Here is a 137,071-nt window from a genome sequence, read left to right on the forward strand (position 1 = left end):
TCTCTCTCTCTCTGTCGCTCTCCCTCTCAATCCACGGGCCTCTGGCTTTGGGTCCCGTACATTTGCCAAGTTCAACGACCGCAGCGTCCCTGGCCTAGATTTTACAGCAGAAACATTTGCTGATATCGTCGTCGGTCGGTCGGTCGGTCGGTGGGTCGGTCGGTCGCTCGGTTCAGTTCGCTTCGCTTGTCGCTTGTCGGCTGTCGGTTCGTGCTTTTACTTTCGTTTCGTCGTTGCGTTGCTCTCTCGCCTCAGCACTGGCCAAACGAAGCAGCAGTCGTGGGCTGTTGGGCAGAGCAGCGGCTGCCTGGTTTGGCCAGGTCTTGCGGATTCTACACTGCCTCTGTCTCTCTCTCTCTCTCTCTGGTTTGTCATTTATAAATAATTTGATTATGCTGCAAAAAAAAAAATTAATCATAATTTCTACAAACAGTTTTCGCATGCCATTAATTATTCAGGATAGATAAATATTAGGTGCCTGCCAGGCCCAGCAAAAGCCACAAGTAACTACATCTCTCTCTCTCTCTCTCTCTCTCTCTGTAGCTGTAGCTTGTTGCGTTTGCTCTTTGTTTTTGCACAAAAGGAACAATTTGGGTTAATGGGTTCAACGACCGCCGAGCAAGTGCCAAAAATACATACATTTCAAACATGGAGGAAGGAGCCCAGCCAGCCAACCCGATAGATAGACAGATAGAAAGATAGAAAGTGAAATTCGTACGAGAGCCCAGCGTAGGTGGGGCATATATATACCTTTAACCAGAGAGGGGGAAAGGGAAGAGTGGACTATTGGGGATCAAATGTGGACCAGGCTTCCCTATAGAGGGGGATATCTTTAGTTGCCCTTAGGTCCTCAACCAAAATGGATCTCCACTCACCAGCTAGAACACGTCCAATCAGACGTTCCGTATCATCGATATGCTTGGCCTGAGCGAACAGATCCTCCCGACTGCCCACCGTCATGGCGCCGTGGATTTGGGTGTGGGTTATGGTCGAGGATAATTGGAATCGGGATTTGCTAATTACGTTTTAGTATTGTTTTGGAATTGTTTGATTGTTGTTTGATTGATTGATCTATAAATTTGTTTCACACGATTTCTCTAATTTGTACGAGTAAAGGCAATGCTATATCTCTCTCTCTTTCTCTGTCTCTCTCCCTAATATATGGCACCTTTTGTGAGAATTGTTTAGCTAACTATAGTACTATTATAGTCTATATTCTAGATACACCCGTAAGATTCCACTAATTTCAAATTTCAAACTTTGGGCTAAGTTTTTGCTTTTGTTTTTGTTTTTGTTCTTTCGATTGTGCACTGGAAATATCACAAGATGTTGGAGAATTTTTTGCGTGTTTTATTTTTGGACAGGTCTTTATGCATTTTCATCTGATGAATGCCACAATTTGATGAAACATTATCCACGCTTAGTCACAGATTCAAAGACTTTTCTATCTCTCTCTCACTCTCTCTCTCTCTCTCCCGCTCCTTTGGAATCCTCAGAACAGAAAAAAAAATACTTTTGATTTAATTTCGAATTTTGTATATTTCGGTTTTTTTTTTTGAGCGCCAAAGCAGAGTCTCTTGGAAAGGCACGAACACGCGCAGCGAGTGGAGAACGCAGAATAATAAGCAAAACAACAGGCGCCAAAGCGCCAAGCGCCAAAGCCGAATGCAGAGGCAGAACAAACCGCTACAACAACACAAACAACAACCACACAGCGTCACACAGCGCCACACAGCAGGCAGCAGGCCAGCAGCCCGCAGCCAGCAACAACATTTTTCTATCAGCTGCTCTGCTCTGCTCTGCTCTGCTTCTATGCTTTCTTTCCCCCCTTCTCCACCCCATCGTTTTGTTGTTGCTTCGGCGCGCCGCCGGTTTGCTTGGTCGCCATGTGGCTTCGGCACTGCTTGGCAAAAGCTGTAATGGACGTCCGCTGCTTGCAAGCAGTTGAGTAGAGCTTTTATCTGCCACACAGGCTAGAGAGGGACAACAGCTGGCACACCACGTGGCCGCGCATATTTGAAAAAATGGGAAAAAGGGAACTAAATGGAACATGAATTAGGGAAAATATTTACAAAATGGTATTTATATACAGAATTTGCCAAAAGCCATTGGCCTTTGGCCAGCCTTTTTCAAGCAAAGCTAAAAAATATAATATTTTTCAGCCATTTAGCCATTTATAGTAGAGTAGTATTTAGTAGTATTCCCCTCAAAAAAGTCCAGCATGGCAATAAAAACAGATTTTTATCGTCGCACATGATCACATTAATAGGTACACGTTGCAAGTTTTCACATATAATCAGTTTTATCGTACTTACATAAGTGTTTAAAACAACATTTGTTGTGGTATATTTTGTTGGTCAATGTGTTGCAGTTCCGTCACAAAAAAATGAAACACGGGAGCCGCGGGGACCACATTTTGGATGATCCATATAATAGCTACAGTGTCAGTAAATTTTCAATATCTTATGTAGATGTGTGTACCTATTAATATGATCAGGTGTGTAAACCTATTGATGTGAAAACCTTTTAAAATTACACAAAACTTAATTTTTTTTGATATTTTTAAAGACATGTTTTCTTTGTTAGTATTATCTCCGATAAGAAGGATGATTCTTGATCAAATTTTATCCCCAAACTTTCCAAAAAAGGTCCCAGAAAATTGTTCCAAACTCGGCTAACGGTATACACTTAATTCCGTTTTTCCACGGCAGATAGGTTCCTCAAAAAACCCTGTAAAAAAATACATTGATCTCTTGAACATATTAGGGACAAAATTGGGAAACGTTGGAAAAACAAATTTGCGTAAATACTAACAAATTTCTATTGCAAAAATGTATTCCCCTTAAATTTCCACAAGAAGGGGATTCCCCCAATACCACTTGGTCCCTAGCCGTTCGATGGCCGTAATTTTCAGGGCTACCCAACTACTATTAAAATATAAGTCAAAATATTTTCTTAAAATTGGGCTTTTTCCTTATTTTCTTGAACATTTTGTAGTACGAATGAAACGTAATGGCTGAATGGAAAAAGCCGAAGGGATTTCCAATCAATTGTTAATGAAATGCCGTGTGGTACCTCCTTAAAGCACTGCCAAGATTTCCATAGAGAATGCATCATCATTTGTGGCCCCAGCCTCCTCTTAGCTCCATCGCTCCATGTCTCTCGGTTATGGCCCCCAGACGGTATGTGTTGTGGTTCCTTGGCGGGGGGAGGGGGGTCAGAACATTTAGCCAAATGGGAAACTATCAGGTTCTAAAATAAACGCAAAGCTCTTTTGGCCGCAACGAAGAACCGACCAAATTCCAAGTCTGATTGCCTTTGGCCTCGAACGGGGGACGGGGGGTGTTGGGGTGGGGGGGACTCCACCGGTTGGCAACAGAAGCCTCAGCTTTGACGTTGTCCTGCCAGAGCGAGAGAGAGACAGAGTTAAATGAACTGTAAAAATGCCCAATGACAGAGGAATATTATTCAAGGCCGAGCGCGCGCGTTGACGAATCGAGAGGCGACGAGCCGTGAGAAGGGCAGTGGAGAGCAGCCACATCTCGGGATCATCTCTGCTTATTGTGCAACACTTGGAAAATCCATAGAAATCGTATCAAGAGCCAGGACCCACCACCACCAGGCAGCCGCACAAAAGTCAATGTTTCGTTTAGGTAAGAGTCTACGTCTGTGGTTTCCGAGGGGGGTGTGGGGGGGGGGGGGGGGGATCCTTGAGCTACATTGGGCTTGTCCTGCCACCTTCTCGTTCTGCTCCTCCATTCTCCGTCGAGCGACATTGAGAGCTCTGTGCTCTGTGGCAAAATGTCAGCGAACGCATTTGAACTTTTCATTGCTGCAACTCCCCACACAAGCGGTGAGCGGAGCAGGGAGGGGGGAGCAGGGGGGCGCCTGGGTTATCTCCGCCCACTCGGTGCACTGCTGCTGCTGCTGCCTCTGGGTCTGCCCTCAATTTGGCTGGCAAGCTTGCGCCGCATGTTGCACAATCGGCAGCCAGCATCGCGCGACAAGAGGCAGGCAAGAGTTTCTGTGTCGTTGCACGGGTTCAGGGTCAGTCGTTGAAGCCTGCACTCCGGCTCTGGGTGTGGGCTGGGCCCGCTGCTGGTGCTCCATTAAAGGTGTTAGGCGCCAAACGGTGTGAGAATAAAAAGCACTTAGCCCACAAGCAATTCGCTGCTGATTCGATTAGGCCCCAGCACACAAGCCGTTAAGAGAGCGCCGGAGAGTGCCGGATCGCTTAATGGAGAAATACACGGTAAATGGAAGGTGGCACGGGCAGTCCTTGGGATTTTGGGGGGGGGGGGCCAAAGGAGAGAATTCTGGAAATAAATCCTTTAGTTTTTTGGGGACTACACAGGCGAAAAATAACTGCAGAGCCACACATCCATAACCTTCGATGTCTATGCAACTCTGGGGCGAAAGAAATCGTCCAAGGACCTCCCCTGTACACCCCCCGCCCCCACCCAAGGAGCAGCATGGAAATCTAAAGGAACAAATGGATTTTTTGGTGTTTTTTTTTCTTAATTGAATCCCAAATAAAATATAATGAAAGCGAATGAATTTCAAAAGTCTTGCCAAAATGCCCATCTAACGGTACTTGGCATAGTTCTGTGTGTGTGTGCGTGTGTGTGTGTGTGTGTGCCATGTCATTGTCCTGGTTAGAGTGCAACGACTTTGGCCCTTCAAAAAGAGTGAAAAGCTCTCTCTCTCTCTCTCTCTTTGTAAGCTTTGGAAAGCTGTAAGTGGAGGAGGTAGGAGGGAGAGGGCCTAATGGCCATATGACATTAGAAAACCGTTTGGGAAAGGCCTGCACTGAGAGCGAATGAGTGCCGTCGTAGTGTCGTAGTGTTGGAAAACATTAAACAAAGCCTCAGACCTACGACTGATGGACGGAAGATGGCCATCTCTCACACTCTTCTTACACAGAAAGCCGTTTGGGAAAAGCCTGCACTGAGAGTGAGCGCGTTGAGTGTTGGAAAACATCAAACAGAGCCCCAGACCTTCGACTGATGGACAAAAGATGGCCATCTCTCGGTCTCTACGTCACAAAGTGAGCAAAAGTCTAATGTCATAACACCATAAGGTGATTTCTTTGTAAATTTGATTCGATTCGAAGATTAACTTTTAGGGTATTCAAATATTGGAAGCTCAAAGCCCATGCTTCCTCCTGATATCTTGTGGGTTTTATTCGAAAAGTTGTTCTTAGAAACCAGCGATTACCTTCACATTTTTCCTGGGAAAGCCAAATATTCATTGCCCAAATTTGTGTTAGGAAGCGCATAAAATGGAAAAGAATAGAATAGAATGCGCGTATAATATAATCCGTAAATATCATCTGTATTCCCCAAACAGCAGACAACAAAGCGAGAGCGTCACTCACTCTCGCACTCTCGCACTCTCCCACTCGGCTGTTGGGTTGGGCTGGGCTGCCTTCTGTAGGGAGAGTGCGAGTGGGAGTGCGAGTGCGAGTGGGAGAGAGTGCGTGCTCGCACAGAGAGACCCAGAGACCCAGAGACCGACCGCACACAGTCGCACACTGGGACAGCACTTGGCCCAGATTATTTTGAAGGTCGCGCATTATCGACGGTCGTTCACCTATTTTCTCGCTCGGCCAGCGGCGGCGACTGCGACGCCGACAGCGCTTGGCTCGCTGGCTCGTGCCTGCTTCGGTTCTGCTTTCGTTACGTTTCGTTTCTTTCTTTCTGCCTCAACAATTGCGGTCAACAGAATAGGGAAGCCCAACGGCTGGCTCCGGTTTTCACTTACTTTTGCGTTTTACGTTTTCACTTTCTTAGGTCCCCATTCCCGACCTAGGACGAAGAATCGAGGTCCTCTCTCAGGCGAGAGTTGACTCTTCTGACACAAAACTCTCCGTTCTTTTGAGTGTAGCAGAGAATTTATCGATAACAAATCGATAGCTTTCAATTTCGCCGTTAAGATTCGTTTTCTGGTATTAAATGAAGGAAAATGTTTCCGTTTTCACAGGTAATTGGGAGGCCCAATGAATTACCAAGCACTAGGCCACGTATCCTTCTAGAATCCTTGTTGAAACGAAAGTTCGGATCATATCCGCTTCAGTAATGCTGCTATTCCATTGGTCACAGCTGTACACACACACACACACATACACACACATGTACACGAATGTGGTTATATTTTGGTATATTTATTGTCGGTATATACTGCATGCTCGTGTGTGTCATGGCATTAGGTGTACATATATATTTAATCAGCAGTTCCTCTTTATTTTGAGCAGCGCGTGCGACATTTGTTGCTGTTTTGGTGGAAGGGGGCCGGTGCTAGGGGCAGGGACTGGGGGCAGGGAGAAAATTATGCGGAAAAGCTTTCGAGGAAGTATTGAGGCAGTCCGTAAACACCCACAAGCAGCCACCCAACCCCCTCTCCACACCCCCCTCCCCCCACACGAGAAGATGGATTGGCGTTTTGTTCAAATTTCGTTCATTTTCGGGCATTCCTCCGCTTTCACTTTTTGGAAATGCGCATTATCCCCCTTGGCGGGCGCTTTACAAATACTAATACCCCTAAAAGGTTAATAAACACATGGGTGGATGGAAGAAGAAGGTTTTTAATAAGGCTAAAAACATATGCGGAATACGAAATGTTTATTGTCCTGGAAGAAGCCAATAGAGAGAGGGAGAGAGAGAGATGGGGGAGGGGGGCGGAGAGGGCGGAAAGTAGGTGATGTTTTGGGGTGATGCTTCAGGGAAGTAGGCCGTGAAAAGCTCGAACACAGAGATAGGTCAATAGGTCACGCATAAAACAGGGATGATTAGGCAGCCCAGGCAGCAATACGAGAGAGAGGGAGACAGAGGACAGGTGTACAGCTTCCTGGAAGGAAAAAAAGTGTGACCCCCAGAATCTGTGTGCAAAAAGGACCTCCTTCGATGGGCCTGGGGCAGGCACCAACTCGTTGTACTTTTCCCAACATTTCCTCGAATCGAATAGCGGGGAAACACATCCTTGTTGCAAGTTTAGCAAAGGGCCCATAAAAGTGCGTGGGCGATGGTGAGAGAGAGAGAGCGAACGCCAGAAAGTAGGCAACAGCAAAACCATGCGGAAGGGGAGCGGAAAGGAGTAGTATGGGGTCTATTTTTAGCTCTAGCCCAGAGAGAGAAAGAGAGCGAGGAGGCCTAGCACAACAGGCCTGGACTTGAGGCTGAATAGGGGTTGGGACAGGGCGAGAGAGAGAGAGAGAGTGGGAGTGGGAGTGGGAGTGCGTGCGTGCGTGTGTTTAGAGCCCCCTGTCAGTCCTCTATACACAAAAAGCAGCTTATGGCAAGCTCTTTGACGGCTCTTGAAACGGGGGTTTGACACATTGACCATGAATTTCAGTTCTAGCAAGAGAGAGAGAGAGAGAGAGGCATCCTGGAATGTTGCTCTCTCATCATTTATCATCCTTATTCCGAGCCCTGATTCCCCTAAACACTTGCTGCTTTAAGACTAGCCGAAGTATCGGCAAAAACAAATTCAATTAACCCACAAAAAAAAGAAGGAAACCAACAAAGCCAGACAGAGATAGCACTACATAGTGTGTGCGAGTGAGAGGGCAGGGCAGTGCCGCGCAGCAATTTCGTCGAATTGCTCCATTAATAACACTAGAATTAACCGAAAGGAAAAGGTTACTAAAAGTCAAGGCCAACAGCGAAGAAATTCGACACATGCCAGGCCACGGGGCGAAACGAAAAGAGAGAGAGAGAGGGAGAGGGAGACGGGCACAATATGCGTGCGTGCGTGCGACAAGGACAACAGGCTGGCTGGCACATTGACAAAGTGCTAATGCGTGTGAGGTTATGTGCGAAATTTATGGGCCTCACCCTCTCTCCAAGGGGGGGGTAAAGCAATCAACTCTGTGGCCCACGCCTCGATAGGACAAGCCAACCTAATGGCCGTAAGGAGGAAGCATTATGGCCCGAAAAAACATAACAAAAAAAACTGTATCCGAAATATTTCAAATATTTCTCTGTTGGGTTTTTTCTCCACTTTTTTTTATTGTTTGGTGGGAAGGCTTAATTAAATTCCTCTCCCCCCCTCCCCAGCAAAGCAGGAGACGACGGCAAGTAAACATCCAAAATTAATGGTTGTATTCGATCAAGGTTAAGGTCGTGCTAGCCCCTGGAACCGCGAGGGGTATATGTTCATATATCTTGAGTACCCTAACCGATAGCCAGGATACCCTTACCGATATTCCAATACTCTAGTGCGATAGTGGGATATTCATTCTACGATCGACAAGACGTAATAAAAATAAAACTAAAACGAAGAACTGCGCCACAGATTGTCTATATCTATATTCTATCTATTCTCTATATCTATCTATATCTATCTATCTATTTTCTTGATCAGCTTCATTTCTAGCCACCTCTGTCTTCTGTTCTCAAAGACTTTAAGAGCTAGAGTAACCAAATATCGTGTACGGAAGCCTGTGAGGTCACACATTTTGCCAGGCTCCTTTTCGCCCCTTCAAAGGACTTTCGTCCTGTGGCGGCCCTGTGTCTGTGCCCTATAGAATCACAGAGAAGGCCCCTATCTAGCAGTCTGCCGTATTTAAATAAGATGGGATCAGAAGAAACAAATGAAATGCCTTTCACGCGCTCTGTCACTCTCCCTCTCGCACACACACCCTTTCCTCGTGCAATGTGCGCGCTCTGGCGGAGAGGAGCGTGATCAAACGGTGGAGAATCGGCTTGGTTTTTGTCTTAGAAAAGTTTACAATGGGATGGAGAGTGGGAGGGGTAATACCAGTAAAGCCTAGAACAAAATAGAAAAGCGGTACAAAAAAGTGATGGAAAAAATGAAAAGAAATTCCGAAAGGTATGAAAGAACTTTAATACGAATCCAGGATCACTTCCGCCCCCCACCCACCGCCAGGGAAAAAATGTAACCCAGTGGCGCCCTCTGCCACAAATGCAAGCAGGTTTTTTGCCGTTGCATTAGAAAAAAGCTGCAGTGGCGGCAAAAGCGTTTCCCAGTGCAGCTTGCACTTTTTTTGGCAGGGGGTTGCAGCAGCAACTAAAAGCTGCAGCAGATACACACAAAAAAGCTTGCAAATAGTTGCAACTATTGCAATAGGCAAAAGCTCTGCTCAAAGGTAGGGGGGGGGGAGAGACCGGAAGAGGAAGAGCTTTTTGAAGCGCCACAAGTTGGAGGCGCAACAGATGCAAGCCACCATCGGACCATCCTGCCCCAAGGATCCGACATTGGACGCTGCCCTTGATCGGGAGTAACCTTGCCCATCCCCCACCCCCACCCCCACCCCCCCAAAAAAAAGCTCTACCAACCCCTCGGGCAAGGACGTTGTGTGTCGCGCGTGTGTCCTTGCCTAAGGCCGAGGTGGGGCGGCGGAGGGGTGGCCGCTAACGGTTAAGGTTAAGGTAAACCGCAGCTTAATTGCCCCGTTAATTGAGTTTGAGTGGCATTAACCGGCATCCACCATCCGCTGGCGACTTACAGTTAATTGGATCTCCCCAACAGGCCCCCCATGTGGTACATACCTGTAACGAGACGGAGAGAGAGCGAGCGAGGGAGCGAGAGAGGGAGAGAGGGAGATTAATTATACTTTAAATGTGGGTCAGTTTTTTTTGGGGGAGGGGGGGACTGGCTCTCAGATTTGTAGACACTCTGTCGTCGGGTCGGGTCTCCTTCTGCACATTTCTTGCCATTTCTTTTCTACCACCTCCCAAGCTCTCTCTCTCTCTCCCTCCCTCTCTATCTGCCTCTGTCTCTGTTTTGTTATTGCGCAAAGCGCACATGCCAACGACCTTGACCATCACAATTTATTTTCATTTTACTTTTTCGCCCGCCGCTCTCTCCCCCACACACACTCTCTCTCTCTCACTCGCTCTCTGTGTGTGTGTGTGTGTGTGTGTGTGTGTGGAGCAAGTGACACACATTACGTAGGTCCCCCCATTTAGTCGCTTATACAAGACCTCGGGCAAGGTTAGCCTCTCTCTTCCTACCTACCCGCTCCCGCTCCCTTACCCCCCACCCCCCACACCCCCTCCCTCTCTATCTTTGTGTACTCTTATTATTATATTTTGTATTTTTGTAACATGTGTTTGCATGTGTATCTCTGTATCCGTGTATCTTTGTATCCGTGTATCCGTGTGTTTGGCATATTTTAAATGCGATTTTCTTACTCGTTTAATATTTGCTTTAAGACCTATCGAATAGAGCCCTCGAATGGTGACGGAAATGCATATAAATATTGTCAATCGATCAATCAATCGATGGCTTACGACTCAAGATTTCGAATACTCTCGCCATATTTTTATATCGGTGAATAATTTCTGTATTCGTATTCGTATTCGTGCACCTGTACACACCTTCCTCCCGCTGGTGCCCCGAGCCCCCCCAAGGTAATGCGGAAACGGCTGGCCGATATATCCCCCCCTAAATAAAAATATATTTTCAATGTCGCCGAAAAGAGGAACAAGACGAAAACGGCACTACCAAATGGAGAGAGGGAGAGCGAGAGAGAGAGAGGTCAAATGTTTGGGATGTACGAAATTGATGGGCTGCTATTCGTGGCGTGGGGAGAGGGGAGGGGTGGCAACTCTGGCAGCACAGTGGGCAATCTGCCAGGGAAATTTCGAAATGCACGGAAGTGAGCCAAGGCAAAGAGACTTTCACGGCACAGCATCTCCAGCCCCCAGGCTAGAGGGCACCCGATCGTATCTCTGGATAGGGACAGGGCTGCGAAGAGGAAAAATCAATGCTGATTACGGCCAGTGTTGGTAATTGAAGCATAAATGGCAATTATAAGTTAACATTTAGCCCGTCTTATCGCAGGGGAGAGAGGAGCGGGGGGGAGTGGCCGTGGGAGGAGACAAAGAGCACGTCTGTGTGCTTCTCTGTCCTTATCCTTGGCCTTGTGCGTTCCATTATACAATCCCCGGCACACGCGCCCATCCCTGCCTGCCTGCCTGCCTGCCTGCCTGCCAGCCAGATGCGTTCTTGTTGTTGCAACTGTCAACGCATGCACATTTCATTGCCACACAACACCCAAAGCCGGCCCACAGCCCGCCCACAGCACGCCCACAGCATAGCCCTGACCATGAACAAGAACTTGTCAATTTCTGCAGGAGGAGCAGCAGCAGCAGCAGCAGAGGCCGAAGGAGAGACAGGAGCAGACACCCAGAGAGAGAGAGAGATGTATATATTTAAAGAGGGAGAGAGGGGGGGGAGAGGGAGGGAGAGGGAGAGTGTGTGTGTGGGAGAGAGAGTAAGCTGTGAGTGGGTGAAAAGGCAACGTAATTTGATTATACCCAGTAGCTCTCAAGGGCCAGGGGTATACTCAACCCACAGCCACTCCAGTGCTGGTCGAAACGAAGGCTTTCTGTTGGGGAGGGGGAGGGGGAGGGGGGGCCATTCGTTATCAGCGACCTTGAATGAAAGTCTGTAGAGGCAACGTGTCGGTGCCCAAGCTGCCTTCTAAATGATGCAATTGCATTAACAATTTGATAAACTATCGAGCAATCGAAGCGAACCCTTCAACAGTTAACGGTTTAGGGGTTACAACCGATGATTAGAGGGTCCCTTAGAGACGATGAAAGCCGATAACCTGAGTCCGGGGATGGCTGTACGTAATCGGATATCGGATAATCATAAACGAATGGAATGCGGGCTTGGACAAATAAACCATCGAATGAGTCGCTTACTCGAGAATGAAATCAATACATTAAGCCCCAACTGATAAACAACTATTGCCCGGAAATCCAAAGATCGCTCCCCTCCCCCCCTGCCAGCTGTGCGGTTTCGGTCAATGACCGAATAGGTGTCCGGAAGGGGGGAGCTCTGTCTCAACCGATCCGATGTTGTTTATAAGAAATTCGTATCAGACTTTTTGCCTGACACACTAACCCAGTCTAGGGGGGGGATGTATGGGGGTAGGGGGCAGGGGGTGGGGCGTGGGGCTAGGCGGCAGTGAAACTATTTTACACTTGAATATTTATGAGAAATGTCAAGTGCTTTGGCCCTGACCTGACCTCCAATATGCACGCCACACAGACCCCCAGAACGAACCCTTTTTCGACATGAACTCAACACACACACACAGACAGACACAAAGGCACACACACACACACGGACACAGACACACACGGACACAGACACAGACAGCTACTAAGTAGAAAGAAAAGCCATCAAAAATGTTTGCCCCAGTATTTCCTATGAGGCCAGAGCAGTTTTTAGCCACCCCACCCCCCACCCCCCTCTCACTCTCTCTTGTGGAAAGAAATTTTCATTGCCAGCCAGCGCACATTCACGTTCAATGTCAGGTTCATGCGCGTCGATTCGCCTCCAAATGCAAGGCAAAGGTTATGCAGCGGCAGCGGCAGCGGCATGAAGGGCACAGGCGACGCAGCAGCAGGGGGGGAGGGGAGGAGGGGTGGAGGGGTGGCGCAGGCAACGTTTAGCTGCCGTAAGGTCACTGTCAAGTGACAATGGCATGCCGAAGGGCGCCCCCCGTCCCCTCTAATCGATTATGGGTTGGAGCTGAGGATCGAAAATGGTTAAATACAGGAAAACCAAATATAAATTTGGAAAAAAAGATTTGCAAGTTTTCAAAGAGCACCACTGCCCCTGCCCCTGGGCAGATCCCTCCCCTCGCCACCGAAAAATGGGAGGCAGAACAGGAACAATCGTGTTATTGACCTAAGTCAAGGGCACTGCACTTGAGGCCCAGGCGAAACGAGTCGCGCCGAGGGCCCTGCCAGGCCCTGCCATGCAGATGGGGAGTACAGCCGCGCGATTCGCGTTCGAGTTGGGCAGAGAGTTCCCTCCATAGAGGGGGGGAGGGGGAGGGTTGGGGTGGGGATACGTTTCTCGGCGCGCACGAAAACAAAAACTCGCAGATCACACAAAAGGCGCAATCGAAAAAGGTATAAATAGCGCCCCCCCATGTCCGAAGCGTGACGCCGCCGTACCGCCGTACCGCCGTTCTCCCTCTCTGCTCTGCCACCCACCTTCTCTCTCTCTCCCCCCACTGATGTTGTATTTTTAAATTGTTGTTGCTGCTCATGTCGTTGACAATATCAAGGTCTCTGCTGCTGCTGCTGCTGCACGGCTCTCTCTCTCCTTCTTTCCTGGCGATCTGCAAGAAGCCAACGACATTTGCTTGTAGGTCAATGGCACTTGCCTGCTTGCAGGAGAGAGAGAGACAGAGAGGGAGAGAGAGAGAGAGCGCAATGCAACCAGTTTTGGTTTTTGCTGATCCTGCTAATAACCAGACATATCCTCTCTCTCACTCCCTTTGCTGCTGCTGCTCTGCTCTCTCTGTGTGTCTGCCCTACATTGGATCTCGCTCTCTCTCTCTCTCTCTGTCGCGCGCGCGCGCTCTCCGAAGAGTCTGCCGCTCAGACGAGGGTTTGATTTAAGGCTGCTGCTGCGCTGTTCTCCTTGTTCTTGTTCTTCCCCTTCCTCTTCTTTTTTCGCACTGTTGTTTGTTTCTTCGTCTACGCTTTGAACTGTTCTGCATGCTGCTGCTGCCGCTGTTGTTGTTGTTTGCCAAAGTTCAAGGTCTTCGGATGCCTTCGGTTCATCGTCGGCGTCACTGCTCGGCCGCCGTCGTCGCCGTCGCCGCCGCTGCTGCTTTTTTCTGTTCTTTTTTGCTGTTCTGCTGGAAGCTCATCTTCTTCTTCTTCTTGTCGTCTGCACAGATTTCGTTCCAATTTGTTTTTTTTTCTTCTTTTCTGTTCTTGTTGTTGTTTATCAGTTTTTTGCATTCCCTGTCGCTTCCCTTTTGGACCCTTTGTCTGCTAATACCCCCCCCCACCGCACTCCGCTGCTGCTTTTGTTGTTCTGCTCTGCTGGCCCGCTTAATTATTTAACTCTCGATTCGAGACGAGTGCCAGTATTGTATGCAATTCTCCTACTCCTTCTCCTACTCCTCTCTGTCTGCTACCCCCCCCAACCCCCCATACCCACTCTACTGCCCCTGCCCCTGCCCCTGCCTCTTCTTTATTCTTCTTCCTTTTCCACTTTTGATTTCTCTTTCTTTATTTTTCTTTCATTTTTGCATTTTGTTCACTTTTGTGGTGCATTTAAATTGACTTTGAGCCTCTTTTGCCGCTTATTCAATGTAATTAAGACGTTTCCGGTTCATGACCTAAATGTGCAATTTAGGGCAACTCCAGGGGGAGTTGGAGCTGCGAGGGGGGGTGGGGCGGCTGCAGACCGGAGGGAGCATGCCATATAGGCTTGGTGTTGCATATTTGCATAAACAGTTCATTTGAGGACGGGGGGGGCCACTCGAATTGCACAATTTCATGAAATTTTAGACAGAATCTTCAAGGGAGAACCTTTAAGGAATAGCCTATGACCCATAGATGTTCTTAAGATCCTCTTAATAGGTTCTATAAGAGACTATATGGAGAGAGGGGATCATAAAAAAACCATCTCTCGACTGCCGAATAAATTCTAATAAATACCGAAAAAAAAGCGATGACTAAGTACCTACAGACTTTTCTGCTGTTTTTGCCCAAGTGACCTTCCAATCCGCTACCGAGAACCGCAGATCTATGTAGATCTGAGAATTTACGTGACAATTCGAGGGGCTTCCGGGGTCGGGCCACCTATCACCCATCTAACAGCAGAACAGAGATGATTCAGCCATAGGACTGACTCAACCCAAGACCGACCCAAGCGCGATGCTTGACCTTCCCCGAGCAGCGCGGCGCGTGTCAATGTAAAGCTTCAAGTGCAGGGCCAGATATCAGTAATCGGCAATCGGTGATCGGTGATCGGCAATCGGTAATCTATATCTGTAATTGCCGTTACTCGAATCGGAATCATGGAAATACTCATGGCGGTACGTATGGCCTAGAGGGTTTCGGATTACAGCCCGGTGGGGTTGGGGGGGGGCCTCGGCCAGGGTCCGTTACTCGACCTTGGGTAATTGAGAGCTTTTGTGGAAAAAATACGGTATGGCATGGGATGGCCGATCCGAAGCGATTCTAACGGTTAGCGAGGGCACTGGCTGTGCGTACACCCCCCCCGTACCACCCGCTCATCATCGTCATGTAACTGTAATCAAATTCGCTTTTTGCTAATTGTTTTCGTGCTCTCGCGGGCTGCCTCTCCCTCTCCCAGTCATTCAGGAAGTGTTCTAGATTTACGTTACGCCTGCACTTGCTACCCTGCCTGTCTCTCTCTCCCTCTCTCTCACACACACACAGTTACAACTACAACTGTAATTGCTGTTCTCGCTTTCAGTGTGTCACATTTTGTGTGTGTTTTTACTCGCTTTGCCTTTTATTGTGTGTTTGCTATTGCTATTGCTATTGCCATTGCTTTTGCTATTTCTCTTCCGCTTCTAATGCCAGCGACAGACAGAGACTCGGGAATGACCTTGCGCTTGGTTTCTGTTGTTGCTGTGCTGCTTTTTGGGGCGGTAACGGTGTATCTGTGGATACCCTTTCCAGGCACAATGGCAGAAAGGTGTGTATTTTGTTATTGCATACTCGGGACCGACTCGGGACCGACTCGGGACCGACTCGGGACCGACTCGGGACCTGCCTCTGATCGTGAAACAGGGTGACTCTTCGTAGATCTTGAAGTGTATTCGATGTTCGGTGCTTTTGGGGCATTTGTTTTTCATTTTCTATCATTTTGATTGCTGTTCGTTCGCTGTCTCTATCTCTATCTCCCACTTGCAATTCGCATTTTTATACAATTTATACATTGTATAATATACATTTTTTCTTTATTTTATTTGCACTTTGTTTTGGTTTTGCTGTTCTTTTCGCTTTTCGCTTTTCGCTTTTGGCTTTTGCACTCAAACAGGTTCTCTTTCTCTATCTGTCTCTATGGCTGTGTGCTTCGTGTGGCATTTTATCCGCTAGATACATTTGTTAACTGTTTTTTTTTTTTTTTTTTGCCTTGCCTTGCCTTGCCTGCGCCCGGAACGAGTCGAGTAACTGCAACAATTTTCGCTATAACTTGTGTAGTAATTGGCGTGACTTTGTGTCAATGTTTAACAGATTTCGAATTCGATTTAGATTGAAATCGCTTCGGCCTGCGGTTGCGGGGGATCGGCTCGGTTCGGATCGAGGGTGCCACTAAGGCCACTACTAAGCATAACTAAGTTAGTACAACGGTTGTAAATCAATCAAGTGTTTCGTAATTACATAAAAATCATTTGGCATATGCTCAGGGCCAGCCAGTTGATTGGAATTTCATTCGAAAAGTGGTAAGGGCTACCGCATTACGTACCGCATATTACCATTCTACATACCAGATCTATTGAAAAATATATATCCGATATTTGTGCTTTCATATTATCCCCTAGATACATCTTTCTACAATTTAATTTTATTTTTCTATAGGAAAAGAATGATTCGCTACGATCTAGACTGGATTCTGATCGTTCATATGCCAGATATATATTATATTTTACCACATTTTACCATTTTAATATTTATCGATCGTTTTTTTGTGGCACACTGGGGGGCAAAGCGAGTGTTTGATGGTGCGCCTACCCCCGGCTCACTAGCTTGCTGCTAGCTTGGCCCTCTAGCGCCGATATGAGCCCCATTATGTATTATATATATTTTACATATCCCAAAGGATTGCGTTCACCTAATATGATCGTAGAAATGGTAATAATTTGCATATTTTGAATGCGATATTTCAATGCATTTTTTATTTTTAAATTTTTTTTATTTTAATTTTTTTATTTATATTTATATTTATTTTAATATGTTTTATTTTTTTTAATATTAATATTTTTTATTTATTTTGTAATATTTATTTTAATATTAATATTTTATATTCATATTATATTATATTTACATTATATTATATTTTATATTATATTTGATATTTTAATATTTTTATTGTTTTTTTTTAAATTATTTTTATTTTTTATTTTTCTTAAATCATTGTAACAGTAACAGCAAACAACATAATTTGTATCAGTGATATTTTTTTATAATCAAAAATACAAAATATAAACCTAATTATAAATAAAAAAAAACCAACAAAAATGTGCCTATTTGCATTACGTTTGAGAGGCTTTTAAGTGATGCCATTATGTCACATAATAGTACATTCTGTATCGGATATTGTAGATATAGAATTATAATTCCTAATCAATATTCCATTCGATTATAAAAACCTTTGCACACTACGCTGGCGCTGGCGATGTCGATTGCGATTGCGAGGAAACAAGCAACAAATACGTGTATTAATTGTTGGTTTTGCATAAGTACAAGGTCGCAGCACCCCACAGAGCGCCCTCCGGCACTGATCCTCCATCCAGTACAGCAATCGTTGATCGGTTTTTATGGGCAAAATAGTTCGAAACAAAAAAAAAAGAAAAAAAAAAACCCTAACAAATTACGCCTTTCGTTAAATTCTATTAAATAATATAAGTACGAGTGCGAGTGCGAGTACCCCAGCGTCAGCCAGCTCTCTATCAATGTTATGCAAGAGATTTCACTGGCAAGGTCGTCGGCTGGAAAGCCGGAAAACACTGCCCTGCCTGCCTATTGAAAGTTGGCCAGAACGCAATAAGCCAGATGCAGATGCAGATGCAGATGGGTCACTCGAGCGGTCACTTTCGGTATTTGTGGGGGGGGGGGGGCACATATTTCACTGGAGGACTGAAAGTCCCCGAAGAAAAACTTAATGATTTTCCGAATCTATAAATATGAGCAGCAATCGAAGAGCAAAGCATTTTTCTTCCTTGATTGACGCCAAGTTCTAGTTTCAATATACGACTGTATCTGTATCTGTATCTGTTAGTATCTGTGTGCTCTCTCTCTGCCTGTGTGTCTGCATTCATTGGGTGAGTGGTGGGGTCTGTCTGTCACTCGCACAAAAAATGATAACAGAGAAATAAAAATACTTTTCATTGGGGAATACATACGTCAGATACGACTATGTGTCTGTGTGTGTGTTTGTGTGAGATGCGTGAGATTATTAAGGTCTCATCATCGTGCCACAGCCCCAATTTGGTTTCTGGCATTGACATTGAAAACGCTTTTGGGGAGAACGATGGGTCCATCCTCAGAGCACAAAAAAAAAAAAACAGGTAGCTGATTGGGAATCTTTCTTTCCCCTCCCCGCCCCAGCCATCAACCACTTTTCACTTTCAGAGAGAGAGCGAGAGAGAGAGAGAGAGGGGGAGGGAGGGGGGAATAAATCTACGAGTACGAGAGTATCTATCAGGGCGGCCTGCAAGGTGGAGGGGGGTATGGGGCATGGGGGGATGGCCTTGACTTTTATTTGCTTGACTACTCGCAGACTCGTTTATTTATTGGCCAAGCAGCCACGCAACAAAGGAGAGAGCGACGAGCATTCGCTCCCCATACATAAAATATATGTATCCGTGATATACATACATACATACATGCATATACTGTATATATATATTGTATAACTGAGCCAATCTTGAGACACAAGCAAAACAAAACCGAAATAAAACCCCAAATGAAATCATTCGAAGCTCTCCAAAACAAAAATCATCGTCAACTGTCACTTTCATCGGCCCCTCCGTGGGGGTCCGAGGGGGGGTCGGAGGCGGCAGGAGCGGATGGATTCGTGGAACAGGTTCCACGCTTCCCCCCCACACCCGCTTTAGCTGGAAACATATGATTTAATCCAAACTAAAAACAACAACAAAAGTTTGATTAATTAATTGCCTTAAAGCAACAAATTGAAAGTGGAATAAATTATGGAAATAATCCGAAAAGAATGGAATTTAATTTTAAAAATAGCCCCCAAAACGCAAGAAAAGTTTTGTGCCAGAAAGTGGAAGTGGAAACACACAAAAAAATAAAAACAAAACAAAACAAATAATAATTTAATTATATATAATTTAGAGAATTTATTAGGCATGTAGAATTCGACTTAAAAATTCATCAAAATCTGTTTTGAATCGACATTTAAGAGAATGCATAATGCATTTAATTCCATTAAATAAAACGAGGAAAAGTGTGATATTAAATTGAATTTAATTGCTAGAAACTCAACGTTGAAAACGTTTTGGTGTGGCGGCACACGTGCTGCAACACTAGGATTACCCCATGCCTGATGCCTACAGCGTCTGATAATTTTAACCAGACAAAACGGAAGCGCGCTCCCTCTCGATCTTGAAAACACAATCAGCAATGCAAATGTGCATCTGAGAATCAAAGAAAGTAAAAAATCAAAAATCAACACTGATTTGTTGGGACGAAAACAATACATGTCTATATATATAATTTATGCGCACATTTTTCGTCATTCCATATATAGAATATATATGTATTGGAATAGTAGTTCCAATTTGGATGCAATAACAACCGACATTCGGGGTATAACGTCACAGAGAGAGACAGAGAGAGAGAAGACAACAGAGCAGACAGCGACAGAGAGAGAGAGAGACAGACAGGCAAAGTTTATTCCAGTTGAAGTTCAAGGTGAGAGCAGGAGGAATTATCGTATACAGAAATTAGCACACAATTATATACATACGTACGTGTATGTACGATATGTTTGGGGAGGTGTACATACATATATACACATCATGTATAGCACATCATGCAACCTTGACAAAGCCAAAAAAGTGTGCCGCGAATGGAGAGAGAGAGAGAGAGAGACAGAGGGAGATATAATTAAATTTAAATAAAAATAATTCGACTTTTTTGAGGTGCAGCCGGAGATTCCTATGGAAACCCAAGTACTACCCTGAATATATATCCCCAGAGCAAACAAAACTGTGAGGTAATCCAATTCCACGACGACTTTCATATCCGTTTATTCTAGAGAATGTACATAAATATCTCCCAACTGGGAGACCCGGACACCCGCAGACCCGGAGACCCATTGACCCAATCCGTAATTGCACTCCGCACATTGAAACGTGCTTCAAAGCTAGTGAAGTTTTTTGTTTTATAGAAAGTAAAATTACTCATATTTAGCGTTGACCTTTGAAGAAAGAACCCGCTCGCTCATAGACACATTAACATTGTCTAACTGTACAAACCGCTCTATAAAGAAATGACTCACCCATATATCACCCATCACGAATGCATTTCGATTTCCTACATGCCAAACAGAGTGCCTCTCTGTCTGTCTGTCTGGCCCACAAACACAGTTACAGGTGGGTTCTCTACACTGTGAAGCAGGATCGCGAATCAATCAATGGGGACTACAGATGGATAACTATGGTATGTATATGTTCTAGCTTTAGTCTTCGAACAACCCAGGTGTTCAAAGAGCCCAACGAAAGGGGCTTTTTCTTCATTCTAGCTTTAATGTTACTCCTTTTTAAGAATATATATATAATGTTTAGATAAATAATAAGAATAAAGAATAGAGTTAAAGTTTGAAAAGTCTTTCCTCTGATTGATTTGCTGGCCAGTGCTTGGTCTACAGATATTGTAGAACCTGTCCACCGACTGCAGCGCGATCAACAAGTGCCTTCAGGGTCAACAGGTTGCCAGAGCAACAGTTCGTTTGGGTGGGGCAGGGGGGGTAGGTTGAAAGACTTACCTAGATCAGGAATCGAGCTAGACGGCTCCTCGCCATTGCTGTTGTTGCAATTGCCGCTGCCGCTGTTGCTGCTGCTGCTGCTGCTGGTAGAGCCGGGGGCATGCTTGACCTTCGGCGGTGGCGGAGGCGGTGGTGGACGCATGGCAGAGCTGCCCATATTCGACTGCTGCTGCTGTTGGTGGTGTTGGTGGTGGTGCTGCTGCTGTTGGTGGTGCTGCTGATTGATATTGCTGCTGCTGGAGACAACGGGCGTACGAAATATATGCGATGTGGCGGAAGAAGAGCTGGCTGCCGCCGAGGAGGAGATGGCAGAGGAGCCGCTGCTGCTGCTGGAGCTAACGCTGGCCACCACATGTTGCTGCTGCTGCTGCTGGAAGTGATTGGACGCAATAACGTTCACGTGTCGCGTGCTGGTGCTGACCACAAACTTGCGGGCCGCCGCTGTGGGTGGTGCTGCCCCACTGGAGATGTACTGCGTCTGCTGTTGCTGTTGGGGCGGTGGAGGCGGAGGGGGTGGCGGTGGAGGCGGTGGTGGCGGCGCCAATGGTGGCGTCTGGCGCTGCTGATATTGCTGCTGCTGATCCATGTAGCCACCGGACACGGTGGTACCTGCCCCACCACGTCTGTTGATCACGGGGGACACGGGCGCAGAGCGCGAGTGATGGTGGAGCGGTGGCGGCGACACGGACAGACGACGTGCCCCACCAACCACCACAGTGGCTTCATCGTACAGCCGACCATCCCGGATGACCCGCACATGCTGCTGATTCTGTTGGTGGTGCAGCGGCGGGGGCGACGGCTGCTGGCGCTGCTGCTGCTGCTGCTGCTGCTGCTGTGGTGGCTGCTGCTGCTGAAAGTGGTGCAGGGAGGAGGGACTGGCCGAGTGGCGACGCGACAGGTGCTGGCTGGGCACCGCCCGTGTGATGATGATCTGTGGTGACCCCGACAGGGCCACGGCGGTTGCCTCCGTTTGTGTCTGTCGGGCGACACTGGCAGCACCGCTCGATGCCACTTGCTGGGTGTAAATGTGCTTGATGGCACCCACCGTTGTGCTGGTGGCCCGCTGCTGGACGTACTCCACCCGGGGCGTGAGAATCACCTTCTGTGTGCCACCCGGCGTGGTCAGGCCCGTTGGCTGGCGTGGCGGCACTGTCTGCACCTGGACGTGGGTGTATCTCTGGGGCATGGCGGCAGCATTGCTGTTGCTGCTGCTGCTTTTGCTGTTGCTGTTGCTGCCGCTGCTGCTGCTCGGCTCCCGTTCGATCTCCTCCAGGTGGAGCATCTCAAAGTCGATCGGTTCGGTTTTGATCAGTTTGGGGGTACCCGAACCCGAGCCCGAAGCCGATTCCGATCCCAGGGCGCCTGCTCCGACAGCTCCAGCTCCTGCTGCTGCGGATGCTGCGGCGGCTGCAGCAGCTGCTGCCTGTGCCGCCTCCATGCACTTGAGTTTCTTCAACATTGGGGGGAAGGGAAAAATCGCACAAAAATATCGATATATATCGAATATCGATTAATATACTGGTGTGTGTGTGTGGGTGAGGATTTTTTTTGTTTTTGTTTTTGTGGATTTGATCCTGAATCACTTTTTGCCTCAATGATGCTTCTTCTTCGTTTTTTTTTCTTGCTTCTTATCCGTTATCCTTTATCCTCTATTCCTCCTTCTTCTTTAGTTTTAAAAATCAGTCTCTTCTTCTTTACGCTTTTGTGGTTGTTGTTGTTCTTGTTGTTGTTGTTGTTGTATTTTTCTTGGTTTTTTTTTTTGGATTATCAAAAAGTTTGTTTTGTAGTTGTGTTTTGTTTGTCAGCCTTCAAAGTTGCAAAAAAAAAATATGAAATTCCCCTTTTTGTTTTTCTCTATTTCGGTATTCTATTGTATCCTAGATTTGTTGTCCTTAGTCCTTACGTTATCGTTATCCTTAGCGTTGTCCCTATATACCTGCCACACAGTTCCTTCCAGATATCCTTACTGTATATATATATATATATCTCTTTCTCTTTCACTTTCTCTCAAAATATATGTATATATTTCTCTGTTTTTTTTTTTTTGTGTGTGTGTTGAGGCTTCTTCCGTTGAGGATGAGATGAGTTTTCCGACTGAGTTTTTGGATGTGATCGCTCTCTCTTTCTCTCTCGCTGTCTTTCTTTCGGCTCTGAGAGTGTTTTCCGAGTCTGAGTTCGGTTTTTGTTGTTAGGTGCTAATAATACTTGATGGTTTACACAGGACCTGACCTTTCCACAGCAGCTTCTGAGTATGTTTTTTTAAAGTATCTAAGGAATGGAAATAATAAAAGATACACATTGGTTATCATAGATATTTGCGGCTAGGCATCCTAGGAGGGTTCTATCTGGAGGGTTGAAGGAATTAGGCAATGATATTTTACAGAATTTTGGAATATTCGAAAAGCAATATAGGATCTCTATTAGCAAAGCCCTACAGGATCTATCACTTGGTTATATTTTATTTTCTACTTACATTTAGTTATAAATAGAGATGTGTGTATGTATGCACAATGCTCGCTTGATTGTTGGCTTGATTGATGGATTGTTTGATTGAAAATCGTTGATTAATATGTACTATAAGAATATATATATATATATATATGTATATATGATGACCGCCTATTGGATGTATAGTTAAGATCTTTCGATTTGTTTGTCGTTTAAATTGATTATATTGTTGTTTTTGTTTTTGTTTTTCTTTTGCTGCTTATAATATTTGTAATATTTTATACACGATTCACAAGATTTTTGTTGTTGTTTTTTGTTAAATACATATTATTTTTTTTTCAGTAATTTTTTCCAAAAATATATATATATATATGTATGTATATATGTATGTGTGTATGTTTAGTTATAGTAGATATATTTAAAGATTCCTTAAGATTTTGCACATGAAACACAACGCCTTGTTGCAGATCCGTTTTTATTTTTTATTTTAATATTATTTTTGTTGTTGTTGTTGTTGTTGTTGTAAACCTGAGCAGTAAATATTCAATTCAATTCATTTGTTGTACGATTTTAGGAGTACGAAGTAGGAGTATTTCTGTCAGTTTTTAAACACATCTAAAAATATATATTTATGTATTTTTTTGTTGAGTTTTGGGGGAGCTTTGTTTTGGTATATTTTTGCGGTATATTTCGACGGCTTTTCAGGCTTATGTTTTTTTTCTTTCTTTATTTGTATTTGTTGGAAATGTTCACTTGATTTGATTACAATTTGATTGGTGTTTTGTTGTTGTTTTTTTTGTTGCTTTGGGTTTTGGGCTTTACACCTTTGCCGTTTGTCTCTGCTGTTGACATTTGACCTTTGTGCTGTTTGAGTGATTGGGGAATTTGTTTATCAGGAATAGCTTGTTGAAACACATTGCGACTGCGACGCAGATACAGATACAGATGCCTCTTGCCTGCCTGCTTGCTTGCTTGCCCCCGAAGGAGAGAGAGGTTCTTTCACAGCTGTTTCGGGTGCGGGTCCGGGTCCGCGTACGGGCTTCAGACTTCAGATTCGGACTCGCATTCTGATTCTGATTCGTTTTCCGCCTCTACATTCCCATATATACAGTATACAGAACTATTGACTGACTGAACAGATGGGTGGGTGGTAGCTGTGGAGCTGTGGAGCAACAGCTGGGTGCCTGGGCTTGCGACGAGTAGTCCTCTGGTGGAGCCGAGCTCCACGGTGCTGCAGCGTGTGTGGTGGTGGTTCAAGAGCAAGGCGTCGCTCGTCGGGGACATGGACAAGGACACCCCAGCAGGGCCAAAGCCCAGAGCCAAGCAGCTGTTCGGACGAGGCTCTGACGCTGCACAAGGACAAGGACACACACACGGGCGGCCACGATTCGAGGCGATGCGATGCGATACGAAACGATACACGGGGCACGGGCACGGGACACGGGGCACGGAGCACGGGCACGGGCACGGGGCACGGTCACGGCTCAATGTTAGACGACACACTCTTTGCCCTTGACAATGGGCTTTGCTTTGGGCCTTATATAAGGTCGCCCATATAATTATTGCACATTTCAATAAATATTCGAAAAAAAATCCAAAAAAAAAAGAACAAATTGCTCTCACTCTGTCTCTCACTTTCGCTCACTGCGTGCGCGTGTGTGTGTGTGTGTGTGTGTGTGTCTGTGTGTGTGGGTGTATATGTCTATCCCTTTCGGGTTTTTGGGGGATTTGCTTGTTGGCCAATTCGTTTTTTGCGCGCTGCTGATGAAAGCCTCGCAACCGTTGCGTTTGCCGTATTTCTTTTGAATGAATCGGCAAAAGCAAAAGCTCCAACAGGCCAGAACAGAACCAGAAACAGAAACAGTAACAGAACTCTGTGCGAGAGGGACGGCGTGAGAGAGAGAGCGGTTCTGCTGAGAGCAAAAGCTGCACAATGAAAGTGAAAACCGTACGAAAGCTGAGCAGAGAGAGAGCCCAGAGAGAGAGTGAGAGAGAGAGCTACAGCGAGAGGGAGCATATTCCTGCAAAGGTGGGCACGTCAGAGAGCAAACAGAGCGAGAGAGCGAGAGACAGAGAGAGAGAGAGAGAGGGAGAGGAAAGAATACAACAAGCAAAACATAAATAAACAAAAATAAATACGAATGAAAAGCCAAAAGACGACGCACACAAACTTTTTCGTGTGGGGTTCAACAATTTGTGGACTGGGGCAGCTCTTTGTGGGTAGGGCATGGGCATAGCCCCCACCACCCCCCCAACCCCACCACCATTGGAGTTCCGGGGGTTGTTGCCACCGGGGGTTGCTCGGGGATCTTCAGTTTGGAGTTTGGGTTCTGTCAGCCCTCGACTACGACTTCCGTGCGTATGAGTAATGTGCGTGCGGACGGGGAAGGATTTCCATGGGAGTGTGGGCTGGATTTTCGGTTTGGGCAGAGCCGCCACGCATTGAGGTAGGTTCGGCCCTGAACAGATGAATGGGATGGAGGGGGGCAGCAGGCCAGAGCGGAAGTTGTCTGCTGTGTCGGTGTGTGTTTGGAGTGGAGGCTTCCTGGAGGCACAAAAATCCATTTTGGGTGAATTTCATGAACTTTCACTCATTGCCCGCGATTAACCGGGACTCCCCGGCCTCCCCAAGTGCCGTTAAATGCATCATCATTCCTTCCGGAGACCGACCGACCCCGTTCATAGACCTCCCTCGGGCGCTGGCATTGGGCGGGCCGAAGCTTCCGCAAACGTCAGACGGCGAGCGAGAGAGACCTCCAAAAAAAACAAAACACTAAAACAAACGTAAGTGCAAAATACCCCGTTATAGGCGATATGTGAAATGAGCAAATGATGACATTCATTGAGAGATTGCCGGATTGAGAGAGTGGGCATTCGCTCGTGTGTGCATGGCAACATATTCAATAGCGAACTAATCAACAAACAAAATGCAACCTCACCGCGGCGCTGCGCTGCGCTGCACAGAGCTGCAGCCATGTGGAAATGCAAACAGACACACACACACACACACAGACACTCACTGCCAATGTATTGACCTTAACATTGCGAAAAAGAACTTGAAATAGAAACAGAAACAGAACGACAGAGAGGTAGCCGACAGCCGCCGCACACAGACAGAAAGAGATAGAGAGAGAGAGAGAGAGAGAGAGAGAGAGCCGGAGAAGCGAGAGCAAGTGGCGGCGCGTGTATTTGTCAAGTTCACCAATACCAAGGCAAGGCCTAGGCGGCGCTCGCTTTAACAGAGCGTCCACAGAGCGTTTACAGTGCCCACTGTTAAAGCTCTGTTGGGACAATGTTAAAAGTGGAGTTGCTGGTGGGCGAATCTGTGGAGTTGCAGCGCAGACAGGGCGGTAGGGGGGGGGAGGCGGCCGACGGACCGATTCTAATGAGGGTTGCAACTCCAGACGGAGTTTTCGAACGGGGGAATGAGTCAGACAGCTGGGGTATGGGTCGCCCATGAAGGCTTAATGAGCCGAAAGGATGAGTGCTCTGTCCTTCCCGGATCGAACCGATTTTTCTAGTGCTTCGAGGTCTGGAGTGGTTCCGCTTTTCCACCCACTTATTGAGGCTTTTGCTGGCGTTGTGATTCCGAGAGTGAAAGGTCAGGTGGGTCAGCAGGTGGACAGACATCGGATGCTGTAGAGCTTGTATTTCTGGAATTCTGAAAGTCGCTTCGCATAATTTACACACTTCAAATGAAATATTTTTCAACTTGTTTCAACTCAATCCTCTTTGATTTGGGTTCTTTCTAATATTTCCGATATTTTCACTTTAAATTCACGTTTTTAAATTGTTTTTAGTATAATTTGAATGTTTTTTGTTTTTGTTTATTTGCCAAAACCAAACACTTTTTGTTCCTAGATTTTCATATTATTATTCTAGGTTTTTTTTTAAAACACTTTCCATCGATTAATTCATATTTATCGCAAGTTTTCATATTTTTTAATGAATTCATAATTTTTATTTAATTCGAATTTTCTTTAGAATTTGCACACAAAGCTCCCACAAAACCAAAAAAAAAAAAAAACGAAAACAAAAACAAAAAACTTGCCACACATACAAAGGGCCTGCACTTGATCGCGTTACGCATCCGTCAGATACTGCCACTGATACTGGCTAGTGGCTAGTGGCTGGTGGAAAAAGCGGAGAGATGCTCGGGACATGCACCTGGCACCGACCGATATGCAATTGAAATTGTTGCAACAAATGAAAGTTGGCTGGTTGCTGGACAAGAACAAAATACGGTCGGGTTGGTAAGACGAGTGCGCAGCCGAGCAGTCGGTAGCCGAAAGAGGCCGGGAGAACGAGCCGGGAGAGCCGGGAGAACCGGGAGAACCGAGCACTGTTAACCGTGCGAGAGAGAGAACACAGCGTACGACATGACGCCGTTAACGAGACTGTGGCCGAATCGCGGCAGAAATTTTGCAAAAGTGAAAAATTCTACTTTCAATATGAAAACGAACAGCGACGCAACGCCAACTGCGACGGCGACGGCGATGGCAGCGGCGGCGACTGCAGCGGCGGGAGTTGTGCATTGAAGAATGGCTGGCAGAAGCGGCAGCCCACTGTGGGTATGGGTAAGGTAGGTCGTGGTATGGGAATGCCAGAGTGAGAGAGACAGAGAGCGGGCGAGCGAAGGCGAGAGAGCAGGCGAGCTTCAGTGAGAGCGCAGACAGAAGAGAATGCAGAAAACAAAGCAAAGCATAGCCCAGAGAAGTCAATGTACAATGGGCGTGTGTTGGGGGTGGGTGCGGGTGCCCTGAACATGAACATGACCGTGGTCGTGGTCGTGGACGTGGACGTGGACGTCGGAAGCAGATTTCCTCTGTCGCAGCGGCAGCGGCAGCAGCAGCACCAGTTTGCCCCTTTTCGAGGGCTTTTGTCGTACTTCTCTTTTGGGGTTGCAAAGTTTTGTGGCATTCCGGGAGTTGTCGCCGCATAGAAGTTAAAAATAATTGCAAAATGTGCCCGAAGTGGGTGGATTGTTTCGCTGCTTCTCTGTTTCTCTGTCTGTCTGGAGTTGCAACCCCTCGAGCGTTGAAATGAAAGGAAACTTTGCTAAGAAGTTGGAAAAAAAAGGGGGAACGAGACGGAGAAGGAGGAGGAGGAGATGGTTTCCTAGACACTCCGCTGGCTTACATTTTGTTTGGTTAGGTCGGGCAGAGATACGAGTACATATTTCCTTTACAATTATTTCTCCGCCTGACTGGGTGGGTGGGAGACCGACCGACAGACCTTAAGGCCTTAAGCTTCGATTCCTGCCCGTCTGGGGGTTGGAATCAAACGGTGTTTGGCTTCCCTTGGGGTAAGTTTTTAATGGAATGAAGTGCGACGCGTAACCTTGATTCTGCTCGACCGACCTGATCATGGGCAAAACCAATGCCAAATCCAGGGATCCAGGGATCCAGGGTATATGCTCAAGCTTTTAGAACGGTCCTTCCTAACGATCCCAACGATCCCTAGTCGCAGTTCTGGCTTGTCCAGGAAAATGCTAGCCAGGAGTTCCTATCCGAGGGCAAGGGCGAGGCTGTTTCATTGAGTTAATGGCAAATGGCAATGGGGGTACGCGTCTGCGGCACTGCTTTTAGCGGGACTTTGGCCAAATATCATGGTCAATGACAGCGCCATGAAATTTGCAACATGCAGCACGTGGAAGGGGCAGCCAGACATCACCCTCAAACAGCACAGACGGGAGTAGACCCCACTCGCAGCCAGTTCTCAGTTTCTGCAGCCACAGCGAGAGAGAGAGAGAGAGAGAGAGAGAGCAGCGGTGAATGCAAGGCGCATGGTTCGAAGCTGCAACGTTGCACATGCCACGCTATGTGGGCAGAGAGTCCTTCGCTGCAGCTGCAGGCCCTGCACGAAGGTTAACAGTTTTCAGGGGCACTACGACGATGGGAGGAAGGCCACGCCACGCCATGCCACGCCACGCCATGCCACGCCAGTCAGGCCCTCCTGCTCAACGCTACCAAGGGCAAGGACACGCAGGCATGCGCATTTCCGCATCGCATCGCCTCGCCTCGCCTCGAACAAGAAGCGTTGCATGCAGCCAGGCGCCTGCTGCTGCAGTCGGCTCCTGGCTCGGGCTCGGGTCCTTGGCTCGGGTCCTCCCATTGCCAAGGTCCTGCTGGGGCGCTGCCTCAGCCGGCTGCCGGGTTGATTGGATGATGATGCAGCAGCAGCCCCACCACCACCATCACCAGCATCACCGCCAAACTCCTGCAAATGACATTGAGTGCGTGGCAGGGGGGAGGAGGGGATCCATTCCCAGACAGACAGAGATAGAGACAGAGACAGAGACGGAGGCAGACAGCGATAGATAGAGAGACAGAGGCATTAATTTCAGGGCTGTCGTCGTCAGTCTGGACCACGACCGAACCCTTCTCTGTTCAGTCCCCCAGTGGCCTCTCCTCTTGGTTTTTGTTTTGCATTTCCTTGACAATTGTTTAACCAAATTTTCTCTCTTTCCAGGGCAAGGATATGTGGCACACACGTGTCACTCATACTACAGCCATTGAAATTCGACATTGCCACTGTGATGATGGTCATTCAAAGGTCAAACGCCAAGACCTTGCCCAGCCTCAGCCCCAGTCTCAGCACCAGTCCCAGTCCCAGTCTCAGCCCCAGTCTCAGCCCCAGTCGCAGACTCTGATGCAGAAACAGATTGAGGGAATCAATTGGATCCGGCCTCAAACGAGAACGTATGTAGAGCTCTAAAATGTTCATTAGTATTTAGTATATTTAGCATATTCAGTATTTTTAGTATTTTAAGCATTTTCAGTATATGCAGTATGTATTTTCATCACTTTTTTTTAGTATTTTCAGTATATTCAGTATGTGCAGTATTTTTAGTATTTTAAGTATATACTGTATTTTCAGTATATTCATATATATTATATATATTATATTTTATATGTTCAGTATCTTTGGCATATACAGTATTTTTAGTACATTCTATATTTTTTGTCTGTGCAGTATTTTCATATTCATCATCATATTCTGTATGTGTAGTCTGTTTTAGTATTTTCAGTATTTTTTAGTATTTTCAGTATTTTTAGTATATACTGTATTTTCAGTAAATTCAGTTTTTTTGTATGTGTGGTATTTTTAGTTTTTTTTTAGTATGTTCTGTATTTTAAGTATACTGAAAATACTTAGTAGTATTAGTATTCACAGTATGTTCGGTATTTTCATCAATTAGTTGTCCCAAAATAAACGCTGTCTGCGTTCAAAAGTCATAAATAGATTGGCAAATGTCCCTGCCAATTAGCAGGGATCCAGCAGGACTAGACTAATGTGCAATAAAATTCCCGTAAACAGCGAAGACATTTACATACCCGCCTCCCACCTCCCCCCACAAACCGCGAAACCACAAAGTGGGTGCGACATCGCGCTCCCATGTTCAATGGCGTTTCGATTTCGGGGCAATTGGGGCTGGCCCCGTTCCCTGGCTGGCCAAGCGGTGCTAAGGCATCCCGCGGTGCTCTATCCAGACCAGGCCAAAGGCAGAGAAAGAGAGCCAGAGCCCCCAAAGCCAATTATTGGGTCAATGTGCGTGCAGTGAACTGATTCGGGCCGAGCCGGGCCGGGCCCAAAAGTAGCCAAAAGTATGCTATAAGTCAGTCGCCTCCCGTCTCGAGAGTTCATTGACAACTAATTTCCATCGGTAGGGGATCGGTCGGGTTCGAAGATAGGTAGGGTAGGGATGGGATAGGGATAAAGACGAGCACTTTGTTTTATTTACGGCTGAGGAGCCGCCCACGGTCGATGACTCACTCGCCCGCACTGGATTCGGGAGGCAGAAAGTTCATCCACTTGTCCCCGCCCGAACCTGCACAATATTTGGAATGAATCCTCCTCGCTGCTGCTACTGCTGCTGCTGCTGCTGCTGCTGCTTATCCTGCTTTATTATTCCGTCCTGCAGCCGTTGAAGGTGAATCATCTCTCCCCCCGACTCCCATTCCCACTCCCACTGCCACGATGAGTAAGCCAGGGCAGGAATTTTGGTGGCGCCGCCGTGTGTCCATTGCACCTGTCCTCGTGGGATGTGGGCTGGTTTGTAGGGACTATAGGTTCAACCGCAAGTTCAAAGTTCGTGTGGGATTTGGGTTCTGTGCAAAGCATTAGTCATATTTTTGGGGGGAGGAGGAGGAGGGTCGATGGCGTCGCTGGCTAAATTGTCACCTTTGCTGCTGTGACTCCTGGGGGGACTTGTTGAAATATTTCCCCCGTCTAGGGTCAGACAGAATCGGTAGCCAGACATGGGGATTAGAGCGGAGACCAGTCGAAGCACACGTGCCTCGAAAATAAGATGCCCATTGCATTGCTCTGGCCAGGTGTTTCAAGAGCCAAACGATAGGGGCTTTTGTTCATTCCGGCTATAATAGTTGTCCGATTGCAATCGAAGGGGAAATACATACAAATCTGCACAGGATTTTCAGGGGTCACCCAGCACTCGCTTAACACGGGGGCTACCTCCCTGGAAAACCTCTTCTTAAGCGAGACATGGCCAAGGCCTGGTTAGCATATGCGAATCCTTCTTGAAGTTTTTCTATCGTTCAACCATTTATTCACAGAAATCTCAAGCAATAATTCAACAGACCCTCGATCTTCAAGCAACTCCCGGACCCTATCATAGCTTTCATTTAAATGAGCAAAATCTAATATATCACGGAATCTACATTGTGGCACTTTTGTTCAAACTGTACCACAGCATCTTTAGATCTGTTCACCTAGTGGAACACTTTTGGTTCTTGCATCTGACAGCTCAAATGTGCGATTCCCCGGCATCTAGACGCCACCGTGCGTACTGGTGCATACAAGAAAGCTCTCAGGCATCAATCGACAAGGCTTTCAGCGTGTTAAAAGGCGGAAAAGCAAGCAAATTTGTTACTCGTTTATGACCGAGTTCGTGTTAAGCGAGGGCTTGTTGTATGTGTAATTGGAGTGTGTTTTGGGCATCATTTTCAGAAGAAAAAAAAAATAAAAGATAACTTTGTCAAATGAAACGTTTATTCGCATTATTCCAATTCAACAAGATGGATGTCAATTATTCCAGGACTCGAACTCTGGCCGACCTGAAAAGTAAGCATTTCTATGGATCATATGACGGCCATAAGTGGTTTTGCCTCACCAATCGCTTGATCCACCTCATCTGTGGACGGTCGAACAGCCACAATTTGAACGGTTTCTCCGGTCTGAAGCCATTTTCGCGCAGAATGTCTACCATCGCAAACACGTACGCCCTGTAGATGGTCACGTCTCCCAGTGGATCACGAAACTTTCGGAGTTTTTTACAGGCACGCAAAACCGCGAAAAAACCATCCCCATCGAAGGCCGACGGACGGCCGTATACGTCCAGATATTCAAAGCTATTGGAGTGCTTCAAAATAGTTTGGCAAACCAAGTTCTTGATGTGGCATTCACATGACGTGAGTGTGAATGATTTGAGCTTAGGGCAGACTGGAATTTCGGTTGAGAGATGGCACCAGTTCATGCAGGCCACGGCATTAAAGAGGCTTCAGCTACGGCTTCGGCCTCCATATATATGATGCGCAACGTCAAGTACCGAAGTTTCTTCAGGTGATATATTGATAGGAAAACCGCTCAAATGGGACCTTAATGTCAAGTCTTCCAAGTGAACCAACCTCCGTATCTCATAGACTGAAAAGGTGGATCATTGAAGAGATTGCAAAAAGGATCCTCACCTGCATCCCCTATATAATGAACGAAAACCAGTTTTCTTAACTGTGGAAACTCTGTCAGGCCCTGCAGGATGGTAAAGGGGATATTTTTGTCATCCATGTCTATAACCATCGATCTTATCGTGTTGTTACCTTTGAGTAGCAGAATCAAGGACTTTACGTGTTGCCAATTTCTTGAATCGACACAGAAATCAATGGATTCCAAGTGAGGACAGTGTTTTGCCAACTCATCGCTACCCTTGTGATAGTCCAATTCCCGTACAGTCGATCCGCAGGTCTTCAAAATAGGCGCATAGGTGTCGGGTGTCCACCAGTAATCAAGGGAAAGTTTTCTGCAATCATCGCGACTTTGGTAGGCGAATTCTTCGGCCAGTATCTCATGGGCGTACGCCAATTGACATTCCTGCCTCGGATAATCGAGTTGTTTGAATATCAGGTCAAGAACCTCGAACGGCAGGTCCGTGATAGTCCGCTGTGTTTCCATCGTTCCCCTTACCGAGCGACGCGACGCCACGACTCTCAAAACGTTATGCAGTCCGTTCCAAAGCTCTCATTGTTGCTCTCTCTCTCTCTGTCTCTCTTTCAGTGCCTATCTTTTTCTTTGGGGCAAAGCTTTTCCGGTTTATTGCATCAGTTTTTCAGCTGAGAAGATCTTTATGTTGCAAGGAAAAATAAAGATGGTGAAATGATTTTGCGAGCAGGGTATTTTATTTGGAATAAACAGAAGACATGTGCATGTGCATATGCTTGGGTGTTTCGGCAGCAGGTCTGTAATGCTTCGTTCTTTTCCCATGCGTTCCTCTGAGCGGCGAGCCTACTCTCTCTGACGAGAAGCAACTGCATGTACGAGTATGGGCATGGGCTGTAACACAAGAAAGTATTTTGGTTTGGGAAAGAACAAAAAAACACATTTAATTTGTTGTTTTATTTATACAAAATACAAAATTACTTGCCATATTTAATTCTGATAATTATTGTCACCACTCCTGAACAGAGATTAAATTCCGATTGCTATTTGACCGAAGCTACACAAAACGAGAGAAAGAGAGTGTAAGAGAGAGAGAGGTAGAGAGTGAAATTTGTGGCATTTTGCTTCAAAAAATAACTCACCCATTGAGCGATCCAAAAAACCTTCGCATTGCAGTAGAGTATTAATCGTAGCGGCCTATCCGGTGTGACGCCATTGTCCTTCAGAATGTCCATCATGGTGGCCACCACTTCCCTGGTGAACTTGATCTTTTGTGCCTGAATGCGAATCAAACGGAGTCTCTTGCAGCTGCGGAGAATTTCGAGAAAACCGCCGCTATCGCATAGCGAGGGACGACAGTTAATCTCGATATCCTCCAAGGTGCCTCCCTGCTTCACGATGAACCTCCAGAGCACGTCCTCGATACTCGATATACAGTAGAAAATTTTCAGCGATTTGATCTTCGGGCAAAGCGGCAACTCCATTGAAATCTGACAATAATCCATTTGGAGGTATTCCACGTTGGGACATGGGATTGGCATCCCCAGTAGAGCATCCCCATCGCCACCCCCGTCCCCGTCCCCATCCCCAGACTCTACTAAATTATAATGAAACACCTTCAAGAAACGCAGTTTCTTTAGATTAGCAGTAATTTCGAATAGTTTGATAGGTATATCGTGGCCAAGACTTCCAGACTGCAGTGCCAAATCCTCCACTGTGTTGTATTTCTGTATAGAGTGGACTGAAAGACGGAGAAATGGAAGGACTCAAGGCAAAGGCCATGTTTATTATAGCGGACTGGAGGACACTCACCATCCACATACGACAACTTGCAGAATCTAGCCTTTCGGAGCTGTGGAAAATCGGGATACTCATGAAGTATCTCTGAGATACGACTGTCATTCACATACAAATCGATTTCTTTTATTGTTGCACTGGCGTTTGTAACCAACGACCTGATGCCCTTGCAGCTGATATTATTCACACACAAAGTCACTTTCTCCAGGTGGGGGCAGTGGCGCTCCACCAACTTGACCAGGCGTTCACTCCAATTGTGACCGGTGGCAAAACGGAACTCGCGCACATGCGTGCCGCACAGGGACAGCAGAAAGGGCCACCAATCCCCCTGAAAATATGTATAGGTGTCCACCTGCCGGAAATGGTCGCGACTGTGGAAGGCGAAGGCCTCGCCCAGATACTCATCCGCCTTGGCCAGACTGATTCTATCGCTCAGGCTGTTGAGTTTTTTGTAAACCAGATCAAGAACCTCGTACGGAAGGTCCAAAATGTTCCGTTGGGCCACTGTGGCCGCCATCGAAATGTTTCGCCCAGACCCAGACCCAGACGCAGGCCAAAGCCAACGCCGCGCCGCCGAGAGAGCGAAAATGGAACTGAAACACAGATAAACGCAAGCCTCGTAAGTGCAGTGCAGAGAGAAACAGTGAGAAGCCGCGTGGAGAGGTCTCTCTCTCCCTCTCTCTCTCTCTCTCTCTCGCTTTTTCTTTCTCTCTGAGCGGCTCACTGACGCTGGCACTGGAACAGCGGGTGTGCGGGTGCCGGTGCGGGTGCCAGCACGCACTGCATGTATTTTTGCAGATAAGTTTCTGTGAAAAACAATTGTATTTGTATTTGTATATTTGACTAGTCGAATAACTGGATCACTGGATCGAAAATAACTGTGTGCGTAAGAAGAATTACTGTATTTCCGTGAAAGCACTGCGATGGCTCTCGGGCACCGGCCTATGCGCAACAGATTGCTTTTGCGCGGTCGCCTCGCTCATAAATTGTAAATACCAATGATGGAACGATGAAGTGTGGAACACCTAGAGCTCGGCGTATCTGTAATCGAGATCTATTAATTATGGATTCAACGTCCTGGGAATCTGTAAATTACAAAAGTGTAGATTACCACCCGCTTCGATGCCGGATTCCTACTGCGCATCCTTTCTTCCAGCCTGTACTTTGGTCGATCAAGAATTACCGGTTTAAAGGGAATGCCAGCCCTAGAAGCCACAAGATCAAAATAGTTCTTAAAATTACGCATTGCCGATCGTCGGACTTCGAGGAAGCCATCGCCATCGAACGTATTGGGATCCAAGGATTTGAGGATTCTAGGGCAGGGAGGCATCTTTTCCATCCGAGCGCCTCTGAGGAGGGCCATGACAGCGAAGGAGCTTCCCCGTTTAGCATTATGCGCATTTCGCGCACTGTCCGATAGCGAAGTTTCTTCAGAAGATCCAATTTGCATGGCTTGTAGACTGAGGCCTCGAACTCGATCAGTTTCTGTATATGAGGCACTGAAAAAGGGTAGGAACGCTATCTATTAGTTATCCAAACTACATATCGGAGAGAGCCCACCGATTAATTAACGTTCTCTGTTTTGTGAGCCCTTCCAAAGCCCCGATAAAGTTATCCGTACACCTTAGGTACACAATTGCATCACTTAAGGGAGTTCTACTTGTCACAGGCTTGTCCAATTTGAGAATTCCAGTCCTATCATTCGCCCCGATCCCAAAACACTCTACAATAGTCGACCCACAGTTCTGCAAGATGAAAGTGGCTTGGAAGCCGTCGGCATCTATCGCTAGCGTGGTGGGCAAATACTGTGCCCAGAACCTCATGCGCTTGCCCCCAGTTCTATTGATCCTTCTCTCTACCAAGTGCTTTGAATATCAGGTCAAGAACCTCGAACGGTAAGTTCGTAATATTCCGTTGCGTTTCCATTATTCCCTGCGCTATAGCGCCCGAGAGCACGAGCCGCGCCGAACCGATGGAGAGACCAGAGTCGGCCCGAACCTGCAGCCGAGGCCCCGTCCAGAGAGTAAGCTATGGAGAGAGATAGCAGTGGGGTGAGAGCAGGGTTCGATGGCTCGTCTTTCCATGGATCGTGGAATAATTCCAGTGGAGTATTCCTATGATCGTAATGGAAAGAAATCCAGTGGCATTGGGATGACATTGGGAGTGTATGGCGCTCCAAGCTGTTTCCAGTAACCCTTTGAGTTGTTTCCACCCTAGTGCCCGAATCGCCTTGCCTTGCCCCATCTGCGGCTTGGCATCGTCTATGGCTGCGTTTTATGGCCACTTATTTGGCCAAAACATCAAGCACTGGCGACGACGCCAGCAAACTGTGCAAAATGATATAGATTACAGCTATTATGCCGCCACGCAACGAGTGTGTGTGTTGCAACCCCCCTGTGGCCAACAGCACACCCATTGGCCATTCCACATTCCCTGGTTTCTCCCATTCCCACAAATAACAAACAAACAAACAAGCAAGCGGCGATGTCAGGTCCCAGACAGTTGTCCTCCCTCTCCAGCCCAAAACTTTCGCTAATTTGTAATCGTTGCTGCTGCAGCAATTGCACTTGGCTGGGAGGGAGAGAGAGGGAGGGATTGAGAGAGGGGAGATGGGAGGAGACACAGACTATTGGGCTGACACTTTTGATGCCTGTTGCGTGATAAGAGCGGAACGTGCCCCGGGGACAGATGAGCCCAGCCGATGACGCAATGCAGTGCAACATGGAGGTCAATAAACCAAGGAGAATGTTGCGCGAATGCCTCGGACTCGTCTCGACTCGACTCGAAAAAAGGGTTGAGCTTTGACAGGGGGACAACACTGGCACTGGCACTGGCACTGGCACTCGCCCTTGGATACGGGTCCTTTGTTGAGGGAGTGCACACAGCAGACACATAAAGGACACCAGCTTAGGGGATACAACAGCATTCGAAATGTACGTGTACATACTCGTCATACGGCAAGGGCATTACCCCGAGCGACAAAGGTTAATAGAGGTTTAGCCAATAATTGGATGGCTAATACGATAATGTTTTCGATCTGGACGGTGGGGCTTAGTAGTTCTTGCTGTTAAGACTTGAAATCAGTTGAAAGACCCATCGCAGGCCAGGGGGTAGCGTGGACAGACACAGCACCTGTTCCGAGGTGCCAGTTGTCCTGAGGCCGTTCCCCCCTTTGATTACAGAAGGGAGTCTCTGGTGCTGTCCCTGTCCCCGACATGTCTGTGTCGTGGCCAGCAGGTTGTGCAGGATAATTTGTCATTTCGTGGAGAGTGCAACCCCACCTCGCCCCAGGAAGGGTTGCAACTGTGACTCACCTCACCTAGTTCCCACCTGAAGCGGCAGCAGGGGAGATGGTTGCACAATGGCCTGGCGGGCTGGGCACAAGTGTCTCTTTTGCCAATTGCAACTTTCTCCATTTCTCTAGCACTATTACACTCGCTCTCTCTCTCTCTCTCTGGCACCTAGAACTTTCCCTGGAACGAAACCCGTTCAGCCAGTCTCAGTTCTTCGGTAATCCATCTAAGCAAACATTGCACATTGCTCGGTTGGAGTTGGAGCTGGGGGAGGGGAGAGGGGAGTGGAGAGTGGAGAGTGGGGCCTGGGTATTGCAACTAGTTTTTCCACGGGGGAAAATGCCTGGGCAATGGCAATGACCTAACCAGGCTTAGCCTTGAATCTTCTGGAGTCTCTCAGCCGTGGGGAAAACTGCAAGTGGAAAACCAGTTGGTGGCAGAAGCAGTCAAATAAGTGGTTTTTCCCATTTGCTCCCTTCTGGCCATGCCCTTGGTCAAGTCTTGGGCGATTGATGGAAGACAATCGTTTCGGGGAATGTACTTACTTACAATTTGCTGGAAATGCATGCAGCTCTATGCTGGAGCTTATTGTCTAGTCCTGTTGACGCCAAAGGAGTCCTGCGGCCACCCACACCCACACCCACACCCCCACTCCAGTGGGGTGCCTGATAAGACACTTTTACTTTAGTGAGAAGTGGAATTTTCTAGTTTTCACTTGTCACACAGAGAGACGATGGTGGCGGGTCTCTGGGCGGGGCACTTTCTAATACCCCAAGCAGTTGTGGCAGCGGCAGGAGGAGTCTCTGCAAATAAGCAAAGTGGAGTCCTGGCTTCCCCGCCCCTCCCCCTCCCTACGTTGCTTTGGCGAAAAGCGCTTGGAGTGGAGTGTGGGTAGGTCAACCACCAGACATTGAACCCAGCACACACAACAGAACACACACACACACGCAGCCAGGGCATAAGTACACACACACACACACACAGAACTTCCGCTGAGAGCTGGCTGCCTAGCCAGGAGGGTAGAGAAGGAGGAGGAGGAGGAGGAGCAACGTCGTGCGGAAAATGTTGCATGCAGCAGACGAAACGAACGAGCGAAACGACAGCACACGAAAAGCGTGCGACGGCGACAAGCAGCACGTGAATCGAGGCAGCAAACAGCAAAAGAGAGACGAAAACAGATGCTGGACAAGGAGGGGAGCAGAAGAGGAACGAGAAGGAGCAGAAGCAGCAGCATAAGCAGGGAAAGGAGTAAGCAGAGGCAGTGCAATGTCTGCTCTGTCGAGTGAGGGGGTGGGGGGGAGGGGGGTAATGGAAGAATGTGAAGAGCGAAGAGCGAAGAGCGAAGACCGTAGAGAGAGCAGTAGAGAAGTAGAGAAACGAGTGTGAGCCGTTGCCCAGCGTCGAAACGTCGTCGTCGTTGCCGTCGTCATCGCATTTCCCATTGTGCGCTAGTTTAGTGGGTTGAGTGACACAGACACAGTTTGTGGCCTGGCCAGAGGGGCTGGGGTGTGCGGGGTGCGGGGTGCGGGGAGTGCGGGGTGCAGCAAAGCGAACGAACAAGTTTGCAAATTCTCTGTTTAGAGAGCGCGTCCGGAGTGGAGGGCGGAGGTGTGAAGGACAGAAGGGGAGAGAGATGTTTGCAAATGTGGAGTTGCTTGGGGAGCCCTTTGGGCGGAGGGGGGGGATGGGGTGGTCTGATGGCGACGTAGCGATTTTGTAATCGCTGTTCAAGTGACGCAGAGCGTTGCCAGATGGCTGGAATGCAAGGGATCTGCAAAAAACACTAGAAGGTCAAGGCCCAGAGTCGCTTAGAAGGTGAGATATAGCTATAAAGATAAAGGAACAACAATCATCGTCACTCGTACTCGTTCCATACGTATTCGTTACTCTTTAATCGTTCATCTCTCGCTATTATCTAAAAGCACTAGAAGGTCAAGGTACAGAGACGCTTAGAAGGTGAGATATACGAGTATGGGATATACTTTGGGAGATGTTCGTTCTATTGACAAAAGATATAGAGCTACAGAGGAACAGCAGTCACCGTCACTCGTTCTCGGTCCAACCGTACTCATTACTCGTTACTCCATCGTCTCTCGCTATTATAGAAGGTCAAGGTACAGAGTCGCTTAGAAGGTGAGATATATGAGTATGTATGTACTTTGAGAGATGTTCGTTCTATTGACATATATTGAGCTATAGATATATCGTCACTCGTTCTCGTTCTCATACCAAAAGTATTCTTTACTCGTTGCTCGTTACTCATTTATCTCTCGCTGTTACCTAAAAACAGCAATCATCCTCACTCGTTCTCGTTCCATACGTATTCGTTACTCTTTACTCGTTCATCTCTCGCTATTACCTAAAAACACTAGAAGATCAAGGTACAGAGTCGCTTAGAAGGTGAGATATACGAGTATGGGATATACTTTGGGAGATGTTCGTTCTATTGACATAGATTGAGCTATAGATATATCGTCACTCGTTCTCGTATCATATGTATTCTTTGCTCGTTGCTCGTTACTCATTTATCTCTCGCTGTTACCTAAAAACGGCAATCATCCTCACTCGTTCTCGTTCCATACGTATTCGTTACTCTTTACTCGTTCATCTCTCGCTATTACCTAAAAACTCTAGAAGATCAAGGTACAGAGTCGCTGAGAAGGTAAGATATACGAGTATAGGATATACTTTGGGAGATGTTCGTTCTATTGACATAGATTGAGCTATAGATATATCGTCACTCGTTCTCGTACCATAAGTATTCCTTACTCGTTGCTCGTTACTCGTTTATTTCTTGAAATTACCTAATAACTAGAGAATCTAATAGTTTTTCGCTTGAAATTAATTTCAAATGTCCAAAAATGGACACACGGAACAATGACAGATGAAGATGGGTACGATTTCTACTAAACATCAAGTCGGTCTACTGGTAGGTCTACATAAGTACATGGCAGGCCATTAAGCTCTAAGGTTTTACCTACTAAAGCAAGCCCTTGGACTAGAAACATATATTCCCATGAGAAAACGTCACCTAGAAAACCACTTGAGATGGAAGGCAAAGAGGAGAGCGGAACGGTCATGAACTAGGAAAATTATCCTCAAAAAACGAGTACCTTTATAGAAGCCGAATAGTATATAAGGAGGTAGTACTCATAGAACTCCCTAGCCGACTACTTAGTGGGCGGTCGTCCAGCTATACAACAGAGATCGAGGAAGCCTCTAATCGCCCTACAACCGGTCATCGTATTGAGAAACTCCGGAACTGCTCTGGACGGCACTTGTGGAGGTCTGAAAGGTCTGAAATTGACAGGTAGGCCCCACCCTGTCTGATCCCAGAAGTTCTTGGATGGCCCGTAGAATACCCAGAATTGAAAGGAAATACGAGTGAACGTTCCATCCAACCATCTGGCCACTCTGCAGCACTCTGCATTCCCTTGCTCTTTGCTTTATACAAAATTTGATGAAAAGACACCACAGGGCTGGGCAGGCGAAAACGGCGAAAGGCAAACAAAACGAAATGCAAAAAAAAAGAAAACAACAACAAAAGAGAAGGAAAACCAAGAGAAAGAAAATCTCCCCAACGACGAGTGCAGTCGAGAGGTCTCCCCAGCCCCAGCCCCAGCTCCAGCCCCAGCCCCAGCTCCGGCTCCGGCTCAAGCTCCCTCTTGCCAGCTACTATTCATGGTCGGAGTTATGTTGGATGTGGAGTATACCACTAGGATGGATGCCATGCCTCATGCAGAAGCATGAACACGCACACACACACACACACACACACACAGACAGGGAAATGTGTCTGTGTCGAATGGAGTCGAAGCAGAGTCGCCTCGCCTCGCGTCGAGTCGAGTCGAGTCGCGTCGAATCGAGTCGAGAGTAGAGTAGGACAAAAGGGAGACACAATTTTGGTAGCAATGACCTTCACCGCGTTGTTCAAGTTGTGGCGTGGTTGTTGTTGCTGCGTCGCTGCCACTGCCACTGCCACTGCCACTGCCGCTGCCGGCGTTGCACATACACAAACACAGACACAGAAAAGAAACAGGAAAAGCTGTGCAAAAACAGATGCAGATAAAGAGAGAGAAAGAGCTCGGCAGAGTGGGGGCTGAATAAATGATGCATGAGGCGGCAGCCAAGAGAGTTGGGGCGGTAGGTGCCGCATGCGTCTCACCCCCCCATCTTTAGCACCCTCCTCCCACGACCCACGCCCCACGCCCAGCACGCCCCACCGCCTGCTTTCCACTGCACAAAAGATAAAAGTGCTTTTGTGGCCCTGGGACTCGACTCCTATGGCTGCCATTGAAAATGGAGTTCGGAGTGGTGCGGTGGGCGTGAGGGGAGAGCGGAGCTAGCGTAAACTTGACACTGACGCTGCCAGTTATGTTGCATGCAGCAGTGGGTGTCCCCCCAGCCAAGGGTGCGGCTCGCTTCGCTTTATGTTGCTGCCGCTGCCGCTGCCGCCGCCGCCGCTGGTTTTCTCTCCTCTGTTTCGGTTTCTGTTTTATTCTTTACTTTTTGCTGTTCCTTTTTTTTGTGGAAATTGCTCAAGTGCGACGCAGACATTGGGGGGGCGGGGGGTAGAGTTGAAGTTGTAGGGGGAGTGGGAGTGGGTTTTTTGGGCTCTGGGTTTGGGTTTGGGTTTTGGGTGGTTTAACTTTTGGTATCATTGACCTGCTCTCCGGCTCCGGCTCCAACTCCGACTCCAACTCCGACTCCGACTCCGGCGGACAAGAGCTGCTCTGCTCCATTCTCCCACTTTTGGTGCGCTGTGTGGGTGGTGCGGCGGGGGCCAGTGGCAGTTGCATGTTGGCAGGGCTGTTAGTCATGGTGGGACGCCATTTTGGAAAATGTTGTCGCCTGTTCACACAGATGTACACGCCATATGCACACACACACACACACACACGAAAGTATGTAATTTTGGATGTATGCACCACTGCTTTCCGCTGAGCTTTATATTTCCCCCACTTTACAATAGGTTAGTCTGTTATTGTTCTATGTGTACATATCCTTCTCCCCCTCTCCCTCTCTCCCCCCCTCTCTCTCTCTGTGTGTGTTTCATGTGACAAAAAGTTTTCGCTTTTCGTTGATTTTCATTTTAATTGTGGTGTCTCATGTCCCTTTTTTTGTCCTGTGTTTACATATATTAATGCTCCTTTTTTTCGTCTAGGTTTACTCATCGTTTGGCACTACTGTCAGATGGCGTATGGGTAAGTAGATCGATGGGAGAGCCCAGAGCCTGAACCCTCTGAGTACTCTTTAGAATTTCTTAAGACTGGAAGATCGCATTTGATCTGCTATGGGGCTTTGATCCTTATGGATTGGTTAACTATATATAGAGTCGGAAGTACAAAGAAAAACAAAATTATAGAACTTATATAGACCTTCGACTGCACTTAAAGATATACCTATGTCTAGCCATTCTTCTCCTTCTAGATTCCCCATGAATTATTGTCTTCCTCGACTGAAAATTTGTTTAAGCCTAAGACCAAGCAGAATTCCATTAGGCTCTCGTTGTTCTGGGAACTGTGAGCCATTTGCAATTGAAACTTGTTCGGCCCCCAATTGAGTGCCAATTTCAGATGTCCATTAAGGTGCGTGTGTCGAGTGTAAACCCTTGGACCAACAGCCAGAGCCCATGCACTCTCACCTTGCCCCGAACACACACACACACGGACAAGCACAGGGACACGCACTCGGGGCCAATGGAGCACTCAATGGACTAGGCCAATTAAAAGGCTCGGCCCAGTGCATCATCAACGGAAGCGAAGCCCCTTGATGGGATGGTAGATCCAATGGATGTCATGGATGTCATGGATGCCATGGGCCCTAGTCCGAGAGCATGTCCTGGCATAAAATGCGACGAGTTGTCAATGCAGGAGGCACATCATCAGCAAATAGTGTGCTTCTTGTGGGCCCAGGCACAGTGGAACAGCGATTTTAGGACTAAATTTGTCCAAAGTAATGCAAGATTCCTCCCCAGTCCCCACTGTAGAGCTGCCCCCCACACCCCACACCCCCAGTGCAGCCCTCTCTAACAGACGAAGATGGATGCGAGACCAGTTCAAGACCAGAGCCAAGTTGGGTGGTGGTGGTGGCGGTGGGGGCCAGGGGCGGCACGTAGGTGCTGCTGGTAGCCTTTGCTGCAAGAAGCAGGGCCACTGCGAATGCCAGGGCCAATGCCAGAAGTGGCGCAGTGTCAGTGTCAATGCCAGCAGAGCTGCGGCAGAGCCGGCTCCAAGGCGAAACTGGGTGAGAGTGTGGGCGGGGAGGGGGCAGAGAGAGAGAGAGAGAGAGCCAGAGAGCGAGCCAGAGACCCGGAGAGCCGTGTGGAATGCAGCAGCAATGGCAATCCCAACGATTATAGCATCAGCGAACGACTCGAGAGGCCATTAGCCTATGCCTATTGATGGGTGGGTGGGGGCAGTGTGGAGAGGAGGGGCAGACTCTCGCTCCCTCTCCCTCTCCCTCGCTCTTACGCAGTACCGGGTCTTACTTATGCTCTGCCCAATGCTCCTCTCTCTCTCTCCCTCTCCCTCTCCCTCCCTTTCCGCTTTCGTCTAGTGCCGACGCCTGCGCTGAGCGAGCTTCGAGTGGAGTGCCCTTGTTGTTGCAGTTGCAATGACCGCGAAGTTCCCGAAGAGAGCACCCTAACCCAGAGAGGGCTCTAGCGGAATTGGTGGCAGTTCGAGGCAGGAAGGGTCAAGCAAATCTACTGCACTGAAGGGATCCCAGCTTTAGCTCTAATGGTGATCGTTCATAGAAAGGAGAGAGCATCCACAAGTCCATCTGTTCCAAGGGAAACAAGTTCTCTCTCTCCTTCAAATGTCTGGACTACCTTCGAACACATGTCGTTGATGGGGCTGGCAGATTACCCCACAGTGGGTACAAATCGTGGGTATCGCACGTATCGCTGGTATCGGGGTGAAGCCAATGCCAGGGTTACGCCAATTAGTTCGATGTGAAAGTTTTCCCTGCCTTCCGGTGGGATTGATTGATTGATGACTCTGCAGCGGGATCGAGGGACGCGGCCGTCCGAGGGGCGTTGCTCAAAAAGTTACCCACAAATTATGCGATAGTTTCCACAGGGAGACCTGAAACGTGTTTGGCTCTGTGCGTTGGGCATTAGCTCACCTGACGCTGGCCGTCAGCCGGGAGCCAAAGGGGGGGAAGGGCATGGATTGGGCAACCGCAACCGCATGCAACGTTCGTCGACCTTGCAACTCGTTCTGTGAATTATTTGCATTTATGGTAGCTTTTCCTCAACTCGGGGGCAAGGGGCTGGGACTGGCGGCGTTGTGTGGGAAGGCGCAGGTCCCTGTGAGCCCCGATAGCATCGACGCGGCCATTGCCTGGTCATTGAACCAAGCCAAGCCAAGCCAAGCCAAGCCAAGCCGGGCCGGGCCGGGCCGGACAGTCCTCTCTTCTATATTTATAATTTCCATTTTCCGGAACCTTCCATTTTGCAAAACGAAAAACGGGGGAAACAGGAAAACTCCAGGGCACACAAAATACACGTCCTGGTGCCATAAGTCGCAGTTGATTTCCCTTTCTACCAGTGTCTGGCAGGGTCTCAGGGCTGCTGCTGCTCTTGGGGGTACAGTGTCGCTCCATCGACAGACATTTCGCTGGCTGTCTGGCCCACACTCCAGCTTCTCCTCCTCCTCCTCCACCTCCTCCTCCTGCTGCTGCTCCAGTACCCCAAAGTTTCGGCAAAAAGGAAATGCTTCGCCCTGTTGGCTGGAACAGGGAAGTGCTTGTGTGGAACCACACTACAGTGTGTCCCCAGTATGGAGAACGGTCACAGGACATTCACCAGAGAACCCATCCCATTTTATTGCATACTTTCAAACGCCATCCCGGATTAATGTAGCATGTAATCCCATGTAGAATGTAGAATTTCTGTAGAATTGTCCAAATGTTGCGGCAACTTTTCGAAGAGCGAGCGCTACTGTGCTGGCGAGATGTTGCAGAGATTTTGAAAGATGATACCAAAATAATCATCTTAAATTTACGAAAACACATGATTTTTTATGTATTTTGAACACTTGAAGTCTTTAGATTCAAATGAGTCACTCGATCTATGGATTTTGTTGTCAAATGCCGATTCTCGGTCTATTCGCTTGAGGTTTAGGAAGGAGGAGAAGAATCCCCAGAGGATCGGCGATAACTTCCCGACTGAATCTAGGCACAAGTCCGTTTTCTATAAATCTCTGATAGAAAGATACATACATAGTTATTTACTGTGAGATGGTAGATAGATGCTTGTGGGTTCTGGGAAGACTGCTCATAATTAGGGCCATATTTATGTGTGATTGCCCTTCTGAAACATATCTCAAAGATCAGCGATATTGAAGGGAATCTCTTCTTCTCTCAAATCGAACTATTAGCTGATAATCCTATCTAATCGTACGAGTATCCCAGGCAAGCCCAGGACCATCTATAATCCAATCCGGCCAAATTAGCACAACATAAAATCCGTTTATCGAATCGGAATCTGATTTATTATCCTGTTTGCTGGAAACAGAACCAGAAGTTGCACTCCACACACAGAGAGTGTGCCATCCTTGCCCCAGACCGCGACCCTTCTGTGTGGTGGGGCGCCACTTTGGCGGGGAGAGAGCGAGACAACAAGAAAAACCGAAAAAGCATTTCGTCGTTTTTAGCAGGCAGGCAGGCAGGCAGAAAGGCAGGCACGAACAGATCAATGACCTGCATTTCACAGCCTGAGACACAATTCAATCGATAAAAGTGAAGAGTTGGGGCACCAGCACACAGCAGACACTGCACACAGGCACACAGGCACAAGCGCACACACACACAGATGCACACACACACAGCCGCACACAGAGGTAAAAACAACATGGCGAACGTAAAATATATGCAAGCTTCCTGCAGGAAAAGCCAAAATGGCAGACAGCATGCGGCGAACGTGACGCAGTGCAGACACCGACGAGGAGAAGGAAGGCAGCCAAAGGTTGGAGTCGGTGTTGGAGTTGGGGCTGCCAGCCAGCCAAGGGATGCAGCAGCAGAAGGTGGAGGGGGAGTCAGGGAAGGAGTCGTGGAAGGAGTCGGCGTCGGAGCAGCAGTCGTGGAACTTTCTAAAAATTTGTAGACCAGCGCTGGCACAGCCAAAAAGGGGAAGTGGAGCGAGAGTGAAGCTCGTCGCACATTTTATTCGATTCAATCAAATCAAGGAAGCCAGAGGCCGAAGGCTGATTAAAAATTCAACAGAATGCAAACGGGGTGGGGGGGTGGCGGGGCAAGTGCATTAACAGTGATGGCCACAAAACCAGAGACAGTCCAACAGACAGGGAGTGGGAGAGAGGAGTAAATAGAGACATTGGAATCCGACTATCCGAAGATGGATCTATTAAAACGGGACCTAGGCAGCAGGACTGTTCAGAGATGTTTCCTTGAGACCCAGTAGTGTGTGTTTTTATACCCAACAACACCCCCAAAATGAAAGCAGCGACTCAATCCATAGACTGTTGTCTGAGCCACTACCCACGACCCCACCACCGCCATTGACCGGAGCCCTCGGCCAAGATGTAGACAAAGGTAATGCATAAAACTTTTGTCAACTTCCACGAGGGGTCCTGGTTCTGGGTCTGGTTCTGTGTCTGGGTCTGGGGAACTAGAGCTGAAACTGAACTGTCTGTCTGAGCAGTTTTGGGGGTTGCTCTCGCTGCTGTTTGGGGGTAATGGAAATGGGGGAAAATTAATGGCATTTTCTAGCCAGAGAGCCATTTGATTTGGTCTATGATTTCCCTTTGGCCGGGTCTGCCAAACAAAAAGGAAAAAGCACACACAGAAGTCACTGAATTTTTAATTATTGCCAAGGAAAAAGAGGAATCCTCCAAGGGCAAAACAAAAAGAGTGAACAAAAGGCGGAGTTAAAGGCTAAAAATTCCCCAAATTATTAGAGTCTTTCCATGGAAGACCGGAAAACCACTCAAATGCAAACTTACCTTCTGGATCTCTGGACAACATCAATTTGAAATCTCATAGCCGTAGAAAATGGACATAAATATCACAATCCCGAGGCAAATCAAGTACAGGATCAGGAAGATGAAACCAATGAAACAGCACGCCGACACTATCCACAGCATTATTACTATTACTATTATCTAAAGAGAAAAATACAAAACACAAATGTATTTTCCTGGGGAATACTTTTGACACGCACTCGATCCCGACACGAGTACACTTTGAATGGAAATGTTTCCGTAGAACGACAAATTTCGATTGACATTTGCTCGTATGATTTGTGTCCCCCTGCCTACAAAAACGAAACGACTATTCCTACACATTCCTTTCTTAGAAAATGTCAAAGGAAGCCCAAGGTACAGTTTGCCCCAAGAACCATAGTGCTTCGGATCAGCGGAGTAGGATCCCCAGGGATGCATTCTCTAACAGATATGTTGCAGTTCCATCTACGTGGCCATGGACCCGATCCCGAGCTGTGGCAAGTCAATTAGCCTTACTAACACACTCCCACGCCACATATTTTATTTTTTTTTTCGGCGCTTTCTGCTGCTCGGTCTCTGCCTGTGCTCTGAAATGAAAACTGCAGCGAAAGTCTGGGCATGGAAAAAAGCGAAACTCTTTGCAGGCATCCCGAAAAGTGCAGCCCTGCACGGAGTTGGAGTTTCTGTTCTCTCTCTCTCTCGCTCTCTCTGTCTGTATGTGTCTCTCCCTTGCAGAGACACAGACAGAGTCCTAGACGGGGGAGAGTCAGACAGTTGGCGAATTTCACTGGAGTTTGGAAGCTTCTAGTGTCTGGACTGCCTCCACAACCCACTCCGGATTCACTCCATGCCCACCCTTGTGGAGTCCGGAGTCCGGAGTCCTGTGTCCAGACTGGGTGTTGCCACACACAGCCACTGAAAAAGGAGCAAATCGTCCAACTTCTCCCCCAAAGCGCAATGGGTCAGTGTACAATTATGTTGTCGGACAAAAAATATGCATAAAGGGAGCATATTTGGGGATATGTGTGATGGAATTCGTAGATACAGAAAGGATAGATCTCCCGCACGAAGGGATATCTAACCGTTTATTGTGGTTGGTCTCTAGACATGGAGGGTATTGATGGTATCGAGGGTGGCATTATCCTGAAGTAGCCATCAGCCATGTAGATACGCGGATAGTCCGGCCCGCTGCCATCCGGATTGGTCTTCCAAGTGATGGTCAGACAGGGCTCCCCCGCCTTGGCCTTCCTCGGTATCGCGATGTGGTAGTTCTGTGCATCCTCCGCGCTCACATTGTTCTCGATGAGCAGCAGCTGGCGATCGATTGTCTGCGGCTGATGCTCGGGCGGTGTCACTGGAAACAGGCTGGGTTGTAGCGAATGGCATTTTCATGGGATCCGTCTACGAGTAGAGTTCAACTTACATGGCTGGCTCCACGCGCAGGCAATCAGCAGCGCACAGAATGCCAGCAGCTTGTGCAATGCCTCTGATTTCATAATTATTTATATGTGTGGAAATATAAACAAATACTGACTGGGCTGTGGCTTGTGCTATGGCTTGGCTCCCTATACTAGATGCACGGTTATTATCAATTCTTAATCGACGGCCGAAGACGACGACGACGACGAGAACTGCGACGACTTGGCGGTACGCGTTCTCAGCTCAAACTGTGCGATCATCTGAGCAGCTTCAGCTGCCGAGGCGAGACTCTCCCCAGCCTCTGTGGGTCCATCACCTGCACAGCGGGGCCGCCCCCTTTTCTGAATGAATCAAGCAAGCCCTGAGCCGCGACGATTTGTAAACAATGGCTCTATCAGAGTCCCGAGCTGATAAGTTTCGGGCGAACAAAGGAAAAAGTCTTTCAGTCGCCGCTCTTGGGGTCATCGATTGCTCCAGCCCACAATCGTAATTCACAGAAATACATTTTTATTGATGGCCTGCAACTTCAAAACCCGGTAATCGTAGATCCCCAGAGCAGATTCTACGCGAATAGTAGAACTATATTTGGGCAGCTCTTACAACATCAGAGTCGACCCGTCCATTGCCCTACATTTATGGCTATAAAATGATTACTAGCAATGCTCCTATGATACCCAGACCAGTACTGAAATATTCAGTAAACATCTTGCATTGGGCTAGCCGCCTGAAGATGCCTTTCCAGACAGACGACACGACGGAACTTTCTAGGGATGTTGAATATATGGTTATATCAACGGACCTGTTCTTCTGAACTTTTGAAGCTCTCCAATTTAAACGGTTGTGGTTCAACGGATCATTCTTTTGTTATAATTCATATTTTTATTTATCAAAGCTGCCTTCTACATGCTACCAGCGCCATCTGTTAATAGTTACATGAATCACAATAACCACGACTGCTTACAAGCAGAACACTAAAAATGAAGTGAACTGCTTGTTCTCCAGGCTCCAGGTGGCTACAGTGCACTGCATTAGTTCCGAAGAAAATCGTCCATGGCGCTGTGGGTTCAGAACACGCCACCACTAGCTATCTGTTATCGCGCAGTCCATCGAAGGACGGCCATCTCAATTGCGGAACAAACAAAAAACAGAACAGCTGTGGAACGTAATCTTGAACACTTTAGGACCATCAAAGCCCAATCTCGTTGGGCCGCCAGGATAGTCCGCCCAACAGCCCCAGCCACGCTGGAGAAAAAGCGGATCGGTGTCCTCTGGTGTCTCCATGAACTTATACGCATGGGTTAAATGGATGGCGTGCCCGTTATATTCAACATGTGCTCCCCTCAGGCTTCTTTTCGCTTCACATTTATTACGGGAACCACCGAAGGAATAGGCAAGGAATATGCCAGAGAGTCCTTCAGGGTGATTGCATTCAACCTCAACACAGATCAATATCCGCCTTCAACTAAAGCAACATACATATACATATATTTAATTCTTTGTTTTAGAGATGCAATACGAGCAAAAAGATCAAATGGAGAGAAGGAGCTGGAGCTGGAGCTGGGTACATCTCTCTTCACTGTATGCCCGAAAACTTTGAGGAAGTGAGCCACGATCTGTGGATCTGATTGGTTCTGCGTTCATGCTCAACCGGAAGCTACTGCCAAAGATGGAGGCCGCTCGTCCAGGGGCATCGTCAATCTCAGCCTATGGTCTATGGTTCTGGCAAGACCGTCATGGCGTTTTTTTCCAGGGCCCTGAAGCTAGAGGTGGCACCCCACAATATCGACGTACAGCGGATGTTTCCAGGCTTCGTGGATACCATTATGAAAGCCTACTGGCGGCCTGATGTGCCCCACTGCCTAGGCGTAATCCCGAGCCGTCGTCTTTACCCTGGGCAAGACGAGCGATTCATGTTTTCAGTGCCCACATCGAACAGTTAAGAACAGGACTATTTAAGAAGATTTTAATAGATATTAAATATTCTGTTCTTGCCGTTTTGTCCAGTAGTTTTTCACCAAGTTGGCTCGCATCCACATTCTCATGTGTCCCACTCTCTATAACTCTCCCCATCACCCAAATCCTCGCTCCCGAAACTTTCTGTTCAGTAGCGCTCTCTTTAGGCGTTTTTCTGGCACAATGGTTTGATAGCTATTTGTTCTCCCTTTTTACCATCAACTTTTATAGTGGAGTTCTCTGTGGTCTGTGCCAAGAAATCACTGCTATCTGCGGTAGCGTAGGGCATGCCATTTGGAACTGGGTTTTCAGGACTCGTGGATGAAGCTTGCCTATCACTTTTCTAACGAATGCAAAAGTGTATTGATCATCGGGGGGAATATTTTGAAAAACCATGAAGCCATTTTCTTTTAAATGTTTTGGTTCTTTTTTGCAGGCTGTTCTCTCTATTTGTTCTTATCGCAGGCCTAGACTCAACGACAAGTAGCCGATAAAACAAAATATGTATGGCTGGGAAATTTATAGTCCTTATGCAACGATCCAGAATATACACCCGTTGCAGGAACCCATGGTACGCCCTGATCGGACCACAAATAACGGCGATAACCCGATATATGTTAATTCTTGCCCTTAATCCTTAGGGATTCCCCTCAAACTTCCGATTTGTTGTAATTTTTTGCTGGAAAACCTCTTTTTTCCAACAGCAATCGCTCAAACTACCGACCACAAGGAACTCAGAGCTGGGATGCCAGGCGAACAGAAATCAGAAGGAAATTTTGGAAAACTTCTGTTGCATACTCTCGGGCTGCACAAAAGCGAAGCGGCTTTCTGTTGATTTCTGTGTGCCTGGTACCGAGTTTGGAGATTTCTTTGAAGTCGGATTTAATTTAAAAATTTTCTTTGTCTGAGGGCCGATCGGGGCGTGGCAGCCGTACTGGGGAAAACATTCGTGTGGCATGCCGTTCGACAGTCTGGGATGCTCCCGATCTTGGGAGAGTTGGTCCTGAAGCTCCGCTCTTTGTCGGCTGTCCCGAATCTTTCGTCCATCTAGCACGTTGGGGATATGCCTTTTTATACCCGATACTCAAAATGAGTATTGGGGTATATTAGATTTGTGGTAAAAGTGGATGTGTGTAACGTCCAGAAGGAATCGTTTCCGACCCCATAAAGTATATATATTCTTGATCAGCATCAATAGCCGAGTCGATTAAACGGTCGAACATCCTCCCTGAAAGAGTCCTAGTCCAACATCAAGGAGGTTGCCTTCCCCAACGACATTTGCCCCCAGTTTCAATTCTATTATTTATTATCGCCTTCGATTTAGTTTAGTAATTAACTTACAGAGAAAAACACGAAACACTTTTTCCGATTGGATTACAAAGAACTAAACAAAAAAAAGCTTAGCTTAGCTTAGTTAATCCGAGTGTCCTCCAGTGGTGAAATTTCGTCGCAACAATCGTGAAAGTAAAGTACTGCTAACAATAACATCGTACGGCTACCGAATGCATTTTGAAACTCTTTCGATTAGTCGTGTCTTAAACTTAACTATCAATAACAATTTGTGTCAATCCGATGTTTATGTTTATGTTTATGTATTTTACAAATGCTGCTTTATCATGCCTATGTGGTACGGGGGGGTTTCGTTAAATGAGAATATTGCAAATGGATTGTTGAGGAGGAGGCTATTCATGTCTTTCCTTCGAGTGCGCGGGGACTGGGCGTGGTCGTAAGGGCACTTGGGGAGATGGATCCCATATACATATATGTACTCGCATATAAGGAAAATCCTAGGGGGTGTTGGGAGGGGGGTCTCTATTAAATACTCTCGCCTTGCCCATGGACGGAAACCGTTGCTTACAGAAGCGACTGTCGTCTGTGCCAAATCGAATGCTGTGAATGCGAATCTTTTTGGAAGACAAATGAAAAGGAATATTCCGTAACTAATCAGGGAAATCTAACAATTTTTATCCTTTCTTCCTTCCTATCTTTCTTCCTTTTTTTTTTTTGTTTTTTTTTGCTACTGTACACAGTCTTTGTAAATGTTTTTCTTTTTTTTGCTTGTGTGAACTTAATCCTTAACTGGGGGCAGGGGGCAGGGGGCCGGGGGCGGCCACCCATCCATGGGTGGTCTATGGATCCTACACCTCGGTGCTGTGCGTCTGAATGCGGACCTTCTTCACGCTGCCGTTACGCCGCATGGGCGGCGAGCTGCCAGAGCCCGAATATCCCGGATTCTGTATGCCCAGCGTGGGATCGGGACGCGGGCGGGGCTTCTTGAGGCTCGACCGCAGCGGCGATCGCGTGACCGAGTCGAGGGTGGAGCCGTTCGAGACGCTCGTCACCGTGGTGCTCATGGAGGCCACACTGCCCGCAGTTCCGGCCCCGTTCCTGATGCCGCTGTACGGCTTGCCCGAGGCATCCGTCACCGAGACCCCGTTGCGGCTGCGCGGCTCCTTAAAGCCCGGATTGTTGAAGGTGGTGGCGCTGGCCGGCGAGACGGCATCCAGGCCCATGGTGGGGTCGCCGCCGGGGCTGCGCGAGTAGATCACATCGTACAGGGCGGCCACAAACAGGGCAATGGACAGCACGATGGCAACGATCTGCAACGAGGAGCATTAGACGGTACAGGTTGGATGTCCAGCGAAACACTCACCTGTATGTAGAAGGATATGCCACGCGATATCTTGAAACCGAAACGCTCCTGTTCATCAATTTGCAGGGCAAACAGAATAGTGGCTATGATGGCCAGTACACCTAACGGAAGGGGGATACAGATTAGAGATTTGCTTAGGCATAGAGGGGACTCGACCCACCTCCCAGCAGCGAAAATATCAGCTTCACTATCACCAGCGTTGTGTAGGGCATCACCACCTTCTCCCTGGACGAGATCATCGCGTGCTGAATGACCGACAGAATGCAGAAGATGCCCAGCAGGGCTGAGCTCCCGATGGCCAGCAGGCCGCTGACAAAGACGGCATCTGTTGGAAATCGTGGCCCAATCAATGACTAATGACACCAGTTGGATATTTGCGATCGATACTCACTGCTCAGCCGAAACTTGGAGACATCGTTGCCGCACTTCTCGCGATTGTAAGTCAATTGCTTGCAGACCTTAAACGGTCCAAAGTATCCCCGATCAAAGTCATAGCCACCTGCAGGGCGGAAGGGAAACATAATTAGAACCAGGGGGGCAGGAGGCGGGCAGACGACGACTCACCCGATGGACTATCGTAGTAACCCCAGATGGGTATCCCAATGGCCACAGATGCCAAGGCGAAGCAAACGAAGCCCAGACAGGTCACACCAGCAGCATAGAGTGTCGACTTAGCCATGTTTTACTGTACAGCATAACGATCGATAGACATTCGAAGTGAGATCCAAACCAACTGGAAGAAGGGAAAAAGGATAAAGATACAGAAATATAAATTGAATGGATAACAAATACAGTTTTGTGCTCTCCGCATGACTTTGAGCCACATTCCTCAAGTCATTGTCAAGTGCATTCCAGAAATGGGGCCAAGCCGTAAGCCGTTCTACAAAATGTTCTCACAGGCATTATCTTATGTGTCTCTGGCAGAGCACCCTCAATCTTAAATCTACCCCACAATCAGCCCCATTCCGAGCCACCCAGCCACCCACCAGCCCCCGTCCACCTCCACCTCCGAGGCCCCTCACATCACGAACAATTAGATCTCATTCATACATAAAGAGCTACTTGTCGGCGACCTTGGATTGCATACAGACACAAGAGAAATAATGCTTACGCAGAGAAAATATATCTCTCGGCTCTCGGTGTGTGTGTGTGAGTGTGTGTGCGTGGACTCACAGACACTCAGAGCTGTCGATGGGCTGTAATCCGATTTCCTTTTACATAAATGAAATTAGAGACAAGTTTTGGCATCTTTCGGCTAATTGTTGGGGAATTTAAGAGCCAATTGCCACTGGGGCGTATACGTGATGTATGAACGAGATCTAGTTGGGAATTATGGAAAGCAGCCAGCAATTAATGGACTGGAAAGGCCATCGAAAGAACTAGACTGCAAAGAGAGCGCCAGCCGAGAGTGGAAAGGAGGCTGAGGGAGTAAAAGGGGATACCACTCCCCTACAAATCCTGGTGACCCCGATTCCACTCTACAACTGCCCGGCCCAGAGCCTTCTAAGTTCATTTCATGCTAATAAACTCAACAAACAACCTTCTCAAGTCATTATGCCATAAGTATCGTATCAAATGGAAGTAAGCGGAGAGTCCTCAATGACAGAGAGACAGAGACAGAGAGAGAGAGATCGCGCCGGCGGCAGGGCATTGAAACACTAGAAACCAGAAACTGGAGACACTATCTAGCCGCGAAGCCGAAACGAGTCGCTTGTTGCCTCATCTGGTGGCGCTGTTTGTTGCTCTTAACGGTAAACGGACAAACCAGGCAGCAACCAGAAGAAAAGCGCGTACTTTCGCAAGCCGCCACAACGGATACACTTTCAGATGATCTGATCCATAAATCAGCAAACACATCACCAGAATGATCATACCCTCCCTCTGCACAGCCAGAAGCTCAGGCCAGGGGGGTTGGGGCGGCATAAGTATCTTAAATTACCCAACGAATGCTGCAGATGGTTCTGCTTCTCTGACTCTTGAAAGCCGCTCGGGAGCCGCTTCAAGTCCATGCTCCACTACGCTTCGTCGAGTGGAACCGTTCTGTGCGGGAGCAGGGGGCGGTTCTGTGGAGACTTGGCCAAGATTTCGGCATCTATCGCAATGGAGAATGCTTCTGCGGTTCTGCGGTGCTGGGGGAGCACCGATCTGCAAAGGGTATCTGTTGAGCTTTTTCACCAGAATCGCTTTTTTCTTATTAATTTAATTAATAATTATTAAAAGTCGATGATACATGGTTTAATGCGGTAAATGGCAGGATATAGCGGCTACAGATCGGGAGAGCGATAGCAAAAGCGAAATAAAAAAAGAAAGAAAGAAAGTAGATGACAATGTGGTACGGTGGTTACAGTGGATAAGTGGCTTTAATCTGTGGTTTACTGGCTAATATCGGACTGGTGCCTAAGCCTTCATCATCGCTCCTTTCGTTTCCATTGGTTATCCCTTCTAACTATCCATTCTATTCCCACCTCATGCTGCAACATTGTTGTGGCTCTTACAAATGGGTGCTAACCCCGAACCCGAACCCCAACCCAACCGAAAGCCAAAGCCAAAGCCAACGCCAAAGTCAGGCCAAGAGTCAAAGTCAGAGAAATGAACTCTTGCCAATTGTGTCACGATTTGCAACTTGCATAAATTTCTGTTTGCCTGTCTCTCCGGCATCTGCCGTCTCCCATCTGCGATCGTGTGTAGGTGGTCACAGAAGGTGGAGAGTGGAGTGCGGAGTGCGGAGGAGGCAGTGAGTTATAGAGAGAGGCTCCTCTCGTGATTCCAGAGGTGATGTGCATATGTTTATATGATTTACACGCCAATGCCTTCGCGGAGAAGCCATGCCATTGCCATTGCCACGCCACGCCACACCATGCCACGCCATGCCATGCCACCAAGTGTAATTGTCAGCGGGCCGTCCAAAGTCGTGGGGCAGGCCACATCGTGTGGGTTTCTGGCCACAAAACCCAAAGCGATAACCATGAATCATAGTGTCATAGGGGAGAGAAAAGACACAAAAGAAGATGCGATTGAGAGGTGTCCCTCCCTGTCCTAATGCTTCTATGCAATCCGAGACTTTCCATCTTCGATCATTACAAGAGCACCCCTAATGCTGCCCGTTCGCTCATTCTTTTGACCTAGTTCCACTTTCTTATCCGCTACCAACCCTTGCCCCATAGCCCGCCTTACCCCTTGAGTCATTCGTTGAACTCTCAGTCCTTCAGTCCTTCGGTCCTTCGTGCTTCGCTGCCATAAATAATGCCTCGACTTAGTCGACTTATCTCTGACACAACTCCTAAATTCAGCTCAAACCCTGCCTCCATTCGTATTTTAAAGCCCCTCTCTCCACTCTCCTCTCTCCCTTTCCCCACAAAAAGCCAAATCAATTAACTGGGGAAACGAAAGCCACGCTAAATAAAGTAATTTAAGGTTGATCAAAGCAGAGACAGCGAGAGGAGAGAGGGAGAGGGAGAGACAGAGAGAGAGGTGAGAGGCTAACAACCTCTAGGGTCCGAGGTCTGAGGTCTGAGGCCTCTGTCCAGTCCGTAAAGACCCCCATTAGGTGCCCTACCAGTCGCTGTGCAAAAAAATCTCGAACCGAAACCCAAATACAACAACAAAAAACCGCTTTGGACTAATGAAAAGTCGCTTTTCCGCGGAAATTGGGTCACCGGCTCGGCTCGACCCGGCTCTGGTGTTGGGAGGGAAACGAGTGCCCTGCCAGACAGGAAATTCCCTTCAATTTGTCGGCTCGAATGGCAGAACGTGTCGCGGCCTCCCCCTTTTCCCTTAGGTGTGGGGGGGTTATTGATTTTCGGTTTATTGCTTGATTTCTGTTTGTTTGGTTGGCAACCCGAGGAGCCAAGCACCGTTCTGTTTTGGCCGTTGGCTGTTGGCTGTTGGTTGCACTTGTTGCCATGGCAAAGTGCGGCATGGAACAACAACAGCCAGAGCCACTGGCGTTGCCTTGGCGGAGCACTGGAAAATGCAATTTCCCTTGAACGCCACACGCTCGGGGCCCAGAGCCCAGAGCCCGGAGCCCGGACTTGAGGCAGAACTTTTCCTAATTGAGTGCTGGAGCAGGCTGCTAAACTTATTTCGGTTGTAATCCGTTTAGGGAAGTAGTCCTTCTTGGAAGTCGTCCTTCAGCTCAAGACACTCTCCACATTGATCAGAGTTCTTGAAGGATGCTGCTCTTTTGGCACCCTCTACTGGGTGGGGTATACGCGCACAGCTGAAGAGGCCTCCAGGGCACGCCCGTTCTCCTCTTGGGTCTCCTTCTGCACTCATTGGTGGACTGCCCGCTCTCCGCTCCGCTCTTCTCCCTCTGAATATTCGTATCTTTAACAATCGTAGACTTCCTTCCGCTCTCAAAATGTGTTCCAATGAAATCTTGGCCAACCAATTTGCACTCTTGTGGCCAAGAGCAGAACAGTTATCAAACAGCTGAGAACTTGCGCTAACTTCCGCTCTTTAGATGAGATCTGAATGAGAAAGACACAACAAGAGCCCATAGATCATCAAGTTCTGTGGAAGGCGCAGTTTCTGTAGAGAAAATACACAGAAATACGTTCCAGAACCTTTTGGATTGAAGCAATACGTATATTTACAGATTCTCTACAGAAGGGACTGCTTATCAAAGAAAATACTCTTGAAGATATATCTCTGTGGGTGATCCTGGGACACCGGAAGGGTCTAGGGTCTAGTCTCTGGTCTCTGCTGCCTGTTGTCTTAGCTTTTCCCTCAGTGTAGGGCTAATCTGTCGGGCAATGGGAAAACAGCCATGGAAATGGGTCAGACATGGGCTTTCTGGGAGACACGACGAAAGCTGGAGCTGTGGATGGAAATGGTAATGGAAATGAAGGAGTTGCAACTGTCTTCAGATCTGTGGCTGCTGCTGCTGCTGCTTTTATAATTGTTGTTCTTGTTTGATTTGTGGTTAACACATTTCCTTGTCTGTCTCTGTCTCTGTCTATGTCTCTTCCCTATTTCTCACTCGCTTCTGTGTGTGTGTGTGTGGTGGCTGCAGCTCTTTTCACAATTCAACGGAAATTGTGGAAAACTTTTACTTTGTTGCATCTTCTTTACACGAAAGTTTTGGTGAAAGTTTGCGCCCGACAAAAGCCCTAGACCCAATCTATAGGGGTCTATCTCTAGCCTCCCCCTCCCCGTCGCCACAGTAGGTTGTTTTTTTTTCTCTCGAGTTTGCAGTTGGTATTTATCTTTGGGCTTTGACAGGCCACCGTGCAACATGCGGCAACTGCTACGACGACAAGTTGTGCAAACAACAATCAAACTGCCAACGCCCTAAAGAGCCCAACCACCCACCACCCACCACCACCCTCTCCTTTATCCGTTTTTCCGTTTTTCCTGCATGTCATATGTGTGTCATGAGACATTGTCATTAAAGGGGGTCATTCTTGGCTGGGGGGAGGGGCAGGCTGAGGGGATTCGCTGTCTCTGTCTCTCTCAAAAGTTAGTTCCCAGTCTGCATTCCCTCTTCGTCTCCAGAACCATCAACAGACCTCTCTCTCTCCCCCTCTCTCTCTCTGTCTCTCTTTACCGTTATGATGCACAGCAAAGAGCCGTTATTTACATAACATGTGCTGCGTTTTACACGGCTACTGCCCCCCAACCATCTTCCACTTTTTGATGGCCATGTCCAGCAATTGCCACGAGAAAAAGCCACCGGAACATGCAACACACACACACACACACACACACACTGATCCCCATCAAAATCTGGGCAAAATCTATAGTTCCTTCCACTGATTTCCATTCCATTCTCTAGGGACTACCAGGCTCTGATGCCAAGGCAGGTTGCCACCCAAAGTGTTGGCGGGGCTGGTGGGCTGGGCTGGGGCGGGGCCCGTTCATTTACAAGCAAATTTGCTTACACTAATTTTTGCGCTTTGATGCGGCAAAAGTCACACGAAAAGTCAGCCGAGGGACGGGGAGCGTAGAGATGATGCCTCTGGTCGATTCAATAAAGTCATTAGCCAAAGTAGCCCAATGCCTGGCCGGGCCTGGTGGGACATCCATGAAAGAGAAAGAGACGGGACGAGAGGAGAGGAGAGGAGAGGAGAAGTGGCCTGCGGTTCACTGGGTTGGCAAATGTAGAGTGCAACGAGGCGTCGAATGAATGTTGCAAGAACGTGTCAAGACGCGACTCCGTCCCAAAGGGGCAAGCAGTGCACAAAATATAGTACTGTAACAATTAAAGGATCTCCTGGATCCTCTCCTCCTCTCCCTTGATTGAAAGATAGAGAACCCTCCGCCTGGAGCCTGTTTCCGCGCTCCGATGCAGTCGATAAACCACGTGCCCCTGCCAGTGGCGTTGCCATGGCTGCCACCATTTTTGGCTTATTAATTAAATGGACAAATGTTTTGTTGTGGCCCAATTAGCGATTGGGGGTAGCGAGTGGCATCAGGTGCACTGCCGGGGGGAAGTGAGTGGCATCAGGGGCACTGCCGGGGGGAAGCGAGTGGCACCAGGGGCCCTGCCGGGAATGGGTTCTACAGCAGGATATCCAATCAGTTCAGTCATGAATATAGAACGAGGATATTTTCGTGGAAATGCAAATGCAAGACAATCCACCGACAATACAAGTTTCTCTTTCAGATACTCACGCACACACACGCACACACACGCGCTCGGTAGATAGATGTTTTATGCAAATGTTGAAATATACACGGCTCCCACATCAACGACTGGCATCTCAGGCATGACGTTAATCAGTCACAGATACGAGTGCGAGTACGTTGAGTGTTGTTGTTGTTGTTGTTGTTGCTGTTGAAAAACAAGTTTTCAATTGTGTGGGAGAGCCAAAGGTTAGCGAAAAGACAAGAAAGCGGCCCCTAATGAGGCTGCCGCCAGTACTTCAAATGGCAGGCCAAGAACTCAACTTCTAGCTTGATTAAATAGCCATCGAATGGGCACATCTACATATATGTATGTATATCCATAAGATACATATGCCTTGTCTTTGGGCTGAGTCATACGATCGTATGCCATATTGTCGCCCTTTTGAATGTAATTCAATTTGTGCCCCATTCCAGTTATTCAGTTATTGAACCGCTCCCCACTCGAACTCGTCTCGTCTCGTCGCGGCTCCTGTATGGTCTCCAGTATTCGGTGCTCGGTATTCGCGCTTCTTCATTCACTTACTTTATGACTGTGGATACCCTGTAATCGTGCAGGTTCCGGGGTATATGGTGCTGTAAGAACTAGACTTTCGAAACCGATAATATCGGATCATTATACCCTTTCGGGTATTTGTTTCTACACAAATTTCAGAGTTATACGAATTATATGCCACAATTCTCATCATTTACTCTGAGGTAAATTCAAAATAATGGGCATCCCGTGGTCCAAACATAGACCTTAAGACTTTCTGCTTTTGGCATGCATAACATATTCTCATTTCATTTCGTTTGATTCATGTGCCTCTTATGCTGCTTCTGTGCCGTTTTTTTGGAGGGGTCCGCGGTGCGTATACATAATTTAATGATGTCGCAAGACAAGTCGCATTCCTTTCGCCCATAAAATGCGTAAAAATTATAAAGAATGAGTATTCAAAACAAAGTTCAGCCGCGTTTCAGGTTCAATAACCTTGACCGCGAATCTTTTTTTGTTGGTGAAAGAAGGCGAGGAGTGGGGCAATCAGCTTTTATGATCCGCTAAAGGCTCGGCTGCGGGTTTGACTTGTTTGAAGTTCGCCCAAAAAAAAAAGAAAAAAAAAGATTAAACTTACTTTAATTATACATCTTATAAGTCCATTTCAATCTGTGAAACTCTTTTCTTTGTGCTGCTATAGTCCATGGCTGGGGGTCGAAAAGTGTTCCAATCTGTAATTGAGGAGATTCGATTTTAGTGATAATAGAATCGATTCCTAACGCCGAGAGTTGGGGCTTAGATGGAGTCCATGGGTGACGTTCATGCGTCGATCGTTGGATAATTGAAACTGAAATCATCTTTAATCGCTTCCCTTAGTTAAACGATAAAACTAACAACTGCCATAACAGCTCTTATCAGCAATCGTGCCTGGAATCGTTGGAGTCGAAATTGCACGGCAATTACCCCAGAGACCCAGACCCCAGAGGGGCCTTCAAGGGGGTGACGGGGGCGGGCGGGGGAGTAAGAAAATGTTCAACTTAAATTTGTATGCCAGTTGCGCGCAACAGCGACAGCGACAGCGGCAGCGGCAGCAATGACAATGGTTTGGTTAATGGAACGCCCCCGACAGAGTCTCTACGAGCCACAAAATTGCGTGAATCACGTTAGTCGAGGCAGCGACACAGCCATGACAATGGGTGAAACGCAATCAAAAGTACTTAAAACTCTACAGCAGAGCACAGCAGAAAGTTGGACAGGCCAAGTACCGAAATGGTATTTGAAACGGCTCCGTTGATGGCTTTCTAATTTCCTCATTGCCAGCCAGCCATCCATCCATCCATCCATCCAAAAACACTTTAATTAAACTCTTGCACTTCACATGAATTATAATTGACCCCCAAACAGAAACAGAAACAGTGCTGTGGGGTGGTGTGGTGTGGGGTCCAGTGTTGTGCAAGTCCAAGCATTTAGGCCTGACCCCTACGTCGATTGAGCGCAATTGGGAGCCCTCATGGGGAGGGGGAGGGGAAATTCCTTCAATTTGGCCAAACAATTGACCGAATAATAATAACGAATAGTGAATAGTTCTTATAAAAATCAAAGGCTTTGTAAGTGAATCAAATTTGATTGAAGCCAAGAAACTGAAGCCAAACTGCGGGGAAACATCACTATTAGTCCCCAAAATGTTACTTAATTATTTCCCCAAACAGAGACCTTTGGCATGGCATGTTCAGATGTCGTAGAGGAAACAATATAATTAAATTCAAATTACACAAATTACGTGTAAGATCCACCAGATTCCACTGGCGGCCCGAAACGAGGTGTAACGTCGTCAGAAGCAGGAAGCGAATAATAATCATTTTGTCCGAAAGAACTCCGCTTCACAGCATTCTTCTTCGCTTTTTGGCAGCGCCAGTCGCGGATCTGTCTACACAAATCGAATGCCGCCCTGTCGATCAAAGGGCAGGGGGGGAGGTGGCGAGCCCCAAACACTGTATGTGGATCTAGTGGCTGGCTTCCGCTCGATTCTGAATCTAATTTCCTGTTCCTTCAATATCGAATCAATGCACAAAACGAAAGCGCAACGACTACAGGATACCCTCGGAGGGGGGGCACCTACAAAAGGTGCTAAAGCATTCTTCCGACTGTTCCATAAATGACAAAAAATGGCATACCCCAAGGGGTACTGGGTACGAGAGGAATAATCAAAGCCAAAGCAAAGCCAGACTCAATGCATGGACAAAAGAACCGCTGAACCGCAGCCTCCTGCCAGCGCTCTCTCTCCCTCTCTCTCTCCGACACTCCCTCTCCCACGCTCTGTTGAGAGGGACGGGCGAGAAGGGCACTTAAAAAGTAGCTGCATAAATTTCAATTAAAATGCAGCAAAATAAGAAGAGCAACAACAGCTTTCGGCCAGCGTCGAGAGTGGACGAAGCCTAAACTCAATTACGAGGCCACTAACACAACACACAGACACACACATGTGGATGAGTGAGATCGAAAGAGAAAGAGCACGAACTCTGCAAGAGAGAATGCAAATTGTGGAGGGATTCGCCTAAGCAGCGCAGAAAAGCTGGACGCTGGACGCTGACTGCGCCGTCAGCAAAACCGAGCCGAACCGAACCGAACCGAACAGTGGGCTCGCTGCTAAAGTGTGCTAAATGATTTTTTTTGGGCGTAAATTGCTGGATAAACCTTTTTTTTTCATCCTCTGCCCAATATATAAAGTGCCTTTTCGAAGGTCTAAGCCCCACAGTGCCCAAGCCAGTGCCTGTTGCGCCTGCGGTCTCTCTCTCTCTCCCTCTCTCTCTCTAATCCATGCACGAAAAGCTGACCACGCAAGTGTGACGTCGCCTGTCGCTCGCAGCGGCTGCTGCTGCGTCTGTTATCTTTATTTGTATACCCTTTTGCAGGGTATTCCGATTTTCAGCGTAAGTTTGCAGAGAAAACTCTTTTATTTTTAAAGGGTATTCCCGCAGCCAGTATTCCGTTTTGCTGCCACTTGGTTGCTCTCGCTGTCGGCCTGCCCATGTTATGTAAAATTTAAATATCTGATGGGCGTGGGCGTGGCCGCTAAACAAAACAAAAATTCTTGTACACGCACGGACGGGTGTCCGCAACGAATTTCGAACGGGAAGCGCAGCAAACAAAAGCATGCGAGCAGCACACGGGTAAGAGGAGTGCAGAAGAGCAGTCGAGAAGAAGCAGAAGAAGAGCGCAGCAGCAGCAGCAGCACCGCAAGAAGAAGAAGAAGAAGAAGAAGAAGAAGCGACCACCAGTTTGGAGGGCTAACGGTGCTTGACGTCACCTACTTTTCACTCGGGCTTTTCGGTTTCTACCTTATTTTTTTTCGGTAGAAACAAATACCTTTCGTGTGTGTGTTTGTGTGTGTGTTTTTATTTCCCTCTCTAACTGTAAAAAACCGGTTTATGCTTTTTGTTTTTGTTGTTGTGATGCATTGAAAACGAAATTTATTTTGAAATGGAGTTTCAGGGGAAGGAGAAGGGCGGAGCAGAAGAGCGGTGCGAGATGGAAGCTGTGAGAGGTTTCCGAACCCCAGCGGAGTTTTGACCGAGTTTCCATTTCTCGGCCCCAAAAGGATTTCATATTTCACACACATACGATGTTCTATTAAGAGGATTTTTAATGGTTTTACAAATTCTATGAAAAATCAAACATTTTATAAAGCCTTTACTTTTGAGCCTTTGCTGAAGAGTATTTTCGTAAAATTAATTTCTGATCATTTTGTTTTGGAAACTTGTGTTCAAATCAGAAAACTTGAGATCTATTTTCGTTAAAAAGTCAAAGTTTCTCTATTCCACTGCGACGGCAACTGCAACTGCAACTGGCAACCAGTTGTTCAACTTCCAGGCCTATTGCATTTGCATATTTCAGCCATAAGCCAGAGACACAGCTCTCCGAAACTTGTTAAGTAATTTAAGCGATAAGACGCCCAAACGTGACCATAACCAATGAAGAAGTGGACAAAGGTGGGGAAGGGGGGAATAATAAACAAAAATAAAAGAAAACGCGTGCCAGGGCCAATTCTAGCCGTGTTATAGGCCCAGGCAGATGCCTCTGGAAGATCTTCAGAGCCGAAGGGTTCCACAGTACGATATCTATCGTCGTGTTCTTATCTCTGCCAGTGTCTCTGGTTTTTAATGGTCGCCATAGAAAACATTTGTTTATGTCTGGATCTTAAGAAGCGTCTAAGAGAGCCAGGGGCAGGAGTGTAGTACGAAATAGTTATTTATTCACGGCGGAATATCTGCCTCGTGTTCCTTGTTCAATATTTAATGAATATGCAAATTGTTTTTTAGTATATTGCAAGCTTTTCGATTTATATATCACTTTTATATCCTTCACTTTTGTTGGCCATTTGTGTGGGTTTTATTCGTTTGTGGCTTTTTTTGGGTGCCACAATTCCAAAAATAGTCACCCTGGGCCTGGGCGTGCGTTAGGAACTTTTTATTATCCTGGATTTTATGAGCCCATAAAATTCAACATCGGAAAGCGCCAACAGCTCTACCAAATGTTCATTGAGCAGGCCAATGGGGCTAGTGGGGCTTTTGCCTTTCTTTTCGATGATTTTACGTAACGGACAACTGTCTCGTCCCTCAAATGGCCTCATTTCCCGCAGTTAACTTTAGTTTTTCCGTTCGTTTTATAGGTCACTTCAGTGCGGATTAGGTCACAGGGCACAGGACGACGGGGCTGCACCCAGTTTCTTGCTGTTTCGGCCAAAAAGGTTAAGTTGGTAATTAAGTTTGAGGTCAGTTTTCAGTCCCGATATCTTTTGTTGTTTTTGCTTCTATTTTCCGACTGAGTTTGTGAAAAGCTTTTCATCGTAAGAGCACGCGAGGCGAATTCCCTTGCGTGTCTGATTGTCATCGGGCTGCCTTCAGGGGGGGGCCTGAGATCATCAGAAGGGAGTCGTAAATATAGTTTGTCAATCTCTCGCTTGGCTGAGCCGAGCTCTCCGCTGGGAGGGGCAACACGACGGAAGTGCTTGCGGGTTGTTCAATCATGAAGGGATTTCTTAAACAGAAACTCCTTTTCTTTTGGGGTGGATTTCGACCAAAATGATGTCAGCATTACAGGTTGTTGTGAAGGCAGTGAAACCTCAAACATTCTTCTAGGCATTTGTGATCTGAAAATACCTTTGTATATATGTAGATGTACACCAGTATATAAAGAGCAACAGCTGCACTGCGACAAATACTCTGTGACAAATAGGTGCTTTGTTTTTCTCAGCCACCGAAAAAACAAACACGCAAGCAAAATTAAAGCCGAAGTAGAACTGCGACTCTTTTAATTGCTCCACAACATTTTTGCTAATTAGGTTTCGGCGCGGTAGCGGGAGTTGAGGGTGGAGAGGGTGGGGAAAACCCTTATCACAAGTTGCGAAAGCGAGGGAAAAGTTTGCATATTTAAGTTAAAGTCTGGAAAACCCCTGCTTCACCCCTAAGAAGCCCCCGCTCCCCGTCGACACCTGCTGTGGTCTGAGGGGGGGCTATGGCGTGACGTGACTGAAAGTCATTTAAACTGTTTCACTCGTTACTGCTGTTGTTTTTGTTGCCTCTGCTGCTGGCATAATTATTTTTATGAATTTCTATACCCAGTGTTATGGTGGAATAAAAGGGTAAATCCATTCCCTGGCCCACACTTTGAATAGGATTAGATCTGGGAAACTATAATAAATTGGGCAATAAATCTTCGACATTATGTTAATGCACAACCAGAAGAGAGGTCTCGGAAAGACCAGCTTCCTCAAGACCTCCTATTGGTTAGAATTCTCTGAAAAACCTGCGTGGTAGTGGGTATCCCCATAGTCGGAAAACTCTATTCTGTACGCTGCCGCACAGCGTCTTGCGAGAGTTGAGGTTGAGTTATGCAAATAAATTTGCAAGCAAATGTTGCACTTGCAGAGGCGTTCAAGGTGAGATTTTCTGGCTTTTATGTTGCACAGTGTAGTGCGCTGGTGGTGCACTGAAGTTGCAATTCTGTTTTCGGAATTTTTAATGAGCTTCGTTGATAAGACGTCCGAATGGGGTTGGTTGGCGGTTGGGGTTTGGGGCTTGGGGGAGGTTTCGTGTGGGAACAACTGTAAGTTCGGGAAGGGGGCAAAGTCAATGTACCCAATAGGTGGACTCCTGGTTACGAATAGGTTATCCAACCCATAGGTATGTGTTCAAATTACTAAAAGCTTATAAACATTTGAAAGTTTACAGAAAAGTACGCTGGAAAACGTCTCGAATTCTTGTTTGAGTCTTATGTCACTGAAACGCACTGTCCGTACCATCTAGAATCAACATCCCGCCGTATCAACTTAATCTGAGTCACGTTCGTGGATAAATAGATCGGAATCGGTGCAAACACTTCTGGGAATGGGGTATGGCCTTTGAGAGATATGGTAGATAGGGCTCGAGACATCGGATAAGCGGGAAACGATATTTGCGGTCCCCAGCAGAAATTCCGATTCTGAAGAGTGGACGGGGGGTGTGCGGGGAGGGGCTGGCAAGGGGTAAACAAAGTCAAAAGCAAGGCAGAAAATGCCAACAAACCTGTACACGGCCGCCTCTGCTGCTGCGCTGTCCGCGCGGGCTAACCTGTTGCCGATGACGGCGACGCCGACGCAGGTCCGCTAAAGAACTTCGACTTGAAAGCTCTCCAAGAAGCGGTTGTTGTTGAAGCCGCCGCCTTTTTGCATGCGCAAAAAGAGAAACACACACACACACAGGCAGAGAGAGAGAGGGAGAGAGGCGATCGCGAGAGCCGCAGCACAAATACACTCGCGTTTTGACAGGTAAGCGAAACACGTCGCAAAGAAGAAGAAGCAATAATGAATGATCGTCGCTTCAGGCACTCCTCTGCGGGCAGGGGCCAGGGCATGGGCATGGGCTTAGCAAAACACTGTCTGCAATTTTGATTCAACAAATTCACACACTCTCACGCGCATACAACTCGAATTTATGCATTATTTGTTGTATTACTTATTCATTAATAAAAAAAAACGCGTCTCAGACCGTTCTGTGAAGTCAATCCAACCGCGTCAAAAGTTCCGCTACGAATGAGCAGTTACTTTCCGGGGCTTTCGGCCGAAGCTTTCCATTCCAGTGAACTAGGGCTAGACAGAAACATCGATGTCGGCGATTTTTGTCTGACGTGCAGACACCGATGTTTTGCTCCCAAATGTTTATATCGATAGTTCGATTTATCGTTATCGATTCAACGCTAGTTGCACAACAGACTTAAAAATTATAGAATTTGTTAATTAAATTGGAAAAAATATGCTGCGTGCCGGCTGCCAATTGCTGACGCAGTCCACCCTGCCCGCCGTCAAGACGGGTAGCAACGGTTTCGCCCTGGAGTTCGTTCGCTGGCGTCGGAAGCCGCGCTGGCTGCCGGTGGCAAAGAGCAAAATATTCCGCGTGCCCGAGCGCAAGAAGCAGACGGAGGAGGAGCGCACCGAGCTGATGCGCCTGCACAACCGGTACAAGTGGGTGTCCCATCAACTTGTCCTCGTCTCCGTGGATCCACTAACATGTATTCCCCTTTGCAGAACCCAGCTGCGGTCAGTGCGCCAGTACCTGCGCGAGGAGGTCGTCCGGCACGAGGAAACGTCTACGGTGGACCACATAGTGCTGACACCCGAGCAGGAGGAGGCCGAGTACCAGGCCTTGATAGCCGCCAACGCGGAATGGAACGCAACAATTGCCCGGGAGCGAGAACAGCGCCTGGCCAAGGAGCGCGACGAGAAGGTGGCCTACGTCCATGAGCGGCTCGAGGCCCGCCAGTTGCGCGATGAGGAGCGTCGGGAGCGTGCCAACGAAGCGGTTCTACGCGAGATCGAGCGCTCAAAGACATACATTACGCGCGAGGGCCTCAATGCGGCCATCGAAACGGCGCTGGCCAATCCCGTGGATCCCAATTTCGCCATCGACATGGCCGGCAACCTATACCAGGGACGCACCACCTCGCAGTTACCGGAGGCCGATCCACAGCCCGACCAGCAGGCCTTGAGTAATTAATTAGCCCTTGTCTTAGTTTCATGTTACATTAAAAACAAATCAGCTTTTCTTAGCCTAATTTTTGCTTTAATTCAAGAGATTTTTAGCCTTTTCGATCCAGAAAACAAGTCGATGATCGATGAAATTATGTTAGAACCGTCCTCTAGCAATGTCCGAACAGTTATGTATTCAAGGAACGATCCCGGAACAGCCATCTAGTGTCTGTTGATGCACTGTAGATGCTTTTCCCTTTGAAATCCAATATTTAAGAATTCGAGAGTTTTCCAAGTTCCAAAGCCTTTCAGCAAGGTTTTATTGGTTTAGAGCTTCACTTCCGAGATAATGGATAGCTTTTCCCTGGAAATCCAATACATTTTTGCATTATAAATTCAATAATTGATTACTTTAAAGGTGCCTGGTGGCACTATCCGTGAAAGGTTGAGCATAGGACTGTCTTGCAGATCTAAGACGCATTGTGGATGCGGAGACCTTTCAGATATGCTTATATTCCCCTGGGAAACTCCGCCTCACTGCCGTCACTGAGAACTCCTCTCCCAGAAATCGCATTTGTTTTCGCCATATACCAAATCTCAATTTAGTTACCTTTTATGCACGACTAAGGGGTTTAGTTTAACCTAAGACTTAGGCACGGCCTATGTACATTATGACATAATATTCTACCAAAAAAAAAAAAAAAACGAATAGGAAGAGGGGGAAGCGAGGAACAGAAGATCGATCATAGCTTGTAGATTAACAAAGGGAGGACGGCATCCGCCCTGGCAATGCTACGCTACGCAGTCGGCGGCTTCAAGGATGTGCTCGGGGCTGTGCTGGTGTTGCGCTTGGACGACTCCTGCTGCTCGAAGAGGTGCACCCAGTCGGGGGTGGCCTTGATCTTGGCCTGGATGGGGCCCAGGTTGTACATGTCGCCACTTCTAGCCTCGCGATTGGCGGTCACAGACATGAGCTCCTGCAGGAAGCCCGGGTCGAGGCCCATGTCCAGATCGAAGTGAGTGTCGCCCAGCAGCAGCTTGACCCGTCCCGACCGATACCTGAGGATCTTGCCGATTTGCCCCTCCTCCAGCTGCCGGAGCACGCTTAGCCTGGGCGCAGCTATGGAGGCTGGAGCGGCGGGACTGTTGGGCTCGGTATCGGAGGCGGCTGGGGCTTCCTCCTTTTTGGGGGCTTCACTACCGCCATCCTCCGCCTCATCGCTCACGCAGGGCAGGACATTGGGCAGCTGCAACAGGAATATTTGCGACTGGGGTGCATCGAGAAATCCGCCGATGGTCCGCGGATAGCGGCCATACTGGAGCGGTGGCTCATCCATCACCGCCGTCTGGGCGGTCACATGGAGGTGCTGCAATTGTTGGGCCATGGTGAGCGGATCTGCAAGGCAAGCGAAAGCATTAGCTACGAAAAGCTATTGATTGGGGGCGGTTACCTTGCTCCTTTGAGCCTACATTGGCATCTTCTTTCTTCACAATGGGTTTCTGGGTGAGCCACAGGCCTGGGGAATGAAATGTCGTGTGTTGGGCATGACGGGGCGGGGGATTAGCGTGATGTTGTGGACAGAGAAAGGGCGGCCGGACTTACCTTCCCTCAGCAGGATCGGCTTGAGGGCCAACTCAGTCTTATCAGCCTCGGTATCACTGGGTTCGGAAGCGTCGCCTTCGCTGGCATCGGACTCTCCCAGCAGAGCCCTCACCCGCAACGCCTGGGCTTTTTCGTCTTTGCGATCGGTACGTTTCCGGGCCACCGCCTGCTCCTCGCTGGCCCGCGCATATGCCGTGCCATTGCCGGCGGACCTTCGCAGCTGAGCGACTCCAGCGCCCTCCGAGAACAGGCCCGTTGTCTGGATAAGGGTGGAATTGCCGCCGCGACCACGTGTTGCTCCCGAAGCAGTGCCGCGCCCACCGCGCTTGCCGCCGCGCACCTGCGTGAAGTCCTTGGATGTTTTCACATTTCTGAGGAGCACAGGGAGACAATATAGCCACTGGGGGAATCTCGAATCTCCAAGGCAGCAGTATACTTACACGTTCTTATTCCGCACCGCGTTCAAGTTGGGGGCAAAGACCTTTTTGTTGGACGCCCCACGTCCGCCCAGTGTGAGGTCTCTTGCCGGCGTCAGACGGGTCATGCCGTTCAGCATCTCCAGGGGACGTGCCGTCGCGCCTCCTCCACTGGTGCTGTTTTGGCTGCTGACGCCAGCGACTGGCGCTGGCGGCGCCTTCGTTGTTGTTGCTGTCGTGACGGTCATTCGCTTAGCTGGCATGGTGTTCCATGTGCGCCCGCGACCCTTTCGCAATGCAACAAAGGCCTCGCTCAATAACTGTCCTGTGCCGTCGTCGTGGGTATTTTTATTAATAATAATTAACAACGGAGCGATGCAGTTTGTCGCCTTTGAGGTTATTAATGCAGTGTTGGTAAATGTGCCATGGCGCACATGATTTTTCCTTATCGACTTGTTAATGTATCGGTATGTATATCGGTATGTAATGGTACTATTTCAAAATTAATTTTTAAAAGTATCTTAAAGAGCAAGGGATATAGATACTTTCATATTGAGGTTTTTTTTACATTTTCGCTGTCTAAAATCGTGTTTCCCTCCATTTCTGTTTTTATTTCCACTGCATATCGTTCACTTTCAAACAATTCAATTTGGCGCTCTAGTCTCTGGCGCCACAAACGCTCTCTACACAAACGTGTAGTTACCGTGTAGTTACCATGTAAAACAAAGGACGTCTTTGCGAACCTTTTTAGCTTAAGCCATATGTGAGATGCAATCCAATAAAAACGAGTCCTTAAAACCAGCCAATCTTGTAGAAAATTGGTTTATCAATCGGCTAAAATTTTGAGTTCAGAGCTGAGGGTCTTGGCTAACTAATAATATTCAACCAAATATCAAAAAGGCGGAATATATCGGAATTTACATACAAATAAATCGTCAGTATTTTTGCGGTATATTTGGAAAATAAGACGGTATATTTCGGTATATTTCTGAGTGTTTGATCGACATGTCAAACTGTCACTGTCAAAACAAACCCGAAATGTAACAAAAAAGGCCGGTGGTGATCATATAAATAGAAAAACGAATATGACTTCTAAGCGCTTCGGGGCAATGAAGGATTTCGCGAGGGCCAAAAAGCCGAGGCTCGACGTGAGCGTGACCCGGGCCTCTTCCCGGCCGAGTCCCCCCCGTAGCATGGCCGACTTCTGGGACGACGACGACGATGTCATCCTGATGGCCACCCAGATAGCGGAGGCCGAGATCGAGGCGGAAGCGAAGCGCAAGGCGGAGGCCACGAATGTCACGGTCGGGGATATCACATTTAGCGAGTTCGCGCCGGTGCGAGGCACGACCAGCACCCAGCAGATGTTTCCACCCGCAGCACCGCCGAAGAAAAAGACTTCGAGCATCGACATGGATGCCATTTTCGGGGACGACGAGGACTTCGATTTCCTGGCCATGGCCCTCACGGAGGATGTGCCACGGCCCGAGCCTCTGCCACAGGCAAAGGCGCCCCTGGTAGTGAAGGCCGGCACGAGTAAATCTACCAAGACAAGCATCACCGTCCAGCAGACGATGACACAGACTAATGCGACGCAAGCGCGTCAGCAGGAGCACCAGATAAAGTTCCTAATGGATCGCATCGAGGGCCTGAAGAAGGACAATTCGAAACTGCAAAAGGATCTGGGCGACAGCAACGAGCGCACGGAGGCCAAGTCGGGAGAGGTGAGTGCCTGTACGTATTCCTGTGCTTCCCCATCATAGTGTATGGCATTCGCAGGTCAGTCTGTTGCGGGACGAGCTGAAGCACCTGCGCCTGCAGCTGCATGCCAGCAAAATGGAGAAGCTGGCGCTCGCCGACGAAACCAACAGGGACTGCAACAAGAAGGTGGCCGAGGTGGTCAAGCAGATCGCGGCCAAGGACATCGAGCTGAAGATGAAGAATGCCGAGTATACCAAGCTGAAGATCCAGCAGCAGGCCCGCAATGCCCACGAGAGGACCATGAACATGAGCATGAGTATGCTTCCGCCGGCCACTGACCCCTCGGAGCAGCGCACTCTGCTGCGCCTCCACAAGCTGAATATCCACCAGGCCGTGCCCAGGCTGATCGCTAACAACGCCAGCGTCTACGAGTACACCGAGGAGCAGCAGAAGGGCAAGAAGCAGGGCACTCTGTTCGAAGTGGAGCTCAAGCAGCTGCTCCTCAACTACGCGCAGCTGCAGTCGCAGCCGGAATCTGTTGACAGCCTGGTCCAGCGCATCGTCTCCTCTGTGTGCAAGGTGTTTTCGGAGTTCGCCTCGTATGCCCAGAGCCTGGAGTTCCCCCACAACTGCATGTTGTATCCCCACAATCCCTATATCCTGGACGCACAGCATCACAGCGCCCACTCGCTCTCCCAGCCTGGACCTCTGTACGCCAATGAGCGCGCCTTGCTCCTGCGTCGCTACATGGCCACCTTGGGGCTCATCTGCCGGCAGCAGGGCAAGATCGGACGGGCCCTGCTTAGGCAGCGGCACAACGATCTCTGGCTGCTGGAGCTGGCCGTCGATGCGATTGTCAAGCTGGGCTTCTCCTACGAGGTCAGCGAGCACTTTGGCCTGCTCGAGGCCACAGCCTCCCTGCTGCACAGCCTCCTGAGGGAGCAGCATCACGAGGAGGAGCGCGTGGAAGAGCTTTTGGTTGAGCTACTCAAGCAGCTGGTCTTCACCCGGCCCAGTCCCTGGGTGTTTGGAGAGTTGAGCGCCTGCCTGCTGGCCTGCCTCCAGAAGCCGCAGCTTCTGGCGCGGATGTGCGTAAACAGTCCCAAGAGCTGCTTCATTTCGGACCGTGTGCGCTCCCTCTATCGCTTCGGACCCAGCTCCTGCCTGCTGCAGGTGTACGCCGGGCTTCTAGAGCTGTGCTTCTTCAGCGAAACCCCGCTGCAGGCGGCCCACTTCCAGCTGCTGCTTTCCATTGGCGGCAACCACGTGCGCTTCGCCTTCGAGTGCTTTAAGAACCCACCGGACTTCATCCTGGAAATGCTGCCGTACTTTGCCGACGACGAGGAGACGGACTCCACCGAAGCAACGCTGACCAACAGGCTGAGCAGCAGCTCCACAACAGCGGTGCATGGCTCGGCCTCAAATGGATCCTGCACCAGCGTGCCGACTGCCGCCGACTCTAACTCAAACTCCAGCACGTCCACCAGCTGCGAGTGCTATGTGAAACTATGCCTCAGCGTGGTCACGATTGTCTTCCAGGTGATGCACCAGTGGATGCTGCATCAGAGGAAAGCAGGTAAACGCTCTCTTCTGCGACGATTGGGATTGGGGATTAGAACTCAATCTGAATCCTGTGCGTCTTCCAGGTACCGAGCAAGTGGGAGAGATATCTCGTATAGCGGTGCACCTGCTGACGCTCGTCTTCCATGAGTACTATCTGACCTGCCTGTTCCGCGACTCCGAGGAAACAACGAAGCACTATCTCAGCCTCATCTGCAGCTGGTGGAGCGAGCACGCGGCGCTGCTGGGATTCCAGCCCATACACTGTAAATACGATGCAAAATCCACTCTTATGGACGATCCATTACATTTTCCGTTTGATTGCAGTGCGCTTGCTAAGCCAGCTGGAGAAATCCCACTTCATGCTCAAGCCTCTGCACCAGGAGGCGAATCGCAGCAATCCGACCAACGACCTGGCCGAGTGGGCACGCATTATCAACTCTGCGGATGCCAAAACTGAAAATGTGGCTCCAAATGCTTCTACTTCTGCTGCGTCTAAACTCCTCGAAATCGACTTCTTTGGTGGCCTTAAGCGAGTGGAATACACATTTGATTAGTCTCTATTTATTTAGTTTGTAAGTTCTAGGATCTGTTTAGTGTTACGTTTGATTTAAATTAGTTCATTCGATTTTGTTCTGCATATTTTAAATAGCAGCGCCACACTATCGCTAAGCTTCTTTCGATATATCGGCGAGAGCTGTGCTGGCTCCAGCTATAACTCGCTGCGGAATATGTTGTCTTGAATATTTCAAATCTCGGCGCTCAAATATCTAGAGCAGTGATAGTTCCAGAAATGGTTCGCTCATTTGAACCATTGTAAGGAACAGACTCATGATCAGCACTGTCCCGCAACATGGGACCGGGATGAGCAACATTCTGCATACCCTAGGGAAAAGGATATTATAGAGTAGACGAAATGTTTGTCATGCCAGGCTCCAATGAATGCAGAAAGTGTTGTCTCTTTTTTGTTTAGAGCTATCTGAAGGAAATTTTGCAGCTTACCGTGGTATCCGGATCGAGATATTTCCACAGGTAACTAATATATGCATAAATACGCCTAAAGTCATTACCATGACTCATTAGTAATGTTTCAAATCTGCTTGGGACACAGAATCTGAGTATTAATTAAAGAAAATAGGGTATAAAGATGCCCATACTCATGGCGGATACCTGTTGCTCAGCAACATTCCATACACTCTTACGTTTTATGCTTTGCCATTTTTTTTTAACCTTACATATTTCAGACACAAATCTAATGAAATTAGCATATCTTGTAGAAAGTTGGTTCATTTATCTGATAAAATTACGTGTTTAGTGCTAGTTATATTTTAGTGCAATTCAGTTGGAAGATATAGTGGTCTTTGTTTCTAAGTAAGGATGAAGGATAGCAGGGTTTCGTTGGAGGTATTATTATTATTAATATTAGTATTATTTTCCGCGGCTTAACTCGAGTTGTTGTCCTGTTTAAATACAGGGAGGATCAATGGGTTAAGCTCGTTTGTTTCGTCAGCCGGTCATTGAAAAGCCGGTCAATTTCGCAATCTTTTGTTTATAATTTTCGAATTACGCCGATAAGCGTTGAATGGAATGTTTATAGAGTGTCTGTTATCTTTTTTTTTTTGTTGTGACGTGCAGTGCTGTGTGTGAAAAGTGATAAACCTGATGAAATACATATCCTATACATAGTCTCTGAGGAGTGAGCTCTCCTGTTGCGGCGTCCACAAAGGTTAGTTAATGTAAACATAAATATGATTTTATGCCTTGAAAATGTACAAACATGCACTATTCTATACAGAATATGTGCATGTACATACATGTGGGTTTTAGTAGAAAGCAACAAGTTGTGTGAGTCGTTTGCGTGTGGAGGGGGCTGTTCGTGAACAGTAATTGAGTTTATGCCAATTTCACGTGCTCTGCCCACAACCCTTGGGCAATTTGTCCAATTATTTTGATCTTTGTAACCCTTCCTTCACCCATTTATAGTGTATTTTCTCCACAAAATATCGCCACAATTCGTGCCTTGGGTCGTCCCAACCAGTGCGGACGGGGGAGGTGGGGCGGAATCTGTGATCGGTGATAAGCACCCGCAAACATGTGTAGGTGAAAATTAAGCGGTAACTTTTGTAACGCGAGTGAAGTGCCAGTGTGTGTCAGTCGAGTGGAGCAGTTTGCCAGGAACGGATAGCGCCATGGAACCCCCACAGAAGTCGGAATACACCGCGGAATACTTCCAGAAAGCTTTGGCCAAAGCTTACCACAGCGAAAAGCTGCACGTGGAAAGCACTCGCATCGAAGCTGTGAGCCAAAATGGCGAGAACTTTTGCAGCGTCATCTACCGCGCGGTAGTCGAATTTCGCAAGACTGCCGACGCCCCCCTGGAGACGGGACGGTACATAGTCAAGGATCTGCTGCCCGTTGTGGCCGAGCTGGGGACCAACGAGAAGGCCATGTTCGAGGAGCTCCTGCCGGCCATGGGGGCCATACTGCAGAAAGCCCCGCCCAGTCTGGGCGAGCACAAGCTGAGCGCTGAGTGAGTAGTTCCCACCGTATGCTGTGCATGCTCTGCATAGATTTCGTTGTTTACCTTAGCTGCCTCTTGGCCGAGACGGCGAACGGCAAGGAGGTGTACGTACTGGAGGACCTTTGCGCCCTCGGCTATGCCTCAATGGATCGCTATCGGGGTCTGTGCCTGGCGGATGCCCAGATATGCTTGCGAAAGATCGCCCAGTTTCATGCCGCCTCGATGATCCTGTGCGAGCAGCAGCCCGAACTTGTGGCAAAACTTGAACCCTCAAACTATGCCAACGGAGTGTCGGATCCCTTCGCCCAGATCATTGTGGTCGGTGGGACTGAGTTCGCGGCCGATGTATTCGCCCAGGAGCTGCCGCAGATAGCCAAGAAAATGAAGGCGCAGATACCAGACGCTTACACGCGGCGAATCACGTCCGTGGTCGATCCCAAGAACTCCGCCTTCAATGCGATTGTCCACGGCGATATCTGGGTGAACAACATGATGCTCGATCGAAGCAACAGCAGCGCCATACTCGTGAGTAGATTGGGTAAACCAAATCAGTCCTCAAAATAATCCCAGGGTTTGCCCTTTCCCATAGGTGGACTTTCAGAACTGTTGCCTGGGCAGTCCGGCCATCGATCTGCAGTTCTTCTTCTACACCAGCCTGCAGCTGGAGGTGCTGCTCCACCAGCAGGACGCGCTGCTGCAGCACTATTACCGCAGCCTCACGGAGACCCTCACCCTCTGCGGCTTTCGCGGTTCTCTGCCCACCTTCGATCAGCTAACGGATGAGATGCAGCGCTGTCTGTTCTACGGCTACTATGCCGTTGCCTGCGAGCTGCCCATCTGTTGCGCCTCCCCCGAGGCCAGTGCCGACTTCAATCTCCACACCTTTGGCAGTGCGCAGGCCACGGAACTGAAGCGTCGTCAGCTGTTTGCCAACGAGCGAGTGCGTCAGACGGTCAAAGTGTCACTGCTGGCATTCGATCAGCAGGGCATACTGGACACGCCCTAGAAAATGTTTGCTATTCTGTAGTGTATTCTAGAGTAATTCTTGTGTAGAAATGTTCTTAAACGGTTGCTCTTTAATGGTGCAAAAGCGTGTGTTATTCAATGTTTTTGTTCACGTTTTAATGTAGAATTTCCACCTTCCATTCGTGTTTAAAGGGCAGTACTAGTCCCTTTATCGATTCATTAAGGAGAGGCACTCCACACTCCACACTACAGTGCCTCCCCACATTGGCTGCTACTCAAGTGTTACTTGTGTTTAGAAATAAATTTCGTTGTCTGCCAAAAGTTTCGGCCGGGGGAGGGGCCAAGATTTACGTGTGTGATGCAAAATGCATGGCTGCATTGAGTGCGATAAAGTTGTAGCTCTGTTCCCTGGCCGCCTGCCCGCCTGCCCTCCTGCCTCCTGCCTCCTAGATCTCTCCACTAAATATGCAAATCGCTTTGCAGTTGTTCTTAGAAACTTGTCAGCTGCCAAGTGTAAGCCAGGCCAAGCCAAGCCGAAGCCGAGGCCAGGCGAAGCGCATCGAGGAGCGTTGGGGCGGAGCGTGGGAGCGTGGGAGCCTGAAAGCGTGCAAGTAAAAAGTGCATTTGACGCCAATGCTACTGCGGATAACTTGTACTTCTTGCAAGTGTTTAAAAAGCAATTTATTGTTTTTGCTCAGCCGTAGCCAGCATCCAGCATCCAGGCAATCCCATAGAAAGCTTCTGTCATGCGTTTGTTCCTTATTGGACCATTGAGCAGAGATTTCTTTTGGATTTTAGAGGGGCACATATCACATATCCTGCCAGGAGCGTCCCCCCACTCAGAAATGACTTTGCTTTAAGCCCCCGAAAGGCTCGATTCCTTTTTGGCCAAGAGTTTTGTGTTCCTCGGATTGCAATGCCAGACGTTTTGGGACTGAGACTGGGTCGGAGACTGGGTCTGGGGGTGCTGCTGCTTGCACTGCTTGGAGGCATTAATTGCATTCTGCAGCATCGTATTGCACTTTCAATTAGTTGCAAATGCCTCAAACGTTGACTCGGACTCGGATTCGGAGTCTCCCCCAACCTCCTTCCGGACACCAGACAGCGCCGGTGCGTAACAGGAAACGGAAGTTAAGTGCTGAGGCGAGGCGTTAAGTAAATGCAACCCCAGATGAAAGCAAGAAGCCAGCCTCCACGCTTTAATTGGAAGGTGACGATGATCTGGGGATGGGATGGGATGGGCTGGGGCGGAGTGTCCCCTCAGACACATTGCAACATTGCATTCACTTTGCTTGGCAGCCCCATTTCCTTTTCCTTGCGCATCTTCTCTCTTTCGAAAGTGCAAACAAATGCAGTGCCCGGACAGGACAGGTCAGGACAGGTCAGGCATTTGGGGAGGTCTCCTTAATGCATTTCAAAATTGATTTATGGGTTTTCTTTTGACCTGCCTCACCGCCGCTGCCCCGATGCCCCGATGCACCGACGGACGGATTTCTGTTTGGCTTTGGTCCGTTTCGTGTTTGTTTTCAAATGTTAATTAAGGTTTACAATTACCCATGGGATAGACCATGGGGGCTGCGGCTTGGGGGTGGTAATTGAGCGACAGTTGAAACGATTTGTGTGGTTGTGTGTGGACGGGGGCCACGCCTTGGAGCAAGGCGAGCAAACACCTGGACAAAACTTGTAAGATTTCGGTGCTCGGGCAGGGATGCTCCCCCCTGTCCGCTCCAGAGCTGCAGAGCTCCAGAAGTTCTGGCTTGAACTTTTTTTCAATTAGCCGGCGCCACGGAGGGCTCTTTCGATGCCACTGGGGCACACAATTAAAGGCAATAAATTTGCACATGAGACCATAAATCACAGTCCGATCATAATCTCCCGGCAAACAAATAGAGAGAAAAATCCCCAAAACCGAAACACTCGGCTTCCGCTGGAGGACTTCCTCCATTTCTGTAGCCAAAAGTTCCAGCATAATCCGGGGACCGTGGACCGAGCACCGAGGAGTCCCTGCTCTGCTTCGTTTATTAATTGTACAACTGTCTCCAATCATAATTAATGAACTTTCGGCACATCCTTTGCCGCAGAACTCCACATATCACCCATCCCCCATCGCCCCACCCCGTCCTGCCCCCAGCAGCTGCTGGAATGCCGAACCGACCAAAACCGATATATAAACACAAATGTTTTTCTTGGCACACCATAAATCTTTCGTTTGGCCAAATCTGTGCTGCCCCCCTCCGTTTGGTGGGCAGGGGGTTTTCCCTGGCCATCCCTGCCCTTCCTGCTTGGCTTTTCCTCTTCTTTTGCTGCTTTATTCGGGCTTAATGGTTGGCCTTTTCAATTAGACACATTAAAAGGATTTACTGGGATTAGGTCAATTGTTTTGGGACAAATTGTGATTAAGTTTAATGTGGAAATTCGATTACTCGCATCTTTAGAGCCACTAAAACTACACAGAGCGGGCCTCGAAAGAGTTTTCTTTACTCGATGGAGGTATTTATTGAATATCCCACAAAGGTCTCTGACATCTAGAGCCACTCTACGAGCTTTCAGGGGAATATCGGATATATTATATAGATGGAATCGGGAGCAATCGTAGGCACATCTCTGATTTAGTTATAGTTTTCCTCGCAATCGATTCGCCACGGGTCGCGCGTCATGCGGCAGCGCCTCTCGTTCGGTGCCGCATTTGGGATACTCTTGGCTCTAGGAAGTTCTGGCATCTTTTCCACTGCCGTTCAAGTCCCCAATGAATCGGCTCGGAGACGCTGAATCATCCATCATGCCAGTATACTTAATCGTTTCAGCATTATCTGCAGAAGTAATTAAAGGTAGAGCTCGCTATCTGGGGGGCTCCCCGCCCCATATGGCATGACTTTCTTCCACTTCCACTTCCACATGGAGTCCTCTGCTCAATGACTGGCTTCTCTTCGCTCGCCTGCTGCTTAAGTGGAAAATTACATATGCAAATCCCTAATAATTATCAGCGAGTATCCGCCTCCCCCCCGCATTAATTGTGAAAAAGAAAAGCTGAAAAACACACACTGAAATTGCGATAATTTTTCATTTGGTCGTCGAGGCTTTTCTGCCACTCGGCAGCCAGGGCTGGTGGCTGTGTGGCGCTCATTTATCAGTGGGTTGTGTGTGTGTGTATCTGTATCTGTATCTGTTGTGTGTGTGTGTGCGAAACGAAATTTAAATAAATTTGGAAATGATGACAAAAGCTTTTCCAAGCAATCCAAGTAATTATGCACACATGGCATCCCAGGCAGTCCCAGAGAAGCAGTGTGGTCCGTGCTCCGTGGTCCTTAAACATTAACACTTTTCCCAAAAATCATCTGGAGGATAAATGGAAGGATCATTAGTCATTGGCACCACACAACACCCCCTAATCACATGTGTGTGTGCACCCACCCCCCAACCCTGGAGAGATGCGGGTGCTATTCGTGATTACATCCTTCTCCTTCGGATGGTCCCCGCATTCATATGTAAATTCTTCTTGACTTGCAACAAAGTGTCTCCTTTTGCTGGCCATTGTCTGTGTCAAATTATTTATTGGCCATCGTTTACATTGATTGAGGGATGCTCGTGGTCCTCAAGGGTAGGTTCAACCCTTACCTGCGCGATTTTCGAAATTTTTAGCCAATTTTACATCCGATTCTACATCCGCCTGGTAAGAGATACAGCAACACCTAATGATTCTTTTCCCGTTTTAAGCCATGGAAGCACCGAAGAATCTCCAGGACTTGCCCTTCGATATCCTAGATCGGATATTCAAAATTCTAGAACTTGAAGATCAAATGGAGTTGATCGAAGTCCATTCCAAGCTCTGGGATGCCTTTGTCGAGCATTGTCGCTATACTAGATAATTTGTTGTCCTCAAAATGGGTTCGAACGTGTCGAATCTTGTACGACTGTGCGGCTCCACAATGAATCCATCTGAAGTTTATGAACCCCTCCGATGTCCATCCCTTGTTGCCGGATGTCGAGCGGTATTGTATCAATTTGGAAACCATTAGCTTCGGGGTCGACAATTCCAATTGCGACGCCATCAAATCCTTTGTGGAAAGCAGCCCCAAACTGAGATCCGTTGAATTGGTGCTGGAAGGTGGCAGCATGGCGGACATCTCTCTGGTCTTCCCCATGTTTGAGGGCGTTCCAAAAGTAAAGCACTTGCGGCTGTACAACTTTGCTGGTCATTCGGGTGAGCATTTAACTGAATGAGTCGTTTAACTCTATGAGTTCTCCTAGTAATTCTTTGTTCTGGCTTTTCAGTAATCAAGAACTGCATTCGGGGCTTTGTTGACTTGGAAGAACTGACTGTCGGCGATAGATCTCAATACAAATCAGGGCCAATATGGCACCTCTTTATCTTTGATCTGTTGTGCAAGCTAAGAAGCCTGCGATGTCTGACAGTTGAAAATTGGGTTGTCGCCCTGAAGGTGGAACTCCCAATCCAATGCCTAATGCCGGAAGAGCTCGCCCTCGTGAATTGCCAGCTTAAGTACTTTAAGTAGCACTTTAACAAGCTGTCATCGTTCCATCTTGAAGAACCCATGAATAATTCTGATAAGCTGGCATTGAAGTTCATATTGGAACATGCCAGGACATTGAAGAAACTCCGCCTAGTGACAGACCATATGTTCTATAAAGGTGATGGATGTATGTGGGATTTGGTAGGAAGCCACAGAGTCTGTAGGGATACCAGAGAGAGAGAGAGAGAGGGAGAGAGAGAGAGAGAGAGAGACTAGAAGCGGCCGTCGAAAAAAGAGATCCTCAACGATCGACGCCATTCGATTCGGTGCCAAAGTCTCACTCAGCCACACGAAAATTACGAGCGCAAATTTTTGTATAAATCTAAATAAACTTAAAGCATTTTGGGTTTTGTTTTCGCATTCTCGGCTTACAGATTGCATGATCTACGCAGGTGATGGCAAAGCTTCGGGCTAAAGGTGTTCCCAAGTACGGATTCTGGTAAAACACGTACTATTCGATGCATATTAGATGGTTGGTTATGTGTTACCCCCACTCGTCTCTCAAATACCCCAATGACTCTCTCCTCTCAACACACACGAGCACAGCATTGGAACAGGCAAGAGGCAAGAGTAACGGACAGCCAAATGATGGAGCCAAGACAAGACGCATATTTAAGACTAGAAACTAAGCTGCCGTTGCGAATAATCTTAAGAATCAATATCTTGGATCTTAAGGAAGAAGTTCCCCAGTAAATGATGTGCTAGAACTAGTCCATGTAGCAGTGAGAAACATTTAACACATGGATTCCTTGTGGGAATGGAAGGAACAGCTTCGGTGCAGGGCCTGCCTTCTCTGTCCTTCCTTCCGTTTCTAGCAAACAAATCGAATGCAATTACTTAAACAGCTCTGCTCTCTAGCCATAAAACAGAGATATACTCGTGTGCATGCCTCATGTGTTTGTTTGAAAGCGTTTTCCGTTCGTTACAGAACACTTTTCTTTATGACATTTACGCGAAGCAATAAAAACTAAACAAATCCTGAATGGTTTTTCTCTCAAATGCTAATGTCCCGCAGTGGATGGATGAATTCGAGGACGTGGATGGGTGACAGGGGATGGGGGACTCTAACCAGGCGACCCAAACTTATCTTTTACGATCCGCACAGACATGAGCCAAAAAACTAATTACCTCAAACCGAGCAGCTTTTATGGCCGTCGGTGTGTGGCTTCGGGCACTTTCAATATCATTTTTAATGCCATCTTTGCGTACGATTTGAATACTACTGCAATCGATGAACCCCCCTCGAACCCCCTCGACCCCCCTCGCATAAAGTTTTATGGGGCTTTGCGCTCGGTCCCGTCGGAGACGAGGCGGAAAATCTGTTGGCCCGTAAAAGCGCAGTGTCGCCAAATATTATTCATGGTGCATCCTGCGCTCCAAGGAGCTGAGTGATGTGTGAAAAGGTTTTCCGCACTTGGCCACAGAATTTATGGTCTGAAAGTTAAATTTGGGCTTTTATTGTTTTTACTTCGACGGCGGGTGAATATAGTTTGGGGGCAGGTCCTTTTAATGTTTCCTGCATAATTTCCCAGGCGTCCTTTTCGTCCTTGTCCAACACTGCGGAGGCTTCAGCCCACGATTGACTGGCTTGTGTGGGGCGGTTCCAGCCAAAGACTCTTGGGTGTGGTACGACTCAAAGGACACAGAGGAGTTTTGGGTGCCGTTCGACTTAAGGGACTTTAGGCTGTTCTTCGGCTCTTCGGAGTCCAGGGTGTTGCTCGGCTCCTTGGCTTCACCGATATCCTGCTGCTTCTACATAGAGCACCCACCAAACCACCAAACTTGGCCGGAGTGACGCCAGTGAATGTGGACCCCATGTGGCCATTTCATTGTGCTCCACTCAGGGCTATTAAACAGCGGCATGGCAGGGCTATCCTGAATGGAGTAACTAGGCAAATATAGTCCATAGATCGTGCTAATCGTTAGTAGGGGCATTGCAGAGCAATGCAGAAGATCATAGAAGCCAAAAGGCCTAAAGGATTGCAGATATTCCATTCAGATATACAAGAAAGCCAAGCAGACTTGATTAGCTTCACCTTTTGGCCCATTCCTGGTTGCAAAGGGACTTGCTTTTGTTCGCCAAAGAGCTCGAAAGTCTCCCGATTTGCCACCGACCCCAAATGGCGGACTCCTGGGGCACCAACTGCCAGGAGCACGTGCTGCCAGGCTCCGGGGTAAAAAAGTTTCATCCTGGAGTGAAATATGCACAATAAATTGGCTTTGACTATGCGGTGGATAGAGCAATGGATGGGGAAACGGGACGAAACCCAAAAGGGTTGCCATGTGGCACACACGAAATGTGGTTCAATTTCTGCCGCTGTGATTTTTGCATAAAATTGATTTCAAATTGTGTTTTTGTTGACTTTAAACATTCCACTTTTGGATGATTTTTGCAAAAATCCGCCTTTGATCCGAACCGTCAACAAGTTTGGTTCTGTTCTGTTCTGTTCTCTTGTGGCTGTTGGTGCCACAGTTTTGTGCAAATAATTGTGGCACGAGGTGTGACCAACGCCCACTGAGAGAGTGCGAAGAATGCGAATGGCACTCAGCCTTCTGCCGATTCGATTGATTTGTCAAAGGCATTACGCTAATATTTTTGGCAAATACTACCGCTCGATGGCGTCAAAATGACATCGAGTGGTTTCCCCCCCTCTCTCTCTCTCTCTCTCTCTTTCCACCCTCTTAACTCTGGAAAATACAACAAAAAATCCAATCCAAGCAACAAAAGCGGGGAAGCCTCGAAGAGATTGACTTGAGGGCTTTCGAGATTGGGTCGCCGTTCAAGGGTCGCCGCCTCAAAATCTCAATTACCATTGATGCCAGATAGTAGATCTATGAGTTTTAGATGCCAAAACCCAGAATATTGATTGATCTATCGACGGTACCATCCACCGTGCTCACGCAAGGCTTTTCCATCGGCGTTTCCTTCGTTCCAAAAATATTACCAATTTGTGTCAACTTCAATTAGATTTACATGGAAATTAATATGCAAACAGTGGGATCTTTGTGTATTTGCCCGTTCACGGTGCAGTTTAATTAATCTGTGGAGGAGCACACACACACGTCCAGGACACAGGACACAGGACATCGCACGCACAGATGCACACAAGTCCGTACGGCGCAGGATATTAGAATGTTTGACAAGTTGTCAATGGACGGACGGACCAAGGAAAATCAAATCGAATCGAATCGAATCGTTCATTTCGAATGTAAATTAAAACAAATACTCCTCGTATTTGTAACACATAAAATTACTTAAAATTGCAAGAAGTTTCTTGGGCTCCGTTCTCCTGTCACAAAAATCAAAGTCGAATGCATGGAATGCAAATACTGCTCGTGTTCTTTCCGGCCGGATAAAGTTGTCATATGAGTGCTGCTCCTTTGACTTGTTCTTCCCAGACGTCGTCGTCGTCGTCGTCGTCGTCGTTGACTTTCTTTATGGACAGGCGACAATGCCAGGAATTTGCTGTATTAAAATCGAAATTGCCTCGAGTTGCCGGCGAAATCAACCACCGCCTGACCCCAGGACCTGGCCCATTGTATGAGTATCTCTTGGTAAGGGGGTTGGGGTGGTGTCCTGCCCTGTCCTGTCCTTACAGCTGTCAACATGTTTAATTGAAACTGACACTCAGTGTCACTTTATGGACATTGCCATGCGTTACCGTTACCTTAACTCTGTAGCTGTAGCCGTAGCTGTAACTGTAATTCGACTTGGCTAGATTATTGCCGAACACATGCCGAACGGGGAGGATGCGTGCCGCCCCCCTCCGAAGGTTGGGTAATGCATTGCGATGCGAATGCCGTTCTGTTCCGTTCTGCTCCGTTCTGGGTTGTATATTAGTTAAATTTATGTCCGATTACGGCCCCTGGGCATTGCTGGGTACTGGCCTTGTCTTTGGGCTTGTCTTATTTGATTTTGAACTGGGGAAAATGGAAATAAGGGCATTGAATGAACTGAAGAATCATCTGATCTCCCATCTCTCCCAGTGTGGCCTAGCAGAACGCACAATCTCTCTCTAGACCCTCGATCCTCGATGCTTGAAACCTTTAATGAACCATTCGCCAGCGTCAACAACTGTCAATTTTGCATAATTCTGGAAAAATCTTACGGCTATCCATCTTTCAATCCCCGGCCCTGGCACTGGCACTGACAAACCTTCATCTTCAGCTTCATCTTTGCCTTTTCTTCGCGCATCCTTTGGGAAAGGGAAGAACTTTTGCCCTGGCAACACTTCAGCCATGGGCCCCCGGGCCCAGCCTTACTGTAATTATTATTGCTAAGCTCCGTTTCCCCCCATAAGGACACATAGAGAGAGAGAGAGAGAGAGAGAGGAGGAGCCCCGTCCCCCGCATTTAATTGCAGACTACTAGCAAATACTCAAGATATTTTTATGCAGGCAATTCGTGTATATTTTTTTTTGTTCCTGTTCTTCCCGGTTTTCCCGTTTTTCGATAGGGGAAAAGACTTGGGCGACGACTTTGGCCTCTTTTGTTTTCGTCACGGACGAGTGGCAGAAAGCAATCAGAGCCCAGAGAGTTCCTTCTTTGCCAAGAAAAGCAAAAATATCTTTAGCCACATTTCACTCTAGTATTTGTTCTTCTCCTCTCCTCTCCCCTCTCTCCACTCTTCTCTCCTCTTGTCTGCTTTCCTCTATGCGCATTTTTCCTGGCTGTCGTCGTGGGGCTTTTGTATTATTGGTGAAATTAGAATTTCTCATTAAAATAAGTGTTGGTCGAGGGACCCGCTTGACTTGAGACATTCAACAACGGTCTGTCCGTGGGCGCCGGTGCAGCCCCTCGTCCGTGGCAAGGTGCTCGTCCATGGCAATGGACTTAAGTCGAAACTCCATCCCCCCATTTCTGTTTATGCTTGGTCACTCATTAGTTGAGCTTGAAATCTGACAGACAGACAGACAGATTCAGATTCTGATTCTGGGGGGTTTTTTTCTACCTTGCTTTTATTTTTATTTGTATCTTTATTTGGTCTCTCCACTGCCTCCCACATTGTCCTAATGCCGGGCATTCCGGGCCTGGGTTTGATGGCTTCTGGGCGGGGCTGGGTTCTCTTTTCGAGTAATTAAAACGGCAACTCTTTTTCGTTTTGTATCCAATTATTGCCCGTCCTTAATCCTGTATATCCTCAAAGCAGGGCTCTTTAGCGGCCTAATGGGCTTAAAACTGAAACACTTTGCGGTTAATTCGATGATTTGCAGCGCAGTGGACTCTCCAGGCCTCTTTGATTTCCACTAAACACTTTTCTCTGAGCTAATCAATGATTTATGAACAAAAATTAATCACAAAATCAGGGACAAATGTGGTTACAGGCAGATTTTTGCGCCCGATAAGCCTTCTGCCAAGCCATTCATTCGCATCTCCCTCTAACCACAGAGTTTGGTGCTCTTTCCGCAGAGAGCAACAATGTCTTGCTCTTTCCAGCTGTAAAGTTCCAAAGTTCGAATTGCACTCGTGTCGGGAAAGGAAGGTGACGCCGGGCAGACCTCACAATGCACGCACCTAAGCAGAAGCAGGAGCAGGCCTCACCGCACAACTGCTGGACTTTCAGAGAGCGAGAGAGTGGGTGAGAGAGTGGGAGAGCGGGGGTGAGAGCGGGAGCGGCACCTCTGGCAGTTATGCGAGCACAACTTTTCGTTTGTTTGACTTACGCCACCATGACCACAGACACAGACACGGACACGGACACGGACACTGGCACATACGCACACCCACGCCCACACACAGCTCGGAGAGATGTTTGATACGAGGGCGCAACAATGTTGCTGATGGCAACGGGAGATGGAGATGGCAACGTGGCACGCGATAAACTCTGCACATATTACTCTTTAAAATTGTGTCTTCTGGCCGATGCAAGGACTCTCTGAGATGCCCTCACGCGCCCATCCCTATGCCTGGAGGGTGGCGGGGGTCGAAAAGTTTGGGCTCTGAACTTTTGCCTGTTACATTTAAGTGGCTGCTGCCATGTAGCGATGTTTGCTTTTGTTTTGTTCTGCTCTGTTATTTGAACAAAACAAAACTTTATGCAAACGAAACTTTTCTGAAATGTTTGCTGGTCTTTCTGTGGTTGCCGCCGTCGCCGTCGCCGCTCCTGCCTCATGTGCCGCTGACAATCTTCGATATGCACCGCCCCTCGTCCCGCCCCGCTGCAACCCATGCAAGGGACCTGCAATAATATAGATAAAATACAATTTCTTAAGCAATTTTTGTTTTAATTAATTCCGTATTACTCTTTTGTGTCTGTTACGTGCCTGGAATAACCCACGCCCCCACCCCCCGCCCCCCTGCCGTTGGCTTCTGTTTAATGTCTTCAGCAAAACAAACTCCGTTTTGGCCAGCTTGGGGTCTGCCCCTTAGGACTGCATGTAATTTTTTCCTTTTCCCTTATACACCCTTGCATTCCAGGGGCATTCCAATTCTGCCAAGAAGCTGCCCAGCCGGAGTCCTTGGTCATATCCGAGACATGGCCATACCTTACAGTTTTATGCAATCCCCTGGAGCCTTGTCATGCCATATTGCTGGCCAAAAAGGAAGAGTATCTGCAGTGCCGACGCCCGCATATGGTCCGGCCTTCAGCTGTGTGCTGTGCAGTGTAATTAGCCGCCTCCTTCTGGGCAGGACAGCTGCCCCCAGGTCCTGGCCCCTGGTTGTGCATAAAAGGTTTAGGTTGACATTTTGCAGCAACAGTTTGTAATTTTCGCCCCTCCCTCTGGGGCTACCCCTTTCCTTTCCTTCTTCCCTTTTTTTTTGCTTTTGCTTAATTTTTTGCCTTGCTCTGTTTTCTTACTAATTTCCCTTCGTTGTGCCATTTTCCTTGCAGACTGGTTAATTACATTAGCAAAACGGTTCTGTTTTGCATTTCGATTTGGCAACCTCTCCGGAATCTTGCAGTTGACATTCCATTCCATTCCAAGGGTAAGTCTCCATTTCAATATCTTTTATTTTACACTCGCTTTAAGGTCTAGGGTTCTTTACTGCCGAGGATCTGAACCACTTTGTACGGGGTGTACGATGCCGGTTTTATGGGAACTTTATTACTTCCTTCAATCTATTTCCAATCACACACTGCGGAGTGGAGTCCTCCTGGCTCCGTGGCATTGTAACACGTGATTCAATTTCGTTCATCAATTTTAATTGATTGCTTCAATCGCTGCGCTTTATCCCCCTCCCCCACCCCAGTGGCCTCCCCCACAGTGGAAACCCAACTTGGTTTTTATGTTTATGGCCACTTTATTTGTTGCTTGTTCTTCCTGTTTTCTTTGCCGATTTTTATGCGTTTTTAATGTGTAAAATGGCTCAGCAGCTACTCCTTTTTTATACAGTTACAGCCCCTGCCGGAGCCCCTGGCAGAGCCACCCCTTTAATGTAATTCGATTCCTAAATGTATTCCAACTGATTTTTATATGTGTGTTTCGGCAGCTGGTTTATGGCCGCATTGTTGTTTCCCCGAGTGCCTCGGGGAAGGAAGGGCTCTCCATCATGGGAGCTCTTGGTGGGCGCCCGAGACGCCTTAAAGGTACCCAGTATGTCGCCCTAATTAGCATATGAGTTGCGGCTATCTAACAGCGGCAGCCGGCGGTTGTCCGCAGCTTATCGCAAACATTCCTCATGCCGAGACCGTGATTCCCACCCCCCTACCATGACGGCCCATCCATTAGCCATTAGCCGGTGGGTCCCGCACGACAATATTGACATAATCGACTTTCAGCTGCCGTCCGGCGACACAATTAAACCGCAAATGAGGCTTAGCCGTAAGGCAATCTCCCCGGCGACGATTACTTCAAAGTCTCCGCCACCCCCCCCTCCCACACACACACACACACGCGCGCACATCACACCACAGGACAGCCCACAGGGCCTCACCTCACCTAACCGCAGAGGAGGAGACAGCTTGCATTCCTTTTTGATAGGGCGGAGGGGCAGGACAGGACAGGACAGGACAGGAATCCACCAGTCAACAATGGGCATGTGTGCAGTGGCCGGAATGCGAGGTGGGAGAACCGCATTCGGTCGCAGCATCTCTTGAGGCAGCGGTCTGCGGGTTAAAGTTAATAGAGCAGCCCAAAAGTATGCACTTTACTCCACAATTCGTGCCTCGGAGGAGAGATTTTCCGTCGGCGGATCCACCATTTAACGTGTTACACTGTTAACCGCAACTCCAGGAGGGCCAGGTGTCCCATTCTGTGCAATATTCTCTTTTTTCGTTGGGTGTACACACTTATTTCTGCTGTCTCCTTGGTCTCCCTGTTGCTGCTGTACTCGTGCTGGTGGGAGAGAGTCGCTCACGCAACGCGCTCTCTTTTCGCTCTTCTTTCTATCTCTCATCACACATGGCGTCAAAGCGCTCTCAGTAGAGCTGAGCGTAAAATACGACCCGAAAGAGAGTTAGCGGACCACCTTGTAGAAGCCTTGAGTGTTGCTGAGTGCGGCAAAGGCTTCACTCTGCTCTCAGCTCTTTGCTAAAATATGCTCTCCCATCAACAGAGCTGGGGAGAGAGTTCCTATTGAGAAACTCACTTAGAGGGAGGATCGTAAGAGAGGCAAGTGTCCTCTCTCCATGAATTGCGCCGTGTGCCACAGTGCTACTGCTCTCGTTGCACTCAGTACAGCAACGGACATGGGAATAGTCCAAAAAACAAGAGTCCGATAGCATTTCCAGGCATCCCCATTATAATTATGCTGCCCGCACCTTCCCTGAGGCGAAAAAGCCCTGAATTATGCCGTACAATAAACTTAGCCGTGATCCCGTACGGGCTGTTCGAAATAAATGTTGCGCCCAGTCAGCAGCAATAAAACATGAACTGCGCTCTGGACCTGGTCGTGGATTTTACATCATTTTAATGAGCAACGACACGCACACCCACACCCACACCCACACCCACACGAATCCTCTCCGGCGGGACAGACAGACAGACACCGTGAAGATCTGTAAATTAAGATAAATAAAAATATGACAGCTGACACTAAAAGAAGCGACGACGAGCCACGCCGAGGACTCGGCGAGTACTCATCATAATTAATGCCGCCGGGCGGCAGCGGAGTTTGCCGGAGAAGGCCGTAAAACCTTCCGGGATTCATATGGATAATTAAGTTATGGGAGTTATGGGCTGGCAGGGGGTGGCAGCCCAAGGAAGGGTTAAGGCTCCCAGATGGGGCTCGCAGTGCCCTGCCATTGCCAATAAAATGATCGTAAAACTTTTGGCCGAGCACTCAAAAATTCACTCGGAAAACATGTTCCTAAGGCGCATATTTTAATTTCAAGATGGAATTGGAAAGAGTTACACTCGGGCGGCGGTTGGGGGTGGGTCATAAAAGGACAAAGTGGACACTAAAAAGGTTTCGTCATAATTTCTCAAAAATATAAACTCTTTATTTTTATTTTTATATTTTATGATTTTTTAATTAAGATGCAGCAATTTTTTAAAATATTTATGAAGATTTTGTACAAGGATCTCTTCCCGCCTCCGAATCTAAGAATTTACAGACATTCTCAGGCGTTTGAAATCCATTTATTTTTGAAACATTTCGAACCCAAAACAAAATTGGCCTCAAATCTGTTTGGAAATCTCCCTTTCCCGTCATTGGCTTCAATCAACCCATCCGGCCACCCTTCCGCCAATCAGCCAGAGAGTTCAACAATCTTCGAATCCCCTCCCCTCCCCACCCGATCCATCCCCTCCATCGACCACTCCGAGAGCAGGGCCCAGAGCCATATCGTATCGGTTTCCCAGATAGAATGAACTTTTATGCGCTTGTTAACAAAAGCGTGAAATTCAATGCCCAGGACGAACAAAACTCAACGAACAGAACGGGCAGAATATATATTGTATGTCTGTACGTATGTAGTATGTATAAAAAAAATAAAAGAAAAATTTACGACACTGCGAATTAAACTTGATTTTTATTTAAATAAATTGCATTTTATATGCTCTGCTCTGCTCTGCTCTGCTCTGCTCTCCCCGCCCCTGCCCATCCCTCTACTCGGTAATAATAAGCAGGCAACGCTCATAATTTTCACCGGAATATGGCTACGATGATGATGATGATGATGCGGGTGTGTGTGTGTGGGTGCGGGTGTGCGGGTGTGCGGGTGTGCGTGTGGGTGCGTGCCCCAGGATGGGGCAGGACTGTGCGAGTGAGTGGTGACTGACTGGCGACGGTTTGGTGGCTGCTTTATGTATTTTTATTTATTACAGTGCCAGGAAATGTTTGCTGATTTTCCGCTGGCACAATAAAAATCAACGCCAGCCAGAAATTATTTTCTAGACGAACGCGCCTTCGACGAATAAAAAACGGTACATAAAGCCAGGCAGGAAAATATATCCAAATTGTACAGAATTCCTTTTGTACATCCACGACATGGGCTGGGCGTCATTAAAAGCGGAAATGTTGTGCCTGCATCGCGAAGTATGCAACCAATTTGAATAGAGCCGAGTGAAACGGATTGATATGGTCCTGCAGCAGGAGTTGGGGGGGGGGGGGCGGGGAGAAGCATTCAGAGACGCTGCGAAGCTTCAACTCCCGAGTTTAATAGGATTTTCTTGGCAATAATGGGGTAATGGGTATCCAAAGGCAGAAGGGCGAGGGGTAAGAGGCGAAAGAGGGGTCACAGGCATTTGTTGAACATTTCTAAATATACTTTAATGAATTGAATTACAATGGAGGATCCTTTCAACCAATAGAATGCCTCTATCGAGGCTACAACTTACAGCAGACCCCTAGAAATAGACTCAAGACTTCAAGACTTGTACTGCTATACTCTAAGGTAGATCCCTGGAAGAACAGAGGAACAGAGGCCACGGCGTTCATTCGATGGCCCTTACCCGACAGTAGTAGGGCTCCACCGTGTGCAGGGTCACCACGAAGTTGAGCTTCATCTTCACCTGTCGCTCGCCGATCGGCTCGAAGCGGTAGCTCCTCAGGAGGTGGGCCATGACGCTCTTGATCATGACCATGGCATACCGCTGGCCCAGACAGCTGCGGGCCCCCGTCATGAAGGGTATGAAGGTGGTGGCCTCGATCTTGGGCTCGGCGCCGCGGGCCCAGCGCTCGGGCTTGAAGACGAGCGGCTCGGGGAAGAAGTCCTTGCAGCGGCCCATGTACATGGGCGAGATGACCACGTCGTTGCCCTTGGGTATGAAGAAATCGTCTGGAAAGGGCCGAAATTGAGAGGGGGTTGGCTGGGGGATGGCCTCTACTCACTGATCTGGCAGTTGGCCGTGGCCCTGCGCGTCAGGAGCGGGGCCGGGGGATACATGCGCAGCGTCTCCTTCACGCACCACTCGAGGAACTCCAGCTGCTGGACCTGCTCGATGGTGATGGGCTCCTTTGTGTCCTTGCCACAGATCTGCCAGATCTCCTCGCGGCACTGCTGCTGGTGGTCCGTGTGCAGCGTCATGTTGTACATGACGAACTTCAGGACGGTGGCCGTCAGATCGAAGCCCCCGAATATGATGGTGTCGACCTCCTCGCGGATTTCCTTCACCGACAGCGACGCCCCCTCCGGCGTCTTGGCCTGCAGCAGCGTGTCCAGGAAGGAGAGGGCCGGCCGCTTGTCCATCTCGGCGTCCTTGGTGCTCATGGTATTCCGATTCACCTCGTCCAGGTTGAACTGGTGCTGGCGCTCCTGGACAATGCCCTCGGTGAAGCCGTGCAGGGTCTTCAGGAGCTCCTGCTCGCGCCTGAACAGGGCGGTCCTGCGATAGATGAACGAGTGGCGGTAGAAGAGGTTCTTCAGGCGGTAGTCGATGACGTGCAGGACCCTGCGAAGCAATGCGAAATATAAGTGTGAAAGCGGAAAGCGGAAAGCAGAAAGCAGATCTTCCCAGCACTTACTCCCGGACCGCTTCAAGGTAGGACGATCTCTTGCCGGACTGGGCGTCCACCGACACCCCCAGCGCCGTCTCACAGATCACGTCCAGGGTATAGCAGCTGATCAGATCGAGAAAGTCCACGGACTTGCCGGACTCTGCATACTCGGCGACTCGGGGCAGCAGGATGCGGGACTGGCGCTCGAACACCTGCACGAACTGCTTGATCATCGTGTAGTTGAAGGCGGGCGTGAGGGTCTTGCGCCGCTGGAACCACTTGTCGTAGTCGGCGGTGAAGAGGCCCTCGCAGAGCCAGTTCTCGAACACCTTGTAGTCGGTGGTCTTCTGGAGCATCTGCTGGGCACTGCACAGGGCCTGGATGTCCTTCGGGTTGCAGTCGACGAGGTAGAGCTTTGTGCCCAGCCATAGCTTGCCGCGATGATCCTTCAGATGGGTGTTCACCAGCTCCGTGGCGCGCCGGAAGGGATGCGGCCCCACGAGCTTGGCCAGAATGTGCAGATGGCCGAGGATCGGCAGGGAGGGCGGAGCCGGCCAGTTGTGGGTGAGTCGATCGATCCTCGTCTGGCGCTCGAACGCGTACAGCAGATAGAGGGACAGAACGATGAGCAGTAGACAGAGTCCCAGCCAGACGACCATTGCGCTTGCAGTTCTTAATTGCAACTACCTCGAGCGGATCGCGCACTAACCGTTTTAAGCGCGACAACCGATGGGTCTGGGTCACCAACCTCAGGGGTCACCGTCACCGCGACTGGCCCTAGATAATCCGCCCATAAACCGGCGACGGGAAGGGGGCTAGCTCTGGCTCTGGCTTTAGCTCTAGCTCTAGCTTTTGCTTTTGCTTTTCGCTTTTGCCCAACTAAGCAATGATCCCGCTTTTGTGTATTGTGCAACCGTGCACCGATTAAGCCCAACCGTCGGGTCGGCAACGTTATTAACACTGTGCATATATAGATCCTAAACGCGGGCCCCTACCCGTATATATTTGCATGTGGCTACGGCTATATTCGTGTACATTCGTGTTTATTCAAGTATATTCAAATCACCGCCACTGCGAAATTGAAGTGACTCTTTTTGCCCGCTCGCCAGGGGTTTAAGTACTTAAGATCAGGCAGATCGAAGATGTAAACAAAGTGCTAGCCATCGTAAGGCCCACACTGCCAAGTCGAACCGGGGAATACTCTACCCCAGGACCGATGGCAGGCAGATCGAGGGCTCCCATCAGCGGCGCATCGTCGTCTGAACGCCCTCAGCCGAGTGACCCGATTGGTCACTGTTCTTGCCCAATTCGAAGAACTTTTCGTTGTCCCATGATCGATTGATCATTAAGTACTCTTTTTTTTTTTTTTCTGGCATTATTCCGTTTGTTTTGTCTGGGTATTTGCGTCTTACTACGCCTCGACAGAACAGAGTTCAGTTCGGTCGATGCAATAATTTAGTTCTATCCCCCGCCTTTTATATTATTTACCAAATTATAATTTAAACGGGTTTTTCGTCTCTTGCATACAAATTTATCCGAGTCGCTCATAAAAGCAGCCACCCATCTCGCTACGGGCATACGTGGCGACGAATAGAGACCCGGTGTATTGAGATCAGTTTGTGGATTGTAACTGGTGATGTTCTAGGGGTTTCTAAGGTTGCAAGGGTCGGTCAAGGGTCGGTCCTATACCGCCAAACACCTGGGCTCTGTTCCGTTCTGTTCTGTTCGATTTCAAGCCATTGAAGCCAAGCCATTATTTTGTCAGAGCTTCAATTAATTTGCATTGATCTGTTGTTGATAGAAAGCAAAAACCCGTATAACGGTGCAAAATATCAGTAAAATATAGTATATTTCAGACAAGACGTCAGACAATCTGCTATAAAAACAAAATTGTTTAAAACCAACACTGCAAAAAACGCTACGCGTTGTGGCAGACCACTGCCAAGGTAGATTTAAACAGGATGTCTTGAAAAGTCCTCGATCGGTGCCCACTGACTTGAAGGAAACAGGAAATTTTTGGAACATATATTACCAGAGCTATACTGCAAATAACACAGAGCAATAAGTTATAGCGCCTTGAGTTTGCCCAAAAATTGATCGGCGAACAATTTTAATTTTGTACAAATTTTTTATAGAGCGATGCAAGTGCTTTTCAGTTTCATGGCTCAAAAAAAAAATAGTTTTCGTAAGAAACCTAAAAGAACGTCGCAAAAAATTGGCACCTATATGTGTACGAGCGATCCATGGAGGTGGGACCATAATGTTTTAAGGATGCGTCGCCTACAATGGCCTGCGAAATTTAATTCCTGTTGATGGTAGCAAGAATAAAGACAAGTACTTGGAAGTGCTAAACAATCATGCTTTCCCCTCTGGAGATAATTTTATTAGGGAGTCCTTTACCTTCCAACACGACAACGCCCCGTGTCATAAAGCTAAAGTCGTTGGCCAATTCTTGAAGGACATTGGGGCTAATACTTTGGACTAGCCGCCCCAGAGCCCAGACTTAAACACTATCGAGAATCTCTGGTCTTATATAAAAACCGGACTCCAAATTTGACAAGGAACCGTGAGAATAAAATATGAGAGGCGATGTCACTCTGGAGAGAAATTCTGCTGGCTTATATCCACAGCTCAGTTCCGAGACGTCTGCAAAAGGTGATAGACGCAAAGGGAGGATATATATTTTACTGATTCATCATAAAACGTTAGTTCGTTCCATTAGTTTTTGTTTTTTTCCTACATTTCATAAAATGTCAAAATACTCATGCCACCGTCTGTTTGGGAACAATTCATTTTCATTTCACAATGAACCCACTTATCATACTTTTTCTACATATTGTTAATAGCTTAATATAATACCTATCTACGATAAATAAATATAGTTTATACTTTGAAAAAATAAGAAGTTACAACCGAATATGTTGTGCATAATTTTTGTCAAAAATAGTTATGCCGATGTGTGTATGATGGGTGTCTTAATGTCAGGGCACGGGTGCGTCGATACAAAACATTTCAACTGTTTGGTGTTCCATTTCCATTGTTTCATCATATTTACGCACGAGTGCGTGTGTTTTTTTAAAGTAAACTTATTCAAAATTAATAAATTAATCGACTGTCGGAAGTTTCATAAAAAAAAAAAAAAAAAAAAAAAAAAAACAGTTTACCAAGAGGACGACCAGGATCCCCAATCAGCTGTCAATTTGTCATATTTGTTAATTATAAAGTTTTGTTTAATTATCATTCAGAGCACACGTCCTGCCGTGGAAATTCTCCATTTGATGCACTCCTCGGGTCCTTTGTTCCTGGAGCGCCGCTGTGGCAACTAGTGGGGGCACCGCACTGCACCGCACCGCACCGCACAATATTCATATATTTACACTAATTAACACAAAAAGTCAACAGCGCCGGACAAAAAAAGCACAATAAGAGAGCGAGAGAATAATTGTAATTAACACGGATGGGACTCGACTGAAATTAATATTTCTGCCGGTCAACAATTCCCACTGTCTCTCACTCTCTCTCTCTCACTCTCTCTCTATGGAAAGCAAGGAGGCATTTTGTTAAATGAAAAACGCAAATGAATGACATAAATATGAGTTTAATTAAAATTATGCCAGTCCCTTCCAAGGTATCGACACTGGACAATGGATTCACGACAATTTAGACAAGTATTAGCCTTTGTTGATGGCCAAGTACGTGCCTCGAAGAAAACGTTTCGACTGGTTTAAGTGCTTTTACGCAACGACACCTTAAAGCGATGCCCCTCCCCGGCTCCGGCCCCGGCCCCGGCCGGGCCTGTTGCCAGGCGATGGCCCTAATCACAACTAACTGGACAAAGTCCCACAATAACCCTTTGAAGTGCAGGCGAAGCCGAACAAATGTTTCGCATAAATTCCATTATCCAATAGATGCCAATAAACAGCGTTGCACACACACACACACACACACACAGACATGTGCTCTGTGTATGTGTGCGCCTGACAGGACCACGAAGGAACATTGTCTCGGATGGAAAATTAAAAGTGATGCGCGGCCCCTTTCCTTGGGTTGGGGGTCGGAGAAGCCGGAATTGTTTGGCAGGACGGGTGGATGGGTGGGGCAGGGGGCAGGGGGCAGGGAGCAGGGTAAACTAATTTGAATTTATGCACCAAAATGCTGACCAACCAAGCAGCTACTCTTTGATTTGTGTTGAGCAGAGATAAAAGACGCAATGTTGAAAAGACTTTCTCACAGAGCAGCTTAGCAGCTCGATCCCTGGAAAAGAGCATTGCAGCAGCGACTACTTCCTGGGCCCCCACTTGGGAGCCTATTATTGTTGTTTGTGGGCCTTGGTGTTCTGTAATTAAACTGCATATTATCAGCCACGACAGACCCACAAGCATCCCCCAACCACCCAACCACTCAACCACTCAGTGCGGCAGCCCCAACCACCCACATGCACCACATAATTATGCAGACATTTGCAAGCCCAGGAGGAGACTGTGGCCGAGGCCGAGGCCGAGGTTGGGGCCCGCCCAGCTGTCACTTTGGTTTCTGCTTTTGTGTAAAATTTAATTTGGCTACATTTAATTATTGTTTATGTAAGGCCTGTCCACGCTGACGTCGCCTGCCATCGAATATTGCAATATTATCAACAATGATTATTTGGCAAATGCAAGTCGATTGGCTAATAGAGGGAGATACCGGGCCATGCCGTGCCCCACTCCCCCACTCCCCCTCGCGGTACGCACCCAAGGGGCTAACCACAAGGACCCACCCGAGCCGACCGGAGCCCAGCCGAGCCGAGGAGACCACTAACCCGTGCACACACACTAATCGCATGTTGTGTCAACATTAATCGCATCAAATTTAATTTCACAATTAAATGCAAAGACGCGACGCGTTTGGCATAAATTAAATGTGATGTAAATAAACGGGACGCCGCGGGCGGTGTCCTTCCTGCTCTGAGGTTCCTCCACCTCCCCACCATCCCTCAGCCTCAACAGAAACACAGGCCCGAGTCGCTTATCGGATACCGGTTATCCACAAAGAACTTGTGGCGATTAGAGGCACTCCATCCTGCCTCAAAGTGCACGACTCCATCGAAACCGGGCATGCCCTTGCTGTGCATGGATACCGTGTAGAAAAACCCCCACAGCCCCCAATGGAGGCTTGTGCTTGTGCTTCTGCTTCCGTTTGCCGCTCGGCCGGGGTGTATTTCTTCGCATTTCGCGTCTATTTATTGCTGCAACTTAATTTAATTGACAAACCAATCTAACCATTTCTTAATCTGGGCGTTAAATGTCTTTAATTGCCAAGCGTTGAGCCAATAAGATTTAGTTTAAAAAACACATCGATTAATGTACAATAGAGGTTTCATTCCGGAACATATGAGGCAGAAAACCCAAAAATTCTACCTTGAATTGATGAAATTAGTAGATAAATATGAGCATTTCAACCATTTTTCTGTTGTTTTTCATCATGTTGTTCGTGTTCAAAATTTGTTGGTGAAAATCAGCTGTTCTCATGAGGCATTAGCGGAGTCCCATCGGATCTGATACATACATACACACACACACACACACACACATACACATGTGCTCTTTCCGCAGAATAGAGACTGAAAGTCACACAGCAAAACAGAGTCCCGTTCCGTTTTTTTCCTATCCTTCACACGAGCTTCGCTATTTGCTGAGAGCGAGCGAGAGAGAGAGAGAGAGAGTCGTTTTAGAATTGTGGCAATAGAACGAAGGATAGAAGGAGACAACGAGAATGGAACATAGCCCAAAACTGATTCTAAGCCAATTCGAATTAAATTCCACTAAATGCCGACCCAGATGCCAGGGATGCCCTTGATAAACATCGATATATTTATGTACACGATATATCGCCAAACTTTAAGGACTCCCATCTTTGATTTATATGTTCTTTTTCTGTGTGCTGTGTCATTGCAAAGACGTGTTTTTTTTTGTGTTTTTTGATTTTTGTTCTTTTTTGCTACTTTTGCTACAAAATGCTACTAAACTTACCTCTGGAGATCGTTGACAAACTGTTCGGTTACCTGGACGAGAAGGACCAACTGAATTTTGCCGACTCACACCAAAAACTTGGAAGCGCACTTCTCTTCCATGCTTGCGGACGATACGCAGAACTTGACTGTTCCAAATTCACAGACGACGAACTGAAAGTCATTCTGGCAACGTGTGGATACTCTGTAGTCAAAATTAACATTGATCTCCTTGTTGGGACGTCAGTTATAGAACTTGTGCCAAAGTATTGCTCTCAATTGGCACGCGCTCAATTGTGTGTATCAAATGGGAATATCACCGCAATCAAATCCATTTTAAGCATTAAAGACCTCGAATTCATTCAGATTTGGAGTCCGGGACATGTGGAATCGGATATTCTTCTTGACATTAATACAGGCTGCAAAAGATTGGAAATATTCTGTATTTCGAATTCTGGGGGTAAGATTGTCCTATCCACGTTATTTAATATCGAATTATCCGACAATTACTTCGTTTACATGTGCGCTCGATGACTATGCTATAGTCAACCACTTACAGAGATTGGAAAACCTGGAATATTTGACGATTTATTCGGACAGTAGCGCAAGCGTAAACCATATTCTTGAAGAATGCGTTCATCTGAAGAAACTTAAGACTTTATGTGTAATAACAGCAGAGGACAACACGACATGTTCAGTGGATCATTATCATGATTTAGTGTATCCTCAAGTGGAAAGCCTTACATTTATGTTCTGCGGATTATGTGCAGTCTTGCCATCATGTCCGAAGCTCCGCTCGCTGACCCTGTTTTGCAACGAATGTCGTAACGTTAGCATTGGACAAATCATCGCAAAATATGCACTCACATTGGAACGTCTGACAGTACAGTTAGAGGGGCCGCAAATCAACGGATTTCCTGCAGAGGTTTTTCTGGAAGTTCTTGGAGAATGCAAAAACTTGCAGTCTATTTCCATGGGGACCATTAATGTCATAACGGATGTGTTAAACGGACATCTAGACGCCCTCATGAACATTTTAATGGCGAATGGTTTCAATGTACACCGTCGTTTTTTAGTGACTACCGGGTCCTCGATTGCCCATGAACAGATGCTGAAATTGGTGATTGTTTGGATCAGAGATGAGACAAGAGACATGAGAGATAAAAGTGAACACTTTCTATTGCAGGAGACTGATTACATAAGCTCCGAAATATGGAATTTACTTAGTTTCCAACTGAATAATTAGATATATTCTTGATTCCTTCGGATGGAGCCTCCTTAGTTGATTCCAAATTCAAAGAAAAAACATGCTAACAAAATGATCTCAAGCTCTTCAAATGTTCCCAGACCCCCAAAAACTACCAGTCTACCAATGTACGAGTCTGTGTCGATCGATTCCAAACAAAAGCAACAAACGTTGAGCATCAACAGAAAATAATAAACATTAGATAGATTGAATTGAATTGAATCGGAACGGAAAGGCAATTTATTGTTGGCCGCACGATTCCGAAAGATCTAGTTGGGTCTTGTTTGGTTCTCGTTTCTCGTTTCCCACGAAGGAAATCCACCCGCAGACAGTGTCGTATCTGTCCTTTATCCAGCTTCAATTGGGACCGCTGTCTGAAGGCATCTCCAGCCGCTGCGAGTGTGGCTACTGATACTAAATCTGTTCCATTTGCACAACAAAATTGTACATTTAAATAACCTTCCCAAGAGCTTCACATGCTTCGGTGCACAGACGGCTATGGAGTCGAAGTCGAAGTCGAAGTCGAAGTGGAAGTCGAATCTCCCATGTATTTTGTTCTCCCTCTGCGTTTCTTTGGGCGTTCACTTGCGCTGCTTAACCTTCGAGGCGCAAAATGTTTTTTGTGTAAACGAGTACTTATTTCTCTCTCAAGCCATACCCTCTCCCAGTGGAAGGGCCATGCACTTCACAGCCTCAGTGTGCTACAGCGTTGGATCGTAGTTGCAGTTGCCGGTTGGGTCTCTTGTAGGGTATTCCCAGCTGCGGCCAACCTTCCTCTCGCCGCTCTTTTTGGGGCCAGGGCGTAGCTGCAATTGAAGGACAGCCACGGTGGCAATTTGAAGGCAAGCTAAGCAAACGAATGCCGCGCGCCGTGAGTCGAGCGAGGTCTAGTACTTTTTGCAGCTGCTCCGAATGGAGCTCCGACCAACACCCAACACCCAGCACTTGGCCTGGTCTGGCCTGGCCTGTTCTGGTCAGCCCCAAGATCGCTGCGAGTCGTTCGACTGCACTCCACACTTGACTGCTGCAATTCGGAACTGCAATGAGAAAAAGTTGTCGCTGCTACCTTTAATTTTTTGGGCGACTGCCGGCCACGGCTAAGTCACGTTCCGATTGCGCATTTAACCCGTCCGATTACTTAACTTGGTTCAGCTTCTTTCAGCTTTTTTCTTGGTCGTGGCTCCTTCTCGATTTGATTGCTGCTTGTTGCATCATGTGGCCGTTGACGGCAGAGTGCGGCTGGCTGCAGTCGAGATGCTCTACGCACAGTGGGCCTTGTCGGATCGCATAGATCATAAATCATTCTCGACGACCTTTCGGCCTCAATTGGCATCTGTCTTGGGACATACCTGTCATAAAATCACCAAAACATTTGCCATTTCTGTGAGTGGTCTACGTGACAAGCACGCGTCAGACTTGCAGCAGAATTTCGGTGATTATGGGCAGGTAAGGGCCTCCCGATCCACCCAGACATTGGGCAGGTATAGAGGACTGTACTTGAAAGTCCTTCAACACGAGACCCTAGATAAGGGGGAATATCTTCTTTCGAGTAAAGTCGAACGGAACGGAACGGAGCGGTGGTGCCCATGGCTGGGTGGCTTGGTGGCTGGGTGGCTGGGTGGCTGGGTCGTTGGCCTCCTTCGGGTGGTCGAACTTGCAAGTCGTCCAGTCCAACTAGTATACATACGTTCACTCCAATCAAACCTTATACCATATGATGGACGGCAGCAGTGAGTGACAGTGAGTGCGATAAGTGAGCGAACGGACGGCGGCAACAGGTAAGCCGAGAGCGCTGTCTCTCGCACAGGTAGTAACACAGCCCTCTCTCCCTCTCTCTCGCAAACAGCTGTTGGTCGGGTAGTCTCTCTGGCTCGCGAAACAGCTGATCGGGCGGTAGACCACAGCCGTATTTCTTCTGTGCAGCTCGGCTCGGTTCAGTGGCAAGCCGCCTGAGAGTCGAGTCGGACGCACACCGTCTATACCGCACACCGCATACAAAATAGCTACGTTCACCGATCGCATCGCCTGCTGCCCCCCTCTCTCCGTGTGTATTTAAGCGAGCGTGCGGCGAGTATTTCGGGTTTACAGTTACTAACGAGCCATATGCCGTATGCCATATGCCATATGCTGTATGCGCTTGAATGCCAAATTTAATTGCCGCTCTTTGCATGTTCAGTCATTAATCTGGAAAATACGACTTTCGTTTTTCCCAGCGACTTTCATTTTGTTCGCGTTTCGATTGCCCGACTACTTGCCATTGAAAAAAGTGTCAAAATAAGGGCGCTAATAGATCCAAAAAATATATAAGTCAGTCGAGCTATACGGTCGATTTTTATTTTTGTTTTTTTGTTATTGTATTGTGAAACGTGTGTTCGAATTCGCGCTAATTTTGCTTGATTATGGCTCTCATGGACACCGCCTGGCGCTGCCGCCTGATGATCTTCGGGATCGTTTCCCTGCTGCTGGTGGGCGACCTCTTCGGCTACGGCGGCGGCATGAAGTCCGACCACGGCGACAACCATTCGGTGGGCGTGCGCAGCGGTGCCGTGGCCGGGGCTGGCGCCGCCAGGGCCGGTGCTCCTGGCGCCCCCACAGGTCCAGGCCCAGCGGCTGCGGCAGCCAGCAAGTTCCAGCAGTCGAAGAGTGCCGAGATCGACATAACCGAAGGTGAGTGGCCCATCACATTATATCCAGCAATTGCCCCCCATATTTTGGCATACACTGGCCCCAGAACCCCTCCACCAGAAATGGACCAGAAAAGTCATGTTTGGCTTGAAAAGTGTAAAAGTATATTCTATCCGGGGCTTAGCGAAAAACCGAAACTCCGTAAAGTGTGTATCTGTCTTCGGTGCATTCATAATTCCTTTTGTGCCTAGCTATTTTTTTTTTTTTTTTTTGGTGATTTTTCGGTTGACAAACCGTTTTACTCGGTGAACATTTTTCGATTTTATTTTGGTACACTCGTGCATGTATCTTTCGTTATGCAATAGCCAATTCGCTTTCGTATTTGGCGTCATCAAGGTTAATTTCGTTCCACAAATGGAGTCCCACTTGTACGGGCCTGGAGGCACGTGTGGGCCACAGCTCGGGCTTATGTTTAATTACACTTTTCTCTCCTCAAACGAGCAGTTTTTTTTTTTTTCTGTTGCTTGGAAGGTGAAACCCGGAACCGCAGTCGAGGGAGACCAATGTACGGGAGAGCTCGTTAAAATGTGCCCAGAATTTAATAAGTGCATTCGGGGCATGACCTACGGTGGGTTTTATAATGATTTGAACTTTCATATTTACTGGGAAATCAATCCTACGTCTTGGGAGGCCCCATTTCGATCGTTTAGAGATCATTTTCTTCGCCGCTCTAATGATCCGTGCGGGCAATGTTTAGAGAATTAAGTACCCGAAAACATTAAGACGAGTTCAGATGTTGTTTGGCATATCAAACAGTTTCTACGAAAAGTTTCCACTAGACATTGCGGGGTCGTTAAGTTTTTTTTTTTTTTTTTTTTTTTTTTTTTTTTTACATTTTATGACTAAGCCACGCCGTGCGTCTGCCTATGGAGTGGAGCCTGTGGAGAGTATGGAGAGGAGAGTATATGATTACTTGGGGGGTACAGAGCTTCTGCTTGGCAGGGGAACAAAGTATAGCAGGCCGTGGCCCATAGCCTTCTGTGCCGAGTTCTAATCCACGCCCTACTCATTCGCCCCTGTCTTGGTCTGGGAAATTGCCCATGCAAATCTGAGGCGAATTACTATTCAACGCCATCGAAGTCCATGTTTGAGAGATGGGCACGGCGATGGCTCGAAAGGCTTTCGTAGATGGATGACTTGCAGACACTTCTGTGGCGGCGCTTTCTCGGCGATTTGCATAAATAAAAGCAAACCGACACACAATGACATAAGAGTCGCGACCACAGCACAGGTTGGGGCATTACGCAACGAATTGGCACGATGTAGAGGGCAAACCGGAAAAGATACGAGACTTTTACGAGTCTATACAGACAATAAAACCGAATGGTATCGATGGAACTAGTGGGAAAACATTCGCCGTTGAATGCATTTGCATTGGAGGGTCATGGACGAGCTAGTCCAGCTGACTCGGGAAGCCCTAGCCGGGGGTAAACCTCAACGAAGTCACCTCAAAGGTAGAGCTATCCCGAGCAGATCCCTAGCCAACGTCCGAGCACACCCTGGAGCCCCGACAGACTCTCTTGGATCTGAGGCTAGCCTCTCTACAGAGTACTAGTGGCCGAGGCTGTGGCCCAGATGAACCCTAGATCTGCCATCTTCTGTCTGCCATCTGCTGGTTAATGCCTGTGCCTGTGCTTGTGCTTGTGCTTGTGCTCGTGTCGGGTCTCTGTTTGAGGTGAAAGTGGAAAAACCCCAGGCAAATAAACTTGACGCAATAAAACCCGTCGCAAACAACAAGTTTTCGCTTTGCATGATGCCAGAGGCAGGGCGGCAGGGAGGCATGGAGGCAGGGAGGCAGGGAGGGAGGGTCTCTCAAATTGCATCTCAACTTTCCCGGAGAGTCGCGGAGTTCATTTGGAAACACGTAGCAATACTCCTACAGTGGGGGAGGGCTCCTCTGCTCCTCTGCTCTGTTGCTCTCTTGCTGGTTTTTCTTTTCGTTTCTTGGCTCTTGATATTCCAGTTCCGTTCCGATCGGGCCGGTCTTCCAAGGCATTCAAAGTTCATTCCATTTTTCTAACTGACCAACGCAACCAGGAAGTGAAGAAAACTTGACTTGATTTGTGACACTTAATTTATCGAACAGAACTAAGGCAAGACATTCCGTCCGCTTGGACTTGGGCACGGGCTTGGGGCTTGGGGCTTGGGTTCGGGCTTGGGGCCTGGGCTGGGGCTTGGGAAATATTCAGATGCCAGTCCAGAACCGGTTCCCCGATCCACACGTAATCGCTGTGGCCCCAAATGAAGAGGCTGTGTCTCGTCGGATGGAAACGAGTTCAACGGAAACCGAGAGTGAGTGCTGATGCTGATGCTGGTGCTGGCTCCCCTCTATACCCCCCAACCCCCCCGCGTATGATAATTGTTGTATGTTTCGGATATTTGTGTTAATCGGTGGTAAATGCCCGGCCGGCCGCCCGTTCGCACGTATTCGTATCCGTATCCGATTTTCACCAACGAGTGTCAGCGTTTCGCTGATGAATGCACTACGTGTTCGAAATGCACTTCAATTTGTATACATTTCCATTCAATTACGTGCAATTGGAGCGCAAAGACCTCTGGGATGGAGAAGAGTCTGTTCTCCAGCGATAGCCTTGGACGGCGCTCAGAACCTCCCAAAGAAGGCCCGAATAATGATGGATTCCACAGAATTCGCCCGATTCATTATCTCCGTAAACCTGAAAAGACAAAGACAATTAATGATTAGCTAATTAACTGGTTTGTCCAATTAGAGAGCCCAAGACACGAGTGTGTCTCTTGGACCTCAATTGTGGGCGGAATACCCCATACAACCGATTTAAAAACATTAAGTTTCCCATATTTTTATAACCAACCAACGACAAATCCCGTCGAGTCATGCCCGACTGCACTTCTCGATGAGTAAACTGGATAATTGAGAGCCCAAGAGGCCATGGGCTGAAAACGAGTTTCCCTCCGCCGGATTTTCACACAGCGATCAGCGATCGATGGATGTGATAGGGTTTTGCATCGGTTCGGTTCCGCATTCAAAGGTCAATATCCAAAAGAGTTTCCGACCAGAAACGGGCCGTGCCGGGCCTAGCCGGCTAAAACATAATGGGAATGAATATTCCACTGGACGGACACCTCACCGCAGACCATAATTAATAATAAAGCCAGTGTTCAGTGTTTGGATGACTGAACAAATATTCAAAAGTAAAGTTCAACGGTTTGGCTTGGCCTTGTCCGGGGCTGGTGGCTGGTGGCTGGGGCTGGTGACTGGGCGGAGGAGTCATTAAGAAAAAAACGTTGAAAAATTTGCAACAGCTGATTGGGCGAAGAGGCGGGCAAATATTTGATGAGCACTCGACGAAATAAACAGGAATACTAATACGCCGCGTAGCACTCTCAATTTCTATATATATTTGTGTTTGCCAAATTGTTGACGGCTTTTTAAACTTGTTTAAACGACTGACAGCCCAGCTGTGGCCACACAATAAACATATTAGTCATTGTTGGAATGCCAAAGTCTTGTTTTGTCTTTTGATTATAATCGTTATTAATCGCCCTCGCCACCGTCACCGTAAAGATCTTTCTGTTTTGCGCAGTTCCCGAAATCTTAATTAGAAAGCCAGTATGCCAAAATCAGGGGGTAATCGATGATGGGAACAACTAACTTTTGTTTGCACCCTATTTTTTAGAGCACGACTTCAATGAGTTCTCGGCGGCGGCCGCCCTCAAGCCGGGCATGGCCGTGGTGACTGGAGCCAGCCTGAAGACCAAGTCCCAGCTGACGGACACCATCAAGGAGTCCTGCCTGCCCAAGATGCTCTGCGAACTGGCCTCGAAGCCGGACTACCAGCTCAGCGAGAAGGAGCGCGAGCTGCTCAGGTTGATCAGGTGAGATCAGGTGCTGCCTCCGTGGCTTGGAGTCCAATGGAAATGTCAACGGGGGACTGAAAACAGAACCAGTTGCAGAAACATTTGCATGATTTGAAAGATAGCCGAAGCTGCATCACACGAGTGCTGCCATTTGGATGGGGGGTACATCTGGGAGCCCATCTGACTCACATTTGCCCACAGAACTCGATGAGTGTTTGGCCAGAAAATTGCAGCTAATGAAACCGGTTCTTGGGTGAACTATTTACAGGCCCAACACAGTTGGGAAACTGTTTTTGAAACAGGTTCCCCAAGGGTTCGACTGATTGAAAGCCATTAGGTTTCCATATGGAGAGGGGCGTTCAACGAGTCTCCGATTAAAGTGCAGCACTAGCACTTGGTTTGCCAGAGATAAACACACAACTATGGGGGTTCCAGGTCGACAGAGAGTCATAACCTACCTCACAGACAGACAGACAGACAGACAGACAGGCAGTCAACTTCAGGTGTAACCTCGCACTTGAGACGAAGGTGAGCCGAGGCCGATGTAAAAGCTTAGCCAGCATATATCTACACAAGTAAGACAACAGACAACAGACAACAGAGAACAGACAACAAGGTGAATGGCTTAGTATACATAGGCATTCTAGATAGAGAGACACTGACGACCGACTACCGAAAGCGAAACTTGAACAGAGCCTGCAGCGAAAAGGCGGCCAGGCGGCCAGGCGACCAGGCGGAGCGTGAAACGTTAATGGCTTATTATAATATTTAACATTTGTTCAGTTGCTCAGTTGCTCAGTTGAAGCTTCCGTCTAACATTGATGCTATTGTGCTATTGTGCCCGTTCGCAGATCACCGACCATGCCCTGGATGATGAACATGCCGCCGAGCAAGTGGTACTTTGCCGCCCACATGGGGGAGCTGATGCGCCACACCGGGGACAACCTGAGCGGACCGATGGGCTGTGCCAACCTGTGGCCCAATTGCCCGATCAGCTCCAAGAAGCTCATGAAGCTGAGCTACAAAGTCAAGGTCTAGGACTGTGATCCGACCATGTGATCCGATCCATCTGATCTGCAATGACAATGATTGTCTGTCTATCTATATATTAGAGCATTAAGTATTAGAGATAGAGACCTCAGCTTTTGTACCATATGTTTTCACTACCTACCTTTCGCGCCTACCTTGTATAATTCCCCTACTGTTAGTCCAATCGCTAGATCTAAGACCCTAGGCTTAGTCCGAGGCATGACTGATGTGACAATGGGGCCGCAGCTCTCGCTGGCTGCGAGCCCTTTATTTTGTTGTTGTTGTCTAGTACAGTAGTCAGTAGTTAAGTGTGACTCTAGTCACGATCTAGCGTAAGTTCGACGCTCCTGTAAATGTTAATAAATTACCTGTATTGTTCATCGCCTTCACTGGCCTTCTGGGCGGGCTTGCCACCCTAATGATCTTCGCTTCATTAGGGGCGGGGATCCTGTTTTGTGCCCTGTCACCCTTGGGTGATTTGTGAAACGCTTTGCTAATCGCTCTCTCAAGTGCATCTCTGAGTGCCTAGGAAGCGATCGGTCGCCCGCTGGCACTGAAATCGTATTATTTATAGAAATTGTTATGCAATGGAAGGTCGTCGTCTCCGCCATCAAATCATTTCAGTTTTACCCTGTGCGAGAGCTCCGAGATGAATCATTGGACACGCTGCCGCGTGTCGGGGCGAAGTCTGATCGTGCATCTAACGTTGTTTGATCGCTTTTAAATTGGTGGCTAACATGCAATGGTCGGAATACCAGAACAGGAAATACATAGTTTGGTGAACGTAACACAATTTTTGGAAGAGCCAAAAGCAGTACCGAAGGGAGGAAAGGCCCGTGGAAAGACTACTCAAGGTCAGGGAAATCCATCTACAGCTCTGAGGAACCCCCAGGAACCCCCAGGAAGCCCCATGAAGGCCTTTAAGAGGCCCTCCCGCCCTCTAATAGACCCACGGAAGACTGAGCCTTCAACGACTTGTCCACTCCACTCTTGTGTTGCTTGGGCCTTTGCTTGCGACGATTCCGTCCACATACTTTCAGGCGTTGCCCGAAAATACAGGTGCCACACACCTTGAAGGCGATAAACAAAGCACACATGCTCGTATTTTTAGTGGCTGGATCGAGAATCACGCCGGAGAGCAGTTTATATGCAAATCGAATGGATCCAGTGACATTGCGCAAAAAGTGAGAATATATTTCACTTTGTTTACAAACGATCGATGGGACTGCGGCGGATTGGGCATGCCGGGCACATCTGGCAAGAGTGCCGTGGCATGCCATGGGAATGCCATGGGAATGCGAGCGAAATGGCCGAATTATGACAAAACATATTGATGGTGGAATTAAAAGGCTCTGTGCAATGATTATCTGATTATCTGACTGGATGATTCAGAGGTCCACCAAAGCGTCGGGTGGTAGGGGGGGTAGGGGGGGCCCATCGAAATTGTGGTGAAAACGAAAGAAAATTAAGTTTTCAATTGAGATTCCACGTTCGTTCAATTTGGCAACAGACCTGCACTAAAACTGAACAATAAATGCAAACAAATCGTGTGTAATATCAAATAGGAAATTGGGTCAGATTTGCTTTATGTACGAGCCATGTGCTCATTCGAGTACGAGTACGAGTACGAGTAGTTGTAGTTGTTACGCTGCTTGCGTGCCGTGCCTTTCTGTGCGCAACTTTCATTGTTTGGCCTGGCCCAAATCCATCCCGTGTTTGGCTCGAGCTCGAGCTCGGACTGGGGCTGGCTGGCTGCTTTCAGCCTTTTTCGGCCCCACTCTTGACAAGTTGTTTGGCGGCTTATGTAATGCCGGAGAGCGGGGGCCGGATCGGGCCGGAGCGCCATTGTCCCAGACTTCTGTCAGCTGTCGGGTTTCTTTTCACTAATAACTTCCGCATATTTTGGCGGGGCTTCACCACAGTAGCCCCCACGAGAAGCCCCATTTCCCAGTCCCAGTCGCTGCATCAATTAAATCCAATCATAACAGAGGCGAAAAGCCAACGGTAAAGCGAAAAATGGTCTGCATAAAATGTAAGCCACAATTTTGATACAGCGAAAGAGCAATTCCGCTATAGCGGTAGTGGCATCCTATCCTATCCGATGGAGTCTCCTCCATTCGATTGCGTAACTCTGGCCTACGTGAGTCGAGTCGTCAGAGCTCGTCCGACAGGTCTCTCTCTCGCTCTCTCGGCCTGTGGCTTGGCCAACTGACTGATTGAACCACTCTCTTCATGAAGTTACAAGTATGGAGTGAAATATTCTTTCAATTGAAGTCCCACGCCTCGAGTGGGTTTTGCTCACTTGATTTCCTAGCTTTTCATTAGCCAGATCCAGTGGCACGTGCTTCGTGGAGTTCGTTCAGCCTGCCTCAACTGATAATTGTCTTGACCCATCCCATCAGATACGAATTAGCTCTAAACAGTGCTAAATACCTGGGCAAACATGTACAAGTTGAACTGTGGGATTGGCCAACCAGAGATCTTTCTCATATTTGTGAAATACATAATGGTTTTGTTGGTGCGAAATAGCACGCTTTTGTGTATACAAACAGCTACAAACAGATGTATGTATGTGTACGAATATCTACTTGTTCTATTCATGCGCTGAACCGCTTCGTTCGGATCACAAAAATCACCCACAGACTCGCACGCACACATCCACAACATCCAAGACTTCGGTTCTGGGAGCACTCGCACGGCTGACCACATGAATAAAATCATACTCACAGTCGGTACGATTAGTGTTGAGCCGAAGTAACAAACACGAGCATGAATAACCTCAGCGGTGCCGTAGCAAAAGCACAGTCTCAGTGATTTAAAATCACTCAGGTCTCTTTTCACTCACTTTTCCAGGTGATTCTTAGGTATGCACGTTTTTAGAATCACCCCAAGCCGGTCTCCGGCTTGCTAAGTGCAACATCCTCCTCTGTGTGGTTTTTCATGGGAAAAAAATGTGTCAGGTGCGGAAATATTTCACTCATTTGGGCGATTTCTTCTTCAGTCAAATAATGACAATAGATGAATTTTGTGGTACTGCCTAGTTCTCAAATAATGTTTAATTGCTGATAATCTCTCCCCTGATTGTTTTACAATCTGCTGTAGCAGTCGCCGTCGCCGTCCGGGTGTTTTGCTCAGATGTTATTTTCAATGGCGGCGCTGCATGAGTCATCGCAGACGCTTGAAAAGTGCGGAATGGCCTCTTGGAATGTGAGTTGTACAATGTTGGAATCGTTGGATACGTAATTAGCATTAAGTAATCCATCCTGGAAGACATTATTTGTTCAGTTGAGAGCAGTTGGATACTATTCATATTAATCTGATTTCTCAGAGGCAGCATCTGCAAAGGAAAGAAAAAGGTCTGGGTCGTGAACGCCTCACCGCGTTTCTTATTCGACTCACCTGGTGGCTTGACAGCGGCATTTTCATCACTTCTAAAGTAACACTCGAATATTACAGTGTTAGGACTCAAGTTCTCAAAGCATGCATCCTGCAACGTAATGCTCCTCAGGGCCTCCGAAGCATCTACTTTTACGGTGAATGCTTGGCAAGAAGAGTCGTGATTAGATTTTATTTTCACCACTGCCGATTTCTCATTCTGCGTGTACGCTCGGAAAATACGAAACGGTTGGTTGCTACTGTACAGCAAAAGCTGCTTAGGACCGAGGTGCAATAACCAAACCATCTTCCGAGTTGCCGAATAGCAAAAGGAAGCCAATTTCGATAAGAACTATCGATTGGCCTGCAAGCTCGAGCCGCAAGGTTGCATTTGGAAGAAAAGTAAGGGGATCCGAGTAAATATCGAACGTCTAATGGCATCTGCCGAGCAATTAATTTAATTAATTATTATTTTGTCAATTAAAATTCCAAGTTTATGCGAAAAATCATTACGAAAGGAAAGACGATTCGAGCACATGCCGGACAGAAAAATCGTAGTACCCTCTGCACACCGGCGCCATTCATGAGCAGTGGCCAGTGGGAATAGGGTATAGGGCCACACTGGGAGAGGAAAAGCAAGCGGGTACGCTGGGAAATGTATTTTCTTCATTCTGGTTTACCTTTTCCAATCTCTTTTCGAGTGGAAGTAATACTCATTCGATCGGGAATATATAAATATGGGGCTACTAGCCACTAGCTCTACTATGCAAATTCCTTTCGGATTGGTTCCACTTTGGAATTCCGCCTGTTGCCACTCGGACGGTGCAGACCTTTGACCCCCAACCCATGCTGAAATGTCAACAAAACAAATTACTCCATTAGCAGCCCCCGCAAACGGCTTTTCCACGGGTATACCGGGAAACTTGGGGGGGAAAACCTCGTCCCACAGTTGCGTAGACGGAAATGGAAGTGGAGCGACCGCCGCGGCAGTAAATGAAGTAATTGATATGCAAGGCAACGCGGTAAAAATAGCGAAAAAATCAAACAGAAATTCCGAGAGGAAACCGAAAGGAAACCGAAATGAGCCAAGTCCAAATGCTAAGACGTTTAATGAGAGCCTTGAGGTGGGATATTTCATAACTTTTAAATAATTACACAGAGAGCGGCCAGCAAGAGAGAGAGAGAGAGAGAGAGAGAGAGAGAGGTCTGTCTGGTACAGTGAGCACTGCCTGGCAGTGGAAGTGGAAGCCCGTTTGGCTAGTTAGGCCTGCGCCCTCCACCCTCCACCCTCCGCTCTGTGCCGCGCCGCACTTTCACTTGTCTTTGGCTTCCGCACCGAAACTTGGTCAAAATGCAAAACAAACTTGGCCTGGAAACAACAAAAAGAAAAACGAAAGAACACTCTGGTCTCTATAGCGACTATGGGATACCCAGTTTTTAGATTTAAACGATTCAGCTCTATCAAAAAAATATTCTATATTTTCCAAAAATAAAACTTGAAAAATTCAAATAAAGAAGATCGTCGTGGGTTCTGCTGTTTCCTCTGTCTACTGCCTATCCTCATGCATATTGCACGAGTCGAGCACGGGGTATGCTCGACGACGCTTTACACAACAGGTGATTTTACACCTGGCGTCTCTCTGTCTCTATCTCTCTCTCCCTCTCTGTGTGCCTCTCTCCGTCTCTGTCTGCCTCTCTCTAGTTTTTGTTTGAGTTTAAGTTTTGTCTTTTATGCTGCGCTTCGGCGGCTCCAAGCGGGTCCCAGTCGCTTCAGTCAGTCAAAGACTTTAAGCGCCTCAAGTTGCCTGCCGCTTGGCCGAACCGAATCGAATCGAATCGAATCGCTCGACCGTGTATCGCATTGGACATATTGCACAACTGTTTGTCGCACAGAGCAGCAGAGCAGCAGACGACCATGAATCTCCGATATATTTGCACTCTTTCGCTGGTTCCCACGCTGTGCGTGCTCCTGGTGCTGCTGCTGGAGTTCGTGGAGGAGGGCCTGGCCCAGAACCCGGACCCGCTCTTCGAGCTGCCCGTCCAACTGGTCGGCTTCCCGGTAATCGTCCTCTCCGTCCGCCTCTCGCAGTTCGCCAGGAAGCTGGCCTACTCCCTGAGTCCAAGTAAGTCCTCGGTCTGGGTGCGCGAAAGTCTTGGCCCTCTTGGAAGTCAATATTTTGTTGTCTTGCTTTTCGGCGTTTTGGTTTTTTTTTTTTTTTCAAGTGAAAGTTACTGTGGACATATGTTGTGCATAAATTAAGTGTTTTGCATTGTTGACTTGAGTGCAGGAATTTAATGCGTAAGTTCATCGAAAGTTGGATAATAATTTCGCTTTCTTTCGCATTGAAAGCTGCACAAATATAGGAAGTATCTTTTGTCATTAAAGTAATTGCACAACTAGCCCGATTCAGTGCCAGGGTTAGGGTTAGGGTCTCTCCAAATAGGATCCTAGGACCATCAAAAGTTGAGCTAGTTTTGGGGAAAACCGCGAATGCATTGCACCATTTGGTGGACAAAGCCCCGCAATGAGGGGCGTTCGCCCGTTAACAGAAACGAAACCCGATCCGATTTCGTGCACGTCCACTTAGGCGACGATTGAAAAATCGGGTCAAGGCTGTCCCAACTACTGCGGAAAGACCACAACAGAGGCGGAACCGTTAGCCTGAGTCGCTCAGCGAAGCTTTCGGAGGCAAAGAGAGCGGGAGCGAGGGAGCGAGAGCGCGAGATAGAGATGACGATAAGCTTTGCAGATGAGTAACGTAACCAAGCGAAATGCTGTAAAACTCCGCACTGCTTTGAACTCTTCGATGAACTTTAAAGCTGGAAGGCGCGTTGAGAGAGGGAGAGGGAGCTTGAGTAATCAGCAAAGACAAAACGAAACTTGCTCTCGCATTCGTTACACACACCCGCACACCCACACACACACACACACAGACACCCTTGATGGCTGCATTTGTCATTCGCTTCGTTTGTCATTCTCGTTGCCACAGGCACCTACAGGTCGCGCAGCAGACGGGACACCGCCCACCCGCTGGCCCTGGACGCCGAGCTGGCCCAAAAGCAGATCCTGAGCGCGTTCGGGCCACGGGCCTGCATCCTGGAGGAGCCGTGCCGCGTGCACGCGTCACGTGCTGCGGGCAGCGACCGCCGTGCGCCCGGCGACGGCAGGGCCAAGCCGCATGCCGCCTGGTCGGAGGTCTTGAGGTAGGTCCTTACGGCTATACCCTTCTATAGGTTAATGGTGGCCTGCAACTAACTAACGGATCTGTGTAAATATGTATATCTATTTATTCTATGTATAACAAAGCGATCGAAGCGCGTGAGCCGGGGGAAACCTTTCGCCAGGGCCTAGACCACAGTAGAGAGTTCTCTCTGTAGAGGGTAGAGGGTAGAGTGTAGAGTGTTTCCGGTGCGACTTCCAGCCACGAGTGTCCTGCTCCATTTGCTGCTTAAGTGCAGCGCTGACTTTATGGCTACTCCCCGAAACTGGCAGTTACAACTTGAACTTTTGTTGGTTCTGGTTCCCAGCTCCTCCACCCACCCAGCCCCCAGCCCCCAGCCCCCGCCAGATCTCCGCCTGGGAGTATCTCAGATTGCATTGCTTATTGCGACGCTTGCGATTTGGCGCTGCTGTTGTTGTCATTTGGCAAATGAATGGCTTGTTTTTAGCCAGGGTAGAAATGTTTTCCAATCAATTTTTATTTCTCCTTGTTGTCGCTGTCGCTGCACCCTCCTCTCCATACCCCCGATGCTCCACCGATGCTCCACCGATTCTCCACCGATTGCCCATTGTCATTGGCATTGCTAACTCATCTGTGCATAATTTAATGCATTTCCTAGCTATTCTGATGTGTCTCCCAGTGTCCCAGTGTCCCTGTCTCTGTTCGAGTTTAAATGTGCATGTCATTGCTTTGGCTTTGAGTTGGAGTTTAGTTTTGGATTTCAATTTGTAAGTTTACATAAATTTGTTACCAACTTTTCCCAGTTCCTGATGAGTTAGTTGCCCTCTGGCCGCGTCCTCTCCGCCCCTCCTGCGACGCTGAGCCATTGTCATGGTAATGTTATGAGGAAGGAAATTATTCTGCCCCTAAACGCCAGCCCCCGCCCAGCCAAGGGGCTGCTGTGATTCATAATTAATGCGCTTGTCTCTGTTACATCTTCCCTTGCTCGTGAATATCGCTTTCGACTGCCCTTCCGAAGGATGCATAGGGATCGAGACCCACTTCTTTCGGTTGAACCGCCGAAAGACCGGCCAGGGTACACGCACGTCGGTGCCCGCAGTCGGTGGCTGCATTGTTTTCATGCAATTTTTATTCGAGTTTATGCAATAAAAGGGACGGGATGCTGTTCCTGATGCTTGGCATGTCTGACTGGTCAGTGATAGTAAAACATTTTTACTGTTGATTCCATTTGGAAATATTTAAGAAGAGCAGAGCCGGAAACACAGCACAGCTCAGCAGAGCAGAGCATTGCCGCAGAACAAACAAAGGCGAGATTAAAGAAAAGCTTCTTAGGGCAGGCCCCTGGTCCTCGACCTGGTCCTCGACCTCGTCCTCCACCTCGTCCTCGTCGTGGTCAGACGTGTCGTGTATGTAATATTCTCCTGTTTTGGCTACTTGTTACTGCTGTTACTGCCTGCTGCAGGGGATTTTCCATTTAAATATTTTGTCATATCGCAAAAAGGTTTCCACATGCATCTGACATTTTCACACTTAATGTGCAAAATGGTTCAGCCCTTCACCGCCCCCATCCTCCCCCCCCCCCCCCCCCCCCCCCCCCCCCCCCCGTAAATGGCCAAAAGTTGTTTGGCCAACGTGTCAAGAGCAAATATTCAAAATTATTTTTGAAATGTTCGTCTGTCTGTGGCTGCCAAGACACCTACCTCCTTCACCTTTGGTCCCCGACTCAGATCTGAGTCTGTGTGGGGTCTAGGTTTGGGGTCTGGGTCTGGGTCTAGGTCTGGGTCTCTCTGATGGTTTTGTTTAGTTTTCGTTGCGCTGCAAATGTAATTGGCATTAGGAGAAGTTTTCTACTTTTGCCACGTTCGGGCCCCACGACAACAACGTGTTTTGTAATAATAAAATATGATTAAAGTTTTTGATTAAATTTATGCAAGTGCACAGTGGGGAGTGCCAAGAGTTCGGCTCTGTTCCGTCCTGTTCTGTTCGGTTTCTGTTTCTGTTTCTGTTTGGTCTGGGCTTTGGTCAGTGTTGCCGTTTCTTGTTTGCCCTTGTTGTTACCCGTTTCCACAGTTTCCCCTGCCGCAGGGCGAATGCAGATGTGTTTGTTACTGAGTTGATTAAATTATGCCATTGCAGACGTGTGAAATTTGAACAGTCCATCCATTGGCGTCCATTGGCGTCCATAGGTGTGGAGTGCAGTCAAAAATGGAATATAGAGAGAGCATATCACAAAGTAATCAGCAGGGTCCACTCCCCAGAGAGGATAACTTTCATGAAATGAATGCCAACGGACAGGAGAATATTATTAAATATTTTTTGTCTTGATAAGGAGTTGGCTTTTTGAATGGGGTCCGAAAGTAGAATAAATACAATAAAAATTTTAAACGCAATCCCCAAACGATAAACGAATATTTGCGCATCAATTTGTTATCGATAGTGCTTGAAATTAGCGATAAATGCGTCGATTTGGTTTCCCTGAAATAACTTTATTCTGTGTTAAACGTGCAACATTTCGATCGCTAGTCCCAGAGAGGGAGAGAGAGAGAGAGAGAGGTGCCATCTGCATCGCTGTTATCGCACTGAAACATCGATGGAGGCGGGTATCGCACAAGAGTATCGACAAGGCAGAACGAGTAGTGGTTGAGGGTGCTCAGGTACAATGTATTACTTTTAATTAGTGATAAATGACTGCTTACTAATCAACTACTGTTTAAGAATTGCTTCTGCTACACCCTACGACGGCTTCCACTCTCCCGTTTCCCAACCATTCACTGCCTCCAGGGGCCTGGGTGGGGTCTACAGAAAGGCATTACCCCCTTCATAAGTAGCATGCAACCATTACACAAATAATCCAAGCAAACCCCACACCATACGGAGCCTTACTCTGGCATTGTGTCTGCTTCTGCAAATTGCTTTGAGTTTTCTGCTGGGATGGAAGCTGGAATAAGTATGGAGAGAAAGGGAATGGGTGGAGATGGTAACTCTGTTGTTTTGTATACATATTACCCGCTTACTTATAAGTAATTATTTTTGTAATCCGCTTTTTGTTTCTCGACTGCAACCGTGCACCATCCAACCATCCAACCATCCAACCACTGAACCACTGAACCAACAGCAACTACAAAGTGCAATCGAGCAACGACGGCGGAATGAAACAATGGTATCTACTGTCGCTGTTCATCGGGGATGCGGTCCGGGATGTGCCGCTGTGCAAGCACCTGGCCAAGCGGATGCCCTGTCCGGGCGTGGGACCCCTGCCGCCGCCGCAGCCACGCTGAGGAGCCAACCAGCCATCCATCCATCCATCCATCCGTCCGTCTCCACATGAAGCTCTGGGCGGAGCTGCCGGGAGACTGGAGGCTGAGTGTCCGTGGAGCCCGTAGTCAGTCACTCTGGACATCTTTGTTATAGCCCCTACCCCCACATCCGCACATCCAATGCACATATCTATGCTCTTTGTCCTTCCTTCATTTCAGTCGCTTTTAAGGGTTTTAATTTAAATGAACGTCCGCCAACAGGCGGCATGTGTAGGCGCTTAGATTTACGAGTAAGCAAATAAATCAACAAAACCAGCAAAAATCATCTCCAAATTGTGGCTACACATGCTCGGACATGTCTGGGGACTCCGCGCCGGACAATGCACTACTTGCCGCAGCAACAACACAAAAAATTGATACTCCAAAGAGCATGCAACAAAAAATCGGTTCGGTTGCATGCAGTGCCCGTCTGCAAATTGTTGACGCAAGGCATTAAGCCCCAGCGAGCTGATACCCTGCACTGACTGCGATCGCGCGGGTATGTGGAGCGGTTGCACGCGTAACGTATGGAGTTCTCTACAGGATGCGACGATCTCTGGGGCTTCCAGCCGGGGTTTTCTTCGGTAAATACTAAGTAAAGAATGAATAAAGATCAGCCCGTGGTCGGTAGTTTCCACTCCACGGCGAGAGAAACATGCAACATGCCAAAATACACAAAACCAACACTCAGGTCTCGAGCGACCCCCTGCCATGTCATCAGCCGTCACGCCGGGCACCCACTACACCAGTGTTTCCCCATTTATTAACCCGCTTCATATGGTTTGCATACAAACTGTCGTTGCTGTCGTGGCTGTCGTGGCTGTCGTCTGTGTCCCGCCGCCAGTGTCCCGAGTGCTGTAAATAAAATGAAACGACAGCAGCAACAGCAGCAAATGCTGCTTTGAGCTTTTGGTTGGCAATGACAACCCTGGCAGCGGGCAGCGGGCAGCGGGCGGTGGGCGGTGGGTGGTGCACTTTTTTCGTGCACTCTCGCATTTCTGTGTGATTTTCCCACTGACAAACGCTCGACCATTTGGGAAAACGCTGACGGAAAAAACCAACAAACAAAAAACACAAGAAATAGAAAATTCTGTCTGCTCGGAAGGTGAGGGAAGGAGAGGGAAGGAGAGGGGGCTGCCGTTGGATGTATTTGGTTTTTTCCCTTGTACCCAGTGCTCGTCGAGTGCAAGGGTATGCTGCGGTGCCAGCCCCAAGAAGCCAGCTCGGATCTTGGCGGGCACAAGATCCGGGAACACCGATAGGTATGCTACGTCTATGATGTCCGGAAAGCCCTGCTACTATTACTAAACCTCTGGTAATGGGTATCACCAAGTCGTGTGCTCCGACTGTTTGCTCTTTTTTGCTCTTCGCCTTCGCTTCGGGTTTATCACATTTAATTTTTCAAACATATTCCCTGGATGCTGCCGTTTGCCGCTAGATTTATGCGGCAATTCCGCTCGGAGCGTATTCCACTTGTTGTCCTTTGATTGAATTGGGTTTTTATTAATAAATACGAGTGCGTACGTATGCACACTGCTTTAAGGTATTAAATATATAAACATAAGCATACACAAAAAAAAAACCTGTTACGTATTTACAGACTTATGACTATATGTGGCCTGCCTCTCAGTGGGTGTGGTGCGAGCACCGCCTAACCATCTAACCTCCTAACTAATCCTAGTCCTAGCCGGCCCTCAGGTAGACCTTGCTGCCGTCGGGTCGGATGTAGTACTCGTTGACGCCTTGGGAGTTCGTCACGTAGATGTTCTTGTCGTCCTCGTAGCGGGGCTTTTGGCTGGGCCTGCTCCCGTACCGGTTGTCGCTGATGTAGTTGGCATTGGGATAGTTGTACTGGGGCGACGGCCGCTCCGTGGGCTCCCCGAAGCGAACCGTACTGCTGGGCATGTACTCGCCGTAGTTGAGGGTGCTTGGGCTCTGCGGCGATTGGTAGTCGCCTGCCTCCAGGCGGTAATGGGCGCCAGGCCTGTGCTCGTTGCTCAGGACCAGACGATCTTCCTTTTCCTCCCGCCTGTCGCCGTACTCGTAGCTGGGCGCATAGGTGGGTCGGTTCAGGATCTTCCCTTTGCGGATGTAGCGCTCATAGTGATCGGGGAAGATGACCCGGGCTCCTCGCTGGGGCGGGGCCGCCTCCTCGTAGACCGCATTCAGGGGATAGTGCTGGGGCTCGTCGCGAAGATTCTGTTCTCGCAGCTGTATCTCCCGGATGCGTTCTACTCTGAGCTCGTCTTCTCTGATTCGCTCCTCTCTCAGCTGTTCCTCCCTCAGCTCGACCTCCCTTAGCTGCTCTTCCCTGTACCTCTCCTCGTTCGCTGCCTGTTCGTCCAGCTCCTCGTTGGTGTCCTTGAAGACAATCCTCTTGCCGCGACGCTTGTCCACGCCGAAGTCCGCCTCGGCCAGGCCATTGGGCAGCACCGCCCTCCAGCCCTCGATGAGGGCCAAGTGCTTAGCCTGTCTGACAGCTCCATCGTCCTCCCCTTCAGGGGGAAATCTCAATTTGCGCTGGGCCGCATCGCGATTGAACTCGCGGATAATTTTGCTCTGGTCGTCGCGCGCTGCTTCCGCCGGAGTGGCGTCCGGAAAGCGGATAGCGCCGTCCTGATGATACTCCTCACTCTCGATGCCCTTGAAGTTGAGAACGCGACCCTCGTCCTCGGGAAATTGCAGCACTCCAATCAGCTCGGTGTGGGCCTGGGCCGCCTCCGCCTCGTCGTCGTCTTGGAACTTGACTACTCGCCCCGACTGCGTGTCCAGGCCGTCCTCCTCGTCGTGGAAGTCGACTGGCATCAGGCGGGCATCATCCGTCTGAATAGCGCGTTTAATTTCCGTTGGCAACAGGCTCCTCCTCCTCCGCCTCCTCCTGCGCTGGTACTCCACCCCGTTCAGGTACTCGGACAGGACCTGGCTGAAGAAGCTGCCGATGCCGCTGGCGATGTCCGTGCTGGGCCGCTGGGTGGGTCGCGCCACAGGTCGCGGGGTGGTGTACACCTGGCTCTGGCCACCGCCTCCTCCGCCCCCCGTCAGGGCTGAGAGGATGCTGAACAATGAGCCAGCGCCACTCTCGCTCTGCTGCGCCGCCACCGGCTGCTCCTCCGGCTCGCTGAAGAACTTGAAGAAGCCCCCGCGATGATTGTTCAGATAGTGAATGATTTCCATCTGGCAGGGAGAGTGGGTTTATTTTTAATAATCATTAAGCCTGCTTCATGTCGAGAGCACAGTGCGGGGCTCACCTCATTCTTCGGACACTTTTCATAGCTCTGGAGGCAGCTGCGCTCTCCGCCGCTGAGTCCCAGCAGGGCAGCCCTGCCGTAGATCAGGGCGGGCGAGGCCACGGGAAAGCCAGTGAGGAAGCTGTTTGGAAAAGGCAAGGACAATTTAGTAAAAGTATCGATGCAAAAGTCTATTCAGATCTATATACTACAGGTAAGAGAGAGAGAGAGAGAGTAGTCTTTGGGTACGAAAACCCACCCTTTACTGCTGGGCCACACTGGGAGAGATACAGAGATGTAATCAGCTATTTGCTGCACTCTGGAACACTATATAAGATCATTCTTTATAGTAAAAAAGAGTTCGTCGCTTACGAGATAGATATCCATCGCTATGGGGGCTGTGGGGGCTGCCCCATCTGTATCGGGTATCAAGGAGAACAAGCCTTCATCTCATTATCTAACTAATGTGACTCCAGCTGCCATTGGACCCCATTCTGAGCTGCTTATAAAACTTAATTGACTCGAAGCCAAGAATTTGCCAAAGCCAAAACAATTTCAATTTACCATCGAAGAAGGAGATGGTTTACGGCTACGTTTCGGTCTCCGTCTACGGCTACATACAGCCCGTACTGCAGTGCAGCACAACCCCCGAACGTAGCTCATTTAATGGAACAATCAATATGGTTTCGGACTAATGAAGTCTAATCCCAGTTAACGCTTCGGTATGGCAACACGATGCCTTGCACAGTGCCGCACCCCCAGCCTTAAAATGCAAATTTAATAATATTTACTTACAACTAAAGCCCCTGCAAACTGAGTCGCAGCCAAAGACCCAACCCCCAACTCTCAACTCTCAACTCTCAAACCTCCATTCCCCACTCCCCACTCCCCACTCCCTGCTCCCCATATTGTATTCCCCCATTCATTACGAGTACACCCATCGTGAAACTCACTTGGCTATGGCCGGGGACGTAATGAAGCCTGGCAATTGGCCACGTAACGTTTGACCGGCAATCATCTGGCAGAGCACCTTGGGCACACACTCCAAATCGTCGTTGCGTGCGATGTTCTCCAGGGCTCTAATGAGTTGTGTGTTGGGTGGTCGTCCCTGCTGAGGCTTCTGATACTGCTGCTGCTGCTGCTGATGCTGCTGGTATCCATTGCCAGCGAATGCGCCGAGGAGACTTCCTAATGGGCTGGACTGCGACTGGGTGGAGGAGGCTGTGCCTAGGAGGAGGTTCGTAAATTGCGGTGCGTACTGCTGCGTTGAGCTGAACAGCGATGCCAGTGTGGCCAGACCGCCGCCACCGCCGACGCCGCCGCCGCCCGACGACGACGACGACGACTGACTGGGTCGATATGTCGTTGGCCCTGCTCCAGGACGATAGTTGCTGAACTGCTGCTGCTGCTGATGCTGATGCTGGCTGGGGTACTGGCTCGGGTACTGGCTCGGTCGCTGTCCTGGATGGGATTGCGGTGGCGGTATCTCACCAATTTGATACTCGTAGTAATTGTGTCCTGGTCTTGGTCCCTGTCCCTGTCCCTGTCCATATCCCACTCCTGGCTGGGGTCTTGCCAGCGGCTCGTATTGATAGTGCGTAGGACTGGACCCCAACTGAGGCTGAGACTGCGCTTGGAGTTGGGGCTGGGGTTGGGTGTAGGCATGGGACTGGGACTGGGAATGGCTCTGGTAGCTGGGTGGCGGCCGCTGCAAATAATTATCAAAGTTGTTTGCATAATTAGACGAGGAAGGAGGCCTGGACTGGGGCTTGGGCTGGGGCTGGTGTTGGATTTGGAGCTGTGCCTGGGCCTGGGGCCGGGGTCGATGGGTCTCCTGCACCGCTGGTCGATTGTCATTGATGTCTTGGCGGTTGTAGAGCGGCCGTTCGGGCAGGGTCTGGGGCACGAAATTGGATGTCTGTTCGGCTGCATAGCTCGGCGGCGGGTAATCATGCGAATCGTATGAAATTTTATGCGACGCTGTGGTGGGAGGCGCCGGCAGGGCGGGCGGCGCTTTCGTGGGGCGGCGATACACCGCTGACGAGGGGCTCTCATCGAAGACATAGCCGGGCCGCTTGAGGTAGACATCGTCCACGTACCCCGGACGTGGTCGCTGAGGCTGCTGATGCTGCTGGTGGCTGCCGACAAGCAGCGTGGACTGCACCGTGTAGGCCTGATCGTCTTCGGGCTGTTCCCGCTGGTACTGGATCAGCGTGGGTGGGGTCGCCGTGGGCACATAGCCATAGTTCTGCTGGGTGTACGGATCCAGGTAGCTAACGACCGGCGTGGTAGGAATCGTAGTGCTGCCCAGGCTGTGGAAGCCCCCCGACGGCTCTTCGGGGAACGAGAACTGCTTGTCCATCGCCGCCTGATGACTGACCGGGGACTGGGACTGGGACTGTGACTGGGAGCTCGGGAACTGGTGCTGGTAGTTGGGCGCCAGATAGCTGGGCGGATAGCGATTGAGGCCGTCACTGGACATCACATCCGACGGCGTAAAGTCCAGCATCTGCGAGGGCCGAAAGCCAGAGCTGGAGGTGACGCGGGCGGAGATTTGTGGCGGCTCCTGGGTCCCTTCCGACTCGCTGAGCGGCTCCGAGGGAAAGAAGTTTTTCAGCTTCACGGAAATGTGCTGCTCCTCCCTGCAGAACAAAGTGGGGTTTCAAGTGGGATACTTGTATTGCTCGGGGAAATTTGCATAACTCACCCGTCATTTGCGTCGTTTCCGTTTGCATTTCTTATGCACGACACGTTGCCGGCTAATACGATAATTAGAATTGCAATTTTCCCGTGCATCTTGGGATGGGACCTGCACCAGGGCGGGTCGCGGTCGGGGCCGGGGCCGGGGTCGTGTCTGTCTCTGGAAGGTCCCCAAACTCACGTCAGCAATTCATAAGCTTAAGCCAGGCAGAGTCCTCGTCTTCGTGTTCGTCTTCGCACGTCTTCGCCGACTGCAAAGGAAAATCATACTCGTAAAAACTTGCTGTCAACTCGAAACGGCAGAAAACAGAAAACAGAAAAAAAGTAGAAGGAATTTCGCGAATTTCGCGCGACTTCTGCTCGGCAATTTCTTGCTACATTTGCACATAAATTTATAGATTTGTCTCCGCCATGCCCTCGGGGATGCACATTTGCATTCATATTAATGCAATTCTCACGTGCTCTATGGGCGTGGAGGTGGATTGCCCATACCCTGTAGCCTGTAGCCTGTACCATAGCCATTCCCCGTTCCCCATTCCCCATTCCCGTTCCCCCGGTTCTCGGCAACATTTGTTTAATTCCGCTTTTTATGATTGCGCCGTGTTTATGCAGCCGCACGACTGCGACATAATATATAATCATATCCCATCATCATCTGAGTCTCAGTCTCAGTCGCTGGCTCCGTCGCCGTCTCCGTGCAAAATTATTCGTATTATTGTCAAGTTTTATTTGGTTGGGGCGTTGACAGGCCTTAAAAGTTTAATGCGCGGAGACTGCACACAGTTTCTGGTTTATTTTAGTGCAGCATCCAGTTCGGAGCAAGTGTCTGGCGCTATGTTTGAGCTGTCCACGGTCTGCGATGATGGCAGCTCTTTGTTTCGAGTGACTCATGGGACTGGGATCCACCACTATCCTGGGAGAGCGGGGGTTCTCTATCAGTGGAATTTCACCTTCGCTTCTTCGCTTCGGTGAAAGTGTCTCTTGGGTTCTCAGTTTATTCCTTTGTCTCGATCATCGGTTTATTGATTTCTTTTGGGATTGGGCACACACGCATTTCGCCTTAAATTTCACCATAAATTATGCACAACTCGCGGCTTTGTTCGGCGTCTCATTTGTCGCTCCGCGATCTGCATTTACATTCAAAACGGAGTCAAGGTTATTGTGAGCGGAGTACTCTGTGGAGGATGACGCACGAGAGATTCGAGTTTCGAAACGGTGCGACATGCGACATGCGACACACACACTCGCCTCCCGGTTGCAGCATCTGGTCGGAGGGGGCTAGGAAATTTATTATTTATGCTTTGTGTAATATAAAAACGACTATGCCAAATGTCTTGTTGCATATAAAATTTAAATTCCTTGGTATCGCAGACTGGCAACAGACTTTCCCACAGCCAGATGTAATTGCACCCAAAATTTTATGGCCCCATCCGTACGGGGCTTGCAGGGAAGAGTCAGGGGGCGGGGGAGGGGGTGGGGAGAGCAAGTACTAGAAAATTGCATTTGCCACAAGCAGAGAGGCAACAGAGGGTCCTGCACTAAAAGGCAAAGACAGGAGCAGCATCGGGCATCGGGCATCGACGGCAGTCGACAGACGACAGACGGCAATGGAAGTTTACAGCAAGAAATGGCAGCTAATTCCAGTGCAGTGCAAATGCAGCAGGTGCAAGGATCACAAAACTGCTCTGCTGTGTCGCTGGGGCACATGCCACGCCACGCCACGCACAAGGGAGCACAGGGAGCCCAAGGAGCACAGGAAGCACAGGGAACGGTGGCAACACGAAAGGACACTTTACGCTCGAGATGCGTTCCCAAAATTTGCGGGCAAAGACGGGCACGGCTGGATACGGACACGGATACGGATACGGGTACGGCTGGGACGTGTTGGGAATTCTTTAGGGTGGCGCACACGAGCATCCTGCTTGTCAAATTACATAATCCACTCAACACTGGGGACGCACTGCACTACCCCTCCAATTAGCCTTAATGTCCAAGGCGTGCCGAGGTTCGATTTGAGTGTCTTGGTTCCATCAGAAAACCCCCAATGCCCGCAAATGCAAGACGGGAGTCCCCGACTAGATTTGACCGCATTTGCATAAAGATATTGGATCCCTCAGTGCGCTACGGGTACCGGGTAACGGGTACCGGGGCATAGTGAGTCTCTTCTTTCGTCATTGCTTTTGCGCAATTCTCTTCTGCCAGCAACTTTCTTTTCTTTCTTCCTGGCTCGCTGAGCTCGGAAATTGTCGAAACACAATTGCCGCGCTTTGTTCGGGCCTTTCAATTGCGACATCTACGGATGGGTCGGGCTTTGATTTGCACACTTTCGGTTTCTGCGCCACGGGCTTTGCCCCGCGCACTCCCTCGGATGCCACTTACTCACTGCACTTTGGGCACTCTCTTCTGCTTGCCCCTGGCGGGTCTTCGGCACTGCCGTGGCGTGGCACTTTGTTGATGTTCGAAAAAACGAAACCGAAAGCGGGAATGAAATCGAAACTTCCACAAAGCTCGGCTTGGTTCGGTTCGGCTCGGCTCAGCTATGCTCTGCTGGTTAACTGACAAAAAAAAGCGAACACGGAGTCGAACTCGAATACGAAACGGGAATGCGCATGCGCCAACGACGTCTTTCCGGCTTTGAGTGCGGCGCTCGTTTGACACGCGACTCCGCCGATGAGCATGCGCCAAGCCATCGCTCGAGTGGAAGTTGCCGCCGGCAGAGTCTTCGGCAGAGGCCAGAGCGTCGCAGAGAAACCAGTGCACGATCAGTGCAGGGATTAGCGGTGAAAGAGAGCTCGCAGCTGAGTTCGATGAAAGCCGATGAAGATGATAAGCAAGAGAGCGAGATCTGCGACCTCAGAAACAATCGATATTGAAGGTCAAAATGGCAAAGTCTTAGGAGGCAAAGTCGCTGTGTTGCAAAGCAGTTAATCTGAGAAGAAATTCAGTCCATGTCAAGTTGTTTAAGAGACTACAAGAGGAAATTCTCTCACATAAACTAGGCCTAAACCTCCAGTGAAAACTTGAACCCCAACCCTGTGTTGTTCGTTCAGGAATTTTTCCGTAAATGCTAATTAGAAGTCGGAGTACGTAAGCTTGGTCGAAGAGCCAGTTGAAGGGGAGACCATTTCTAGTTTTGAGGCGCTTCATTCTCCTTCAGGTTTTCTCATATTGATGATAAAAAACCATATTTCCCCACTCACCCGACTCCTGTTCATTCAACTTTTGTCCACATAATGCTATTAATTACACTTAAAGCTGCACTACACCGACTAATGGGGGTATTTGTTACACTTTTGGTGCGAGAAGCGCCGAGTACAATGAGCGTTTACAATCTGCCTGTCCGCCGGCAAGTCACTTGTCCAGCCAAATGGCTTAATTACAATGAGCCAACGAGCAATCGGCGAGCGGCTGCAAATTAGTCGTCTGAGCCGGGCCGCTGAGTGAAAGTTGAAGCCCAAAATAGCGGGCTAACAACGCGACTAACGAGCCGCAGACCCAGACATAGACCCCATCTGAGGCTGAAGCCGAAACTGAAACTTCAACCTCAAGCGACTTTAGTTGAGTAATTTTCTGCTCTAGTCGGCCAGTAGCCCCCCACGCGGCTTTCTTTTCCAGCTGTGGCTGCGGAGAGGCGGACGTAATAATAATTTACACGTTTTATTGACTCGGGGGGGCCTCTGCCTCTGCCTGTGCCTCTGCCGCTGAGGATGGGGTGTACGAGCATGAGGTAACCTAGCCTGGATGGCAGATGCTCTTTTGGCTTTGGCGGTCAAACGAAAGGGAAACCACAGCCGAGTCTCGCGAAGACTGTGGGCAGTTCCGCGGTTCCTCAAACTCAGCCCCAGCCCCAGCCTCAGCGTCAGTCCATGACTGGAATCTGTGCCAATGTCTGTCATTCAACCCATTTACTCGTATTTTGTTGCTTTTGCGTAGCTCGTGGTCTTGCAATTTGTTTACATTCGGCTGTCGGGGTTATGCAAAGCGCGAAATGCCGCCGTCTTTGGGCCATGATTCATGATTGATGACTGATGAATGGCCAAACATTGATGCGAGCATTTATATCCGCTTGGGCTGTGGGCGTGCCGAGGTGTGTTGTGTGACCATGAAAGGTCGCGTGGGGTTGCGGTTGCCAAAGCCAGCCGCAGCTGTTGTTGCAAGATCTTCGCAGCAGATTTCGGATCGAAAAGCACAAAACACAATACATACCACTGAACTCGCGGAGGGAACAAATAGCAGGCAATCGTTTTTTTATTATTAATATTAACCATGAATATGTATAATCCCGAAAAAAGCGAACAAAGTTCTGCTAACGCCAGAGTGTGACCAAACAGAGCCCGATTGAACGGTCACACTGCTCAGTCAGCTGTTCTTGCTTACAGCTTATTGAATGGTGGAAGTGATCCGCGTGCTTATAGAAGAAAAACTGTGCAATAAGGAGGATATATCTCCAGCTATAGCAGAAGACTCTAGAAAGGTCTCAGGATGCGTGTAGCACATATATGCACACATCCATGCGTCCATTAAATACGATATTCCCTTTGTACGATAATAATCAAGGGCATGTTTTTTTGCAGGCACGCCATGCGTCCGAAGGAGCATCCCGAGCTGATATTCGATGTGATACCCAAGCTCTACGAGAGCCTCACCAAGGTGTTTGTGACGCACCTCGGCCAGGTGGAGAATCAGGTGAAGACGCTGCCCCGGAAGTTCTGCCGGATGTACACAACCCGGCCACTGGCCAATCAGTTGTTGCAGTATCTGCAGAAGCGTAAGGCGCACATTTCCGAGCAGGACTTCCATGTCGTGGAGGAGGGCAAGCCCTTCGAGCTACGCCTCAGCGACGGCAGGCGTCTGGAGGCCATGCTCTGTGCTGGGACCGCGCTGGGATGCAGTCTGGTGGTGCTCATCCGGAAGATACAGGGCGGCAGACTGCTCTACTTCTACTCGGCGGTGCAGCAGGACGATCTCTGTCAGCTGGTGGCGAACCCCGTCTTCAACTCATGGATCGCCCAGGGCACGGACCTACTGTTCCTCAACCTGACCGCTGTCGACCAGCCCTTCGTCCATGTGGACTACGACACACTGGCAGCGACCATCGACAAGCTGCCAAGGCAGGAGAACAGCGTGGTACGATTGAAGCTGCCCCTCTTTGGGTACGAGCCTCTGGTGAGGCGACTGGGGCACACCCTGCTCTACGGCCACATTCGACTGATGGGCAACTATGCCGAGAGCTACGCGCTCCTCAGCAGCGACTTGCAGCGCTTCGAGTGCCGCGACTACAGGGTCAAAGTGCATATTTTCGACGGCGAAGATTTCGCCACCCTGACCAGTCGGGCCGAGCGCTTCGTTATGCTGCGACTCGACCACCTGAAATGGTCGCCGCTGCCCTCGCGGATGAACCTCATACAACTCTGCAGCCTGGTCCGGCCGCAGCACATCCATGGCATCGTTCCGCACCACTCAGTGGGCAATGTGCCACCGGCCCCGGAGTATCTGCAACGCTTCAGGGCATCCTACTCGCCGCAGCAGCCCCAGAATCCGCGGCCAGCCGCAGCGGCACTGTCCCGGGCTCTGCCGGACAGTCGGAAGACAGCTCATCATGTCATTAGGAAGAAAGGCTTGGAGTTTCTGAGCGATGATGATGATGATGATGATGACACCGGGATGGCCGCCTCTGATTAAATTTGATAGTAAATATCCCAATACTTTTACATCTTTCCAAGCCTTTAATTCGTTTGAAAAGCACTTTGCTTTCTCTTCCCTTACAGTACTCTTTAAATGAAAGCCTGCGGGAAATTGTGGAAAAATTAATAAGCATATGAATGGGCACACTCACACACACACTCACACACACACACACACTACTTACGATTTGAATAGTCATATATCCTATCCGTGCATTTAATATCGTATATGATATGATACGGCGGGGCATAGGCAAAGGGCTGGCTGTCTCTGGCTGCAAGTTTGCGTAAAAAAGGTTGTTAAAATTATTATGAAATGCCTGTTGGCATGCAGGAAACCAGCATCCGACCCATTCCAGGCCCTGGTCCAGGGACAAATGACCACTTATCAACGTGTAATGAAATATGGTGCATCTGCTACCATAAAAGACAGCCATCCTGTGCTGTGTGGTATCCTGTAGTTGGCGCCTTTGTCCAACTGCTGTCCGTGTTCGGCTTCTGGTACTGCCACTACCACTGCCACTGCCACTGCCACTGCCACTGCCACTGCCACTGGTTCCGGTCAAGCTTTTGTCGTGCTTTGGCATCTCGTATGAATTATGTTGATGGGCCCCAGACTGTCCACCCAGTCTTCTGTTCTGTTCTGTTCTGTTCTGTTCTGTTCTGCTCTGTTCTGTCCTGTTGGGGACCTCATTTATTACATTTTGGCTTTTTGACAGATTGCTAAGCGTAGTAACCGTTTCCGCACTAATTTCCGTGTCCTGCAACTATTCGTTGTCTGGTTTCTGCTACTGGCCGGGCCACCATTAAAAGCCAAAAGCAAATTACTCATCACATCAACGGCCAGGTCAGCCAGAGCCGTCCCCGTTCCATCCTCTCGGCATTTGCTTTTTATTATGTATGCCATGTAGAGGGATTTTAATAAATCGTTTGCTTCCATCTACGAGTGTCCATCCATCTTTCCGTCTTGCCAGTCCACCCCATCCCATACCATCCCATCCCATACCATACCATCCCATACCATTCCATTCCATGTCGGCTCTCTCGGCTTTTATTAGTTTGTCAATAAAGTGCCAAAAGACCTTGATTATGATCGCCATATATTGCCATCGTCTGAGCTCTCCAGATGATGGCCGCCTGCAGGCCAGCAACAGCAATATTTACGAGTTTGTCCAGCTTGCCATTCCCATATCATTCGAGAGATATGAGATTACTCATGTCCTTCCGTTCGCCATCCTTCTTAACCTTTTTGCACCAAAGACACAGGTTTCGCTTCTTCTTGTGTGTTTGCCCCCCTCTCTATTTCTCTGTCGCTCCGTCCCCCAGTCGTCTGTGCAGGGACACAAGTTTATCAGTTTTCAGAGATGAGAAAAGTTGGGGCTTGGGCCTGAGCCTGGGCCTGGGCACTGAGCAAACAGTGCCTTGAGCAAATATCCTTTGCACAAAGTGAATAAAAATCCATCTGCAGAAGTTTCCCCAATAGAACCAGAATCAAAGAGGGATGACCTTCTATAAGAAAACGTTTAGGGCATTATCTAGAGATTAAGAATTCCGAATTTATTAAGAGATTAGTGCCTTAATCCCTTAACGATTAGTGGGTTTTGTTAGACTTTTAGAGTACGCGTATATCTAATTCTAAGTTCTCTTTGTATACCTAAGAATCGCTTATATTGTATGTTATTTGTATTGATATTGATAGTGTAGCCTGTATATCCGGGACCAATACGGAAAACTGTTACACGGATACTCCTCAGGGGTGACTATGCCTTTCGCATCTCTAGCTCCAGTAAGCAAACATGTGAAAATATTTGTGGCAAATTTGTGTGGCAAGCACATGTAACCCGCACCGCTTCGGGGAGTGGCTGACAGCGACATCGCCGACAAGTTTCTTACATTTGTGTGCATGTTTCAAGAGCCACTTACATCCATGCGAGTAGAGTACCTGTAGCTCCCTGTAGCTCCCTGTTCGCCCCGTTCTCCCATCGAAAGATTTGTCCTCTGTGTGCATTTTGTAATGAATTTTTAATGCATTTCTGCTGCCCCTGAATTTTACACACAACCATCATCTGGTGGAAGGGGAAGGCGTTATGGCGCTGTAGGGTGGTCTGAGGGCTACTCCCGCTTAATGAAATTAACTTTTTCTTCCCTTCACTTTGGCGAAAAACTGAAATAAGTAGATGCGTTTTATTTGTAATTGAATTACTTTTAAGTGGCTTTCGAGTGGCGAATATTTAAGCGCGCAAGCAGGCCACAATTTAATTAAAACATATGAAAACAGTTGCTTAAGGGTGGCCCAAAGGTGACGATGAAGAGCTCTAATGAGAATAGATTTATTTATGATAGTGTTGATATGTTGTATGGTACTTGGGAGGAATAGTTCTTATTATCAATTAGGATAGTCTGAAATGTATATTACATATTGATTGATCAATGGAGTAAATTAAATAACTAAGTTTTATTTAAGGCAAAGTGCCACTTAAATAATTTTAATAATCTTCCTGATCGATGGGTTGGGGGTAGAGCCCGACTGGCGTTGAGGTCCCGCCTGATAATAAAATCTGGCAATGCATGACACCATGTCAGGATATGCCCCCCATGCCCCATTGTGGCTGCCCTTTGTTTATGGCCTTTGGCAGGTGTTGAGCCAAAAAGTAATTAACATAAACTACGGGAAGATGGGAATGCAATTGCGATTGCGGTTCCTGGTTGGGTTTGGTTTTGTTTCGAAATTTAATTGAAAACTTGTGCACGGAGACCAAATGATTAAAGTGTATCGCAAATTGCCCAATTGTTTAAGATTTCCAGCAACGAGCATAGTTCCAAGATTCGCTTATCCACAGGGCTGTCAAAGGGTTCGGTGTGTGCCGAAGTGGGGCTGCCACTCGATATCCATTCATCCGAGGCGGACACACGCTCCGACACAGATTGAATGGAAATGGAAATCGCAGTTTCAAATTAAATGTACCTTTGATTGACACTTGCATGCGCCCCGGATTGTAGGCGGAAGCGGATGTCATGACTGCCAAGAGAGGGGGCAGGGCAGGGCATAGGCATTGGCATTGGCATTGGCAGGTTAACATAATTGCCCAGCCGTAGCCGTCGTCATTATAATCGCCATTGCCTGCCCTAAGCCGTTAATAACACATCATTTTTGTGACAGGACCCACGTGGTTCCGTATCCCGTATCCCGTTACCGAGTCGCGTGTCCCTGGCCGCAGGAGCAACAATTACGGCCATTTAATCCGCAACCACAAAAGGGAATAGAAACTACAAATTGGTTTAGGCATTCGACGGGGGTACTTTTCGGCTAAGTGGCCAGCAATTTTCATTGGCATCGCACGCACCGCAGTGGCACTCACAAAAAGGGTAGTTTTACTATATCCAACACTTTGAAATTTGGGATTTTGTTCGTCTGAAACGGCTTAGAGTTCGACAAACTATCACTTCAGTCGAAATACTTACTGCTCTTTACTGCAAATGGAAAAGAGAAGCCGAGCCTGTCTGAATTTGAAGTTTAGTTTCTATAAGATTTGGAATTTCCCTAACCCATTTACAAAACGGGCATAATTATGCTCCAAAATTCCATTTAATATTTCTTTCTAATTTAAGTAATTTTTATTCTTTTACTTTTACGGCCCTGTTCTAGATGGAGTCCGGTTTAGCCTGCCAATCCCCTGAAGTTGATCCGTGGTCCAGGTTGTGGTAAGTGTTTTCAAAGACTGCCTCTCCCAATCGTCTTACGTCTGCTATTCCAATTCAGGCTCAATACTACCTCGGGTGCAAATGCATCTGCGCGGCTTACATCAATATCTCGCCCAGGACCACCCAGGACCACCCAGGACCACCCAGGACCGTCCAGAGAGCCCTGCAGTCCCATGCAATTTTCGTCCCGGTCGATCAAGGATAATGCACTTTTACATTTCACTTTAAGTTATTAATATAAATATATAAGTTGATTGTAACACATACATACGTATATATACATAAATACATATTTACATACATAATTATTCATATAAACAGTAGCATCATTATACATATAAAATATTTATAAAAAATGAAAGGAATACATACAATAAAGTATGCAATTTTGAAAAAAAAACATCTACAAATTTCTATACTGGTTTTTTCTGCAAGCTATTTCTCTGCTAAACGGCAACCGATCGAGGCGTGGCATGTCATTTCGTGACCGGGAGAGTCCTGCCAACCGATTGGCACCAGAAAAAAGGATATCCATTCCATCACGATTTTCGCAAAAAATCATGATGGTTACATCATCCAATTTGCCAAAAATCGGCCTCATTTTCGTGGTCGAGATTTTGGTGCCAATCGACAGGCTGGATCCCCACGATCCTGGGAGACTAGGTCCTTCGCCGATCTGGCCCCGTTTAGCTGAGATATAGCCTTCCGAAGATTTGGATTTGCACATCATGAAAATACTGGTTTTTTTCTGCAAGCTATATCTCTGCTAAACGGCAACCGATCGAGGCGTGGCATGTCATTTCGTGACCGGGAGAGTCCTGCCAACCGATTGGCACCAGAAAAAAGGATATCCATTCCATCACGATTTTCGCAAAAAATCATGATGGTTACATCATCCAATTTGCCAAAAATCTGCCTCATTTTCGTGGTCGAGATTTTGGTGCCAATCGACAGGCTGGATCCCCACGATCCTGGGAGACTAGGTCCTTCGCCGATCTGGCCCCGTTTAGTAGAGATATAGCCTTCCGAAGATTTGGATTTGCACACCGTGCAAATACTGGTTTTTTTCTGTAAGCTATATCTCTGTTAAGCGGCAACCGATCGAGGCGTGGCATGTCATTTCGTGATGCGGAGAGTCCTGCCACCCGATTGGCACCAGAAAAAAGGATATCCATTCCATCACGATTTTCGCAAAAAATCACGATGGTTACATCATCCAATTTGCCAAAAATCGGCCTCATTTTCGTGGTCGAGATTTTGGTGCCAATCGACAGGCTGGATCCCCACGATCCTGGGAGACTAGGTCCTTCGCCGATCTGGCCCCGTTTAGCTGAGATATAGCCTTCTGAAGATTTGGATTTGCACATCATGAAAATACTGGTTTTTTTCTGCAAGCTATATCTCTGCTAAACGGCAACCGATCGAGGCGTGGCATGTCATTTCGTGACCGGGAGAGTCCTGCCAACCGATTGGCACCAGAAAAAAGGATATCCATTCCATCACGATTTTCGCAAAAAATCATGATGGTTACATCATCCAATTTGCCAAAAATCTGCCTCATTTTCGTGGTCGAGATTTTGGTGCCAATCGACAGGCTGGATCCCCACGATCCTGGGAGACTAGGTCCTTCGCCGATCTGGCCCCGTTTAGTAGAGATATAGCCTTCCGAAGATTTGGATTTGCACACCGTGCAAATACTGGTTTTTTTCTGTAAGCTATATCTCTGTTAAGCGGCAACCGATCGAGGCGTGGCATGTCATTTCGTGATGCGGAGAGTCCTGCCACCCGATTGGCACCAGAAAAAAGGATATCCATTCCATCACGATTTTCGCAAAAAATCATGATGGTTACATCATCCAATTTGCCAAAAATCGGCCTCATTTTCGTGGTCGAGATTTGGGTGCCAATCGACAGGCTGGATCCCCACGATCCTGGGAGACTAGGTCCTTCGCCGATCTGGCCCCGTTTAGCTGAGATATAGCCTTCCGAAATGTTGGATTTGCACATCATGAAAATACTGGTTTTTTTCTGCAAGCTATATCTCTGCTAAACGGCAACCGATCGAGGCGTGGCATGTCATTTCGTGACCGGGAGAGTCCTGCCAACCGATTGGCACCAGAAAAAAGGATATCCATTCCATCACGATTTTCGCAAAAAATCATGATGGTTACATCATCCAATTTGCCAAAAATCGGCCTCATTTTCGTGGTCGAGATTTTGGTGCCAATCGACAGGCTGGATCCCCACGATCCTGGGAGACTAGGTCCTTCGCCGATCTGGCCCCGTTTAGCTGAGATATAGCCTTCCGAAGATTTGGATTTGCACATCATGAAAATACTGGTTTTTTTCTGCAAGCTATATCTCTGCTAAACGGCAACCGATCGAGGCGTGGCATGTCATTTCGTGACCGGGAGAGTCCTGCCAACCGATTGGCACCAGAAAAAAGGATATCCATTCCATCACGATTTTCGCAAAAAATCATGATGGTTACATCATCCAATTTGCCAAAAATCGGCCTCATTTTCGTGGTCGAGATTTGGGTGCCAATCGACAGGCTGGATCCCCACGATCCTGGGAGACTAGGTCCTTCGCCGATCTGGCCCCGTTTAGTTGAGATATAGCCTTCCGAAATGTTGGATTTGCACATCATGAAAATACTGGTTTTTTTCTGCAAGCTATATCTCTGCTAAACGGCAACCGATCGAGGCGTGGCATGTCATTTCGTGACCGGGAGAGTCCTGCCAACCGATTGGCACCAGAAAAAAGGATATCCATTCCATCACGATTTTCGCAAAAAATCATGATGGTTACATCATCCAATTTGCCAAAAATCGGCCTCATTTTCGTGGTCGAGATTTTGGTGCCAATCGACAGGCTGGATCCCCACGATCCTGGGAGACTAGGTCCTTCGCCGATCTGGCCCCGTTTAGCTGAGATATAGCCTTCCGAAGATTTGGATTTGCACATCATGAAAATACTGGTTTTTTTCTGCAAGCTATATCTCTGCTAAACGGCAACCGATCGAGGCGTGGCATGTCATTTCGTGACCGGGAGAGTCCTGCCAACCGATTGGCACCAGAAAAAAGGATATCCATTCCATCACGATTTTCGCAAAAAATCATGATGGTTACATCATCCAATTTGCCAAAAATCTGCCTCATTTTCGTGGTCGAGATTTTGGTGCCAATCGACAGGCTGGATCCCCA

The 137,071-nt window shown here is 48.2% G+C and overlaps 16 protein-coding genes across 18 annotated transcripts; 8 read left to right on the plus strand and 8 right to left on the minus strand.

Annotated features, from left to right (window-relative positions):
- The first annotated feature begins 27,486 nt into the window (after positions 1–27,486).
- Positions 27,487–31,611, plus strand: LOC6598925 (uncharacterized protein DDB_G0292186). Its single transcript, XM_026993203.1, has 3 exons — positions 27,487–27,523; positions 29,413–29,642; positions 31,518–31,611. Exons 1-3 carry the CDS (start codon positions 27,515–27,517, stop codon positions 31,531–31,533), a joined length of 255 nt encoding a protein of 84 aa, XP_026849004.1. The 5' UTR covers positions 27,487–27,514; the 3' UTR covers positions 31,534–31,611.
- Positions 31,612–31,961: 350 nt separating this feature from the next.
- Positions 31,962–33,129, minus strand: LOC6598928. Its single transcript, XM_026993160.1, has 3 exons — positions 32,873–33,129; positions 32,075–32,312; positions 31,962–32,018 (listed from the first exon to the last, which is right to left on the minus strand). Exons 1-3 carry the CDS (start codon positions 33,127–33,129, stop codon positions 31,962–31,964), a joined length of 552 nt encoding a protein of 183 aa, XP_026848961.1.
- A 205-nt stretch (positions 33,130–33,334) lies between these two features.
- LOC113566651 lies at positions 33,335–34,146 on the minus strand. The gene is made up of 3 exons (XM_026993201.1): positions 33,756–34,146; positions 33,599–33,670; positions 33,335–33,507 (listed from the first exon to the last, which is right to left on the minus strand). The coding sequence occupies exons 1-2, from the start codon at positions 34,116–34,118 to the stop codon at positions 33,623–33,625; spliced, it is 411 nt and encodes a 136-aa protein (XP_026849002.1). The 5' UTR covers positions 34,119–34,146; the 3' UTR covers positions 33,335–33,507; positions 33,599–33,622.
- A 1,113-nt stretch (positions 34,147–35,259) lies between these two features.
- LOC113566650 lies at positions 35,260–47,858 on the minus strand. 2 transcript variants are annotated; one of them, XM_026993200.1, is made up of 3 exons: positions 47,669–47,858; positions 35,522–35,909; positions 35,260–35,451 (listed from the first exon to the last, which is right to left on the minus strand). In XM_026993200.1, the coding sequence occupies exons 1-3, from the start codon at positions 47,704–47,706 to the stop codon at positions 35,353–35,355; spliced, it is 525 nt and encodes a 174-aa protein (XP_026849001.1). In that variant the 5' UTR covers positions 47,707–47,858; the 3' UTR covers positions 35,260–35,352. The 2 variants fall into 2 exon arrangements, with proteins under 2 accessions (XP_026849001.1, XP_026849000.1); XM_026993199.1 differs by having other exon boundaries at positions 35,507–35,909; positions 47,669–47,856.
- Positions 47,859–48,702: 844 nt separating this feature from the next.
- LOC6598930 lies at positions 48,703–49,317 on the minus strand. Its single transcript, XM_026993202.1, has 2 exons — positions 49,092–49,317; positions 48,703–49,022 (listed from the first exon to the last, which is right to left on the minus strand). Exons 1-2 carry the CDS (start codon positions 49,162–49,164, stop codon positions 48,754–48,756), a joined length of 342 nt encoding a protein of 113 aa, XP_026849003.1. The 5' UTR covers positions 49,165–49,317; the 3' UTR covers positions 48,703–48,753.
- A 3,796-nt stretch (positions 49,318–53,113) lies between these two features.
- LOC6598932 lies at positions 53,114–67,837 on the minus strand. The gene is made up of 7 exons (XM_026993190.1): positions 67,359–67,837; positions 61,433–61,526; positions 54,258–54,426; positions 54,085–54,192; positions 53,854–54,018; positions 53,694–53,794; positions 53,114–53,640 (listed from the first exon to the last, which is right to left on the minus strand). Exons 3-7 carry the CDS (start codon positions 54,370–54,372, stop codon positions 53,179–53,181), a joined length of 951 nt encoding a protein of 316 aa, XP_026848991.1. The 5' UTR covers positions 54,373–54,426; positions 61,433–61,526; positions 67,359–67,837; the 3' UTR covers positions 53,114–53,178.
- A 215-nt stretch (positions 67,838–68,052) lies between these two features.
- Positions 68,053–68,883, plus strand: LOC6598933 (probable 28S ribosomal protein S26, mitochondrial). Its single transcript, XM_002024084.2, has 2 exons — positions 68,053–68,293; positions 68,357–68,883. The coding sequence occupies exons 1-2, from the start codon at positions 68,085–68,087 to the stop codon at positions 68,823–68,825; spliced, it is 678 nt and encodes a 225-aa protein (XP_002024120.1). The 5' UTR covers positions 68,053–68,084; the 3' UTR covers positions 68,826–68,883.
- Positions 68,884–69,084: 201 nt separating this feature from the next.
- Positions 69,085–71,181, minus strand: LOC6598934 (DNA-directed RNA polymerase III subunit RPC4). 2 transcript variants are annotated; one of them, XM_002024085.2, is made up of 4 exons: positions 70,841–71,180; positions 70,401–70,771; positions 70,249–70,314; positions 69,085–70,193 (listed from the first exon to the last, which is right to left on the minus strand). In XM_002024085.2, the coding sequence occupies exons 1-4, from the start codon at positions 71,077–71,079 to the stop codon at positions 69,595–69,597; spliced, it is 1,275 nt and encodes a 424-aa protein (XP_002024121.2). In that variant the 5' UTR covers positions 71,080–71,180; the 3' UTR covers positions 69,085–69,594. The 2 variants fall into 2 exon arrangements, with proteins under 2 accessions (XP_002024121.2, XP_026848984.1); XM_026993183.1 differs by lacking the exon at positions 70,249–70,314 and having other exon boundaries at positions 70,841–71,181.
- A 692-nt stretch (positions 71,182–71,873) lies between these two features.
- Positions 71,874–74,807, plus strand: LOC6598935 (ATR-interacting protein mus304). The gene is made up of 4 exons (XM_002024086.2): positions 71,874–72,540; positions 72,596–74,093; positions 74,164–74,343; positions 74,405–74,807. Exons 1-4 carry the CDS (start codon positions 71,902–71,904, stop codon positions 74,632–74,634), a joined length of 2,547 nt encoding a protein of 848 aa, XP_002024122.1. The 5' UTR covers positions 71,874–71,901; the 3' UTR covers positions 74,635–74,807.
- A 900-nt stretch (positions 74,808–75,707) lies between these two features.
- LOC6598937 lies at positions 75,708–77,703 on the plus strand. Its single transcript, XM_002024088.2, has 4 exons — positions 75,708–75,803; positions 76,061–76,607; positions 76,667–77,123; positions 77,188–77,703. Exons 2-4 carry the CDS (start codon positions 76,267–76,269, stop codon positions 77,602–77,604), a joined length of 1,215 nt encoding a protein of 404 aa, XP_002024124.2. The 5' UTR covers positions 75,708–75,803; positions 76,061–76,266; the 3' UTR covers positions 77,605–77,703.
- Positions 77,704–92,723: 15,020 nt separating this feature from the next.
- Positions 92,724–94,756, minus strand: LOC6598939 (probable cytochrome P450 312a1). Its single transcript, XM_026993186.1, has 3 exons — positions 93,944–94,756; positions 93,311–93,870; positions 92,724–93,257 (listed from the first exon to the last, which is right to left on the minus strand). The coding sequence occupies exons 1-3, from the start codon at positions 94,573–94,575 to the stop codon at positions 92,914–92,916; spliced, it is 1,536 nt and encodes a 511-aa protein (XP_026848987.1). The 5' UTR covers positions 94,576–94,756; the 3' UTR covers positions 92,724–92,913.
- Positions 94,757–99,901: 5,145 nt separating this feature from the next.
- LOC113566647 lies at positions 99,902–101,339 on the plus strand. The gene is made up of 2 exons (XM_026993187.1): positions 99,902–100,362; positions 100,448–101,339. Exons 1-2 carry the CDS (start codon positions 99,909–99,911, stop codon positions 101,146–101,148), a joined length of 1,155 nt encoding a protein of 384 aa, XP_026848988.1. The 5' UTR covers positions 99,902–99,908; the 3' UTR covers positions 101,149–101,339.
- A 1,765-nt stretch (positions 101,340–103,104) lies between these two features.
- LOC6598940 lies at positions 103,105–108,815 on the plus strand. Its single transcript, XM_002024091.2, has 3 exons — positions 103,105–103,815; positions 107,490–107,688; positions 108,522–108,815. Exons 1-3 carry the CDS (start codon positions 103,548–103,550, stop codon positions 108,706–108,708), a joined length of 654 nt encoding a protein of 217 aa, XP_002024127.1. The 5' UTR covers positions 103,105–103,547; the 3' UTR covers positions 108,709–108,815.
- Positions 108,816–113,880: 5,065 nt separating this feature from the next.
- Positions 113,881–118,824, plus strand: LOC6598941. Its single transcript, XM_026993221.1, has 3 exons — positions 113,881–114,197; positions 115,065–115,278; positions 118,372–118,824. Exons 1-3 carry the CDS (start codon positions 113,990–113,992, stop codon positions 118,532–118,534), a joined length of 585 nt encoding a protein of 194 aa, XP_026849022.1. The 5' UTR covers positions 113,881–113,989; the 3' UTR covers positions 118,535–118,824.
- A 1,229-nt stretch (positions 118,825–120,053) lies between these two features.
- On the minus strand, positions 120,054–124,724 carry LOC6598943. The gene is made up of 4 exons (XM_026993216.1): positions 124,498–124,724; positions 122,733–124,414; positions 121,801–121,921; positions 120,054–121,726 (listed from the first exon to the last, which is right to left on the minus strand). Exons 1-4 carry the CDS (start codon positions 124,573–124,575, stop codon positions 120,236–120,238), a joined length of 3,372 nt encoding a protein of 1,123 aa, XP_026849017.1. The 5' UTR covers positions 124,576–124,724; the 3' UTR covers positions 120,054–120,235.
- Positions 124,725–129,053: 4,329 nt separating this feature from the next.
- On the plus strand, positions 129,054–134,126 carry LOC113566654. The gene is made up of 3 exons (XM_026993214.1): positions 129,054–130,169; positions 133,810–133,865; positions 133,924–134,126. Exon 1 carries the CDS (start codon positions 129,061–129,063, stop codon positions 130,159–130,161), a length of 1,101 nt encoding a protein of 366 aa, XP_026849015.1. The 5' UTR covers positions 129,054–129,060; the 3' UTR covers positions 130,162–130,169; positions 133,810–133,865; positions 133,924–134,126.
- The last annotated feature ends 2,945 nt before the right edge of the window (positions 134,127–137,071 follow it).

Source organism: Drosophila persimilis, unplaced genomic scaffold (genome assembly GCF_003286085.1).
Source record: "Drosophila persimilis strain 14011-0111.01,24,50 unplaced genomic scaffold, DperRS2 tig00000808-arrow-arrow-pilon, whole genome shotgun sequence".
NCBI lineage: Eukaryota > Metazoa > Arthropoda > Insecta > Diptera > Drosophilidae > Drosophila > Drosophila persimilis.

What these genes read in the sequence shown, in the direction of transcription:
- LOC6598928 (XM_026993160.1), bottom strand. Translation starts at nt 33,129, where the DNA reads ATGGAAACACAGCGGACTATCACGGACCTGCCGTTCGAGGTTCTTGAC. An exon ending in TATCACAAGGGTAGCGATGA is followed by an intron (nt 32,313 to 32,872) that starts GTTGGCAAAACA and finishes GCACTCCAATAG; the next exon opens with CTTTGAATATCTGGACGTAT. An exon ending in TGAGGTGGATCAAGCGATTG is followed by an intron (nt 32,019 to 32,074) that starts GTGAGGCAAAAC and finishes CTTACTTTTCAG; the next exon opens with GTCGGCCAGAGTTCGAGTCC.
- LOC113566651 (XM_026993201.1), bottom strand. Translation starts at nt 34,118, where the DNA reads ATGGATTATTGTCAGATTTCAATGGAGTTGCCGCTTTGCCCGAAGATC. An exon ending in TTTTTTGGATCGCTCAATGG is followed by an intron (nt 33,671 to 33,755) that starts GTGAGTTATTTT and finishes CGTTTTGTGTAG; the next exon opens with CTTCGGTCAAATAGCAATCG.
- LOC113566650 (XM_026993199.1), bottom strand. Translation starts at nt 47,706, where the DNA reads ATGAGATTTCAAATTGATGTTGTCCAGAGATCCAGAAG. An exon ending in GTTGTCCAGAGATCCAGAAG is followed by an intron (nt 35,910 to 47,668) that starts GTAAGTTTGCAT and finishes ACCCTTTTTCAG; the next exon opens with TGCCTCATATACAGAAACTG. An exon ending in GGGTGGTAATCTACACTTTT is followed by an intron (nt 35,452 to 35,506) that starts GTAATTTACAGA and finishes TCTCGATTACAG; the next exon opens with ATACGCCGAGCTCTAGGTGT.
- LOC6598930 (XM_026993202.1), bottom strand. Translation starts at nt 49,164, where the DNA reads ATGAAATCAGAGGCATTGCACAAGCTGCTGGCATTCTGTGCGCTGCTG. An exon ending in CTGCGCGTGGAGCCAGCCAT is followed by an intron (nt 49,023 to 49,091) that starts GTAAGTTGAACT and finishes GCCTGTTTCCAG; the next exon opens with TGACACCGCCCGAGCATCAG.
- LOC6598932 (XM_026993190.1), bottom strand. Translation starts at nt 54,372, where the DNA reads ATGGCTAAGTCGACACTCTATGCTGCTGGTGTGACCTGTCTGGGCTTC. An exon ending in TTACTACGATAGTCCATCGG is followed by an intron (nt 54,193 to 54,257) that starts GTGAGTCGTCGT and finishes TCCGCCCTGCAG; the next exon opens with GTGGCTATGACTTTGATCGG. An exon ending in CTCCAAGTTTCGGCTGAGCA is followed by an intron (nt 54,019 to 54,084) that starts GTGAGTATCGAT and finishes GATTTCCAACAG; the next exon opens with ATGCCGTCTTTGTCAGCGGC.
- LOC6598933 (XM_002024084.2), top strand. Translation starts at nt 68,085, where the DNA reads ATGCTGCGTGCCGGCTGCCAATTGCTGACGCAGTCCACCCTGCCCGCC. An exon ending in CGCCTGCACAACCGGTACAA is followed by an intron (nt 68,294 to 68,356) that starts GTGGGTGTCCCA and finishes TCCCCTTTGCAG; the next exon opens with AACCCAGCTGCGGTCAGTGC.
- LOC6598934 (XM_002024085.2), bottom strand. Translation starts at nt 71,079, where the DNA reads ATGCCAGCTAAGCGAATGACCGTCACGACAGCAACAACAACGAAGGCG. An exon ending in GCCGATCCTGCTGAGGGAAG is followed by an intron (nt 70,315 to 70,400) that starts GTAAGTCCGGCC and finishes TTCATTCCCCAG; the next exon opens with GCCTGTGGCTCACCCAGAAA. An exon ending in TGTAGGCTCAAAGGAGCAAG is followed by an intron (nt 70,194 to 70,248) that starts GTAACCGCCCCC and finishes CTTGCCTTGCAG; the next exon opens with ATCCGCTCACCATGGCCCAA.
- LOC6598935 (XM_002024086.2), top strand. Translation starts at nt 71,902, where the DNA reads ATGACTTCTAAGCGCTTCGGGGCAATGAAGGATTTCGCGAGGGCCAAA. An exon ending in CGGAGGCCAAGTCGGGAGAG is followed by an intron (nt 72,541 to 72,595) that starts GTGAGTGCCTGT and finishes TGGCATTCGCAG; the next exon opens with GTCAGTCTGTTGCGGGACGA. An exon ending in GGGATTCCAGCCCATACACT is followed by an intron (nt 74,344 to 74,404) that starts GTAAATACGATG and finishes GTTTGATTGCAG; the next exon opens with TGCGCTTGCTAAGCCAGCTG.
- LOC6598937 (XM_002024088.2), top strand. Translation starts at nt 76,267, where the DNA reads ATGGAACCCCCACAGAAGTCGGAATACACCGCGGAATACTTCCAGAAA. An exon ending in GAGCACAAGCTGAGCGCTGA is followed by an intron (nt 76,608 to 76,666) that starts GTGAGTAGTTCC and finishes TGTTTACCTTAG; the next exon opens with CTGCCTCTTGGCCGAGACGG. An exon ending in GCAACAGCAGCGCCATACTC is followed by an intron (nt 77,124 to 77,187) that starts GTGAGTAGATTG and finishes CCTTTCCCATAG; the next exon opens with GTGGACTTTCAGAACTGTTG.
- LOC6598939 (XM_026993186.1), bottom strand. Translation starts at nt 94,575, where the DNA reads ATGGTCGTCTGGCTGGGACTCTGTCTACTGCTCATCGTTCTGTCCCTC. An exon ending in TACCTTGAAGCGGTCCGGGA is followed by an intron (nt 93,871 to 93,943) that starts GTAAGTGCTGGG and finishes ATTGCTTCGCAG; the next exon opens with GGTCCTGCACGTCATCGACT. An exon ending in CACGGCCAACTGCCAGATCA is followed by an intron (nt 93,258 to 93,310) that starts GTGAGTAGAGGC and finishes GGCCCTTTCCAG; the next exon opens with ACGATTTCTTCATACCCAAG.
- LOC113566647 (XM_026993187.1), top strand. Translation starts at nt 99,909, where the DNA reads ATGCTACTAAACTTACCTCTGGAGATCGTTGACAAACTGTTCGGTTAC. An exon ending in CTGTATTTCGAATTCTGGGG is followed by an intron (nt 100,363 to 100,447) that starts GTAAGATTGTCC and finishes ACTATGCTATAG; the next exon opens with TCAACCACTTACAGAGATTG.
- LOC6598940 (XM_002024091.2), top strand. Translation starts at nt 103,548, where the DNA reads ATGGCTCTCATGGACACCGCCTGGCGCTGCCGCCTGATGATCTTCGGG. An exon ending in CGAGATCGACATAACCGAAG is followed by an intron (nt 103,816 to 107,489) that starts GTGAGTGGCCCA and finishes CCTATTTTTTAG; the next exon opens with AGCACGACTTCAATGAGTTC. An exon ending in GAGCTGCTCAGGTTGATCAG is followed by an intron (nt 107,689 to 108,521) that starts GTGAGATCAGGT and finishes GCCCGTTCGCAG; the next exon opens with ATCACCGACCATGCCCTGGA.
- LOC6598941 (XM_026993221.1), top strand. Translation starts at nt 113,990, where the DNA reads ATGAATCTCCGATATATTTGCACTCTTTCGCTGGTTCCCACGCTGTGC. An exon ending in GGCCTACTCCCTGAGTCCAA is followed by an intron (nt 114,198 to 115,064) that starts GTAAGTCCTCGG and finishes TCGTTGCCACAG; the next exon opens with GCACCTACAGGTCGCGCAGC. An exon ending in GCCTGGTCGGAGGTCTTGAG is followed by an intron (nt 115,279 to 118,371) that starts GTAGGTCCTTAC and finishes CTGAACCAACAG; the next exon opens with CAACTACAAAGTGCAATCGA.
- LOC6598943 (XM_026993216.1), bottom strand. Translation starts at nt 124,575, where the DNA reads ATGCACGGGAAAATTGCAATTCTAATTATCGTATTAGCCGGCAACGTG. An exon ending in GAAATGCAAACGGAAACGAC is followed by an intron (nt 124,415 to 124,497) that starts GCAAATGACGGG and finishes TGCAGGGAGGAG; the next exon opens with CAGCACATTTCCGTGAAGCT. An exon ending in ACGTCCCCGGCCATAGCCAA is followed by an intron (nt 121,922 to 122,732) that starts GTGAGTTTCACG and finishes TTTTCCAAACAG; the next exon opens with CTTCCTCACTGGCTTTCCCG.
- LOC113566654 (XM_026993214.1), top strand. Translation starts at nt 129,061, where the DNA reads ATGCGTCCGAAGGAGCATCCCGAGCTGATATTCGATGTGATACCCAAG.